Source organism: Macaca fascicularis, chromosome 6 (assembly GCF_037993035.2).
Source record: "Macaca fascicularis isolate 582-1 chromosome 6, T2T-MFA8v1.1".
In the NCBI taxonomy this organism is placed as follows: domain Eukaryota; kingdom Metazoa; phylum Chordata; class Mammalia; order Primates; family Cercopithecidae; genus Macaca; species Macaca fascicularis.
In genome coordinates this window covers 94,134,176-94,278,354 of record NC_088380.1, presented here as the reverse complement: position 1 = coordinate 94,278,354, position 144,179 = coordinate 94,134,176, and the positions used below count along the sequence as shown (strand labels likewise).

The following is a 144,179-nucleotide window of genomic DNA, read 5'->3' as shown; positions in this document are numbered from 1 at the left end:
CTTTAATAGTACAGATAGGTTACCATTATATTGGCATTAGCTGGTAGGAGATGATAATTTAAATGTAATCATGCCAGCAGCCAAGGTTCAGGAGAGTGACGTGTAATAAGCACAGGGAAGAGTCAGAGTGAGTATGGCAGATAAAGTCACGCCTGTCATTAGAGATGTACGTTTGGGCTATCTTTTGTTCTCTTTCTATGTTCCCAGTAAACATTTTGGAAGATGAAGGTCTGAGAAACAGGAGAAGAGATTAATCTCCTAATTTCCTGGAAGTAGCATCATGTTGTCACTAGTTAACAAGTTATGTTGGAAATATTTGATACCCAGCTAAAGATAATTGTTAATGAGAATGAGATCCAGGGAAGGTTGAGGTCGGAAATGAAATGGAAGGGAATGGAAGGCAGTTTTATGGAACTACTTTTTCATGGAGATGGACTGAAATGCGTGAGAGGAAAATACGAAGGCGTAACTGCCCCAGCTAGGCATGCCGAATCTCCCATTCTGAACCCTGACTCCACCAATGGATTTATTTATTCAATAACACAAAGTAGGAAATTTGGCAGGAACTTTTGGTTAAATATTTTGTCTGGGTCCTACACTTCTGTTGGTGCTACTGAAGCCCTCTCAGTTTTGAAGTTTATCTTGCTTAACACCTCTCATGATAGGGAGGTGATGGGGATTTTAACTGCATTACACGACCGGCCTTTCTTCTTTGGCCAAAACAGTTTATCTTGGTTGGGGGGATGGAAAAGGGATGATAAATCTGAAACAAGGGCAGCTGTTCCACAGAAATGCGATAAGTTGGACCAATCAGATTCGCCTTTACTTATCTGAACTAAATGGAAAGAAGGATCTGAAGCTGAGAGGATGCTATGGTGTAAAACTGGCGCCATGGTTGAGCCATAGGAAACCAAAGCTTTGAGGAAGCATACATTTTGAATAAGCAAAGGAGGGCAGTAATTATGACCACCTACCCTGGGGGAGGCTGATGTAGCCAGTAAGTGGTTCTTTAAGCCTATGGGTAATTTCACAGTAAACTTCCCTTCTCTTAAGATGGCTTGTGTGAGCCTCTATTTTAATCGAAGTAGCCCGACTAAAGTATTGCCAGAGTAATTTTTGCCTGGGATGACTTTGATGGTCAAATCCTGAAGTATGCCACCATTATGCCACCAAATTTCTAGAAGTAAGCAATTTCTAGATGTATGATATAAGAAGCAGACAGCGATATTTAAGAGGAATGTATTAAATTTGATGTGTTCAATGGCAATCTATTTTGAAAACTTCTCAGCCCATTTCAGTCTTCTCAGCCCACTTACTTCTCTAATCTAATCTTGTATGAAGATAAATTTTGAGACTATGCGTAGGTTTTTTTCTTTTTTCTTTCTTTTTTTTTTTTTTTAAAGATGACTGCTTTTTACCTAGAGGGATGCTCACAAGTATAGGGAGATAACTATGGAATTGTCTATAGGACTTGATCCCAGAAAGTAGATGTGAGTGAAATTTCACCCAGATTCCCTTCACACACTACCATTCAATAACACCAGGGGCTACTCAAATTAAGTTTAAAACATTTTCTTTTTGGATTATTTTTAAAAATATGTCCCACAGAAAAGTCTGCTATGGCAACATTTGACATGCCATCTATTCTTAACATTTTGGTTCCCACAAATGATTAGCTCTGCCATAGAGTATGAAGAATAAATAAGAGCAAAAGATTATAAAATGAGACCATGTGTCCAAACATGCTATGTATGCCTTGGCAAACAGAATGCACATATTAAGACAAATCCCATCTAGCTTGCCAGAGAACTGGATCAAAGCTGGCACAAGTAAGATTCCTGTTGGATAGAAAAGATAGGGAGGCTTTACAGTGGTCCCCTCGAAGTAGGGAGACTGTATAATTGATCATCCAGACTGAGACAGTTGAGAGTGGTAGGCACAGTATTAATAATAACAGTAGGGTAATAGATGTAAAGTAAGTCTTCCAGGAAACTGGTTAGATGGATACCGTAGAAGGAAGTCATTGACCATTTTCGCTTTAAAATTTCTTTTATCTAATGGCCAAAGAGCTAAAAGCAGGTCCTGAACTTGGAAAGAATATTCTAAAATCCAGATTTCTTGAAAATGCCTACTGTTTAACATATCAGAGTTTTTATGTTTAGGGCCATAACCGCCAAATTTTAAAACAGTAAACTTGAGCATGGAGGCATTGCTGCAGAAACTTTACCCAACTTAAAGATAGTGCACCTTGTAGGATTGATGCAAGGAGGCTTACTTGCCAGGGTCTTTAGTTCTCTTGAGCCAGGCACATCAGCCCTGAAGGCTCTGGGCCAGGCCATATGTGCTAGAATTAGTTTTTTTTTTTTTTTTGACTTGAGGTAAAATTTACATATAAAATTCACCATTTTAACCATTATAAAGTATACAATTCAGTGGCTTTTAGTACATGCACAATGCTGTGCAACCACCAGTCCCGACGTTGGTACAGAACATTTTTTTTTTTTGAGACAGGGTTGCACTCTGTCACCCAGGCTGCAGTGCAATGGCATAATCATGGTTTACCATAGTCTTGACCTCCTGGGCTCAAGTGATCCTCTCTTCTCACTTCCCAAGTAGCTGGGACTACAGGTGCATGCTGCCACACCTGGCTATTTTTTAAACTTTATTTTTGTGGAAATGGGGTCTTGCTATATTGCCCAGGCTGGTCTTGAACTCCTGGGTCCAAATAATCCTCCCACCTTAGCCTCCCAAAGTGCTGGGATTATGGGCATGAGCCACCACACCTGGCCTGCTTAATTGTCTTCTGTAAGTCAATTAAAACTTTTACCTAAGTAAATTTATTTTAAAACAAAATTTTTTTCACTTCCAAAATTACAAATTTGACATGATAGATAAAAAAGTTAATGTTTGCTGTTTACCACTTAAAGTGATTTCATGTACCACCAGTTGACCACCTACCACATTTTGGTGCCACCAGGCCTGGCTACATTTTAAAATTTTTGTAAGTTGATCTCAAACTTCTGGGCTCAAGCAGTCCTCCCACTTTGGCCTCCTAAAGTGTCAGGATTATATAGGCATGAGTCATGGTGCCCAGCCCAGAACATTTGTATTAACTTAAAAGGAAACCTAATATCCGTTAATCAGTCAGTCCCTAGTTCATTCCTCTCCTCAACCCCTGGCAACCACTGAACTATTTTCTGTGGATTTGCCTATGCTGTGTGTATCATATGAAAGAAATCGTTCAATATGTGGTCTTTTGTCTGACTTCTTCCCTTAGCATAATGCTTTCAGAGTTCATCTATGTTGTTTATCAATATTTCATTACCTTCTACAGGTGAATAATTGTATGGATATACCACATTTTGTTTATTCATTCATCTGTTGATGGGTATTTGGGTAGTTTCCACCTTTTGACACTTTTGAATAGTGCTGTTATGAACATTCGTGTACACATTTTTGTTTCAAATCCTATTTTCAATTCTTTGGGACATATCCCTAGGACTGCAACTGCTGGGTCATATGTTAAACTTTTTGAGGAACCATGGAATTAGTTTTATGAGCAGGATAACTTTAAGAGTATTCTCAAGGAGGTCATGAAAGAGAGGCAGTTGGGGGTGTTTTATCGATGCTAAGAATCATTTCCTTAAAAGGTTGAGGCCCAGAGATTTTCTAACACTTAGTGGGGACATGTTTGTTTGCCTACTCCTGACCTAGACAGACTGAAGGAGGAAGCATTAACATCCAGCTCCTTACTCCACCAATGGATTTGTTTATTCAATAAAACTAAGAAGGAAAATGGACAGGAATTTTGTTAAGATTTTTCTCTGGGTCCTACATTTCTCTTGGTGCTACTGAGTCTCTCTCGTTTCTGAAGTTTACCTTCAGTTTACCAGTCTTCAGAATTTACAAAAGCAGATGTTACGGTGTTTTTTATTTTATATTTGTCAAACACTACTATTCCTCAGAAGCTGAGTTTTCCATATCTTATGAATGTGCTATTTTCCTGTTTTTGATAAGAAATTGCTAATATAAAAAGAAGCTACTTTAAAACATATGATATAAACACACGGCTTTTTTCTTTGTCTCCTATGATGCAACATTCTTATCTTTATCAAATTGTGTTTATTTTTTCCCGTGAAATAGTTTATTTACTAGAAATAAATCCCTTCTTTGCATAGGAACAGAAGAACCACATGTCATTGGAAAGCTAGCAGATAGGAGTCTGTGATTCTGACTATTTTACCAATATTATTTCAGAAGTTTAAACAGAGGGTTGACTAGCTTCCAAATTAAATTGGAAATACTGTAATTTGCTTTGGTTTCTTTTGGATGAAGGGTCCAAGAAACAAGATGTATCCTGGGTATTTTTTTTTTTTTTTTTTCTTTTCAACTAATGAATGGGCATGGAATGCCTGGGGGATTTATCCGTGCAATTGCCACCCATTCTGTTAGATGGTGGTTTTTAATTGTTTCCTAGTTTCACAAAAACTCTCTGCTTTTTGGAATGTTCATTCAACAGATTTATTACTTATCAACAGAAAACATTCTATACATGTGTATACTTTTTAGCTCATCTGTGATAAATTTCTTTGCTTAATTTAAATAGCTTTTTTAGGGGGTGCATAGATACAAAATATTGGAACACATTAAAAAATATGATTTGTAATCATGATTTTACCAGTGTCAATTGATTTTCATGCGCATTTATTACAGGACATCAGAGGAAAATATTCTTTATTTTATTCTCTATTGTGAGAATTTTATTTAAAATTTTTGTCTTTCCATTGTTGTGGCACTTATTTTGTGAAACAAATTAACTTCCCATTTATGCTCCCAAGTGATACACCTTTATTGATTAAATTAAATAAATTCAAATTTTTCTTTATTTAATTTCAAATGTTTCCTGTGTTATGAAATTAGCACAATCTATAAATATTAATTAAACGTCAAGATCATAATTAACAAAATAATCAGAGGCAATGACAATGAGAGGAATGAACTAATGAAAAGGCTAGTGCAGGCAATGTTTCATGTAAAAGAAAATGTGCAATACACACTAGAAACCTCACAAAAGGGTTGCAGGTTGGCACTTTGATCAGATAATTACTTTTTATTATTTTAGAGACCCAGTGTGGTCTGATTGTATGTGTGTGTTCATTCTCCTATGTACATTTATATATACATTTTTAAATTCTACAGAATCAACAATAGAATGCAAATTGTAATTTGTTCAAGTTTTTTTTCCCCCCAGTTTTGTTCAAACACTATCATTGTAAACCTTGAGGTCTGAACATAATACTTTGGTGTTATATGTTGGAAAAAGGATGGTTAGCAAAGGAAAATCACCCTGACGTACCAACCTCTTTGACTGGGAAAGAAATAAAAATAACCAAGAAGAGAGAACAGCAGCAGAGGGACAGCATCTGTTTTTAAGAGCTGCGTCTCATGGACCCATTCATTAAAATCCCAGTGTGCTTAAGCTTGACTTCCATGAAGCTTCATTTTTACGGTGCTAGATTTGGAATGGAGAGAAGAAAAGAGAGGGAGAGGTTGAGGGATAGTGTCCCCATTATAAGTACTTTATCTGCTACTACATCAGATAATATCTACCATGGGAATTGTAAACTTTCAGGCATAGTGATATATTTTTGAACATCTGAGATACTACACACTGAAAACACCATGAAATAAAAATAATCTCTTCACACTTCCCAACTGGCTGTTTATCAACTTTTTCCTTTCCCACATTTGTGCATGAAGTGTCCCTTCGCAGCCAGAAACCCTGTGGTGTTTTTGGCTCTGATTTGGACAGTAACTTGCTTATTTTCAAAGTTAACGGCAGAAAGCAAAGAAAAATGTAGTCCATTAGTGTGTTACATTATGTAAAGAAAACAAGATTGCTAAATACTGCCATCCAGTATACTTTCCAAGCATTTATTTAAACCTTTTCATTTCAAATCAAACATCAAATCAAACAGCCCCCAAATATTAGAGTTAAAAAATGTGAAGTCTCTGGAGGTCTTAGAGTAACTGATCATTTATTTAAACTTTTTGTAAACCCATCCTCTATCCAGCAACCTCCAGGGGGAAACATATATATAAACATATACATATATACATATATATATATATACTTAACCACAGCAAATATTGAATATTGACTTTCCTATTTTTGTTTCCTTTCCCCTCTCAAGGGAAGAAGTGTAGGGTTTAATTTTCTCTATGTGTCTATGAATATATGTGTGTGTGTTGCAAATTTGATAAGCAATGACAATAAAAGATGAGTAAAGTGGATTGCTGGACAAAAATGGTATGTGATTCCACAACTTGCCTTGAGGTTCATCAGGTACAAGTTTTATAACAAAATCTGAGCGGAACATTTCTGTTTTGCAGATGAGAGTGAAGCTAAATATATGCTGTCTGTCGCTGGGCTGCGAAGGATATGAAAGGGCTATTAAAGCAGATTTTTCCTCCTTAGGTAGAAGAGGCTCCTGCTAATATGTTATTTCGGAAGCAAAATTCGGTGCTAATTTCTAGGCCAATAATTGCAAAAAATGTTTTATTTTTATCAATATAATTAAATTACATACTCATAGAATTGAAAGATACCTTCTCTCTGTTCATGTAAAATCAAATATACCATATTTTCATGTACTAATTGTGTATATAAAGGCAACTATGTACTTATTCTATGGATCTTTATAAGTGTATAGGAAATAGTTTAGACGAATATAGCAGTAACTGGTAACAGTGCTTACCTATGGGAACTGATTTGTATTTTCATTACGGTGATCAACTGATAATTTAGAGTTCTTTGTAATGTTTGCTGTTTAATGCAAGTACGTAAATGTGTTATTTGAGAAATCAAAAACTCGAATAATTTTAAAAGGAGTTTTTGTTTTTCCTAGACTCTTGGCCTTAAATGGAATATCCAAGCTATTCAAGAGAGCCTGTTATTTTCCACTCAAAGTTTTTGTTGACGGAGAGCTTCATTTCTAGTTACTCCTGTTTTCTAAACCCCAGGCTTGAATTTTTTAAAAATCTGTGAGTTAAATTAAGACAACCTATATATCTCTGAGCATTTCCCATGGTTCTGTTTTCTTTGTAAAAGATGAATATAAGTGAACAATGCGGGACATTGGGAAACATATGAAACGATAGGACATTACTGAAAATTTCTAAATAATAGCAACATTCAGGACAGTTTCACCATCAGCATTCCTAATATCATGGATTTGTTTATGGAATAAAGTATAAGATCAAGAGTATCAGCAATACTAGATTTTTGTATATAAAGCATTTAGTTGTAAATATCATAATCCAAATGACTAGGTGTGCAGGTAAAAATGTAAAATGGATTGAGAGCTGTACAATGGGGTTTTCAGCTTCATCTGCACACTTATCAGTTACCTTCAGTAGTGGTATTTTTAAAACAAAAGAGACAACAACACAACAAAGTATTTACATAATTGGGATAAAGCAGTCCCCAGGCTCTGCTTGCAAGGACAGTCACACCGTTTTTCCTTTGCTAGGTTAAAGTAGGATTGGCTTAAGCTTCCACATGCCACGCTGGCCAGAAGTACGGTATTGCATACTTAGGGGGCCAACCAGTTTCCAAGACTGTCTAAGAATTTAAGGGATTTTACAAACCCAAAGGAAGCCCTTCTCCAACAGTACTTCCAAGCACAGATGAGCCTTGCGTCGGCTTTGTGACTGGACTGCCATCAGTTTGCTTTTCACTGATGTGTTCTGCTGTTATTGAGCTCTGGCCTTCCTCCATCTGTTAGTCTATGCAGCAGAAAACTTTGCTGGGGCTCACCCAAGTGATCCTTCAAAACAGGATGACTTCAGTCCCTCAATGGCAGGCATAGCTCTGGATATTCCTCAGTGCCTCCCCCTGCCCTTTCAATCACACACACACAGTTCTTTTCCTTGGAGACTTGATTGCTGAGTACAATGCTCTTATGCATACTTAGTGCATACTTATTGATAATCTCACAATTACCTGTCCATCTCTCCCACCCATAACACAAGAATATTTAAATTTTGCCTCTGGAGTTTAATTACTACACTAGGCTTCCTTAAAAAAAAAAAAAAAAGAAATAGAAATAAGGTCTTACTCTGCCATCCACGCTGGAATACAGTGGCATGATCATATAACTCACTGCAGCCCTGAACTCATGGGCTCAAGTGATCTCATCTCAACCTCCCTATTAGCTAGGACTATAAGTGTGCGACAACATGCCTGACTAATTAAATTTTTTTAAAAATTTGTTATTATTATTATTATTTTTTGTAGAGACAAGGTCTTGCTATGTTGCCCAGGCTGGTCTTGAACTCATGGCTTCAAGTGATCCTCCTGCCTCAGCCTACAAAGGGATTGGGATTACAGGCATGAACTACTGTGCCTGACATGTTCCATTTTTTAAAAAAGGCCCTTTCTGTTCTCTTAAACTTTTTTCATGGCCTTCACTCATGTTTATGGGACAACTCTCAGTGCACCCCTAATTTCTATTTTCTTGCTTGCCTGCTTTACTTACCATCCAGGCTCGATGAATACCACTACCCTTGGTCAGTATGGCACAAAATGATATTTCTCATCTTTCTACTGTATTAGTAAACTGTTTAACATGATAAACTTCTTGAATTTCTAGTAATTGAGAATTCTAGGGACTGGGTTCCATGAAACAAGTAATCACAAAGAAGACTATGTATTATTTACATTCCATAACAAAATTTATGAAGAGTTTACTTATGTTGAAAAGGGTTATGTATAAAGGTAAAATTGAAAACCCTTTATCTTTTTGGGTTTAAAATTTCTGATTATATTAGTAGAAAACGAATCTCATTTATTGCAAACGTAATTTATGCCACGAGGATCACTAGCTGTGATATCAGTGTGGCCACATCATAGTATGAACAAATCACCACTTCCTTCTTTAGAAAAAAGTACAATAGTATAAAAACATGTTGGAAAACCAAAGGCTATATTTTTGGTTTACATATTCTAACAAGTTAAAGCTGAAATATCCATATAATCTTAGAAACTCTAGTATGATAACCTCACAATAGTTAAACATATTAAGGAGCAACAACTTTATACATATTTTGTAAATAACTTCTTCCAAGATTTATCAACACAGATTTATCAAAAGGATATTAGCATCGACTTAAACTTGATAATATTGCCCCTTTGCTGGTAGCTCTGCTTAGCTGACTGGGATTTGTTTGGATAGCAATTAAGGCTCTCAGTTTAGAAAGCCTGATAAGCTTACCATCATTTCTAATAGCTATATTGTTTGGGCCATTGTTTTTGCCTATAGATAGTAATCCTCTTGCAAGGCTTCAATATTAATCTAATCTTCCCTTTATGCAGCCTCTAGGTCATCTTAGGTTGAATCTGTACTCATAATACTTTATTTGTGTCACAATATCCTATGACCCAAATCTTTCTTGAAAAGCTGCAAAATCCAAGAAATTGGGGGAAATGGCAATATTATTAGTTGGCAACGGCACACATTTTCCTTTACAGAACTTTGAATTATGCCTTTTTAGCAGATTTATGATCACGCAGGGCAGTGAGTCTTGCACAGCTGTGGTTTAACCTCAAGTACTTTTGTCACATTTTGTTTTTTTTATAAAATGTATTTCAATTCTGACATTTAGAAGATTGCAGCTTTGAAGAATTTGTGTGGACCTTCTGCAAGCATTTTATTTTGCTAATGAACTAAAATTGATCTCTGTAATTGAAAGATAATGATACTATTTGAGTGTAATGACTAAATACCAAGTGAAATTTTGCACAGATGAAATTCCACACAACCCTGGATATAATATGACTGCTTTATCTTAATTGTGAAATCACATTGTATAGCTTATCTAAATTGTTTAATTACTGAAGTATAATAATAGATGAAATGAGCAGTGGGAAGGATGATGGACTGGACGCCTGCAGACTTGAGTTCCAATCTGGACATGTGAAACCTTGAGCAAGTCCCTTAATTTCACTGAGACTCAGTTTTTACCTATAGACTTAGTAGAACAAGGTTATTTAAGGTCTCTTGCAGCTCTTTCATCTTTATGAATCTGAATCCCACCAAATTGATTTTTCATAGTCAGTAAAAAATCTGAACAAAGCTGAACTGTGAAATTTTTGACAAGCATTAACAGGATTGAACATGTTTTAGACGCTCAGTGTTCTGTAGGAGAAAAGAACAGTTAAGAACTACCCCCATCCCTAACCCACCCTATACATAACTGGTGTTTCTTTAAATTTGAAACACTGCAGTTTCCAGTTACTCTAAACTGGTTTTGTACTTCTTGTGGTAAGGACAGATAAAGAATGCTCCAACCTATAATTTCACAGGGCATGTTGCACTTTATAAACAGTAACGAACAGTGGGTTGGGTGGGAGATCTGGATCAGTTTGGGTGGTGTATAGTCCAGACTATACTAGATTTATCTTTGATACAGGGTCACAAATCTTACTGAGACTTTTTTCCCCCCCTGGGGAGTAAGAAGAAAAGAGATGCAGAAAAACCAAACTGCCGGCAATACAAGGGCACCTGCTTTATTAAATTTTCCCCAGAGAGGTTCATTATTAAGCTCTGAAATATAAAATCTTACTATAAATGGCAGACGGGGACTTGTACTCTCTTTATTTGTAATATGCATATTTTACTAATTTCCTACTAAAATCAAACTTACCGATTGACACACACACACACACACACACCATACACACACACACGTACTTCTCTGTAGAATTTTGTGGGTGGACACAGAATATTAATCGTACAGAGAATGTTCACATTCTCCTTGAAACAAAGATTAATAAAGGTTCTTACATACCATTTGTATTGCCTTTGCATTTCTAGAGTCTGTGTAAGATACCCGTGATGAAAATATCAGAGAGAAGATCTTAGAAACAGGTAAAACAGAGTTGCTTAATATACCAGAAAATATCTAGCTTTATTTTTACTGAGGGATAAAAGTAGTTTTTGCACATACATTTGAAATGAAAAGGTATAAATAAAAACACAGTTGTAGAACAGAAAACCTGAATTAATAGATTATAATTTATTTTCTTTAGTATTCATAGGAGGCTAGTTTTTAGCTGTTTACATTGATAATATGCTTTTTTTTTTTTTTTCCAGATAACCTCTGAGTCACAATATTTGATCACACTTAACACTTTTTTTACAGGACAGAATTTATTTATTTTATTTATTTTATTTTTTTAAATAAATAGTATTCTATTGTCCTGAAAAAGGAATTATTTTATCATAGACTTTTGTTCTGAATAAACTAATTCCCTGTTTGCCACTCATAATTTTTTTAAATTATGATCGAAACACTAAATAATTCAGTTTAATTTACACAGAGCAAAATACATTTTTGCTATAATTCAGAAATGTCAAGTCATTAAAGGGTTTTGGTAGGCAGAACCTGAGAAAGAAACAAGAAAGGAAGCACCTAGGGTGGCAAAAGATGTTGGGATTAGGAGTCTATTAATGGAGGGCCTAAAGGAAATAACAGCGAACACAAAATGTTGGTTTAGGCATGAAGTAAGCCCAGGAACACACTGGATGCACCTGCAATCACAGCAAAACCTATGTTAGTTTTTCTGTGATTTGGTTGGCTTATCTGAAAAACAGGGATAATGGTAGAAAACTAAGTATAAGGCAAAAAGCACAGTAAAATCTGCTTGGAAACCATTTATATTTGAAAATTATTTTTAAGTGAAAAGGTGATTTTCTGTGAAAGTTTAAATAATACATGGAATCCGATTTTAGTGTAATAACTTAGCAAAAAACCCCCAAAACAGGGATGTTATTTAGGGGGAAGGCACCCTGAATGTCCGGAAAAATGCCATTTGATTGATAGCATCAACTGAGATCAAGCCCATCATATGAAATTAAATTTTTCTAGAAAACTGACAAAAGGTAATTTACCTTAAAGTCTTATATAAAAAGAAGTAATTATATTGTACTTCAATAAAAATGGGAGAAAAAAACATAAGAACATCAAGGTTTATGTATATAGTTAAAATCTTTTTTCACCATCAGTTATTTTCATTTTCCAAACTGATACTATTTTTTAAAATTAAGTGTGTGTATATATATATATATATATTTGTATTTTGGTGATTATCTTCATCACGGTCATTCTTCAAACCAGGAAAAAATGAAATTATATTACAACTGTGCCACCAGACTGCTGAACAGGTTTGTTGAATTCTGTGTTGTGGGCTTAAGAACGAGCACGTGCCCTGGCGAAGTTCCTCTTGAACATGCTCCTGTTCTTCTGAGTCGGTGCTTCAGGCACGGATGAGTTCAAGTTCATTTACACAGGGGCTCCTTCTTTCTGGCCCTTAGTATGTAAATTTGTGAATACTATATAGGCAATGATGAATTGTACCTTGATTAATTAAGTCTGTGAATGCTATTCTATTTTAGAGACTAAAAAGGTAAACTTCTATGTTGTCTAAATGTTGTTGGCTAGTGGGGGAAGGGACCAGAAAACAAGGCCATCTTTCCTATATTTGGCTTCCAACTACATTCTGTTATGATTTAGAAAAACTGAAGCTCAGACGTTATTTTATTTTTAGTGCCCCCAAATGCCTTAATCGGGGTGCCGTTTTTGTTATTGTTGTTTTTCTGCAACCTTCCAGACTTTTCATAATGTATTACCGAACCCTCTATTAGAGAGATGACAACAAAGTAATGTGCAAGTATTAGCTTGAGTTTGCTTTCTTCTTTAAGAGAAAAGCTATTAGAAATAAAATGCCAGCAGTTTTTTCAAAAACTGGTTTAGAGACCAATAGCTCTCAAAGTGTGGTCCCTGGACAAGCAAGCATAACATTGCCTAGAACTTGATAAAAATGCAAATCAGTAGGCCCTATTGCAGCCCTACAGAATCAGGAACCCTGGAAATACGCTCAGCAATCTGTGTTTTTACAGGCCCTCTGGGCTTGTCAGCTCAAGTTTGGGAAAGGATGTGTAGAGAGCAGGGTTCTTGTTTCAGTTCTGCCATTTTCTAACCACTAGGTCTTGGTAAATTCGCTGAACTTTTCTGAACCTTTGGTTCTCCCATCCATAAAATGAGAGATGATCAACAATGACTCTCCCAGTTCTAACATTCTGTAAATCTGGGATTCTAATTACTTGGTGAAAGAAAATTCATTAGGGAAAAACAATGCCTAGACATCTGGCTACAGTGATAAATCTGATGTTGCTCAGTTATAGACAACTTCCACATGTTTAATGTACAGTACAGTGATCTTTCTCAATCCTCATTAGTTCTGTGTCTTCCTTGTAGCAGTTACTGTAAAATAAAATGAGCCTGCTAAATAACTCAAGACCATTTCAATTGCAAGTAACTGGAATAGATAACAATGATCTTACTTTTAATTGCTGAAGATGATACAATGCTTCAATGATATTATAAAATATAATTCAAAAGTACACAACTTTCATTAGAAGACCTTCCTCCCAAATTCATCATAAACTGAAATAATGCTCAGAAAGTACGTAATTAAGTCCATAAGCAGTAACAGAGTGATGTCACCCCTTTTTACATTCAGTAACATATTTAAAGTTAAAAAATGATAAACATAAATTTTCACAAAGATCTGCTAAAACACACTTCTAGTACTCTGATGGAGATTAGTTGGCTCAAATGGCCAAAGGGCAAATCTTTTTTTACTTTAAGGTTTTCTATTCTCCTAAAAGTAACTTTCAAAATGCAACATGTTTTTCAGTTCATTCAGAGGTATGTTACATGATTTGGGAAGCTATAGCTTTTACTGAAAAATGCTATATGTATGTTTTTGTTAGTATTAGATGTGAACATGAATATTTAGATCATATAAACTGGGATGCAGGTCTACTCTAAGAGGCTATGAACCCTGGGTACTGAGAAGTGCAGATGTTAACATCGTGTATATTTTTGTAATGTTAATACTGCAGACAAATTAACCTTCTTCATCCCATTATTGTACTAATCTGAGTCATTATTTAAATGTAAAAACCATGCCAATTTTTAAAAGACACACCAATGATAAAACTGCTTTGACTAACTTGAAGTAATTGGACAGAAGATTCCTGATGTTAAAGAGAAAAATGCACATGCAACACACCACACACATGTGACATGGGTTGATCTGACTTTCCTTGTCTGGGTCTGTTCATAATTTCATTCAATAGAGTTGAATACAATATACACTTGGTTGCTTTGTTTAAAAGGCTCCAGCCGTGTATATACTTGCTTTTTTTCTTATACAATAGAATGCTAGTAATTTTAAGTTTGTTTATGATATTGTGGAAGCAATATAAATATGATAGTTTTTATTATTTTTGTAGCTTATATTCTTGGTATATATAAATCAGGCAGTTATTTTTAAAAGATATTTGCAAGTGAGGTCTTGAAGAAGCTTCATATAAAATTATATGATGCATTTCAATTGAGGGTGACTCTTCAGTATTTTGAAGACAGTTATCATGTACTGTCACTTATAATAAATAATTGCAAATTGTTTTCTTCTGGCTTAGGTGGACACCAAAATTCTTTGCCTCAAAACCTTTTAAAAATATAAAAAGAAGACAAAAAATGGCTGGGTTTTCTTTTAGAGTGGCAATGTCATTTGTCCAGAAGGGGGAGCTCTCAGTCCGCATGCAGCGGAGCAAGGCAGACAGTCTGGTATCTTATCTGCTGCTTGGGAAATTGTCTGACAGGAAAATATCAACACAAACCATGCGATTTGCCGCTGGAGCACGCTGGACCTCATCTGCTTAAAAAGATGCACGGATATAGTCATCACAGTTCATAATTTAATAAACTGCTAAAAAAACCACACATTTTCATTTTAGCGACTTTGGTCTCACAACTAAATTCACATTGCTACAAAGACATTTGAATTTTGCACTAATATGTCATGAGCACTGCACCCATTGCAAATTAATGAGTCTCTGAATAGCACTGTGCATTTGTCATTTGAATTTATGCTAATGCAATGAGGTCTCCTGGTGATGCTGATAGTCCATAGCAGCTGCTCGAACCACAGAATATACCGGCACTTCCCTTCTACTTTATATTGCTACCTTCTTTTTTGGCTTTTCTGGCCTGTCACTTAGGCAGCAATTCTGTAGCTGGTTATTGATAGGGGTGCTAATTATCTTTGACTTTACACTATTGGCCTGACCCCCAGCACTGAGCAGAAGTAATGGATCAGTGTTGAGAGAATTATGTACATCACATAGCGACGGTCTCAGACCAGGAGGTCAGAAGGAGTTCATTGAGAACCAATGGTATTTATAAAGGATGTTAATATGGAAATTGGCAATATTTTTTCAGTGATATCGTGTCATTTATATCAATAAATCAATCTAAGAAAGTGACTGTAATTTTTGTAACCGTAATGAGCAGCATTTATATGTGTGTGCAAAAATAGAAGGGGGTCCTTTCATTTATTCCCTTTTTTATTCACACTGCAATCTGAAAAAATGATCATCACGGATGCGGAGTCTTCATTATGGTTCTACAAACTGCCTGTTGGTCAAAGAGATGTGATAACAATTGAATCCAGTGGTGGAATTATTGGAGTAAGGGGAGGGAGAAGCACAAATAACTATTTTTATGAGACAAGTTCATGACAAAGGGGTCCCAGGGTCTGTTGCTTTCTTTCCCAAGTCTTAATTGTGAAATTAAATTTTTTCCTAGATTAGTGCTTTCATTTGACATGCTTCTAGAAGTAAGAATGAGGTATGTAGAATTTATCCTAATGGATTCAGGAAATCAAATTTGGTGTTTAGAAATAAGGAAAAAATTAAGCAGAAAATTAAAAGCTAAAAACAGAAGTATACATTTAGATTGTATATCTTATGAAAACTGTTCCTGATTTTAAGAAATACTTTTTCACCTAGGGCCAAATTTTTTTCTTTCAAATAAAGGATTTTTTTTTAAGAGATAAACAAATATACACTGGTTAAAATGTAGCATGTTTAGCATTAATTTCCAAGGTTGTAAATGAAGCCGAGAGAAGAAACAGTCAATTCCTGAAATATTTTGGGGAGAAAAACACGTTCCAAGGCTGATGTGTATAATTGTTAGTGATGTCAATGGAAGTACAGAGTGTAAAAGTCAAAGTGACCTGTTTATCTCCAGTAGTGCCCAAGAGCAAAAAAGACTCCTTTCTGAACAACGAAACTCGCAAAAGAAAGAGGATTTTTATCCTAACTCTACAGCCTAGTAAGCTGCTCAGAGCACAAGCAGAAGACGCAAACATTCCTTTTTATCTCTACCTGTTGGCCTCAGCCTAATGGTTAAAGGGCTACTCTAGAGAAAGAAACTTGACTGAGAAGGCAGCAAATAGATTCTTTACTACAGCTCCTCCGTTTTCCATCAAGGAGAGGAGACGTTTTCACTCTTCTTGGAAAAACTTTGAAATGTAAACTGTTTCGATTGATGGCTCCTTCTGGCCCTGGCAACTCTTTTTGGTAGCTGGTGCTCTTTCTGTAATACTTGTTAAAAACGACTCCGTAGCAAAGATGTTGTTTTTTATATGATTTTTTTTTTAAGTCAGCGCATGTGTGCGTACAGACAGGCTCTCATCTTGCACGGCGGAGACTGGCAGGTGAACACCTACTCCTGTTGCCCTTATTCATTTGCAATACTTTATAAGATTAGTCTCTTTGAAAGCTGTTTTCAGTCTAAACTGTCAATCCTCTTCGAATGTGGTCCCTCTCACTGTGAATGACTTCTTAGAACTTGTGAGAACACTGTGGCCTGAAAGTCCCTTCCTAGCCCAGAGAGCCCTCCACGTGTCACTGATAACCTGCCCCTAAACTTTCTACAGTAAGGTTGCCTGGGGACAGCTTTAAAGAACCAGATATGGAGCTAAGGTATAATATGTTTAGAGCAGTCTTTATGTACACAATTTCTGCCACTACCCACATGATTTTAATCATTTTATCTTGGGGTAGAAATTTCATTTTCATTCAGTTATCTATGAAACGACTGTGTGCACATAATTTTAAATATTCTTGTAGTATTCTTAAGCTACATCCATATGGAAAGAATTCAGGTGGTGAAATTGATCAATCTGCTTAAACCGATTGATTTAGATCGTGAAATCAGTCAAACTGCATAAACCAGTGTGAAAAATCCTCATTTTAGTCTAAATGTTGATTGCTTATATTGATCTGCTAGACTTACTGTGGTTAAATTATTTCTTTGTTCTGTGCTAGTCAGGTTCATGAGTTATGCGTTCTTATTTGTTGGGGACTTATTTTTCTTTGTCTGATCATATTGGATGCATTATGCTACTCCTCTCTGTGTTGCTCCTGTTGCCTTCCTGAAGGGGTATACTCCCTTATATGCACCATGATGAGGAAAGCTCTGTGGTGACCTATTTCCCAGTGAAGGCACCTTCTCCACTCTTAGTTCTCCCACTTGCCAGCTACTGTATCCACTCACAGCACACTCTGAGATGGTAAGGCTGCAAATCAATAGAGATTTGACTTATTAAGGGTTAGGCCAGGCACTGATTAAGTATATGATCTTAAGTTCAAGAAGTCACACTGGCTGTAGTCCTTTTCAGCCAAATGGCTGCTCAGGTGCTTGGACGTACTTCTTTTCCTCCATTGCTATACATATACATACATACATATGTATATATATATACACACACGCACATATGTACACATTCTCTCATAATATATATTCTCATATATAAGAGTGTGTGTATATATATGATGGAATGTGTCTATATGTATGTATGCGCATATATATACATATATACACATTCCCTCATATATATGCACATATATATACATATAATGTGTATATATGTATATATGTATATATGTGTGTGTATATACATCTACATACACAAAGTTAGACTGGAATTATCATACTCTGTTATTTTTAGTTTTTAAAATTACAGATAAATAAGAAACACTTGTGTACAGTTATCAAAGAAGATTCTCAACACATGTTCAAATTATTCGCTGAAATATAGGTAAAGTTAATCCCCCCTAAGTCAATATAAAACATTTAATTTCCCTCTGTGGCACGAAAAATTTAAGTAACGATTGATTTTATTTTATCTTACCATTCAAGTTAATATATTCTTGGTGCACTGTGATTCCTGTGAAGTATGTACAAGCCTTCCACCAAGGTCTCTGCCTTCAAGACACTTACAATCAAGTATAAAAACAAGATCAGAAATAATATGAGCAATTAAAATAACAATACATAACTATAAAAAGTATCAACTATATAATTTTTTGCATCAAAATGAAAAGCACTAGATATTATTTACCTTTCAGAATTATATTCTTGATTTCTTATATGTAATTCTCATATTTCTTTTTCAGAATATGTAAAAAACATTGAAATCAGAAAGTAAATGACAGGATGGTTTGCAAGGTCAGTGCCTAGCTTCCTTTCCCCCACTCTTTTTTTTCCTTCTCCATGGTCCTATCAGGGACCTAAGAGCTATCCTGAGATCCTATCTCCATTTCCAAGGCTAACGTTTGGGCCACGTAGAAACCGATTGATGAGACCTTTTTGTAGACCTATGTGGAAGTCCTAGAATTACTGGCCTTCTTCAAAAAGTTTTCAGTACATTCCTGCCCTTACAAAGCTTTCTCTCTTTATTACAATGAACTTAAGTTTACTGGAGAGAATTATGAAATTCACTCTTAATAAGGCCTTAATATACATTTGTAAGGTGAAAATAATTTGCAAAAATTCATAAAGAATTAGATAATATCTAAGAATACTTCTAAGTAAAACTTCTCTTTTCTGTGCTTCCAAATGATAGCATCATGGAGTTCCAATTTTGACTAATTTGGGGCCCTGGAGCATAATGCACAGATTAAAAAAAATTCCTGAAAATGTTTAAATTGAAATATGTTTTGAGTTTGATTATGAAATCATGGAAAGGAAAAAAATACTTCAACATAGTTATGTATGTATGTATGTATGTATGTATGTATTTATTTTAGACAGAATCTTGCTCTGTCGCCCAGACTGGAGTGTAGTGGTGCAATCTCGGCTCACTGCAACCTCCACCTCCCGAGTTCAAATGATTTTCCTGCCTCAGCCTCCCAAGTAGGTGGAATGACAGGTCCCCACCACCATGCCTGGCTAATTTTTGTATTTTTGGTGGAGATGAGGTTTCACCATGTTGGCCAGGCTGGTCTTGAGCTCCTGACCTCAAGTGATCCACCTGCCTAGGCTGCCCAAAATGCTGGGATTACAGGCGTGAGCCACCACGCCTGGCCCCAGTAAGATTTTTATTTTAGGGTTTGAAGACATAGGTAAGGAAGAGGCAATGGCGGTGAGGTGAGAGAGTGTGTGAATGAGAAATAATTTAGGAAGCAGAGGGGTGTAGAAGAAGGAGGGAAGTCAAGTATATGAATCACTTCTCTTAAGAGCCTCAATAAGTCTCTGGTATCATCTTCTAGGTTCTTTAACTGAGTTCTCTTTTACCAAATCACTCACCTTTCTGCTTCTTTCCGCTACAGACACAGAGATGTAAAATTAAAAAGCCTCTCGAGCTCCAAAGGTACAGAATGAGTTTGCACCATTCCAATTATGCATACTGTATGAGAAGAAAAGATATTTTAAAATCTTTGCGCTTATGAGTGCACTGACAAGAAAGAAATTATTGAAGTGTGGAAATTTTAGATTATCATCTGGCATTTATTTAAGGTCACTTGAGAGAGCTTTTAAAATCATAAATGAGAAAGGAAAATACTAAAATGCTAAGGATATTATTTCAAAAGTGTCTGCATAATGTAATTATAGAGCATTTATAGGGCCTGGTCTAATTCATGCAGGGACATTTGAGTACATTTTGACTTTTTTTTTTTTTTTTTTTTAAACCTGGAAGTGTTACCTATGAACTAAAACCCTGTGAGAGAATGCAACTGATCTTGGGGATATGGTCCATCACTCTTCATTTTTGGTTAGGTGACTAGTAAACTTCAAATCCACAATCCTGGAAAGCCCATGCCACATCTCTCCCCTCCCCATGTTCCCTGTAGGGCCCAAATTAAGGGTATGGTCACAGCAGGGCAGGCACTTAGGAAGTACTTGCCAAGCAATTTCTTTTGCTAAAATATGATAATCGGCTTAGTAGGACTTGGTAGCTTAAAAAATTATAAACGGTATTGAAAAGATGTCTACATTTCTGCATCTTTCAAAAAAAAAAGCCTTTAGAAATCTTATCTGGCACTATGAAAATAGACTCCACAGAAGATTCTTCTCCTTCCTCCTCCCACTCCCCAATTTAAATCAACTAATTAAGAAAGACTGTAACTAGAAGGGAATGATTAACTCATTAACTTAATCATTGTCATACTTGTGAATATGGACTTGTACCAGAGTTAAGAGGTTAATGAATTCAAATATATTGTCAAAACTGCCTATCGTTTTCAAAGAGGCAAATTTTATATTCTATAGTTTATATGCTTAGAAGGCAGAACTCAGCTGTGATAAAGTTTGACATCAAAATAAGTTAGTGAAATTGTACAGCAAATGGTAAGTAGAAAATAAAAATTCCTCTTTATTACTGTTGCCAACATCCCTGCTACCTTCAATGCCACTGCCATCAATACTACTACTATCTTCACATACATTTTTATTTTTCATAGGGGTAGCTGGGAATTGACCTGCTTGGGCATAGGCTGTCTACCCAGAGGGATTTCTCTAGAATTCTGTCTTTGGCCATCTTTTCTTTTTACTATTAATGTTTTTCAGCAATTTTATCTGTCTGTTACATGCCCAAAATTAAAAATATGTCTTCAGCCCAGCTCTCTCAACCTGTTACCTACCCTGTTATCCACAAATATAGCAGCCACCATGCTAGATACAGAAGATCCAGTAGTCAACAGAACAGGCATAGCCCCCATCGTGGCGGAGCTTACCACCTGGGGAGATGGAGTTAATAAATAACACAAATTATGCATTGTGATTAGTATTCAACATAGCTCAGGATATGGTGAGAGATTACCACTTCTCATTATGGGACTTGATTTAGATCAAGAAGCTCCTCTAGGGAAGTAGCAATAATGTTAGAATCCAAAGAATGAGCAGCGGTAACCTGGTGAAACATTGGGAGGAAGAGAATTTCTGACAAAGACAATAGCACACGCAAATATTCTGAGACAGGAAAGAGTCTGGCAGCCTAAAGAAACTGAAAGAAGGCACATGTGCCTGCAGGATAGTGTGAGACAGTGGGTGATAGGAAATGAGGCTGGAGAGGAACATAGGAGACTATGCAGAGACTTTGCTGGCCATAGGATTGAAGATTTCAGTTTAAGAGAAACGCAAAACCATCGATGGGTTTTAAGAAGGGATGAAATAACCAGAGTTCTGTTTAAGTAATATCATTCTAACTCACTGTGGGAAATGTACTGGAGGTGAGAGCATAATGGATACATAAGAACCCTGGTCTAGGTGAGAGACGATAGAGCCTCAGAATAGAAGATTGAGATGGAGAGAAGGACATGGATTCAAGATAGAATTTGGAGATAGAATTAAAATTGGTAGATCAGAGGCCTGTTGAGCAATGTGTAGTAGGGAAGGATTGGGAAAAAGTCTCATTTGTCAGAGAATTCCCACCCCAGTAACTACTCACAAAATTACATAATAATTGGATGGGATAGAATATCTGGAGGGCTGCCAAGTAGCACAACTCCAGGGGGACCATCACAACCTTTCCACGCGCTCGGTGTCTCCTGGAGTCACGCAATGCAATGGCATTGGGGATGTGGAATATTGAATTTCCTTTGTTTATAAAGAGTATAAAGTAGGGTGTTGTGTGGAAGACCCCCATGCATGCTTATGTTGGCTTGACTGGCTGGCTGGAGACTGGAACATATACACTGGTAGACAATTATGTCAGTCCCTAGGAAGGAGGCACCTTTTGCTAGTTTGTCTACCCAAGCAGGACATTTAATAACTCACTATCCAAAGAGTTGCTGTTGTGTAATAGGCATGCCTGAAGGAGAGATTATCTTCTACTTATGTGCTAGCAGTAGCCCTGTTTCCATTAGTCAGATATTTTACATGTGCCACAAACACCTCATCAAACCATACAAGATGATGATAGACAAGGCATTAGCAAAAATGTTTATAAGTTGGGGATGACAGACATCATGGGAAAATTATCTGTAGTACAAAGAAGGGTCCACCTAAGGTAGGATATTCAGAGTCCAAAGCTCTGGCTATCTTTGCATATGACAGTTATACTCACTTGAGTAAGTAGACTTTTTAAGCAAGCCACCCAACATTATTACAGACTGCTTTCACATAGGAATTCTGGGTGACATGTCCCTAGTATCCACTCAAGTCTTCACAAGCACTGATCATTTTTACCACCTATAAGCAACCTCTTCCTTTGCTAGTAGCAAATAAACCCAGAGAGATAAATAGAGAGAGAGAGAGACAGAGAGAGAGAAATAGAGAGAGAGAGGAAAGAGTAAACTCAGAGTATTGGTCTCTCTCCCTTCCCTTTCCCTTTGTTCTCCAAGTTTAAAAGGGATGAAAGTTTAGACACAAAATGCTGTTGTTTCTACTCTTCTACTCTTTTGATTTCTGAGTTTGGCCTCTGAGTAAAAAGCTAAGGAATCTTGATTAGATCTTTGAAATCCATAGTGATTCAAATCTCCAATTTAGGTCCTGACAATCCAAAGTAGATCAGAACATGTATTTTACCATACAGTTGCTCCATCAACTGTCTTCATTACTGCAGTAAACGCGCTACCATCAACCCAGTTGTCTAGGCCAGAAACCTGGACATTCTGATAGTCCCTCTGTCTGGTTCTCTCTCCTCATCTGACTGATCCCTTAGACCTATGTCTTGAGTCTATCTTCTTTCCTCCATATCTATTGCCCAATGAAGGCAAGTAAAATGATCTTTCTTAAATATATATATTTGATCACTTCGTTCCCCTGCTTAAGATTCTTCAGTGATTTTTATTATCTTTAAAGAAATCAAATTTATTGGCAAGTCAAAGCTTATAATAATGACTGATGCCTCCCACCTACCTGTTTATTTTAATCTCCCATGATGCCCATTTCAGCTACCCTGAAATGCAGATTCTCATATGTACTTTTCTCTTGCATGACTCTGGACTTTTCACTCAATCTTCTGGATAACTCCAAGTCTCTCCTTGTGATTCAGATCAAACATTACCTTTCCTGATGAGTCCTCGAATAATCTCTGTCCTTGACTCAGTTACTACCTTCCTAGGTAGAGTTAGGGGTTTTTTCTTGCATTCTGTGTTTGCCTCTACCATAGAATTTTACTGTGTTGTCTCCATTGGATCACCTTTTTGTGTAGCTCAGGGATATAGAATAACAGTTAAGAATGGAGCCTGGAGTTGTGCAGATCTATTAATGCAACAGGTGATCAAGGCCAGCTTTGGTTTCTGTGTCTATTATTATAGATTATTGATTAAAAAAATATAATGCAAGTAAAATGGATAACTGTGCCTGGTGCGTAGTAAGTGTGTAATAAATGTTGTTTGCTGCTTTTCATGGTATTAGTAGAAATAGTTTTCTGTGTCCTTAGAAGATACTTAGTAAATGTTGGCTGGTTGAATAAATAAATCTATATCTAGGAAAGCTGGCTTGTAAAATCTTGAAGATAACTTGAATTTGTTATAAGAAAACTATCTGAAATTCAAAGCAGTTTGGATACCCAACCATTTTCACATTGTATTGCCAAGGACATGCATATGAAATATTCCAGATTTCATAACTTCCACTTAATTTGCGGGGTCAGGAAACAAAAACTGTGTTTATTTCATTTAAATTGTTGGTCCCACCTGACAATACTCTAATCACCGTATAATTTTGAATAATATGAAGACTTTTGAAAAACATTTTTTGAGGTGCATGATTTTTCCTCTAGACTGAAGGTTCTATAACATGAATTCTCATAATATACAATTTCTACACATAGCTTATTACTTATTTTTGTGTGCGAATCAGCTGATATTTGAAGGTTGTCTTTCTTTTCTCCTTAATTCTCCTTAACTCATACCTAGTTAGATAAGATCATATTTAGAAGAACATGTTTTCTTATCAATAATCCGTATATCAATAATTAATATAATTGTATCTTATTTATGTACAGCAATACAAATCAATAAAGCATGTTAGAGGTGTGAACAGCTCCTTAAATGTTTCTATATTGGAATTTTTAATGTGCTTTGATGTTACTATGTGAATATTAAGTATAAATATGTGGATGTAGAAAAGACTGAGCCAAACAATGAAGTTATCCTGTAAACCACAGGATGGACTGCAAGTGTGCAGAGACCCATGCCTTGGGTGACTGAGACTTGGAAAACAAACTCTGAGGGTTGGAAAGGACCTTAGACATTGTTGAGTCCAACTTTTTATGCAATGGATGATTCTCTCTGAGGTCTGTCTCATGGATCGTTGTCTGTATCTTTTTGACTATTTCCAGTTTTGGATACCTGTAGCTCATGAGACCTCAGATAGCGCCAGTGAGTAGTTTAACTTCTTTTAAGCGAAGCACTACTATCCTATAACTTCCATTTATTTGTCTCAGTTCTTCTCTGTGAATGTATTCAAAATATTAATTTTACTTGATTATACATTGCTTAAAATAATACTTTACATCAAAGGGGTATTTTGTAGAGTAGAATATAACATTTCTACTAGACATTCTGGAATTTCTAAGATAAAAATTAGGATTTCTTTGATGGAAGAAAATTAGGTAATTCTAAAAGTTTTAATCCCACTTCTTTGGGAGATAATTTTATTTTCTTATGGAAGCATATAATTGTGCAATTTGAGTGTGAAAAGATAGGCCCCAGGATCTCTGGAAGGTGAGTTCTCTGCGTGACGTGTTTTTTCTCAACAGCTTTCTAAGAGGGAGAGAGTAAAGGAGAAGTGATGGGGAAGAAAGTAAACAGAAAGCAAGAGGTGAAGTGAGATGACCAGAGGCCAGAGCCCGAAGAGAGAGTATGTCCTATGGAAAAGAAATCTGTGTGAAGGTAATGGCAAAAGTGGTTAAGGAGTAGGAATATTGGGACTACATTTTTAGTTTTTTGTTTTTCATGATGCTTCCATGTATTCCCTTCTACCTTCAAACACATTCCACTTAACCTGCAGTTGAAATCTATTCCACACACTGTGTTGTATCTAGTAGTGCTTTTTATGATCAATATTTTGGAGAGAAATGATGAAAAAGAAGGCCACATTTTACAATCGGGTCAAGAGGGTGAGCAAAAGAGCAACAATGCTACAGAGATCCTTGAGGATGTTTGGGGTTGGGGTTGACATTGGATTATCTACTCACTATTTTGTGAGATGAGATCATTTTTTAAAAATTTAAACCATTAAATGTAGGGGAGGGTAGTCAAAAAAGGCTGGAAGAGTTGAGGATACCTAGGCTATTAACACAGGGTCATGCTTTAAAAAACTGAAATCGTATGGTTGCAGCAGACTACCCTTAATATATCTGGTTATGCTGCAGTGTGAAGTGGAGGGTTTATCTGACTTCTCTTCACTGTTAATATTTTCTCTACTCTTCCGGTAGAAGCACTGCTTTTCTTCTGTTGATATAACTCTTGAAAATTGGTATTGAGAACCGACCTGAACGTAACTCTCTAGATTTTTCTTTTTAACAAAACAATGCAGAGTGGGCAATTGTCTTGCTTATTTTGGACCCCTATACTTTAAATAATAAAGAATACAATCTAAATATTGCATTTTTTCTTAGCTCATGGCCTCATCTCTTGCATAATTGTAAATCATTTGTTCAAATTGTAATCCCCTTGTCGGGTTGTTCTAACCAGAGAAGTCCTGTGGTGTAGGGGGAACACATTAAACTTGGAGTTGGGAGATCATGCCTTGAATATTAGCTCTGCCAGTCATAACGATATAAATGATTGGGATGTCATTTATTCTGAGTCTGAATTTCCTTATCTATAATATTCATATAAAAATAATTCCCCTACATGCCTTATGGACTTGTAGTTATTGTAAGATGTTATAATATGAAAACATCTTGTAAGCTCTAATACTCCATATAAATATGAAATAATACCATACTAATCATTTAATGAATGTCTTTAAAGAAATGGTGTGAGGCATAGGCGGTAACAAAAGCACACTAGAGATGTTTTTGAAGACATTTGTTTAAAATATAACCAGCTGGTCTTGGTATTATCCTCCTTGTGGTCATAACAGTAGTCTCCCTGGTGTGCCGTTTTCTCTCAAATGTTTTAAATGTTTGCATGCAGCCATCCGTAGAATGTCAAATGGTCTCTCTTTGACCAGAATAACAAAAACTCAAAGAAATGCATGACCATGAGGACACTGTGGCCTGTGAATGACATATTGAGACTGACAACTCCCCAAAATGGTAACTGAGAGTAGCGTTAAAGTCTTAAGTTTTGGTCACATTCTCAAGTGAGAATTGTTAAACAAAATTATGGGAGGCCATTGTTCTGGATTGAGCTCTTGCACTAGACACCAACAGACCAGACCAAACAAAAATGGAGTCTCTCATGCTAAATGCAATATAACCAAACTGAAACTTTAAGAAAGCATATAGATCTCAAAATACCATGTAGATCTTCCTAAAAGCAGGAGATTCCAGAATAATAAGAGAGTCTCCTCTGTTCTAACACTTACAAGAAAGTAACCTGAAGTTACCAGTTTTTTTCTATTGTTCTGTTTCCTTGTTCCTACCTTGCACAACTGACAATTGTGTCTATTTCCCAGTGGGATTTGAGACCAAATAAGTCAATTTATGATGGTGACAAAGTGATGTCAATGCCTAACATTTTAGTCAATCCTGCAAAATCGAGATGTTGACCAAAACAGGATAATTGTCAAATTAAGTTTAACATAAAACTATCTCTGTACGTATTTTAAGTTGAGCCTAAAGGTTTCTCCATACATAGTAAACTGTAAGCTAACTGGATGTGTAAATCACTGTAACTTACTTACTTTTGTACAATCACAGAGTTTCAGCCAATCACAGGCAGCCAACTGTTTAAAGCAAGGTCAAATAAAGAAAATGCTGACTTGTAACCAATTCAGCTGTTTCTGTACTTCATTTCTATTTTCTGTATATCACTTTCCCATTTCTGTCCATAAATGTTATCTGACCATGTGGCAGCCCTGGCGTCACTCTGACCCTATTCCAAATCTGGTGGCTGCTCTATTTGTGAATTGTTGTTTGCTCAATTAAACTCCATCAAATTTAATTTATCCAAAGTTTTTTTCTTTTAATGAGCCATTGCCTAACACAAGGTTACAAAGATTTATTTACATGTTTTCATCTAGGAGTTTTATAGTTTTAGCTCAGGTTTGTTAAATAAAATTTATGAGAGGTCATAAGTCTGAACTGAGCTCCTGCATTAGGCCCAACAGAACAAAACAATATAGAGTTTCCAGTGCTGAGACTCTATGCTATCAAGTCAAAATTAAGTCATCTATCTGGCCTTCCAAGAAATCAGGAGAGACAATAGCCAAATCCCTGAACAAGCCAGTTTTAGCAGGCATGATAAGGAAGCCCTCTCTGCTTTAACTTTTAGGAGGAAAGCCACTTCAAAATGACCAATTTGCTTTTTGTTCTCTATTTCTGCTTTTCTCAGCCACTTTCTGCCTATAAAGTCAAACTTTCCTCTCTTCAGCTCATGAGAACACCTCATTCTATAAAATAGAATTCTAGAATCACAAATAAAAGCCAATTGAGACCTTCGAACTAAGTTCGCTGCAATTACATGTTCAAGTCTATGGGGTCTGTGGCTATGGTTAATAGATCACGTTGTTCTTGGGAGTGAGGTAGATAGGCAGACAATAGTATAGCTTCACTTACATACAAAATCAAATTAAGTTTGGGTGAACAGGGCTAATATCAATGGAAAATCATAACCCTTCACCCAGTTTCTATACCTGAGCCCTGTCTCATACTGAAGCCCATCAACTGAAGGGGATCCTGGGTCCTGAGAAAAGTATATTTCTTCCTTTGGTATATTCAGTGTAATTTCCTCCAATCCAACCCGAAAATTTGTGACAGCAATTGAACCCTGAGAAAAGGGTGACCGGCCAGAGCTTTTGAGTGCTGTTAGATACAAGATCTGAGCTAACGTTGACACCAGGGCAGCTTAGACATGGTTATGGCTCTCCCGATAGAGTGGAGGTATATAAATGCCAGGTGATAAATCAAGTCCTGGCCCAAATTGTTTCACTTTGGTTGCAGTGGGTTCACAAACCCAGTCTGTGGTCATTTTTCTGACTCACGGTCAAGATGAATATTCTTGGTAACTGACAGAAACCCACATTAGGCTCCAGACGATGAACTAAGAGCCATTATGGAAAGAGAGGACAATTGAAAGTCCTTAAAACTGCCTCAAGCCCAGCCAAGATGGTAAATCGGAAGTAGTACCACATCCTAGGCAGAACGGTGGAGAGTGTGCCACTCTCAGAGACTTAAAGGTGGTGGTCTCTATCACATTCTCATTTAATTTACCAGTTAGGTCTTTGCAGAAATCAGATGGATTGTGTCAAATGTTAGTGGTCTAACATCACTTAAGCATAAGGTAACACTGATCTCAACTGCTGTAGGTGATATGGAATCTTTACTAGAAGAGATCAACTTAATTTTTGGCAGTGATTAGGTAGCTATTATTTGGCAAATGCATTCTTTTCATCTGGAAGAAGGAGCAGAATATTCCCTTGGTGCAGGCGGTGGTTCACATTCAAGGTCTTACTCAAGGACTAAGTTACATTTTCTGCTTTCTGTCATGGTCTGAAGAGTCCTTGATCATCCTGTTATTGAGCAGAATATGATGTTCATCCTCTATATTGGTAATATCATGTATCTTAGACCTGGGAAGGAGGAAGTGGCAAGTACTACGAATACCCTAGAGAAGGGGTCCAGACTACATCACCAAGGAATAAAAATTATTTTGAGTTGAAGGCGTTTGAATTCTTGAAATCTCTTTATTTGCCTAAAAATAGAGCCTCCCAAAATAACTCAATTGTCATAAATCCTCTCCCCTGGAACAACTAGGGAAGATTGACTCTGATTACCAAAGACAATGTCTCCAAACTATACCCAAGGAGACACAGTCACAAAAACTATCATATCTTCCAATCTAGTCTCTATTTAGATTTCCTAAGAGTCATTTGTTTTCCCATAATTCCCTTCTCCCTCTCCTTCTTCATCTAATACAATAGCATCTAAGTTTCAATTCTAACATCCTTTGAGTTACATTTCTTTGTGAACTCCCATATGTACATATGTGATTAAAATCAGTTTTTTTCCTCTTAAAAAATAACCAGTTAGAAGAAATGGAGATAATATCTTTGACTTGTCAATGAAATCATTTTGCCTCTATAACTTTGTAACTCTCTCTGATTGAGTGAACCATCCAAATGACTAATTTTCTGTACATTAATTCACATCTTCAATCAACTAACTTCTTCAGATAAATTGCATGTCCTTTTAAAACATTGGTGATTATGTAATACAATTTACTGCTTTAGCAAAGCAACTACACAGAGTGGTGGGTAACTTTTTTCTATGGGGAACCAATAATCATCGGCCAAGAAAAAACAAAAAAGAGAGAGAGAAAGAAAAGACTTAACTCCCCCCCACCACCAAAAAAAAAAAAAAAACCCCTCAAGCAGCTTAATATATTTTCTACTGAGAAACATGCATATAAATGTCATAAATCATACAAAAATATAATTGTATATCATGTCTAGTGAAGAAATAAGAAACATTGAGACACAGAGAAAAGAGATATAGTAAGAAAGAGAAAAGGCTTATTGGAGTAAGCGGTAAGAATAGACCTTGAGAGAGAAGAGATGACAGAAAAGGGAAGGGTGGGTGTAAGAACAGATCTTTTATTCATTGTGTTTTAAATCCTTATGCTTCTTTGTTCTACTGCTTAAGCCTAACTTTCCTTTCCAAAAGCTCAAGAAAGCATCTTTCTCCTATCTGACAGCTATCCAAAGCCATGGCTGTTGTGTGGCACCCAATACCTCTTTCTTAGTCACTCTACTGTTGTTATAATCCATATCTCTGCCTCTCATCCTCTGCCCCTGCTGAAGGCCAAGCTTCTCCCAGTGCCCATACTGGGAACATGAGATACAGCACCTCCTTAAACCATCTCTCTTCTGGTGAGGTATGTCCTGTTACTTTTGCCGAGTTCATATTTCCTTCTTATACTATATATATATATATATATATATATATATATATATATATAATTTATATAAATGTAAGGGGTACAAATGCAAATTTGCTCCAAGAATATATTGTGTAGTGGTGAAGTCTGAGCTTTTTGTGTATCCATCACCCAAATAATGTACATTGTACTCATTAAGCAATTTCTCATCACCACCCTCTCCTTCACCCCCTCACCCCTCTGAGTCTCCAGTATTTTTCATTCCACACTCTGTGTCCATGTTCACAGCCAGTCTTAACTGGGCTTGGGACATACCTGCTCCTTTTCTGAGAATCTCAGAATGAAGTGTTGTATATGATGGAGGGACTTTAGCCATACAGTGAGAATTCTATTTAGGACATTTGCAAAAGTGGATGAGCTTATCAGTCAAGAAAGAGATGTTGGGTGGGCAATTAATAAGGAAGCTTGCCAGTGGCTTTAGTAAAATGAGGTTCATGACTGTTCAGTTTATTGTGAACAGCAAATAAATTCAGTTTATTGTCTGTCTTCTCACCACCCCCTTGTCTATTTAAAACACAGATTTGAGAGACAGGGAAAAAAGTGAAGCATCCTGGCTAATTTTAATGCAGTTAAGACCTTAAAGTGATTTCTTACCTTCTGTGGACTTTAAAGTTGACAATAATATGGCATGCACAGAATAAATCTCTAGATAATAAATAATTTTCCAATGAGATTGAAATTTCTAGAAAGCACAGTAAATGGCTTTTCACATCCTGTAGTCTGGAGTCAACTTCAGATGATGCCGCCAAATTGGAGGGTCCATGCTACCTTAGCTGGGTCATAACTCCAGTGAATGCCAATGGAGCCAGCACAGAGTCTACTTAGTCTAATACTTAATGACTGCTGTTGACTGCCTCAGCAAGGCTGCTGTGTTGAAGCAGATTCCATTTGGAAATAGGCCAGATTCTTTGTGTCTCCTGGGGCTCTCTAGGATTTTATAGTGTATATTTATATTTGTATAATCAGCACATTTTCTAATTAAGTGGAAATTAGTGTGTTTTGCTAAGTACAGTTAAAATTATTGCATTTAAACATTGAACTAAAATATAGTAAAATATAACTTCTAAAATTTTGTATAATAGTAATAATACATAGTGCTTACTGTGTATAAACACTCTTTTAAGTGCTTAACCTATGTTAGTTCATTTAATGCTCACAACTCTGTGAAGGTAACTTTTTAATTAACCTCAATATACATATTAGTATAATAAGCCAAAAAGAAGGTAAAAACTTTGCCAAATCACACAAAAATTCAAGGTTTTACAAAAGCATATTTTTTTTCTTGGAAGCATCTGACATAATAAAATTCAACAGAAATTTATGTGGGCTGATATTTACAGGTGTTTTTGTCGGAAGAGGCAAAAAATCAGGAAATAGGCACATGATTTTGAGGCTCCTTGAGTTGAGATTTAGTGACCAAGAGAGAAGTTTGGAAGACTCAGGTGGCAGTGTTGAAGACAGAATAAAAAGTATAAAAGTGGAAAATTCAAGATAGGAGAAATATATCACTTGGACTTTTATGGGGATAATCAGCAGCTAAAATAGTGAGTAAAGATGGAAAACATGAGGAAAAACAAGAAAAGTTAATTCAGAGAACTATGTGGACAGGTTACAGTTCTGCTACTGATTCATACTTGAGTTTTTCAAAAAAGATAATTTTGGTGTACTATAGAACAATTGGTTGAAAAAGATTGGACTTCGCTAGTGCCCAAAGAGTACTAGTACAAATGATTCTCACCTTGGGGAGGGGGAAAAAAGGATGAACTATTGAGGAACTTACCCAACCTATAAGACATGCACATGCATTTATATTGGCTATAAACATCACACATTTTAACCCATATCTCAAACCAAATGGAAGTGTCTAAGAATGGGTAAGCAATCAATTAGATGCAAAAATAATATCTTTTTAAAAAAATGCCAACACTTTAAAATGCTCGTAAGAATTCGATGGCCTACAATGCATATATATTTTTTCATTCAGAGCTGTGGCTCAATCTTCTCAGAGCCAACATTTTCTTTCCCTCCTTTCCTTACTTCCTTTCCTTGCCAAAATTTTCTTTCCTTCTTTTCCTTCCCTTTCCTTCCTCTTCCTTCCCCTTCCTTCCCCTTCCTTCCTTCCTTCCTTCTTTCTTTCTCTGGCACTGTAGTCCAGGCTGGAGTGCAGTGGCGAGATCTCAGCTCACTGCAAACTGCGGCTCCCACGTTCACGCCATTCTGCTGCCTCGGCCTCCCGAGTAGCTGGGACTACAGGTGCCCTCCACAATGCCCGGCTAATTTTATTGTATTTTTAGTAGAGACAAGGATTCACCATGTTAGCCAGGATGGTCTCAATCTCCTGATCTCGTGATCCGCCCGCATCCTCCTCTCAAAGTGCTGGGATTATAGGCGTGAGCCACCGCGCCTGGCCAAAATTTTCTTTTTCCAATATATATTTGGTAACATTACCTCCACTTTCCTGAAATAAACTCCACAGATAACATAAAATCAATAATGCTACCACTGTTATATAGAGGAAAACTAAATGAAAAGATTAATATTAAAACGATATGTATTTCCATATGTGAATGTTCTGGCAAACATTGTTTCACACATACTGAGACAGTCAGATGCATGTCCCTATTTGAAGAATTCCTATGGATTTGATGGCACAGCTGCAAACTGATACAGGTGTTTTATGCCAGAGCTCAAGTACCATAACTGGTATTGCTGTCAGGGATGTGGTTTTCCAGAATAATGAACAACTTTGGGTAAACTTTCAAATAAAATAGAATACAGTTTTCTGTCATTTTCCGCAGTAATTGTGTCCCTGGAATATTATGGATATCAAAACAGCATAAAGCATACTTTGTGTTTATATGTAAAAAAGACTTAAATTGTAGTCACTAGTTCATTATCTAATTAACGTCTAACATGATATTCTCAAGTCAAGAATAATACTGAATAATTTGTAGTGGTGCAAGGTATCTAGCATTTCCGGGTCCCATCCACTAAATGCTCATAATAAATACCCTTCATCATTGTGGCAACAAAATAATTAAGTGCCTGATTCAGTATTGGGTACTCATAGTTTTTAGTCTGTGAAAACATAAAAAAATCAGGCTTTGATATCAGTAGTGTCTCAGGTTGATCAGAGTAACATTTTCAGCTTATGAGCACTTTGCCTAGGCCATGTGAAAGCTATACAATGAAATATCCCAAAACTGAATGGCTTAAACAAAAATGGTATGTTATTTCCCACAATCCAGTGAGTTGGTGGGTGAATTCATTTCTGTGATTGCCAGTTGACCAGAAGGCAGGGTGATAGCCAAAAATACTACCCACATTTTCAAATTTCTACCTGGCTAACTTCTACTAACTCTTCAAATCATAGTTGATACATAATTTACCAAGGAAACATTTCCTGATTTCATGGACTAGACTGAATTTCCCTTGTAGGAGATTTTCATAGCATTCATTTCCTACTGTTCACCATGTTTTTAGATGCTCAGTGGATGTTTTCACTGTCATACTATAAGTTCTATGAGAACAGGTCCTGTGTTCTGTTCACCATTGTATTCTGATTGCCCTGTACCCAATAGTTAAAAATTGTTTTTGCGTTAAACTGCAACGAGTTGATTTGAAATTGAACTTATTGATCAATTTCCGAAAAAGTGACCTAATAGTTTTAGAAAATGTTGGTATATTATTTAAAATGGCATTGTATCAATTTTTAAAAGTTACCCTTGGAAGATTAAGTGAAACGACAATTTCAATCAACAGAATAATACCCATATAATGTAATGTACATTCACCCTCCAAAGAATTGTCACATCATTACATTCTCCACTATTCTGCTAGAGAATGTTTAGAGTATTCTTTGGATATGCATCCTTACTTCCTGGATTTCTAGTCACTTTCCATCTTATATTTCTTGGATATATTAAAACCTTGAATATTTTCCCCTGGAGGATTTCTCCTCAGTTTTGAATCTTCCTTGGTCTCATTGCAGCATGCACATCCCTTAATGGTTGATCCTTGGCCAGTCTCTCGTAACTCATAGTCACTCATAGTCTATACATGATCTGCCCAGATGCAAGCCTCTGTCTTCACCCATGTATCTAAGCCTATGTTTTGTCCTGAGCCCTAGGAGAGTCAGTGGCTTTCACAAAATTGGTAGAAAGAATGAATCTAGAACATGCCTTTCCATATTTCCACTTTCCCAGTGTGGGTTCCTCAGGCAAGTGATATTGGTTTATAAACATTGATAATCCTTTGAAATGCCGTCTTATCACCCATTTCTGAACTCTCTTATGGCTCTAGGACCACAATTTTGGAACCATCTGACTCTAGTTAATATAAAGTTTATTTCTTCTTAATTTCCTGTAATTCAGATGACAGAGGCTTTATTGTACTATGATGTTGGCTTATCCAGTGGAATCTACTTGAATTAATAGTGGAGATCTCCATCTGAAAAACAGGCGCTGCACTAGATTATTTCTAGAGCCCCTTGCAAATGCAGTATCAGAAATTCTTAAAGCCGTTTCACATTGCTGCTTTTTGTGCATCTCATAAGAATTCCCTGAATTGCTGATGTCTTTCTGCCTCTACTTGATGCAATACCAATTCTTATACAGGAAACTGGAACCTGAGAGAGTAAGGTGGGAGTAATATAGGTAATTTTTTTATTTGCACGCATGCATTGTACATATGCTCAATCAGCCTTGTAGTTTGAATAAGCAGTGGAAGCAATGCTATGTGTGTGAGCTATTTTGAGACATTGAAAACATTGCGTCTTTTTCAAAATTGGCCACGTCTTTTTTGATTCTCTTCCCACTCTGAACATAAAACAGGTGCACCAGTAATAGTTGGCACAAAGTGAAAAAGTTTTCACATTGAAGACTGATCGTTTCTTGTAGTTCACTTTATCTTAGTCATCAGTGTTGATTCAGAGATATTAAGTATGGTAATAACTTGAAGCCAAATTAGTCAAGATTTGGCCAGCGCTAACCAGGGTTTGCTTTAGCTGTGGGAGGAACTTGCAAAAGGCAATATTGATTATGTCTGGGATATGCCAATTATAATTTGACATTATGATTTCTGCTTTTTGTTTAACTTAGAAGCAGATTCTGCTTTGCTCTATTTGTGAAAGACAACTGGATGAGTAAAGATTACTACTTGCAAAGAGACTAGCAATTTATCCGAAATTGGAGACAGAGAAAACAGTATCTTCTTTTCACTCATTGTGACTCAAAATGGGTGTAGGTGAGAAATATTACTGAACAAAATTACCTGTGTAAAAAGAGACAGATGAAAAGAGTGAGAAAGCCAAGAGTGATTCTTGAGCTGAATTTTTTTTTTTTAGATGGGGTTTCATTATGTCGGCCAGGCTGGTCTCGAACTCCCCTACCTCAAGTGATCCACACGCCTTGCCCTCCAAAAGTGCAGGGGATTACAGGTGTGAGCCACCTAACCCGGCCTGACACTGAACTTTTTATTTTTATTTATTTAGTTATTTTTATTATATTTTAAGTTCTAGGGTACATGTGCACAATGTGTAGGTTTGTTACATATGTATACATGTGCCATGTTGCTGTGCTGCACCCATTAACTCATCATTTACATTAGGTATATCTCCTAATGCTATCCCTCCCTCCTCCCCCAACCCCACGACTAGCCCCGCTGTGTGATGTTCCCCACCCTGTGTCCGAGTGTTCTCATTGTTCAGTTCCCACCTATGGGAAGAGCATGCGGTGTTTGGTTTTCTCTCCTTGTGACAGTTTGCTCAGAATGACGGTTTCCAGCTTCATCCACGTCCCTACAAAGGACGTGAACTCATCCTTTTTTTATGGCTGCATAGTATTCCATGGTGTATACGTGACACATTTTCTTAATCCAGTCTATCATTGGTGGACATTTGGGTTGGTTCCAGGTCTTTGCTATTGTGAATAGTGCTGCAGTAAACATACGTGTGCATGTGTTTTATAGCTGTATGATTTATAATCCTTCGGGTATATACCCAGTAATGGGATGGCTGGGTAAAATGGTATTTCTAGTTCTAGATCCTTGAGGAATCGCCACAGTCTTCCACAATGGTTGAACTAGTTTACAGTCCCACCAACAGTATAAAAGTGTTCCTATTTCTTCACATCCTCTCCAGCATCTGTTGTTTCCTGACTTTTTAATGATTGCCATTCTAACTGGCATGAGATGGTATCTCATTGTGGTTTTGATTTGCATTTCTCTGATGGCCAGTGATGATGAGCATTTTTCATGTGTCTGTTGGCTGCAAAGATGTCTTCTTTTGAGAAGTGTCTGTTCATATCCTTTGCCCACTTTTTGATGGGGTTGTTTGATTTTTTCTTGTAAATTTGTTTAAGTTCTTTGTAGATTCTGGATATTAGCCTTTTTTCAGATGGGTAGATTGTAAAAATTTTCTCCCATTCTGTAGGTTGTCTGTTCACTCTGATGGTAGCTTCCTTTGCTGTGCAGAAGCTCTTTAGTTTAATTAGATCCCATTTGTCAATTTTGACTTTCGTTGCCATTGCTTTTGGTGTTTTAGTCATGAAGTCCTTGCCCATGCCTATGTCCTCAATGGTATTGCCTAGCTTTTCTTCTAGAGTTTTTATGGTTTTAGGTGTAACATTTAAGTCTGTAATCCATCTTGAATTAATTTTTGTATAAGATGTAAGGAAGGGATCCAGTTTCAGCTTTCTACATATAGCTAGCTAGTTTTCCCAGTACTATTTTTAAAGTAGAGAATCCTTTCTCCATTTCTTGTTTTGTTCAGGTTTGTCAAAGATCAGATGGTTGTAGATGTGTTGTATTATTCCTGAGGGCTCTGTTCTGTTCCATTGGTCTATATTTCTGTTTTGGTACCAGTACCATGATGTTTTGGTTACTGTAGCCTTGTAGTATAGTTTGAAGTCAGGTAGTGTGATGCCTCCAGCGTTGTTCTTTTTGCTTAGGATTGTCTTGGCAATGTGGGCTCTTTTTTGGTTCCATGTGAAACTTTAAGGTAGTTTTTTTTTCCAATTCTGTGAAGAAAGTTGTTAGTAGCTTGATGGGGATGGCATTGAATCTATAAATTACCTTGGGCAGTATGGCCATTTTCACGGTATTGATTCTTCCTATCCATGAGCATGGAATGTTCTTTCATTCATTTGTGTCCTCTTTCAGTTTGTTGAACAGTGGTTTGTAGTTCTTGAAGAGGTCCTTCTTGTCCCCTGTAAGTTGGATTCCTAGGTATTTTATTATCTTTGAAAGCAATTGTGAATAGGAGTTCACTCATGATTTGGCTCTCTGTCTGTTATTGGTTTATAGGAATGCTTGTGATTTTTGCACATTGATTTTGTATCCTGAGACTTTGCTGAAGTTGCTTATCAGCTTAAGGAGATTTTGGGCTGAGGCAATGGGGTTTTCTAAATATACAATCATGTCATCTGCAAACAGGGACAATTTGATTTCCTCTTTTCCTAATTGAATACCCTTTATTTCTTTCTCCTGCTTGATTGCCCTGGCCAGCACTTCCAACATTATGTTGAATAGGAGTGGTGAGAGAGGGCATCCCTGTCTTGTGCCAGTTTTCAAAGGGAATGCTTCCAGTTTTTGCCCATTCAGTATGATATTGCCTGTGGGTTTGTCATAAATAGCTCTTATTATTTTGAGATACGTTCCATCAATACCGAATTTATTGAGAGTTTTTAGCATGAAGGGCTGTTGAATTTTGCTGAAGGCCTTTTCTGCATCTATTGAGATAATCATGTGGTTTTTGTCTTTGGTTTTCTTTATATGATGGATTACTTTTATTGATTTGGATATGTTGAACCAGCCTTGCATCCCAGGGATGAAGCCCACTTGATCATGGTGGATAAGCTTTTTGATGTGCTGCTGGATTCGGTTTGCCAGTATTTTATTGAGGATTTTTGGATCAATGTTCATCAGGGATATTGGTCTAAAATTCTCTTTTTTTGTTGTGTCTCTGCCAGGCTTTGGTATCAGGATGATGGTGGCCTCATAAAATGAGTTAGGGAGGATTCCCTCTTTTTCTATTGATTGGAATAGTTTCAGAAAGAATGGTACCAGCTCCTCTTTGTACCTCTGAGAGAATTTGGCTGTGAATCTGTCTGGTCCTGGACTTTTTTTTGGTTGGTAGGCTGTTAATTATTGCCCCAATTTCAGAGCCTGTTATTGGTCTATTCAGGGATCCAACCTCTTCCTGGTTAGTCTTAGGAGGGTGTCTGTGTCCAGGAATTTATCCATTTCTTCTAGATTTTCTAGTTTATTTGTGTAGAAGAGTTTATAGTATTCTCTGATGGTAGTTTGTATTTCTGTGGGATCAGTGGTGATATCCCTTTTATCATTTTTTATTGCATCTATTTGATTTTCTCTCTTTTCTTCTTTCTTAGTCTTGCTAGCAGTCTATTAATTTTGTTGATCTTTAAAGAAAAAACAGCTCCTGGATTCATTGATTTTTTGAGGGTTTTTTTGTGTCTCTATCTCCTTCAGTTCTGCTCTGATCTTAGTTTTTCTTGCCTTCTACTAGCTTTTGAATGTGTTTGCTTTTGCTTCTCTAGTTCTTTTAATTGTGATGTTAGGTGTCAATTTTAGATCTTTCCTGCTTTGTCTTGTGGGCATTTAGTGTTAGAAATTTCCCTGTACACACTGCTTTAAATGTGTCCCAGAGATTCTGTTATATTCTGTCTTTGTTCTCATTGGTTTCAAAGAACATCTTTATTTCTGCCTTCATTTTGTTTTGTATCCGGTAGTCATTCAGGAGCAGGTTGTTCAGTTCCCATGTAGTTGAGCAGTTTTGAGTCAGTTTCTTATTCCTGAGTTCTAGTTTGATTGCATTGTGGTCTGAAAGACAGTTTGTGATAATTTCTCTTCTTTTACATTTGCTGAGGAGTGCTTTACTTCCAACTATGTGGTCAATTTTGGAATAAGTGTGATGTGGAGCTGAGAAGAATGTATATTCTGTTGATTTGTGGTGGAGAGTTCTGTAGATGTCTATTAGGTCTGCTTGGTGCAGAGCTGAGTTCAATTCCTGGATATCCTTGTTAACTTTCTGTCTCGTTGATCTGTCTAATGTTGACAGTGGGGTGTCAAAGTCTCCCATTATTATTGTGTGGGAGTCTAAATCTCTTTGTAGGTTTCTAAGGACTTGCTTTATGAATCTGGGTGCTCCTGTATTGGGTGCATATATATTTAGGATAGTTAGCTCTTCTTGTTGAATTGATCCCTTTAGCATTATGTAATGGCCTTCTTTGTGTCTTTTGATCTTTGTTGGTTTAAAGTGTGTTTTTCAGAGACTAGGATTGTAACCCCTGCTTTTTTTTGTTTTCCATTTGCTTGGTAGATCTTCCTCCATCCCTTTATTTTGAGGCTATGTGTGTCTCTGCACATGAGATGGGTCTCCTGAATACAGCACACTGATGAGTCTTGACACTTTATCCAATTTGCCAGTCTGTGTCTTTTAATTAGAACATTTAGCCCATTCACAATTAAGGTTAATATTGTTATGTGTGAATTTGATCCTGTCATTATGTTAGCTGGTTATTTTGCTTGTTAGTTGATGCAGTTTCTTCCTAGCATTGATGGTCTTTACAATTTGGCATGTTTTTCAGTGGCTGGTACTGGTTGTTCCTTTCCATGTTGAGTGCTTCCTTCAGGAGCTCTTGTAAGATAGGCCTGGTAGTGACAAAATCTCTCAGTATTTGCTTGTCTGTAAAGGATTTTTTCTCTCCTTCACTTATGAAGCTTAGTTTGGCTTTATATGAAATTCTGGGTCGAAAATGCTTTTCTTTAAGAATGTTGAATATTGGCCCCCACTCTCTTCTGGCTTGTAGAGTTTCTGCCAAGAGATCTGCTGCTAGTCTGATGGGCTTCCCTTTGTGGGTAACCTGACATTTCTCTCTGGCTGCTCTTAGCATTCTTTCCTTCATTTCAACTTTGGTGAATCTGTGTCTTGGAGCTGCTCTTCCAGAGGGGTATCTTTGTGGCATTCTCTGTATTTCCTGAATTTGAATGTTGGCCTATGTTGCTAGGTTGGGGAAGTTCTCCTGGATAATATCCTGAAGAGTGTTTTCCAACTTGGTTCCATTCTCCCTGTCACTTTCAGGTACACCAATCAGATGTAGATTTGGTGTTTTGACATAGTCCCATATTTCTTTGAGACTTTGTTCGTTTCTTTTTACTGTTTTTTCTCTAAACTTCTCTTCCCTCTTCATTTCATTCATTTGATCTTCAATCACTGATACCCTTTCTTCAACTTGATTGAATTGGCTACTGAAGCTTGAGCATGTGTCATGTAGTTCTCGTGCCATGTTTTTCAGCTCCATCAGGTCATTTAAGGTCTTCTCTATGCTGTTTATTCTAGTTAGCCATTTGTCTAATCTTTTGTTAAGATTTTTAGCTTCTTTGCGATGGGTTAGAACATCCTCCTTTAGCTCGGAGAAGTTTGTTATTACCCACTGTTCTTCTCTCAACTCGTCAAAATCATTCTCCATCCAGTTTTTCTCCATTGCTGGCTAGAAGCTGTGTTCCTTTTTTTTTTTTTTTTTTTTTTTTTTTTTTTTTTTTGAGACGGAGTCTCACGCTGTTGCCCAGGCTGGAGCGCAGTGGCGCGATCTCGGCTCACTGCAAGCTCCGCCTCCCGGGTTCCCGCCATTCTCCTGCCTCAGCCTCCTGAGTAGCTGGGACTACAGGCGCCCGCCACCGCGCCCGGCTAATTTTTTTGTGTATTTTTAGTAGAGACGGGGTTTCACTGTGGTCTCGATCTCCTGACCTTGTGATCCGCCCGCCTCGGCCTCCCAAAGTGCTGGGATTACAGGCTTGAGCCACCGCGCCCGGCCAGCTGTGTTCCTTTGAAGGAGAAGAGGCACTCTGATTTTTAGAATTTTCAGGTTTTCTGTTCTGGTTTCTCCCCATCTTTGTGGTTTTATCTACCTTTGGTCTTTGATTATGGTGAGGTACAGATGGGTTTTTGGTGTGGATGTCCTTTCTGTTTGTTAGTTTTCCTTCTAAGAGTCAGGACCCTCAGTTGCAGGTCTGTTGGAGTTTGCTGGAGGTCCACTCCAGACCCTGTTTGCCTGGGTATCACCACCCTTCGCTGGTGCAAATATTGCAGAATGGCAAATGTTGCTGCCTGATCCTTCCTCTGGAAGCTTCGTCTCCCAGCTGTATGAGGGACACCAGACTCTATGAGGTGTCAGTAGGCCCCTGCTGGGAGGTGTCTCCCAGTTAGGCTACTTGGGGGTCAGGGACCAACTTGAGGAGGCAGTCTGTCCGTTCTGAGATCTTAAACTCTGTGCTGGAAGAACCACAACTCTTTTCAAAGCTGTCAGACAAGGACGTTTAAGTCTGCAGAAATTTCAGCTGTCTTTTGTTCAGCTATCTGAAATTTTTTCTGAGCTGAAAATTAAAACAAAATATAAGTATTTGGAAGATTTTAAATAAAATTATAATGATGAAAACAGTAAAGAAATTATGTCACTGAAAAAAATAACTAGGAACTGAAAAGATGCAGAATGAGCTGATATGTAGAAAATGGATATTTTGGAGAAGTTACCACTTTGTGATCAATACAATGTACAACCCACAACAGAGATGATATTCTGTCTGGGATCATTGCACTTTAATATGTATAGCAGGAAGTTAAACAGGACTCTTCTCTTAGTTTTGGCTGAGATTTGAAGACATTTGGGGCTACATTCAAGAAAGAATTGTGATACTAATCTCTCATCTGAGAACCAAAGAGATGGCTCTCAAACCCATTTTGAGGACCAAGAAAGTGGGGAGAGAGCTGGCCTTTTTGAGGAGAGATTTTGGAGAGAATGCTGAATGCTGTGGATACCCACCCCGCTGGGAAATATGGGTGTTGTTGGAGAGGTGTCTTCACCTCAAGTTTTGTGACAGAGATCCAGAGATTCGGAAGCTCAGAGAGCTTGATGTATGTTTCTTGTAATCGGGGAACAGAGTGAACTGATACCTGAGTCACCTCTAAGTAAGTTAAATCAGCCTTTAGAGAAAAGGACTGCATTTGGAAAGTTTCTATATGTGCCTCTTTTATGGGGCTGAAGATGCATGAATTGTACCATATGACCTAGCCATCCCATTACTGGGTATATACCCAAAGGACTATAAATCATGCTGCTATAAAGACACATGCACACGTATGTTTATTGCAGCACTATTCACAATAGCAAAGACTTGGAATCAACCCAAATGTCCATCAGTGACAGACTGGGTTAAGAAAATGTGGCACATATACACCATGGAATACTATGCAGCCATAAAAAAGATGAGTTTGTGTCCTTTGTAGGGACATGGATGCAGCTGGAAACCATCATTCTCAGCAAACTATTGCAAGAACAGAAAACCAAACACCGCATGTTCTCATTCATAGGCGGGAACTGAACAATGAGATCACTTGGACTTGGGAAGGGGAACATCACACACCGGGGCCTATCATGGGGAGTGGGGAGGGGGGAGAGATTGCATTGGGAGTTATACCTGATGTAAATGACGAGTTGATGGGTGCTGACGAGTTGGTGGGTGCAGTGCACCAACATGGCACAAGTATACGTATGTAACAAACCTGCACATTATGCACATGTACCCTAGAACTTAAAGTATAATAATATTAATAGTAAAAATATTGTTGTCTTTATTAATGAAGAAAATATAGCACATATCTAGTAAATAACAGAGTTGGATTTTGGACAGGACTAGCTGATTCCTAAATTTCCATTTGTGGAAGTAGATAAAAGTGGGATAAAAACCCCTGAAATGATTCCATGCAGTAGCCCATATTTTAACATTTTAACTTTGGTTGTTCACATTAGGCATACTTCCTCATCAACCTCAAATATATACCATAAAATTTATTTTTAAAAACCTAAATCTAATCAATTATATTGGAGTTATTAGAGATTTGATGATTAATTATAAAAACATAATGTATTATTAACATATTAGTAAATAACATTTAGTGTTTATTAATAAAGTAAAAAATCTTAATTTTTTAAGACTACATATATTTTCCAATAAATGTAATAGGACAGTATGATCTATAAGAAATTATACACTTAACTGTAACAATCACTGTTCCAGATTTTTTTGTGAGACTAAAATATTCCTATTTTCCAAGTTAATGAAAGGAAGTAAAGAATGACTGTTCTTTGGTCTTAGTCTCAAGTTGTAGACAAGTAACCAAAAAACTGATTATTAACCCTTTCCAGACAACCAGCAGCAGTGTTGCTCTGGAACTCTTGCTTCTGAAAGTTAACTAGTTGCCAAATTCCACACTGAAAGCCAATACCATTATACTCCCATTTCCAAAAATCAGCCAATTCCTGAACTTCATGCGTTTCCTGAACCCAATACAAGATCAGGCCTTTGCTTTGTTTGAGAGAGTGCATTTTGTACCATGTGAACCTGCGCTAAATTCATCTCTGTTTCAGGTATAGTTAAATGGTTTCTTCCCTCAATACCTCTTCAGTCTTTTATTAGGTGAGTGATGCCTTCCAACTATCTATGACTAGAAGTATTTGGTAAGGGACAAATAACCAAGAATTTATCTAAAAACCTGGTGAAAACCTCCGTCTCTCTTTGCCTGTTAGTTTTCATCCCTCTTCTAAAGAGACCCAGAAGGACTTGTGGGAAAATAACTGAATAGACTAATTACGACTAAACCACATAAACTACTAAATGTTAAATATTCTTCTTCTGTCTCTTCTTTTATCATTTTTCTATTACCCACTGATAATGGGCTGACCTTATGTAAGGTCCAAGAGGATGGAAGTTTCCCCTTAACTTCAAAAAAGAATTTGTTAAAAATATGATTTCTTTTTTGATAAAACACATAAAACTTATGTAAATAAACATTTGGTTATTGATTTAACATTAATTTCATAAAGTCATGCAATTGATCTCAATTGCAATTTATGTTACAGAATATCCTTCTGCTTTGTGTAATTACTAATGAGAAATTCTGGAATGTCATTCTAGCACTTTCCACTATCAGAGTAGCCTGGCTCCTGCTTGATGGAGAGGATCTAGTTCATTAACAGTGGTCTGTAATGAGTACTTCAACGTTGTGATTGTTCCCCTAGGGCCGCAAAATTCCTGGACCTGAAGAGCTAGGATGCTGACAACATTTGGCATTGTATAATACCACAAAACCATGCCCAAATCAAAACTACCAAGTTAAAATTTTTCTTAAGAATGAGGGAATGAGATTGTCAATCTTTGCTGATTCCTATGAGGGTCTAGAAATAGAGCAGGTGGCATAAAATAAAGGTATAAGTCTTGATTGGGGAATTTCTTCTTCAAGTAATGTCTCCCGATGAACTGTAAGCTCAATACATTTAAGCATTTTTGAGTAGATAATGATTTCTTCTACAAAATCATGCTTTTAGCATATATACAACAGTGACTAGGTAAGATAAACTGAATGCTAATGGACAGTGTCATGCTGAAGTCCCCTTGTACTAGCTCATCAAAGTGCATCGTTACATTTTTAGGACTTTTGCTACCTGGCTCACATCACTTTGATAGCTTGAACTCTGCCATGATTGGGAATATTTACACCACAAAAATTGACAAGTACTAAAAATTAATGACCCCCACCATGTCCTTTGTATTTAATTTTAGTTGTCTTTATTGGAAGGTGCATTTTAACACCAGTTCTTCTTTAGGAGGTATAGCAAAGAGACAGTATTCATATTTCTTTGTGGAACAAGGGTTACAGTGGACAGTTGTGTTTTCTAAGTTGAAGCAGAATTGTTTACAAACTTAAAAATGAGGCTTAAATGATTTAATACTGATCTGGGCTGTTTTCCTTTTTCTCTTCTTTTTGTGACTGCATAAACTATAGGTTTATTGGTACTAAAAGTGAGACTCTAATGACTACATCTTGATGAACTCACTCTTTCCCTGCATATCCTAGAGTCTTGGTTACTGTTACTAAATGTGAAATTCTGGGTCCTTGAGCAAACAAAGGGTTCTAGTATTTCATTTAACATATTTTCAGCAGAGATTGTCTCTTTTTCTTTCCGTAGGCTAATCTCCTAGGAATGGATTCTAGGACGGCATTAGCATTGCCATAATAAATACGCATTTTATGATTACATCCTTTGTGTCCTGTGTGATTTCTGAAAACTTTGGAGCCAGATTCAGTCCAGCTGGAACAGCAATGCCTGAAAGAAAAACATACTTTAGTACTCTGTGGGAGGGACTTTATGTGATTATGGTGGGGCTGGAGGGTGTGGGAAGGCACTGACAGTACTTTAGAAGATTCACCTCCACAGAAACATGGTTGGTTATTGATCAGTGTTAAATAAAGTTAAATGACCATTTGGATGTCCAGGGTTACATTTTTAAGGTCCTCCTTTTTTTTTTTAATTCCTTTTGATCAATTACTGTATTCTGAGAATTATATTTTCGCAATACTTGGAGTTATACGTTTGGAGTTTTATCTCATTCACCATTTTCGTTTTCCTTGTTAATATAGCACATTGGTGCCCACCTTTAACTGCACAAGAGAATCAACTGTGGAACTTAAAAAATGAATCTTGAGGCTTGGCCCTATTCCAGAACAATGAAATTTGAGAGGAATTGAGAACCAGTGTACTGGAACATCAACTCTTAATGGGGTCAAGATGTCTTTAGTTTGTTTCGTCATTTAAAGGGTTAATTTTTAGAGTGTTTTTCTAGCTATCACATATTCATATGGTTCTCTTTTTTGTGTGTATGTGAAATATTTTTGATCAGATGACACCTACTGGATAAGCTGTTGTTTTGTACAGGACATCGGTTTTACAAGCTGTAAATCTGATAAGCATTTGTACGTGCCTTGTTTTCTTTGATATAAAAAAGGACCTATTGAGACATCAGCACATCTGGGGAAAACATGCTTTTAATATTTAGGTTGTTAGTATTCAGTTTGAATAAAAAGAGATCAAACTTGACATGTATCTTTAAAAAATACAGATGAATCCCTGTGGGTAATAATGAATCTGATTTTGAGAAGAAGGCAAACTAGGCAGAGAGCCTTAAGGAGTTTTCCTTATTGCCAGTTTGTCGCATGAAAGGACCTTTGAGGATATTAAAGCTTGACTGTTTTCTATTGACCACATAAGACATAGAGCTCCTGTTAAACACAAACCCGGGTGCTTTGTTTTTGCTTTTGTCCTGTTGGCTTATGTAACAGTTTGCTGATTAAAAAAAAAAAAAAAAATCCTCAAGACATGAGGTAAAATGAATGCCATGCTCTGGCAACTGGTATATACCAAATCAGAGGCAAATTCACATGAGAAAAGTGCTTGACAAAAATATTTCATCTAAGATATTTTCCAGCTGAGTTGCCTTCGTGTTCTGTTCCCACCACATTCTCTGAATTGCACGGTGGAAAAGCTGAGACATTTAACTTATGCTCTGAAAGTACTGGGAACTTGGGCACAGAAAACCAGGTCATTTTTTTATTGCTGTCTTTCTGCAAGACTTTATTTTTTTAATACTGTTTATGCAAGGGAAGAACAAATTTAGGAAGAATTTACTTTCTTTAAGCACTCTCAACTGCCCTAGTTATATATTCCCACGCTGTATAACTTTGTACCTTGTTGTTATTGACAAGTTATATAGAACAAATGAAAATAACCTTTGTAGCCCTAAATTTGGGTTTATATATTTTGGAAGTATAACAATAAACTAAGCCTAATATGGCAGGTAAGAAAACTTTTATTAATAGCATATGTGCCAAATCAAGAGACAAATGTATTTTATTGAGAACACATTGCCCAAATTTTGGCTGTTATCAGTGTTGATTATTTATTTCATGCCAACAATGTGTGCAGGTCTCTATGGTAAACATAAAGTTTCCTTCTTAAATGAATTCCATCAAAATTATGTATACAATAATTCAGCAGGACAATCCAGGCATGAAATGAACATGTTACTGGATTCCTCTGTGTTTACATATTCTGTCTTCCTTTCTAATTTGGATCATGAACCATTTGGCAAGAACCATGTTTAATCTTATCAGCACTTATAGAATAGTAGGTGAAGTACATCGCTGCCAATTTATTGAAGAATTCCATTAAGAGACACAAAGCAATTTTACCAAAGAGATTGTATAGGATGTGAAGAAATGTGGAAAGTTTTGGAAAATGACTGACATAGAAGAGTGATTGTTCATTTATGAAATATCTATTGACCACCAGTGATATGTAAGGCATCCTGGTAGGCTCTACCAGACTCTGATGGGGGATATATGTGTAGTTTGTACTCCTAAGGAGCTCCGAGTCAAGTAAAGGAAATATACAAGTAACAATAAGCAAGACAGCCAGATTAAGGCTAAGATTTACACTTACACTTGTTTCTACTAGTAAGTAGTTTTGTGAAAGTAGGGAGATCATGTAGCCTTTCTGGTACTCAGTTTCCACTTCTTTAAAATGAAGGTATGGACTACTTTGTCTCCAAAACAGGGCTTTGTTTCCAACTCTTAAATAAATATTATTAAAAAGTGGGCACATTCAAGTGATATAGATTTGAATGCACTGAAAACACAGTTATTCTTTAGTAAGAAGTTAGCATCAAAAGCTGATAAAAATTTAGTGCATCAGTAAGACTGGAAAAGGCTGGCACAAGGATCAGAAGATGCGAGTGTCAGCAGAAAATCTCTACCATGGTTTTCTCCTTTCCTTTTCCTGCTGTGATCTTCCCTCAGATCCTTTTCTGGCTCTCTCCTTAGGCCCCAGGTCTCTGCAAACAGCTCGCTTCTTGAGAGAATGCTTCCCTGAACAATCTATTCCCCAAAGTCTCCCTACCCACCTCTCTTTATCCTCACACCTTGCTTATTTTTTCCTCTTAGCTCTTACTATGATTTGCCATTGAAATATGTATTAGTTTATATAGCTAATTATCTGCCTCTCCCATGAGGCCGTAGCTCTGTTATGAGAGAACTTTTATTTATGTGGTTCATTGTTGTTTCACCACGTAGAACAGTGTCTGGTACATTGGAGTGAGAGCACTTTATAAATACATGCTGGCAAAGAAAGTAAACTTCTTTATAATGACTTCAATTTTGAATAATACCCCTTCCTCTTCTTCGACGATATCTATTTATTCATAGAAGTACTCCACTAACTAAATAGCTTACTCATTTGTGCTAGGCTTTGTAAATAAGATTTCAGTTTCCTCTCTCCCTCTGTCCATCTGTCCCTCCCTCCCTCCTTCCTTTCCTCCCTTCCTGCCTTCCTTCTTTCCTTTCCTTCTTTTCTATTTTCCTCTCTTTTGAATTGTGGAAAGGAATTCTGAGTTAAGTAATAAAGAATGTGGAGCCCTTACTTTTCCTTAAATATCAAACTAGAAACCTTACGAGATTGAATTTTCTCATGAGTTTTTTTATTTCCAGCCTTTATCAAAACAGATATAAGGAAGAATTTTTGCAGATTGTTTTCCATTTTATTTTTAGGACAACCTGAACTTAAATAAAGATAAAATATATACCAAATACCAAAATTATATTTTTGGAAGTTATAAATTATTTGCGTCTGCTCAGGTCAAGACAACAGATTTTACTTTTATTTTTGATGAATTCAAAATAAAGCATCTGTAGAGTGAAAGCTGAACTGTAGCTAAATTTGGTTCACATCATGAATCATTAGAATCCTGAGACAGTTACATTGTCATCTGCTACAAAGTCGATGAGAGCAGTTACATAGGATGAGTTAACTATAAGTAGAATCTCCTTGGAATTCTCTAGGTGAAAAATGGTTTGTCTCTTTTTTGGGAAAAAGCCAGTTAAATTGCTTATATCAAACTTCCATTTTCTCTAAACAAACACAAAAAAAGTCCAAACCAAATAAGTTAGTTGCTTATTTTAACCTAAATTATAAATTTATTGCAAAAACTTAGATTATTTGAATGGAGTAAGAAAAAAAGCAATCATAGTCATTTCATAAAGCATGTGTTTCTAGTACAACATAGCTGTCATTGATTTACAGCTTATATTTTTTGTTATATTGAATTATATTTATGTTTTTGCTGTTTATCAATTATCAGTAGTATACCAAATTTACTACCAACTACAAAGAAATACTTATAGACATAAATTCCGATGTTCACATTTTGATTTAATGAATTAATATAATTAAAAAAGAAAATACCTTAAACTGATGGAAATATCAATTTTCACCTTTGGACATAGGCATATTCTAACCTGTACTACCCTACACATGTGTTGCTGGTCTCTGCTCAAGAAAAAAAAGCCATGGACAAAAACACTTAGTGTAATTTGGTACCATTTGCTACTTGACCCACTATTGTTTTAATGTGGCTCCTGGCAACGGAAGGCTTTGATGGGCTTTGTTCATGCTACAACCGGCTGCTATTAACAGGAGAGAAAATAAAGCATTCCGGTTTCAAATAATATGGGCTTCTTAATATTCACAGGTACAAGGGAGTCAATCAATATATAACATTTGTTTTGATCAGCATTAACTTAGATATCATCCTTTTCAAAGCTGAGCAAATTAATTCTAAATCTAGGTAGGAAGGTTTACACAACCAGAGTAATCATGTTTGTGCCAGGCAGTGATTGCATTTGTGGCTCTGTTCATTTTAAAACCAACGCATGGTTGAATTATCAATGGGACATTGGCTTAGCCTAGAATTTACAAAAGGAAAATTTGGCTCAGTGCTTCCTGGTTGCAGCAAAGGCAGATTTTATCAGTTTTTGGACGATTGGTAAGCACAGTAGAACAAGAATACTAAATAAGCCCTTCATTTTACTAGTTAATCACATTTTGAAAATGTGTACTTATTTGAGACCAGAGCAGCTAGACTTTGCTGGATATAGGCTGAGCCTAGGTTGTCACCTGTCACGGCTACAGATTCCTCTGTGCCCATCTGGGATAGATTCATAAACATCCCTTCTCAAGACATCTGCCACATTCACCCTTTGAGTTCCAAAGCATCATCTTTTTCAAAATTAAAGTACATAGTAGTAATTTGATACAAATCCAATTTATGTAAATTCATGCTTGGGATCTATAAAAAGTGTATCTGGTTTATTGAGGAATTTCAACCAAGTGTATTATTAACATTTAAAAATCCTTCCTCCAAGCATACTGTTAAGAATCTTTCCATCTGAGTTGCAGAGTCCTTAGACAATCCTAGGCAAATCCCGTAACTTTCTGGGCAAATTCAGTCTAGTTCAGTGAAAATTTTCAACTCATTGGCTGATGTGAATTATATCTCCATCCCTTCTTCCAGAGCAGGGTTGACCAGAAATAAGGATGAGAGCGAGGTCTGTTTTTTCATTCTTTTCACTCCAGAATGTTGGAAAGAATTGTCTCACACTGTGTGTCTTGAATGTCTTCTTTTCCTCTTTTGGCTGGATCTAGGTCCTCTGGCCTTGTGGGAAGGATGAGGGGAAAGGGCAGCTGTCCCTTAACTGGTTTTCAGTAAGTCATCACTGCTTTCTGGTTTTCATTTTAGTGTCCTAGCATGGCAGGCATCTGAAGACTGGCAGTGGTTGGATGGCAGGAGCTAACTTGGTAGGGTTCTCTCAGTTGACTCTGTTAGTAAGCCTTAAAGGAGGTGTCTGTTCCCAGTGGTGAGTGAGTCACTTTAAAATTTGGAGGTATTGAACATCCCCTTTGCCTTAGCTTTGAGTCTTAGTTGCTCATTTTGGCATTATAGGGTAACCCAACATCTGCTAAAAATATCAATAAAATCTCACTTTATGTTCAAAATTTGAAGTAAAGGCTCCTCTTGAATTAAAAAAAAAAAGGCTTCTGCCAAAAATTCCACAATTCAAATCTGGTAGGTCAAGTAGACCAAGTATTGAAAACTGTGTTTTCCTTATTTCCAAATAGAGGTGACATTTTAGCTATAAAAAGTCATACTCCTATCCTTTGTAATTTGTGAATTGTGTGTGTTGAATTAGGCAAGGTTTTCATTAATCCTGCACATAAAATGTGACCACTGTATGTTTCTCAAGCATCATAGAAATTAGGGTGTAACAGAAGCAATATATTCTAGATGTTCAATTCCCTGCATTATTTTATATAACTAGATTCCAAAGAGCATTTCAAATATACTAGTTCACAACTGGTGTGGCTGTAATGGTTCTCTGACTCTAGCTTCCAAATGAATACTGTTATTGGTATGAATACTGTTATTGGTATAAATGTTAATTATTATCCACATATTTATTTATATAGTAATTTAGAAGAGAATTATTAGTTGTACTTGCTTATGTTTTGCTTTTGTCCATGTCACTTCAGGACTTTGAATAAGAGAGAGAATTTGATCAAAAAACTTAGATAGACTTGAATGAGACTTTTAAAAGCAGAATTATAAGGGGATTAATACTTACCCATTAAAGGAAGTGGTAAAACATTGGTGTGTAGGGACGTTAGGAAACTGGTGTAAGAAGAATAAAGGTGAAGTAGTGTGACACGTTGACTGGTAGGAAGAAGAAAGGATATATAAGACACCTCTATATCTTATATATGCAAACATATATATGCATTTGTATGAGTGTGTTTTTCTATATTTCATATTTCTGATTGTACTATGATTATACAGAAAGACCAAGATAACAAATGTGTGTGGTATAAAAGAGCGTAGATTGTGCTCTCTTGCTCCCTCTGTGTGGGAATTTGACTCCTCAGACTGTGTATGTGGGAGAGACGTGGACTTGTAGCCTCCCTCACTTGTTACCTGTTAACCAGGCACTTAGCTATTCCTGTCACCCGAGCAGTTTTCATTCTCCATACTAGGTCTTTGTGATGCTAAGATGAAATTAATTTAGAGGTCAGTAAAGTATCACCAGCCACTTCACTGTATTTCCCCTTCTCTTTTGAAAAGGCTGTTCTGACTACAGCTTCAGTTTTTCCTAACCTCACTTCTTCTCTGAGCCTCAGAGAGTCCCAGTGACTTTTGTTGCTTTATGCATTCCTAAGAATGGAAAACTGATCATCTCTGACTTTCGCACCACATAAACCTCTGAGACAAGCTGGGCACTGTGGGATCTCTGGAGTGTGGCAGGGAGGGGTGCTGGCAGGACTGAGCTTTCATTGGCCTGGCACCTGGCTGTAGGGCTAATCCAAAGGAGGGCGTGCAGGAATCCAGTCAGTGTGCAAGGGACTGTGTCCACTGGTCTTGATTTGATGTGGCATCAGTTTCAAAGTGCTCACAATAATCTTTATTGCTGGGAGGGGGCACTCTGCTTCTAAGGAGTCCAGCCAGGACTTGGAGAAGAAAACGCTGCAGTCCAGATCCTGATCCAATAAGACTGAATGGGCCCAGGAAAGTAAGGATGATCCTAGTGGGTAGGAAAGGAAAGGGGGATATGGTCAGTGTTGGGAGACTGTAGTTCAAAGGCAGCACAAGTATTTGCGATGTCCCCCAGGAGTTTCTCACACCAAATTCAGTTCGCAACCATTAGTATCTCTAAACTCTACTTCCCTGCTGAGGAAATGATGCCTAAAGCACTAGCGAGCTTTGGTGGAACAGTCACAGGGCCTGTAGGGGGCTGAGGTCATCAGCACATTGATGGGCAGGGCTAGGGGTAGCAGAGACCCCTTTGCTTTTGTTCACAGTCAGGCCAGAGGCATTTTAAGAGGGGGTAGTTTAGTTGTGTGTGTGTGTGTGTGTGTGTGTGTATGGTGTGTATGTAACTTAAAAACAAAGTTTTTAAGGTTTTACATGGGTATTCTAACAACATATACAATGTTTAATGAAAGAGACTGGGATTTGTTGGGAAGGTCCATGGCACTGAATCCAGCAAAGATAAGAGATTTAACTCCTTAAAGATTGAAACTCAGTGTCTTTACATAGAAAGCGGGAGTGAATTCAGAAGCATTTTCTGGTGGCTTATTTTTTCCTTTTTAAAGGATGGTTTATTCCTGCCTTAGAAAGTTTAAAAAGTTACAGAGGTTTGAATCTGTATTTTATTTATAGTTGATATCTACACTTTTATTCTGAAATGCTTTGGCTCAGAGCTTGGAAAGGGGAGGATTTGCGATTAAAAAAATATACAGAAGTGAAAGCTATAAAGAAAACTCATGACAAAGGCACAAGTATTTGCATTTCATGTGTGTAAATGCCTCATAAAGTAATGAAACCCTTTATGGTATTTCCCTATATGAAACAGAAGTTGAAAGCTTCTAATCAGGTCTGTCTCTAATTCTGCATCCTACAAAAATTTCAAAAATTTTTGAGTTTCTCTAAAAAGAGATGGAAGTATCTCTTTGGATCGGTTGTAATAGGAGGGAAAAATTAGTTAATTCTCTCTATAGTGGGTGAAAATTGGAGGTTGCGGTAAGGACAAACGCATGCGAGTGCCATGCCAGGGCTGCCTGCAGAGAAACTCATATGCTTGGGTTCAGTGTTTGGCCTCAGGCCAAAGGCTGCAACTAACAGGAAAGTGTCAGCATCTCAATATAATTGCATGTCCCGGAGCCTATTATTGCACTAATAAAAATGCTTTTCAATAAATCTGAAAAAGGAAGAGGGAAAAAAAAAAAAAAAAAACACCAGGAAGAAAGAAATTGCCTGAAATGTTTTATTATATTTAATAAAATTCTCATTAATGGAAAGAGTAGCTTTCTGCTAAATAAATGTGCTTTAATTTTATTTTCTGATTAATTTGATTTGAAGGAAAATGCTAGTAATACTTTTTTTTTCAGTGTACTTTCTTAAAATTAGAGTAAAAGGCAAGTAGACATCACTGTGGGTGAATGTTTTTTGAAGGAGAAAAGGAGGCAGGAGGACCAGGGAGCCAGAAGCCTAAGGTTTGGTTGGTAATTATGTCACTGATGGATTAGTGACTGGGAAAATGATTTAACCTTCCCATCCCCATACATAAAATGTTAGTTTCATGCCTACAAAAATCTTTGAAATAATAAGAATGTCAAAGGTATTTGACATGTGTACTGTTATTTAAAATGGATGCAGTAGAGAGTATATTTACTCACTGACAACTACCTTGATCACACCCAGTAGCACATCTGAGATATTTTTCTCTTATGCATTTCTCAGATCAATAATGAATATTTGAGACACCCTTATTAAAAAAAAGCCACCTGAGTTTTCTCATAGGAACAAGCCCTAATAATTTCGGTGTATAAATGCAATCTACAAAGATTTTTTCTCTTATGCTTTCTATAAAACAAGGAAACACAAAAAAGAGGAATAATGATAACTAAATGTGTTGTTCATTTACAATAGACAAAGTTCACAGTCATAAAAAGAAGGACAGGAGTGGAAATCGTTTTATAGTAAGCTTCCACCATGAACCAGATGGTTATTTACATTACCTTTTTTCTTAATGTTTAGGAAAATTTCTGACACACAGTAGGTGTTCAACCAATATTAGTATTTATTGGATAAGTGAATGCTTCTTGTTTCTTTTTTTATTCTCAAAATAACCTTATAAAACAAACCTTATCTACATTTTACAGAAGAGAGTGATGTGGAAAAGTCTAAATATTTGATTAAGACCAGACAATTAACAAACGGAAGAGCCAGAATCTGGGCACTAATTTGTCTGTCTGTCTGGAAAAAAAAAACAAAAACAAAACCTGACATCATGAGATCACCTGCTCACTTTGGACTCAAAGGATCTGCTTAGTGCCTTCTGTGCAACAGCTATTCCTGAATGAACGCATGAGATGAAGGGAGGTGTTGAATGCCTCTCCTTGGAGGAGAAGCTACTTGGCTGGCCTGGCTTGTGTGGGTCTTTTGGAACAGTGCCGAGCCACAAGAGCATTTCTTATACACAGTCATGGATATGAGGAGCTGATGTATGGGAAAATGTCTGTCATGGAAGCAAGGAAGGCTCAGGTAGGTGCTGTGAGTTGGGAAGCCAGGGAGGATAAAAGGAGAGAACAGCAGGTGAGAGAAATGTGTTTTGAGAGATGCTGGAGGGAGGCAACTGCTGCCAATGGTTGAGTTTTTCTGTCCTGACTACTACTTGCTTTGGTAATTGGTTGGGGGAAATAATGTTTTGGCCACAGTTAGTGGAATGCTGTCTAAGCACAGTCCATCCTTCTTTGCCCTGCTTTGTACTACTGCAGCTGGAACCAGTAAACATTTCTTCTTAGCTGCCTGGCACAAAATTAAACTTTGTTGGGAGGAGGAGTGGAAGGACACCGCAGGGGGAAGGAGTTTGCCTCAGTCCTTTCAAGGTGCTTTTTTCTTCTTGCTCCTGCGGTGTATGGGAGCCAGCACTCAGGGATGCTCACTATTCTGCTTGTTTTGCCAGCACTTCAGTGAGGCAGTGTACCCCAAAGGGTGGCTTTTGGGTCAGTGTTGCCCACAGCACTGCTGGTTTCCCAGAGAGTCTCTTCAGTGTACTCTGGCAGCTTCTCAGTGAGTTTCAGCAACACCTTAGCAAGTGATTTCCTAGCGAGTCTTGTTAGAACCTCAATGGGCAGCTTCCCAGAGAATCTTATTGGTGCCCCAGAGGGCAGCTTCCTAGTGACTTTTTTGGTCACCCCAATAGGCTGCTTCCAGCTAGCTCCTCAGCCATCTGGTGAGGTCTGACTCTAAGCCTTGGGGAGAGCTCTCTTTCAGGATGATTCCCTCTTTGGATACCTTGTCTTAGCCCTTGATGATGTTGCTGATTCATTATCTGCTTTTGTCATGTACTTTAAACTTCTCTTACCCTTTTGTAGTCAATCCTCTGCTATAAGTTAATAATTCTTTATATTAAATTTTCTCGTTCAAATTACTGGTGTGGTTTCTGTTTCCCAATTGGACCCTGATCAATACACCAGATTGCCCTCAAAAACAGAGCCTAAGGCAAAGACCTACTGAGAATTGTTTATTTGGGAATGTAATTTTAGAGAGCAGAAGACGAGGACAAGGGAGTGAAACAGGAAGAAGGAAAAGCCAAGGGAAGAGTGAGTTATCAAGTCACACCAAAGAGGAATAGGTTTGTCAATCCCATGAGGCCTTCTGAGAAACTATATAAGATATCTCAGAACCAACTGTTAGGGGGAAGGAGAGAGGAAGCCTTGGCTTCCTTCCCTCATTGTCTAAGAGGTTCAGAGTGAGGGCCTGTCAGATTGCATTCATGTGAAAGTGGAGGAAGCCTGCATGGAACTGTTGCTGCCACAGTAGTTGGTATAAGAAGTGAAGCTGATAGAATGTGAACTGGAGCATAAGTGTTCGGTGCAATTACCAAAATAAGAAATGGATATTTAAGAATCTTTTTTCAACTATCTCATCATAGAAATTTGGCTAAAATATCAGGGTCAGAAAATTAATTTGGTAACTAAAAACTTGTATGAACTGCAATTTGGTTTCTTCATTTAAGATGCCTAGATAAGGTAGGAATGAGAGTAAATGGGAGATATCTTGTATAAAACAAGCAAGGAGCTAGGAAGTATACAGTAACGTATATCATCTGCTGATGATGTATTACAGGATGCTATTATTGAAATTTACTAAAGGGAAACATATCTTACTAGGACAAGATAGTTCAAGAAATGGCATTTTCTCTGCCAAAGCCAAGAGGTCATAGATAACTATGGCAAGGAAGGGGGAGCATCGTCAGAAATTCAGGAAGGTAAGTCAAGTTGCTAACAATTTAGGATGCAAGTTAAAGTAATCATCTCAGGATTTTGTTATTCTGTAGGTCTGGGGCTGTGGATATGATTAGAGGGCAAAAACTACAGGTGAATTCTGATACTGATAGGGAAGTAGTGGGGGAATAATGATACTTTATATTCCTTTGCCTTTTCCTATAAACACCGTCCTATTTCCTCACATCCACTGTTTACCTTCCGTCTCAACTCAGTAGGAGAGGGGTGAAGTTAGTATCTTCCTTGTACTTCCTCCATGCCCCTTCCTGACCTCATGCCTGTAAGTTTCTCCAATCCTCATTATTTGAAGTCTGTGGTATTTGTTTGTAAGACAGGCTTTAACTTATGATCTCCATTTTCTAACCTATGAGTAAAATTTACAAGGCTTGCAGTTATTTTAAAAATATTTATACTTTTTGATTTATAAATATCCAAATGTATTTTTATTTTAGGAAAATATTTTTTTAAAGATTTAGAATTTTTGAATTCCAGGAAGCTAGAGGTTTGTGTGAATCATGGAGAAAGAATATACAAATTTCTGCAGAATGGTGAATTTTTCCAAATAATGTAATAGTTAGGGGTGCAGGGAAATTGGAAACTAATTTTGGAGACAGTAATAAGAACCAACATTGATTGAGAGGTCAGGCTTTGTGAAAATGCGTTTTCATTTTATCTGCATAGAAATGCTACCAGAAAGGTGCCAAAGAAACTAAGTGCAAAGGGGGCACAGGTAACACGCTCTAAGTCAAATAGATCACCCTGTCCTCGACTCCTATGTCCACAATCTTTTCTTGCTTCTCTGAAATCCTGTTGCACATTTTATATGTAATATGTTTTTGGCCCTGTTGATATCCAGACTATACCATCAAAATGTTTTTAAGTTCAGCCTCTTCTGTCAAACACAAGGAACCTTTCTTTAATATCACTAGCACCTAGTGATGCTAAAAGGATGACGAGTTGTGTGTGGAATGGGGAGAAGAGGATAGATTTGGTGTATTGATGCCAATTCTGTCACCAGCTGGAAACTTCAGGAAAGTCACTTAAGCTTTCTAAGTCTCAGCATCCTTAATTTGTAAATGAGCATAATACAACCTATCTGACAGGGTTGTGAGATGCTGTAACTCAGCAGTCCCCAAAGTGTGTTCTTTGGAATGCCAATCCCAAAAGATGCTCCTCAGCAAGAAACCTCCTTGGTTAAATTATTGTGTGAAATGTAATATGCTACATGAGTCCTTTAATGAGTCATGGGTAAAGTCAGCACATTCAGGAATCTGGAAAGTCAGGCAAGGAAGTTGGTTGTTTACCTTTTAATTGAGCACTTCTCATACATATCTGACTGACCATTCTATTACCAAACAAATATTAACAGAGGTAGAAGATGCACTGAGAAACGTGACTGAATGACAGTAACACTTTGTGCCTATGTTATGGTATACAGAGTTTAGTATTTCATCATTGCATTGAAAAGACTGTATGGCCACTAGGAACAGATGGAAATTTGTTCAGAAATGTTAAGTAAAAAAAAGCAGCCAGGTGTGGTGGCTCATGCCTGTGATACTGGCACTTTGGGAAGCTGAGGCAGGAGGATCTCTTGAGCCTAGGAGTTCAAGACCAGCCTGGGCAACATGGGGAGACCAGGTTTCTACAAAAAATAAAAAAGTTAGCTGGGTATGGTGGCATGCCTCTATAGTCTCAGCTACTTGGAAGGCTGGGGTGGGAGAGGATCGCCTGAGTCTGGGAGGTCAAGGCTGCAACAGCAAAGTGCAGAACATTCTTTCATTTGCATTAAAAGGAAAAGATATATGTTCCTGTATTGTATAAAAGATTTTGAGCAGGATGTAATAAACTATTAGTAATGGCTTTCTCTATGACACTGGGTGGAGTGGAAGGGACTCATGTACAGGTATTTTTAAACTTTTGTACTGTTTCATTTTGTTACTCTAAACATATTACTTGGCTAAAAATACACCTTAATTTTTGATGATTTGTGATAGATTAAAACTTTAAGAAAGCTTTACTAGTGGTAATAATTTGTTAATTACTTTTGGGAAAAGGAATTTTACGATCAGCAGGCCTGTTTTTACATTTGTTATATGAGTTGCCAGTTTGGTAATGTGTATAATAGTTTTGTACCTTGTTATGTGCAAGCTTCAGTAAAGATGTCGATCTTTTAATTTAGAAGTCGGCGTCCAGATCTCCTACACTACGGAAACCAGTGCTAAAGACTTAGTAATACTGACCTGTAGAATTAAGTTTCCAGTTGACTATTCGATCCCAAATCAACTTAATATATAATGCTATCTTTGAGACTCTTAAAATAATTTGCAAAAAATGTTAGTAGTTGTACAAGATTTGCTATTTCCTGGCTTAAGAAGCTGAAATACATTCAGGCTTACAGGCTCATCAGGAAGGTCACTCTGTGTAACTTCACACAGCTTCAAATCCAAAAGATTCAAAGTTTTACAAAATACATCCTATGTATCAATTTCTTACAAGACGGAAGAGGTGGATTTGAATATGCAGTGATCGATAATACAAACAGGAAAGAAAGAAAAACATAAGGAATGTAATTTGCAGTGTATTTCCAGTACATGAGGTACTTAAAGCACATTTGGCAACACTTAGCAGTAAGTGGCAAATCATTGTTATGTCTTTCAGTACCCTACACACCCTCATCCTTCCGGTGTTGGGGCATTAGAACAGTTCTGTGGCTCTATCTGTTCTGTAGGTCTTGCTAGTGTTTTGATTTGAATTTTGCCTTAAATCAACTGATCCGTTTTTAAACATTTGTGCCTTGGGCACAAATGGAAGCTGCCAGTTTCATCTCTAGTAGGGGAAAAAAAGACACAAAAATGGCCTCTTGTTTTACAAGTATCTATCCATCCTTCCTTGGCCCAGCCCTTTGGTCTGATCTCCATTACTGATTTCCCAGTGGGCTCCACCCTCGGATCTCTAGCTAGAAAATTCACCATTTCTTAGTGGAGTGGAATTTCCTGTTTGATATCCATCTAAAAATAAAGTCAGAAGGAAAGAAAGGAGAGGAAGTTAAGAAAGGTCAAAAAGAATACTCTTGGGGACATTTCATGTTCTCAGAAGTGGCAGATTAGCATTTAAACCAACAAGAGAGAAATCAGAACGACAATTTCTTCAGGTACCTTTCTGTCTTCTTTCTTGTTCTTTTCCCAGTGCCTACAATTTGAGAACTTGTAGGCAACAAACAATGTTTTTTACCAACTTCAAACCGTCACCACCCAAGAACGATGCGCTAAAAGCACCAACTGGGAATATCAGTGATGAGTAAAAGAAAGTTTGTAGTTGGAAGCAATCTGTTTTTTATTCCCTACATATGTGAACATTTGTTGAACAATTATACATCTCCATTTTACAATAATAATTGTATTATTGTACAATTGATTGATACCGAACAATTTAAATAATTGAAAAGCAGAGATATGATACAGATAACCTTTATTAATTTGTTTTGCCATGTGTCAGGACTATTGGAAGCATTTTACATTTAACCATGATGTCAGCCCAATGAGATAGGTACTCTTAATATTACTTCCAATTTAGAAGAGGAAAATGAGACAAAGGGAGGTCAAATGACTTGTCTACAGTCTCTCCGCTAGTGAGTGGTAGGCTAGGACTGGGCCCCATGCAATCTAGTTCTAGAACTAGTGCTATTAACCATTATACAACACAGCATACCCTCTTGATGCGTTTAAAGAATTACAGACATAAGGAAATATGATTTTAAATAATATTTGCATATTTTTCATTAATTTTATATATTGTACCACATAATCTTAGAATAAAGAGAATTTAGCAGAAGGTTGCTGATAAGAGCTAATATTAATTGAGTGTCTGCTAAGTGCCGGGCTATTAATGTGCATGAAGAGGTGAGAATGGTCACTTTCCACATCCATTTGGATACTTTGGTTGGCTTGGGGATGAGTGCACTTTCTCCATAAAGGGCTAGATGGTAAATATTTTAGGCTTTGTGAGCTGCATATGTTTCTGTTCCCCCTCCTCCTCCTCCTTTTTCTCCTTCATTTTTTGCTCTTCTTATACCTTCTTTCATTTTCTTAAATTTTAGTAAACTACACATAAAATTCACCATCTTAACCATTTTAAAATGTACAGTTCAGTGATACAAAGTACATTCAAAATGTTATATAACTATCACCACTATCCATCTTCATAAGTCTTTTCATCTTGTAAAATTGAAACTCCATACCCATTAAACAATACTTCACATTTCCCTCATACTCCAAGCCACTGGAAACTTCTATTCTATTTTCTGTCTCTATAACTGACCGTTCTAAGGACCTCATATAAATAGAATCATAAAGCATATTTCTTTTTGTTACTGGTGTATTTCACTTATCATAATGTCCTCAAAGTTCATCTAGGCTGTAGCATATGTCACAATTTCATTGCAGGGCTGAATAATATTCCATTTTACTTATAGACCACAGTTTGCTTACTCATCCATCTGTCCATGAACAGCTGGGCTGCTTCCACATGTTAGGTATTGTGAATAACACTGCTACAAACATAGGTGTACAAATATCTCTTCAAGACCTTGTTTTCAATTCTTTTCAGTATATACCCAGAAGACGAATTTCTGGATCACATAGCAATTCTATTTTTAATTTTTTGAGGAACTGCCACACTGTTTCCCATAGCATCTGTAACATTTTATGTTCCCATCAATGGTGCATGAGGGTTACAAGTTTTCTAAGATCTTGCCAATAATTGTTTTTTTTCTTTTTTCTTTTTGATAGTAGACATGCTAATGAGTGTGAATTGGTAACTCATTGTAGTTTTCATTTGCATTTCCCTAATGATGAGTGACGTTGAGTATCTTTTCAAGTGCTTATTGACCATTTCTATGTCCTTTTTTTTGAGAAATGCCTCTTCAAGTCCTTTGTCCATTTTTGAATCAGGGTTTTTTGTTGTTGTTGAGTTTAAGGATGTCACTATATACTCTGGATATTAGCCCCTTATCATATATATGATTTGCAAATATTTTCTCCCATTCTGTGGTTTTCTTTTTTACTCTGTTGATATTGTCTTTTGATGCACAAAATTTTTAAATTTCAATGACGTTAAGTTTGTCTATTGTTGTTTTTGTTGTCTGTGACTTTGGTGTCATATCCAAGAAATTGCTGTCAAATCCAATGTTATAAAGCTTTTACTCAGTTTTCTTCTAACAATTTTCTAGCTTTAAGCCTTACATTTAGGTATTTGATCTATTTTAAGTTAATTTGGCTAATTAACCCCAAGTAAATACAGTATTAGGTAGAGATCCAACTTCATTTTTTGCATGTGGATATCCAGTTTTATAAGCACTATTTGTGAAAAAACTGTCTTTCCTCTATTGAATGATCTTGTCACCTTTATATATATAGGGTCTCATATAAATATAGCATTTGACTCATATATACGAGTTTATTTCTGGGCTTTCTATTTTATTCTATTCTATTCATTTATACATTTGTTTTTATGCCAGTACCACACTCTTTAGATTACTGTAGTTTTGTAGTAAGTTTTGAAACCAGGAAGTGAGTGTGAGTCCTCAAGCTTTGTTCTTCTTTTTGAAGATTGTTTTGGCTATTCAAGGCCCTTTGAGATCCCACATGAATTTTAGAATAGAGTTTTCTAATTCTGCAAAAATATCAGTGAAATTTGGATGGAAATTACATTGAATCTGTAGATGGCTTGGGTAGTATTGATAGCTTAACAATATTGTCCTCTGACCCATGAACATGATGTATATTCCCATTTATTTATGTCTTCTCTAATTTTTAAGCAATATTTTGTAGTTTTCATTGTAAAAGTCTTTCACTTCTTCGGTTAAATTAATTCCTAAGTATTTTACTCTTTTTGAAGCTATTATACATGGAATTTAAAAAATAATTTTCTTTTCAGTTTATTTCTTGTTAGTATATAGAAATGCAACTGATTTTCATATATTGACCTTGTAGTCTCCTTTTCTGTATTCATTTATTCTGACAGCATTTTTGGGGGGTGTGGAATCTTTATGGTTTTATAAATATAAGATCACATGATGTGTCTTCAAAAAGTTCATAGAAAATGCACATGATGAAAAAACTATGCATGGTTTTCAAAATACTTTTCCACCAAAATAAACTCATACTACCTTGTTATAATGTGCCTGAACAGGCTGTAGTTTGAGGTGCTAAGAGGATAAAATAAATTTGTAAAAATCTCCTATCAGAGCAACATGAATGCTGCTAAAATCGAAGCGAGAATAAATGTCAAATTTATCGTGAAACTTGGGTGGAAGAATGGTGAAATCATTGATGCTTTAGAAAAGTTTACAAGAACAGTGTCCCAAGGAAGCTAGCAATTTACAAACGCAAAACTAGTTTTAAGAAGAGACAAAATGATGTTCAAGAAGAAGCCTGTAGTGGCAGACCATCTACACCAATTTATGAGAAAAATAATTCATCTTGCCTTTGCCCTAATTGAAGAGGATACAACAATAGCCAACTCCATGGAAATCTCAATTGGTTCAGCTTACATAATTCTGACCCCAAAAGTTATAGTTGAGCAACTTTCCACTTACTGGGTACCAAAACTGTTGCACCCAGATCAGCTGCAAACAAAAGCAGAGCTTTCAACGGAAATTTAAAATGTGTGGGATCAAGGTCTTGAAGAATTTCTTCAAATAATTATAATAGGAGATGAAACATGACTTTACCAGTATGATCCTGAAGACATAGCACAATCAAAGCAATGACTGTCAAGAAGTGGAAGTGATCCAGTCAAGGCAAAAGCAGATCAGTCAAGAGCAAAGGTCATGGCAATGGTTTTTGGGACTGTTTAAGGAATTTTGTTTGTTGACTTTCTGGAGGGCCAAAGTACAATAACATCTGCTTATTTTGAGAGTTTTTTGGATAAAGATAGCCAAAGATTAAGCAGAGAAACACCCAGGAAACACCAGAAAAGCTTTAGCAGAGAGTCCTTCATCACTATAACAATGCTCCTACTCATTCTTCTTATCAAACAAGGACAATTTTGTGAGAGTTTCGATAGGAAATCATGAGGCATCCACCTGACAGTCCTGATTTGGCTCCTTCTGACTTCTTTTTTATGTCCTATTATTAATAAATCTTTAAAAGGCATTTACTTTTTTCCAGTTAATAGTTTAAAAATGAAGGCATTGACATGGTTAAATTCTTTGGGCCCTCAGTTTTTTAAGGATGAACTAAATGACTAGTATCATCATTTACAAAAGTGACTTTTATTTGGTGAAGTTTATGTTGAGAAATAAAATTTATATTCCTTATTTTTATCTTTTAATTTCATTTTTTCCATGTACTTTAAAAAGTACTATAGTACCGTCTGTGGGCAGAGATGATCTCACTTCTTTATTTTTCCATTTGTATGTCTTTTATTTTATTTTCTTACCTAATTGCTCTGGCTGGAACTTTCAGTACTATATTGGATAGAAGTGGTGAAGTTGAACATCTTTGCCTTGTTGCAGATCTTAGAGGAAAATCCTTCAGTGTTTCACCACTGAGTATGATGCTTTTTGTGTAGTTTTCATACATAGCTTTTATTATGTTGAGATAATTTTTTTCTATTCCTAGTTTATTGAGTATTTTTATCATGAAATGCTATTGAATTTTGTCAAATTATTTTTCTGTATCAATTGAAATGATCATTTTTCCTCCATTTTGTTAATGTGATGTAGTATATTGATTGATTTTTGTATGTTGAACCATCTTTGCATCCCAAGAATAAATCCCACTTGACATGATATATAATCCTTTTAATATGCTGCTGAATTCAGTTTCATCATATTTTGTTGAGAAGTTTTGCATCAATGTTCATAAGGGATATTACCTACAGTGTTGTAGTCTCTTTGTCTGACTTTGGTATCAAAATAATGCTGGCCTCATGGAATTAGTTAGGAAGTGTTCCTTCCTCTTTAGTTTTGTGGAATCCCCCAATTCTTCTTCCTTTCCACCTTCTTTTTGTATCCTGATTGCAAATGACAGAGAACCTGGACCACTTTGTGATCCACACAGCTTCAGGTTTTCTCTAGCAGGCTTGAACACAAAGAGAAGCCTAGAGTATTCCCAGGCACTAATAGAAGTATCTAGGATGTTGCCAAAAACGCTAAAAGAAACTAGTCCTAACTCTGAGCCAAATTCCTTAAACCCGCTTATAAACTGCATATCCTGATCTCCATGCTTTGTACATATGCTCAGGTAGAACACCGCTTTCCTCTCACTGTCTGCAGTGAAGATTGCTGCAGCCCTCTGTACATAAGTTCCCCTAATAAATGCTTCCAATTTATCAGCCTGGAATTTAATGCTTCTTTCTTTGGAATTCCAACTGGCCAAATTTTGGGGTGATCTGAGGCATGCCCTTGTGAGAACTTCCCCATCCTTGATTTTGGGGGAAATTCCAGTTGTAGATTGAGGGGGAAAATTTTTTTTGGACAAGTTTGAGAAGAGTTGGTATTAGTTTTTTAAAAAATGTTGTAGAATTCACTACTATAAACATCAGGTCCAGGGTTTTTCTTTGTCAGGAGATTTTTGATTATGAATTCAATTTCCTTAGTAGTTATAGGTATATTTATATGTTTTATTTCTTCATAATTTAGTCTTAATAGGTTTTGTGTTTCTAGGAATTGGTCCATTTCAGCCAGGTTATCCAATTTCCTGGTGTACAATTGTTTATAGTACTTCCTTATAAATCCTTTTCACTTTTGTAGAGTTGGTAGTAACATTTACTTTCATTTCTGGTTTTAGTAATTTGATCCTTCTCTCTTTTTCTTAGTCTATCTTTTTTTTATCTTTTCAAATAATCAACTTTTGGTTTCATTGGTTTTCTCTATTTTTTTTTCTATTTCTATTTTAATTATTTCTGATCTAATCTTTATTATTTTCTTCCTTTTGCTAGGTTTGAGTTTAGTTTGTTTTCCTTTTTCTAGTTTCTTAAGTTGTAAAGGTAGGTTGTTTATTTGAGATTTTTTTTTCTTTCAAATATGAACATTTATAAGTATAAATTTTTCCCTTAGCACCACTTTTGCTGCATCCTGTAAGTTTTGGTGTAAGGTTTTCGTTGTTGTCATCTCTAGGTATTTTCTAATTTCCCTTCTGATTTCTTCTTTGATCCATTCTTGTTTAATAATGGTTAATAACAATACTATGAGTGAAGAGTGCATTGTTTAATTTCCAAAAATTTATGAATTTTTCTGCTTTACTTTTTATTGATTTCTAAGATTATCCTGTTGTGGTTGGAGAAGATTCTTTGTGTATTACCAACTTTTAAAATATATTGAATCTTGGGCAAGGCATGGTGGCTCATGCCTGTAATCCCAGCACTTTGGGAGTTCAAGGTGGGCAGATCACCTGAGATTGGGAGTTTGAGACCAGCCTGGCCAACATGAGGAAACACCGTCTCTACTAAAAATACAAAAATTAGCCAGGCAGGGTGGTAGGTGCCTGTAATCCCAGCTACTTGGGAGACTGAGGCAGGTAAATTGCTTGAACCCAGGAGGCGGAGGTTGCAATGAGCCAAGATTGCACCATTGCACTCCAGCCTGGGCAACAGAGCGAGATTCCATCTCAAGGAAAAAAAAAAATATATATATACACACACACACACACACACACACACACAAGTATATATATATAAATTTAATTTGTGGCTTAACATATGGTCTATCCCAGAAAATGTTCAGGTGCACTTGAGAAAAATGTGTATATTGTGGTTGTTGGGTGGAGTGTTTTACATCTGTCTATTATATCTAATTGACTTATTTTATTGTTTAAGTTATTTCTTTTATTTACTTTTTTTCCTAGTTGTTCTATCCAGTCTTGAGGGTAAGGTATTAAAGTCTGTAGAACTTTATATCTCTCCTTTAAATTCATTTTTAAGTCAGCTTTTGCATCATATACTTTGAAAGCCTGTTATTAGGTGCATAAATGTTTATAATTGTTATATTTTCTTACTGTATTAAAACTTTTATTAATATATAATATTTTGCTTTGTCTCATTTTAAGTCTATTTTGTTGAATATTAACATGGCCACCTTTAGTCTCTTTTAGTTACTAGTTACATGAAGTATCTTTTCCTATCCTTTCACTTTCAGTCTCTTTTGTCTTCAGATCTAAAATGAATGAGTCTTTTATAAACAGCATATAGTTTGATCATAAAGGTTTAGAAATTCTGTCAATCTGTCTTTTGTATGAAGAGTTTTATACATTTACATTTAACATTATTACTGGTTAGAACGGACTTATTTCTGTCATTTTGCTATTTGGTTTCACCATGCCACATATGTTTGTATCATATATTTCTGTCATTTGTTATATGTTTTCTACATGCCTTTTGGTTTTGTCCCTCATTTCCTGCATTATTGTCTTCTTTTGTGTGTAATTTTTTTGTAGTAAAACATTTAAATTCTTATGTTTAAATTATTTTTTTCATTTTCTTTTGTATATTCTGTATTTATTTCCTTTGTGATTAACTTGGGGATTACATTTAATAGACTAAAGGTGTGATAGTTTAATTAAATTTATATCAGTTTAACTTCATTCGTATACAAAACCTCTGCTCCTTTACCACTCATGTTTCCCTCCCTTTTAGTTCTTGTCACCAAATTATATCTTTATACATTGTGTGCTCCAAAACATAAATTGTTACTTATTTTAAATGCATTAATCTCTTAAATTATGTAGAAAACAGAATGTGTAGTTGTTACAAATAAAAGTTACAGTAATATTAGATGTTAGACTAATAATTTTTTTAAAGTATGTCTTTTAGATATTGTTACTGTAGAGAACAAAAAGTGGAGTTACAAATCATTGTTGCAATAGTACTAGCTTTTATAATTTCTCATGTATTTATCTTTATTGAGATTTTTATTTCTTCATATGGCTTTGAGTTAATGTCTACTGGCCTTTCACTTCACTCTGTAGGACTCTCTTGAGCATTTCTTATAGTGTAGATCTAGTGACAATGAACTCCGATGGCTTTTGTTTATCTGGGAATGTTTTCATTATTCCCTCCATTTTGAAAGATAGTTTTGCCATATATGTAATTCTTGGTTGACAGTTTTTTCTTTTAGTACTTTGAAAATAGTAGCCCACTGCCTCTGGCCTTCAAAGTTCCTGATAAGAAATCTGCTGGTTATCTTACTGGGCATCCCTTATATGTGATAAATTGCTTCTCTCTTGCTACTTTCAAGATTATTTGTATTTCAAAAGTTTGCTTATATATGTCTTGATGTGGATCTTTTTGAGTTCACCTTACTTGGAGTTTGTTGAGCTTTTTGGATGTTTATATTCATATTTATGTCTTTCATCAAATTTGAGAAGTTTTCAACTATTATTTCTTCAAATATTTTCTCAGCTGTTTTTTCTCTCTCTTCTCCTGGGACTCCCACAATAGATATGTTAGTCTGCTTAATAGGTCCCTTAGGCTCTGTTCACTTTTCCTCCATCTTTTTTCTTTCCATTTGTCTGGCTTAGTAATTTCATTGTCCTAGCCTTATGTTTACTGATTCCTTTTTGTATTTTTCAGGTTTTTAAATTCTTCATTGACATTTCCATTTTGTTCACTCATCATTTTCTTGACTTTCTCCACGTTTTAGTTTTTTGACTATCTTTATTGTTTTAAAGTGTTTGTTCAATAAATCTGCCATTAGGCCATTTTCAGGGACAGTTTCTGTTGATTAATTTTTTTATTCTTTGAATGGGCCACATTTTCCTGTTTCTTTATATGTCCATGATTTTTTTTTGTTGAAAACTGGACGTTTGAATCTAATAATGTGCTAACTCTTTAAATCAGATTCTCTTCCTCCTCCAGTTTGCTGATTTTTATTAACTTTGTTAGTTGTTTTTTTATTTTTTATTTTTTGATTGTTGAAGGCAGTCTGTGTGCTAAGGATAAGCCTGAGGTGTGAACTTAAGGTCTTCTCAGGTCTTTTCTGAGTCTGTGCCTTTCCCTGGGCATGCATGGTCATTTTCTATTTTCCCCTATATATGCAGTTGTTTTTGAATGTCCTAGTCCTTAATATCTGGCTCCCAAAAAAGGAAAAAGGGAAAAGTGAGGGGAAAGAAAGAGTGTTGGCCCTTTAAATCCCCTGGAAGTCCTTTCATCTGGAGGATTGAAGGGCTTGGAGCAACTGGGGGAGACGCAATAATAATGGCCACCTACCCCTTTGTCTGCACCTTTGTAATAGAAGCAGCAATCAGTAATCAGAGCACAGATTCCTGATATCTGGAGGATGGGGCACTTTTTGCTGACTCTGCCTCCTACAAGCTCTGTACTTGTTGCTTTAGGAATAGGCACACAACTGCCTGCTGTGGGACTGAGTGTGGTGGATTGGTAGCTGCTACTGTGATAAGAGCTGAAACTAATCCAAATCAACAGCAATTTGTCTTCAAGCGTTATTCTGGAAGTTATAATTCTTCAATAGATTCTACAGTTCCAAACTGGTTAGACAAATTCTGTCAATGCAATTGTTTTCTAGGTGGGGGAACAGATTTCTGGTGCTTCCTACTCTGTCATCTTTTTGAAATCTTCTCAGGTCTTTCTACATCTTTTAAAAATTAAAAATAATTCTTTAGATTAGAACAATACAAACTAGATTTGGCCTATAGGCCATAGTTTTTCCAGCTAGCCTCAAAAATAATCTGAATTAGTTTGGTTACGTTGTGGAAAGGTAGAATGAGCTTCAGAGGGCAGTTCATCATAGTTGTTTCCATTTCTCTGAGACTCATGAGACCCTCTTTACATAAGATTTGTCCTCAGGCTTGTTGCTTCACCTTTACAAGGTGGCTTCATAGAGCAACCAGAGAGCCATACTTCCTTATGCATATTTGAGGGATGGTGTGGTGGGGGAAGAAAAAGCCTGTGTTTACAAACACAAAACACAAATCATAAGCATCACTGATTGGACAATCTTAAGGTTTTACACATCCTAAACTGATTCCTGAGACTAGGAATTTACAGGTCTGATTGGCTTAGGCTTGAGTTGTGTGAACTTTTGAAGATTGTGTGGCAAGAGAGGTGAAGTTACCTGTGGCCCCAACTCATTATTCTGGAATGGACCCTGAGATTTTGCTTTTTTAATGAGTTTCCCGGTTATGTTGACAGTGGATGGCCTATGGAACACACTTTGAGTAATAATTACGCTTTGAGTAATAAGGCTTAACTAAACCTAAACAGCACGACTACTAAATGTAAAAAATTGATGGAATAAACATCGAGGAGATAATCACAATATAAAGCTTTCTAGAAATATGTTTTCTGTAGCTGTTGAAAATAATACAAGGGCAATATGTGAATTAGAAGTGAAGTCCCTACCATCAGGATATGAATGATAGCTACTGCCAAAGCTTTACGTGAAAAGAAATGGTTCTTCATAATAGAGGAAGAAAAATGTAGAATTGTCAGGCCAATCCTGGAGAAAGGAATGGAAAGGCACATGTGGAGAGGAAACTAGGAAGAGAGACAAATTATATGAACTACCTTATGTAATCACATTTTTACTTATGAATGCTTATGAAAACTAAAAGAAGACTGATTTTCATGTGGAGTGAAGCAGAGGTAATATTTGAGGAAGATAGAGCCACAAAGGCAAAGGATCGCAATGTGTGTAATTGCCTCAGGAATTACTAGAATTCTTAGGGGTGCCACTCAAAGAACTGGGGAGTTATCAGAAAGTTTATAGTCCAAAGAAAGCCACCCAATCTTTAACATTTGAGTTATATGCAGTATTTTATTTATTACCCCAGTGACATTGTAAGGTGGGTATTATTATCCATTTTAAAATGAGAAAACCAAAGCTCTGAAATATTGAAAAATCTGTCCAGGGTTTCATAGAAAGCAGATTGGGGATCTGAACCCCAATTTGTCTAACTGTAAAACCCATTTTCATTTGGTTATACTAGTCATTAAAAAAATTGAACAAGGCCGGGTACGGTGGCTCAAGCCAGTAATCCCAGCACTTTGAGAGGCCGAGACGGGCGGATCACGAGGTCAGGAGATCGAGACCATCCTGGCTAACACGGTGAAACCCCATCTCTACTAAAAAATACAAAAAACTAGCCGGGCGAGGTGGCGGACGGCTGTAGTCCCAGCTACTCGGGAAGCTGAGGCAGGAGAATGGCGTAAACCCGGGAGACGGAGCTTGCAGTGAGCTGAGATCAGGCCACTGCACTTCAGCCTGGGCGACAGAGCGAGACTCGTCTCAAAAAAAAAAAAAAAAAAAAAAAAAAAAAAATTGAACAAAACAAAACTTAAAAAAAAAAATGAAGTAGGTGGATTTAGTGGTGGCTTGAAAATTTCTACATTGAAGAGATTCGAAGGCAACAACCTGTATGTATGTTTTGGCCAAGGGACTTGTCTTGAGGCTGTGTTTGCACAGTAAGCACACTATTTCTACTTAGATTGTATAGTTACTTAAAATGTTTTTTTGGTGGGGATCTGTTAAAACCCTAATTCACTTTTTCATGGTATCCCTGTGTGGGACCAGTGTTTAATAGAAATAAAAATTCAACTTTTTACTTGCTGTCTCTGAAGCATCTTGAAGAAACCATAAAAACCACTGAACTCTATGCTTCCTGTTATTTGTTACTGTATAAATGAAGAAACTGAGACCAGAAATTTAAAATGCATTGTCCAAGGTAACACACCTAGATAGAAGCACTTATTCCAAGGACTGTTCAATGCAAATGCTTAGAGAGAGACACGTTTCTTCAAGTTGTGCTTAATGTGCAAATAAAAATTAAAACATTTGTCTCAAGTGTTGAAGCACTTCGAGATTTGTAGAAAGTAGAATACTTGAGAATTAGAACTTACTTTCTCTATAGAAGCAGCATCATATGAAGCACATGAAATGTATTTTTAGTTTCTTCTAGTATAGTATATTTTTATTTGTTTTTGTTTTATGTTTGTATTTGTTACATTATCATGATTTTGAAGGTTTGCTTAGTTTTTCATCAAAAATGTTATTTTTTCTTTTAAATATTTGATTTTATATAAATCCCATTTTTACTTATAACACATACTACATTCAAAGGCCAAATTTTTGCCACCAAAATATGTATCTGAATTTAGGTTAAAATCAATGACAGATTAGAAGAAATTTATGTAAGAATGTTTTTTCTCTTAATGTGCTACTCAAATCAAGTGACCTGTGTGTTATGTTATTTTGCGATTATAATTGTCAATTATATTGATGTTAATAGGCAGTAGTTCCTTGTTATAAAAGTATCTTTTAAAAAATATAGATGCATAAATTCATCTGAATTCAATATTTACTCTGCCTCTTATTAGGCTTTTAGCCAAAATATGACTCAATAGGGTGAATACAGTAGCTGAAGAAATATAATAGCTTCACCCTTGGAAATCCTTTGGAGTAAAATGGTAACCACAAGGGCAAAGGGACATGTCTTAACAACAGTGCCTTTCATTGGTGCAGACGGTCAACTAAAGGACAACACACAGTGTTACAGGCTAGATCTATAATTCTAATGGCTCAACTATTTGGCAGGAAGCATCATATACATAAAAAATCATGAGACTAAAATAAAAAATATTTGAAGTACCCCAAATCTTGTCTCTAGATAGAAAAAGAAGACTAAAGATTGACTGCAGAGAGAGAGAGAGAAAGATTGGGAGATTGTAAGGTGGTTTGGATTTCTGTAAGGTTATGCTAAATTATCTATTTTCCCCACAGTTTGTTTCCTTGAGTTCTGTTGCTCATTACTTCCTTTTCCCACGTCTTCTGAAGAATAACTGAGTTTTTAAAATTCTTGAATTAGTGATTTGTGTTTTTTATAATTGGGGAAAAGCTGCCCATTCATTTCCACCCCTCCCCTCTGTCCATGTATGTTAGAAACTATAATAAATAAGAGGATCTCCTTGTCAGTAATACAAAATTTACTTACAGAATATAAGCACTTTTTATTTGAAGGTCTTAGGTCTTGATGTTCATTTGTGTAATTCCTTAGTGATATAGGAACATAAATATAAGAGCATTTATTAAAGAGATGGTGAGTTAGTGAATCTAATGTGAAGAATGAGGTATAGATGAGCAGTTTAGAGTCTGGGTGATCTGTTTTATTTCTTCTGATGAATCAAGAGAAGTGGAAAGTGTGAATCTTGATATTAAGGACAGGATCCGAATCCAAGAACAGGGTGATGGGGTGGTGGCTGAGGTTTGAGGGAGAGCAAATGTTCATTATCAGAATATCTATCCAGGAAAGTAAAATCCAAAAAAAGGTGGGGAAAAGGGAAATGATTGAGAAGTCAGGAGTTCCAAGAGTACAGGATAATGGAGAGGATGAACAGCAGAGTTGGAGAATCATGGAGAGAAGTGGGCCTGTGGCTGGGACTGGTGTGCGAGGTTAATATAATGGGCTGTAAGCTGGGAGGACACCTTTTAGTCCAGTACTTGTCATGTCCTGTGTACGTTGACCACATTTCCCTTTCCACTAACATTTAGCATTTTAATTTAGTTTTCACCTCTGTCAAAACTAAGTTACTAAACACCTTTACAATTTCATTTGCCAATTTAAGTGATTTTTGGTAGAAGAAGAACTCATTTTTCTTTATAAATCACCAGACATGTAGAAAGACAGAGGAAATCCTGAGTAAACAGAAATCTAGCAGGCAAACCCTATGTCTATTTTTGCTTAAAGGAAGATTCCTGTTACTTTTTATTACTTAGGGCAATATTTCTCAAAGTATGTCCAGAGGAACACTTGTATACAATAAAAATTAGTCATTTATAATATGTAGACTTTTTAAAATTTAGGACTTCTTAGAACTATTATTATGCTAAGATAACATTGTCATGTTCAGTATTAAAACAATTCATTTTTTGATATTTTTCCTATCTTGAAGTTTAACAGAGGTATTAGAATCATGTTAATTTAATGTGGGAACATGAGAATAGAAAAAATAGATATTTTCCAATTGATTTTGGTACTGTCTTTTTCCGTATTATTATTTCCAGGGGGACGCATCAGGAGGATAATTCCAAGAGTTTAGTGGTGAATTTCCTTGGCTTCCACTGAGGTAATAGTCATGTTAAGTCACTCTGTGAAGAGGGATAATCTGCTCTGATCGGACATTTGCAGAGCTTCAGAGGCTGTTGCAGCCAAAAAGCTCTCGAGAATTCTGAATCCGGGGTCTCCCAAGGTTGTACCTCTTTGGACCAACTGATCTTTCATTTTAATTTATTTGTTGGAGACACAGAAAATGACCTTACCTCAGACTTCCTTTTCCATTCTCCTTCAGTAGGATCTTTGGATTTTCAGACTGAGAGATTAAATATTTTATTTATTTATCTTTTATCCCATTAATAGACCAACACAAAAGCAGTAATGAAAAAGGAATTACTTTTTCCCCAAATTCACACTGCTAATTGGCTGACAAATGGTCCTCTGCTTGAGCATTTCCTCCAGAAGAGCCATCCCACCATGTATTCCAGATACATTTTGCTCTGTGAACTAACACTGTTAACAAGAAGCCTTTTTTTTTTCAGTCCCTGAGAACAACAACATAACACCTAATGATTGAATACAATTGAACACCTTTGTATTTAAAATGTAATAAATAAGTTCCGTTTATATCTGACATGATGGAAATCTAAATATTATTTCTTAGTAAAATTTAATATATAACTTATAAATACACGTTTATTGACATATCCAAAAAACCGTAATCACATACTACTTTAAAAATTGTATTTATTAGTGGGGAAGAAAGATAAGCCTCTACTTTTCCTTATTCCTTAAAAGTAAAGAATACCTTTAAGACTCTAACAGCTTTGATTTTATTAGTAGCTAAAAGAAATCTCAAGGAGAAGTGGATACTTTAAAAATCAAAGGAACATAACAAAGGTGCTCATCTCTCTGAAACCCCTATTGTTCAGAAATGCCTAATGTTAGACATTAAAGGTTTGCATGTTCATCATCATATTTTATTGAAGTTGGTAATAATTTACTTATTATCTGCAATGGGTTTCTGAAAAATATTTCTCTTTCCATTAGGATTTCATTTTCAGCATTTGCTTGTCAGTTAAATCCTCACATCATTAATGTAACTTCTCATCACAGGGAGAATTGAATATTCATGCATTGCTCAAATCACTGTTATTCTGGCCTGTTACTTTTTATTCTTCGTGAAAGTGGAGATTGTTAACCCATCACTTTACAGCTAAGGTTGTTACATTTTCTGAGACTGCTTTGGTTTGTAAATGTAACATTTTGTCATATTTCTACAGCAGGTAGTAATTTCAGCTTTTACTCTTGACCAGGTCCAGGTAGGTCATTTAGCTGTTTGCTCTTTGTTAGCCACTGTATTAACTCTTTGGTAGTGTTCCAGACCCTGGATTCATGCTATTTCAACTCTTCATTCAGAGCATTGCCTGCTTTTATGCATGGTGAATAAAACTCTTGAATGATGATCATGCTCTCAAGTGCCTGACCTATACCCAAGGAATTAATTTTCTTGTCTGTGAGACACTTGAAGAGCATTTTTAGATGGCCAAACAGACTAGATGATCTCCTAAGCCCCTTTTTGCTATATGATTCTAGGATTCTATTTGTCTGTTGTTTTATCTCACTTGCAGTGAATCACCATTAATAAGACTAGCCTTCAAACCTTTTTTTTTTTTTTTTTTTTTTGAGGTCAGGAGCTACATTTTCCTTAATCTGTATTATGGCAGGATCAAGTCCCTCCTGGGTCCTGACCCATTTCTGGGTCCCTGCATATATACATCTGCCTTCAGAGGCCAGGTTCAAATTAAACTAGGGCAACAGAAAGAGAACTTTGATAATGCTGCCACAAAGTGAAAGAAGAAACAATGACTCTTTTTGCGTAATAACTCACAAGAGAACTGATGACCCTTGGCATTTTAAAAGTCTGATTGCCATTTAGCTGCTTGCTTCTAAAACATGATCGTTGAAATCAGTTTTCCTTCCTCGTTCAGAAGAAAAAAAAAAAAAAACCCTGATGGGCCATTAACAAAACTTTCTAAAAGTCAATGAAACATTGGCTACTAGTCTAAAGCAGAGTAGAAGGAGGTAAAAGTAGAATGAGGGTGGGAAGCAAACTGGATTCAGGGATGCAGGACCTATCAGGAAGGAGAGGGGAGGAGGTTCTGGGGAAATCAGAGGATGGAGTGTCTGTAAGTCTGCTGTGCTTGTTTAGAAGGGAGTGTAACTGGACAGAGCTGAATGTGGTATAGAACACCAAAAGTGGATACTGTGTTGGATTACATTACATGACTTGAGCCTGAATATGCTTGGGGAATTTATGCAAGTTATTGTTTAGTTAATGGTAAGGAATTATTTTGTCGATGGATTGTATAATTTTGCTTTTCTATGAAGGTTTAATAGGAAAGTTACATTGTTAATATGCAATTAGTATTCATCTAAGAGATGTTTATTCTAAAAAACAAACCTAGTGTCAATGATGAATGTCAGGTTTCAGAATGTAATCTTCTAGAAGGTAAGGAGAGAGCATATTCTATAGGATGTTTATGAGACTCAGTTAATCCAATTCTGTTTTAGGATTACTCTTTGATAACACACACATCGTTTCAGGCCACACTTAGCCACTTCATGGATGATTTACTATCAGAGAGTTACTTGAGGAAGCCACAGGGCAAAAGAGAACCTAATTAATATTAAACATCAACAATAATTTGGGCTTGTTTTCATAAGTTACCTGGTAAAGGAACATGCTGGCTCTGGGTTATCAGTATAAATTAATGGTGGCTTCTTGTGCTCCTGGCCAGAATCATTAAAAACTGTTTAGCATACAAATTATTATGGAAAGTATTTTTCATACAGTAGAACTCAACTCATTCATTTCACTAATCTGAGGATCCAATAATTTTCAAACCAACCTCAACAATCTCTCTCTACTCTCACTAAAGTTTATTAATAGTAGAGAGCTGTCATGAAATCACATATTGCAAAGACTTAATTACTTCTACAAAAGACACTAGAGTGCAATTGTTTGTCTATTTATTATCAAATAATTTAATAAAAAATTAAAAAGCAAGTCTATTTATCAGGAAGAGCAGCACATTTCTTTGTACTATGTCATCTTAGCAGTTTGTCAGAGCGGTATGCATAGAGAATACTCACACTGGCTAATTTGCTTTGGTTTTTATTAAGGCTCCTCATCGGTATGATGCTAAAACTTTGGAACACTTAAGTACAAGAGGAATTCTACACGTTACTAGGAACATATAGCAAAAGTAGGAAGAATGGTAAGTGTCTTAATGGGTAAAACAAGTATAAAATTTTTATTTGTGTCTAATTTTTATGTCCCCACCCTCCATAAAAATCCAATAAAATTCCTTACCAAATTTACAGTTAATATATAACAAAACAGACTGAAATAAAGTTTACAAATGGCAAAGTGTAATACTTTTTTTTATACAAATGATGATTTAACTATCTGAGGAGAAAAAAAGCAACAGGTCAGAACAACAGTGATTTGAATTAGGCATGAATATTCAATTCTGCCTATGATGAGAAGTTACATTAGTAATGTGAGGATTTTACTGACCAGCAAATGTTGAAAATAAAATCATTAATGGAAAGAGAAGTATTTTTCAGAAACCCATTGCAGATAATAAGTAATTTATCACCAGTTTCAATAACACATGATTTCTGTATGGCGCCTAATTCATTATACGCAACTTGAGATTTGGTTGAACAATAGTATTTCTGTGTAATTCAAATCAACAGTTCACAATTTGAGTGCTTAGTATGTGATCCTTTGAATTTCTGTGGTATCAGCTATAATGCCTCCTTTTAAATCTACAATTTTATTTATTCGTGTCTTTTTTATTGTTAGTCTGGCTAAAGGCTTGTCAACTTTGTTTAACTTAAAAAAAAATGACTTTTTGTTTCATTGATCTTTTGTATTGTTTTCTTCATTTCAATTTCATTGATTTCTTCTCTGGTCTTTATTATTTCTTTTCTTCTACTAATTTTGTGTTTGGTTTGTTCTTGCTTTTCCAGTTCTTTAAGATGCATGGTTAGATTATTTAGTTGAAGTTTTTCTTCTTTTTTGATGTAGGCATTTATAGGTATAAACTTTCCTGTTAGTACTGCTTTTGCTGTATCCCACAGGTTTTGGTATGTCATGTTTCACTTATCATTTGTTTCAAGAAATTTTTCAATTTCCTTTTTAATTTCTTCATTGACTCACTGGTCATTCAGAAGTATATTGTTTAATTTCCATGTATTTATACAGTTTCCAAAATTCCTCTTGTTACTGATTTCCAGTTTAATTCTGGATATTATTTCACATTTTTGAATGCTGTAAGATTCATTTTGTGAGCTAACATGTGGTCTATCCTCAAGAATTACTGATGTGCTGAGGAAAAGAATGTGTATTCTTCAGTAATTGGATGAAATGTTCTGTAAATATCTATTAGGTCCATTTGGTCTATAGCATCAATTAAGTCCAATGTTTCTTTGTTGATTTTCTGTCTAGAAGATCTGTCCAATGCTGAAAGTGGATGTTGAAGTCCTCAACTATAATTATGCTGGGGACTATCTTTCTCTTTAACTTTAATAATATTTGCTTTATATATCTGGGTGCTCCAGTGTTGGGCACATATATATTCAAATTTGTTATATTCTCTTGCTGAATTGACCCCTTCATCATTATATAGTGGCTTTCTTTGTCTCTTAGTTTTTGTCTTGAAATCTATTTTGTCTGATATAAGTATGGCTACTCCTGCTCTTTTCTGGTTTCAATTGACTTGGAATGTCTTTTTCCAGTCCTTTATTTTCAGACTACATGTTTCTTTGTAGGTGATGTATGTTTCTTATAGGCAAAAGATAATTGTGTCTTTTAAAAAAAATGTATTCAACCACTCTGTGTTTTTTGATTGGAGAGTTTACTCCATTTGCATTCAATGTTATTATTGATAAGGAAGGACTTACTCCTGCCATTCGTCCTTTGTTTTCTGGTTGTTTTGTGGTCTTCTGTTCCTTCTTTCTTTCCTTCCTGTCTTCCTTTAGTGAAGGTGATTTTCTCTGGTGATCTGATTTAGCTTCTTGCTCTTTATTTGCTTGTGTATCTATTGTATGTTTGTTTTTTGGTTTGAAGCTACCATGAGACTTGCAAATACTATCTTATTACCCATTATTTTAAGCTGATAGCAATTTAACACTGTTATAAACAAACAAGAAAATTCTACAACTTAACTTTGTCTCCTCACTTTTTAGCTTTCTGTTGTTTCTGTTTATATCTTATTGTACTATATCTTGAAAAACTGTAGTGGTTATTATTTTTTATTTTTTCATTGTTTAGTCTTTCAACTTAGGGTAAGAGTGCTTTATATATCACAATTAGAGTGTTATAATATTAGGTGTCTTACTGTGTACTTACTATTAGCAGTGAATTTTCTACCTTCAGATGATTTCATACTGTTCATTAACAATGAGCACTCCCTTACTGAAGCACTTCCTTTAGCATTGATTGTAGGATAGGTCTGGTGTTCATGAAATTCCTCAGCTTTTGTTTGTCTGGAAAAGTTTTTATTTCTCGTTTGTGTTGGAAGGATATCTTTGCTGGGTATATTATTCTAGGGTAAAGGTTGTTTTCCTTCAGAACATTAAATATGCCATGCCTCTCTCTCCTGGCCTGTAGGGTTTCCACTGAAAAGTCTTCTGCCAGACTTATTGAAGCTTCATTGTATATTATTTGTTTCTTCTCTTTTGCTGCTTTTAGGATCCTTCCTTTATCCTTGCACTTTGGGAGTTTGATTATTAAATGCCTTGAGGTAGTCTTTTTGTGTTAAATCTGCTTGGTGTTCTACAACTTTCTTATATTTGGATATTGATATCTTTCTTTAGGTTTGGGAAGTTCTCTGTTATTGTCCCATTGAATAAACTCTCTACCTCTATCTCTTTCTCTACCTCCTCTGTAAGGCCAATAACACTTAGATTTTGCCCTTTTAAGGCTATTTTCTAGATCCTGTAGGTGTGCTTCACTGTTTTTTTGTTCTTTTTTCTCCTCTGATTGTGAATTTTCAAATAGTGATTGTGTATTTTCCAATAGCCCGTCTTCAAGCTCAGTAATTCCCTCTTCTGCTTAATCTATTTTGCTATTAAAACACTCTGAAATATTCTTTAGTATGTCAACTGCGTTTTTAAGCTACAGGATTTCTGCTTGATTCTTTTTAATTATTTCAATCTCTGTGTTAAATTCACCTGATAGAATTTTGAATTCATTTTGTGTTATCTTGAATTTCTTTGAGTTTCCTTAAGACAGTTACTTTGAATTCTCTGTCTGAAAGGTAACATATCTCTGTTTCTCCAGGATTGGTCCCTGGTGCCTTACTGAGTTCATTTAGCCAGGTCATGCTTTCTAAGATGGTCTTGATACTTGTAGATATTCGTGTGTGTTTTGGCATTGAATTAGATATTTATTGTAGTCTTCTTGGTCTGGACTTGTTTGTAGTTGTCCCTCTTGGGAAGGCTTTCCAGATATTCAAAAGGACTTGGGTGTTGTCATCTAAGCTGTATCTGCTTTAGGGGGCACCCCAAGCCCAGTAGCACTGTGATTCTTGCATACTCATAGAGGTATTGCCTTGATGATCTTGGACAAGATCTGGAAGAATTCTCTGGATTGAAGAATTCTCTGGATTACCAGGAGGCGACTCGTGTTCTCTTCCCTTTCATCCTTCTAAAGAGAATTTCTCTCTCTCTCTGTTCTGAGCCACCTAGAGCTGGGGGTGGAGTGATATGAGACCTTCTGTGGCCACCATCTCTATGGCGGCACTGGGTCAGACCAGAAGCTAGCACAGCACTGGGTTTCACCCAAGGCCTGCTGTTACCACTCCCTGGCTACTGCCTATGTTTGCTGAAGGCCCTGGGTCTCTACAATCAGCAGGCAGCAAAGTCAGCCAGGTGTGTATCATTCCCTTCAGGGAGGTGAGTTCCCACAGGCAATGGTTGAGTTTAGAGGTGCTGTCTGGGATTCAAGTCCTAGAGTAAAAAAACCATAGAAATCAATCTAATGTTCTAATGTACTGCGGATAGGCTGGCACCCAAACCACAAGATGCAGTCCTTCCCACTTTTCTCTCCCCTTTCCAAAGGCAGAGAGCCCCACCCCATGGCCACTGCCACTATAAGTCCATGAGGAATACTGCCAGACTACTGCCAATGTCCCTTAAGGTTCACGGGCTCTTCAGTCAGCTTGTGGTGAATGCTACCTTCCTGGGACTCACATTTTAGTGCAGTAGGCTCTCTTCTGGCCCAGGACAGGTCCAGAATTGCCACCCAAGAGCTAAGTCCTGGAATCCAGACCCCAAAAGTCTGCTTGGTGCTCTACTGCCTGGGGCCGACCAGGTACCTAAAGTGCAAGACAAAGTCCCCTTTACTTTTGCCTCTGCTTTTCTCAAGCAGAAGAATTCTTGACCTATAGCCACCACAGGTGGGAATGTGCTTAGTCTTACCTGAAGCCAGCAAGTCTCAGGCTCACTCAAGACCCTCAACATAGTACCTGGGAATTGCTGCTGATTATTTAGGGCCCAGGGACTTTCAGTTAGTAAGTGATGAATTCTATCAGGTCTGAGCCCTTCCCTTTAGGGCGGCAGATTTTTTTTCTGGCCTAGGGTGTGTCTAGAAATGTCATCTAGGAACTAGGGTCTGGAAAGAGGGCTTCACATCTCTGACCAGTGCGCTACTCTGCTGTGGCAGAGCTGGTAGTCAAGATGCAAGACAAAGTTCTCCTTACTCTTCCCTCTCTTATCTCAAGGGGTCTGTTTTGGAGCTGTGAGCTATGCAGCCTGAGCTTAAGGGAGGGATGATGTCAGCTCTCCATCAGCTGCCCTAGCTGTTGTCTCAGTAGGTTGCATGCTCCCTCAGTCCACATGCTCTGGGTCCATTTCAGCACTAGGTGTTGCCTAAGAGTTGCAGTCCTTGTGGACTATACTTCCTTTCAAGTTTATTTGAGGCCCAGAAGCACTTTCGCTTGCAGTGGCAAGGCTTGCAGGAACTCAAGTTCCAACCACTGGGATTGGCAATTCCCCTCCGGCTAGGGCTGGTTTAAGTGCTCTCTCCATGGGCAGGCATCAGCTGAGATTGGTACAGTTTTACTTTCTGCTATAACAAGGCAGCACGGAGTTCAGTGCCTCACAATTGCTGCACTCTCCCTGTCCCCAGCGCACAGAATTGCTCTCTGCACCATGTTGCTGCTGCCAGGGCATGAGAAAAGGGTGGAAGGACTGTTTCTCCTACCTCTTTAGTGCCTCTTTCAGTGATATGATTTAAAACCAGGTACTGTGTGTGCTCACCTGGTTTTTGATTCTTATGAAGGTGCTTTTTTTTTTTTGTTTAGATAGTTGTTAAATTGTTGTCCTTGTGGGGAGAATGACTTGTAGAGCCTTCTATTCCATGATCTTGCTCTGCCCCTTCAAGGATTAGTCTTTTACAAGTCTGTAAGGCACACCTTGTGTCATCTGGCATCTCTCACTCCTAACTTATTCAAATTAAATAAATATTAATTAATTGCTTCTGTGTGGGAATGATGTTAGGAGCAAGATATGTAAAAACAAGTGAGACATGGCCCTTTCCCTTCCTTATCTTAAAGAATATGTCATGCCTTTTTATTTGTTGTCAGATGTGGAAAACAGGGCAAGACTCTCCCGAGTAAACTAACAACCTGCTTTTAAACTGTGTTAACATGGAGATGAACCCTGAAAAGTGCTCTGTTGCTGAGTACTGCTGCAGGGGACTCACATTTGCTAGTGCAGAGCTTTCCTATGGTCAACACATCCATATAAATTGCATCTTTTAGAGCAGATGGTGCCACAGACTCTTAGAGTCAGTTTGTGCCAGTTAATTCATCCTGAGCATTTCAGCAGTTCAAGACATCAGCTACACGGTGAGGCCTTTGGAAATCTGATCTTTCTCAATGGCACTATCCACAGTGTAATAAAAGAGTGTTCTGAAGCCTGAGAGGAATTTATGGCAGCAGTAATTTGGTGCGGCAGGAACTTATGATGTTATCTCACATCAGAGAGTTACACTGCTAGCTTCCTGGTACCATTTTTCCCTTCTCCCATGTTGATTTTAAACATTGCTCTGTTTTTATTGTTATTTTGGTTGTAAAGGATTAGAAAATGTTATAGTAAAATGTTCTAGGAACTATAGAAGACTGAAAGCTCTTGGTATGATGCCTGGTCCTTTATAGTATTAAACAATCAGTGTACAGAAACAAGAAAAAGGATGTCTGTGCAATTTTGTTAGATATCAAAAGATCCCTTAGAAGACAAATTGGAGAATCAATGCTGCCTCTCTTTTAATAATATGACAAAGAGCTAATTCAGCTTCTTTAACAGAAACTCAAATAAGCACAATCCTTTCAAAAAGCCTTTATATTCAATGCAAAGAAAACGTGTCTTCAAATCCTAAGAGTTTAGCTTCCACTGCTTTCAATAGGAGCTGTACGTTGAGAGCCAAGGGCTAATTTTGGTCGATGTATTTTCCCAATAAGTTCTCTTGGGTGATCATTTTAGCTTCAGCAAAGTGTTTCCTCTAGCTATTAGAGACAGTGTTTAAAAGTTTAAAGCAATGCGAATAGGCCAAAATCTAAATCAATATTCTGTAGAACAAATAAAGAGAAAAGAGATTTAGGCGGCAAGCTCATGGAATGTGCTCCAGTTCCCTGGTAGGCAGATCAAGGCGATTTCAGCAACAACTTAAAAATAAAAGAGCCTAAAAAAACAGACGTTAACAAAACTATTCTCCCCCCTCAGTGAGAAATGACTGGTTTAGTTTTCAGATCAAGACATTGGGGTCATGAAGAGAAATACCATCGTGTAGTGTCAAATAAGAACTGAAGGGCATAAAGGATTCAGATCAATAGGCAGGGGCTTATTTATCTTTCTCAATGCCAATTATTTTAACAGAGTTTGTACTGGCTTTGTTTAGCTTTTAGGTATATTACTTTTGTTCCTGGAGTAGTTTATATGGAAACTACATGGTATGAATTCTGTGTTTTCTTCTCTTCTCTACCTCTCCTTCCTCCTTTCAACTCCCCTCTCAGAAGTCCTCTTACAAATAAGCTTTGTGGGGAGGACAGCTTGCCTGCCCATCTCCAGGGTTCTGAGGATTACAAGTTATCTTTTGCCCTTTGAGAAGCCTGAGTGATTCTACCTTTAAACTGATGACTGAAAGGAAATATTGCATTGAAAGGACATGCAAAAGCAAGTTCATCACAGGCTCAGGTTATCATGACCTTTTATTTCTCTGTAACAGCAATTTGAGATGTCATGGTAGAAAAAACAAACTGTAGGAAAGCATAAGACCTTCAATATTTTAAAAAAGAGGACTTGGCATAAGATGGTTTAATTGCTCAGATTCCAAATGCATTTTATTATGAGGAAAGTTTACCGTTTAAGAATATCCCATGATAACTGCAGCAATAATAAAAATAAGTAGAATTTGTAGAGTGATTTATATTCCAGGGCATATCCAGAGCATATTTTTCCATGGTCTCATGGACATCTAAAGCACTTTGTAAAAAATTCCGAAGTTTTTTTCTCTATTCCCCCCCCACCTTTTTTTTTTTTTTTCTCGGACGGAGTCTCACTCTGTCACTCAGGCTGGAGTGTAGTGGTGCAATCTTGGCTCACTGCAACCTCTGTCTCCCGGGTTCAAGTGATTCTCCTGCCTCAGCCTCCTGAGTAGCTGGGATTACAGGCACTCACCACCATGCCTGACTAATTTTTGTACTTTTTTTTTCTTTCTGGAGAGATGGGGTTTCACCATTCAGGTGAGGCTGGTCTCGAACTCCTGACCTCAGGTGATCCACCCTCCTTAGCCTTCCAAAGTGCTGGAATTACAGGCGTGAGCCACTGCAACAGGCCCAAAATTTTTTTTTCAAGTTATGTTCCCAATAGGTAAGTACAAAAGTCCAAAGAAATAATCTTTTAAAAAAATTGAAAAAGAACTATATAATGAAGAAAAACTAGTGAAGTCTGAGTCACAAAGTAATAACTTAAAATATGAGAATTCTTTATGTTATATATATTTTGCCACAATAAAAATAATGAAAAAAATGCAGTAATTTGGCCTTAAGTTACAGAAAATATACCATGGTACTATCTCAGAAGATTAATCCTTCTTGAATAAGTAAGGATTACTGAGTCATTAAAAGGTGTTCTAGGTATGCCACATTTCAACTCCACTCCTCTTTCTCTTATCTTCTCCTGTGGAAACTGTGAGAATTTCTCGAGTTTCTTGACAATATTTCAAGATATTAATACTTTGCTCAATGAGAAAATGCATGTGAAAGGGCTTAACAATGTAAGTTTTTTTTAAATGCTAGATGATATCTTGTATCAGTCTTGGAATGCAAATCTAGTAATTTTTTTTTTTTTTTTTTTTTTTTTTTTTTTTGAGACGGAGTCTCGCTCTGTCACCCAGGCTGGAGTGCGGTGGCCGGATCTCTGCTCACTGCAAGCTCCGCCTCCCGGGTTTACGCCATTCTCCTGGCTCAGCCTCCCGAGTAGCTGGGACTACAGGCGCTCGCCACCTCGCCCGGCTAGTTTTTTTGTACTTTTTAGTAGAGACGGGGTTTCACCGTGTTAGCCAGGATGGTCTCGATCTCCTGACCTCGTGATCCGCCCGTCTCGGCCTCCCAAAGTGCTGGGATTACAGGCTTGAGCCACCGCGCCCGGCCCAAATCTAGTAATTTTTAAAGCTTTTTACGTGTGTGTGTGTGTGTGTGTGTTTCCTTCTCGGATTTGTATATTGTGTTTGGAGTTCTAGAGTCTATACAAAAGTATAAAATTTCATCCTTGTCCTAGAGAAGTTTGTTACCATGATAGGAATAAGATCTATACACAAATGAAAACTTAAGTTACAAGATAGTATAGGTCTGGAGCAGTAAAATTTTAGTAAGAAATTCAGAGGAATTCTTCTTGTGGGTCTGGAATGAGGCCTATATAGAGGATGCTGGAAGAAGATTTTGATAGAAGAAGAGGAGAAAGCACTGATACAGGGGTAGGGTAAGGGAGTAGAAGTAATAGTAACAGGGAAAGGAGGTAGACACTACCACTTGAGACGTGGCGGCAATATTAATGAATGTGAACTTGATAGATGGGACTTGATTAACCCAACTGATTAGCTTGACAGTGAGAGACAGGACTAGCTAGACTTCCTAGGCGACTAAGAATTCTTAAGCCTAGCTGGGGAAGGTGACTGCAGCCACCTTTGAACATGGGGCTTGTAACTCAGCTCACACCTGACCAATCAGGTAGTAAAGAGGGCTCACTAAAATACCCATTAGGCTAAAAGCAGGAGGTAAAGAAATAGTCAAATCATCTATTATCTGAGAGCACAGGGGAAAGGCCAATGATTGGGATATAAACCCCAGGCATTCGAGCCAGGAGTGGGCAACCTCCTTTGGGTCCCCTCCCATTGTATTTGGAGCTCTGTTTTCACTTTATTAAATCCTGCAACTGCACAATCTTCTGGTCTGTGTTTGTTTCGGCTCAAGCTGAGCTTTTGCTTGCCATCCACCACTGCTGAACGCTGCCATCGCAGACCCGCTCTTAACTTCCACCCCTCTGGATCCAGCAGGGTGTCTGCTGTGTTTCTGATCCAGTGAGGCACCCATAGACACTCCCGTTTGGGTTAGATGCTCACCATTGTTCCTGTGTGGCTGAGTGCCCAGGTTTGTCCTAATTGAGTTGAACACTTGTTGCTGGGTTCCACGGTTCTCTTCCATGACCCACAGTTTCTAGTAGAGCTATAACACTCACTGCATGGCCCAAGGTTCCATTCCTTGGGATCCGTGAGGCTAAGAACCCCAGGTCAGAGAACAAAAGGCTTACTGCCATCTTGGGAACGGCCACCACCATCTTGGGAGCAGCCCACCACCATCTTGGGTGCTCCAAGAAAAAGATCCCCACTAACAACAGGACAGAAAGGTTTATGTTAAGGGGCTAGTGAGAGCCATGGTTGAAAAGGAGATAGTGGCACACATATAGAAAGAACACTAAACTATGGAGTTTGAAAATTTTTTAGCAAGATAAGCAACTGAGGTTTCTGAGAAGAAACATGACTCTGAACAAACATTTTAGACAAATAAATCTGGCAGGAATGTCCAGAATTGGGGGTACAACTATTATCAGGGAGAGCAACTAGGAGGTGGCTGCAGGAATCCAAGCAGGACGTGGTAAAGGCCTAGACTTTTCCCAGCATTGTACAAAACCCACATATTTCTGTGTCTTGGGAACACAAAATTTCCTGATGTTCCCTGAGAGTCCATTAGTCTGTTACTTTAAACCAAATGAGTCACTTAGAATTTTATCATAGGTCCTGTGGATATATCTACATTGTAACTAAAGAAATGAAGCTGCTGGCTGGGGGTGGTGGCTCACACCTGTAATCCCAGCACTTTGGGAAGCTGAGGTGGGTGGATGACCTGAGGTCAGAAGTTCGAGACCAGCCTCACCTGAATGGTGAAACCCTGTCTCTATTAAAAATCAAAAAAAAAAAAAAAAAAAAAAAAAAATTACCCGGGCATGGCAGCACATGCCTGTAATCACAACTACTCAGGAGGCTGAGGCAGGAGAATCACTTGAACCAGGGAGGCAGAGGTTGCAGTGAGCCGAGATGGCACCATTGCGTTCCATCCTGGGCAACAAGAGCAAAACACCGTTATTTTTTTAAAAAAAAAACAAAAAACAAAAAAACCCAAAAAACTGTTATGGAGCCCAAGTTAACTAAAAGTAGAATTATGCATACTCAGAATGGCAGATTCACAATGTATATAATCCTTTTATATTTTAAGTAAAAATTACTGCCTTATCTAGGAGGAAAGATATTTTTACTTCAGGATTTTGGGAGTCTCCAGGCTTGCCTTGGTTGGGTCCTCTTTGCTTTTCCCCAGGCCTTGGCTCTTCATAGATTAGTGTGGAGTTCCTGTTGCCTACCACCTAAATTCCTTCCAAGAGCTGCTTGTCTGTGAATGAAGACTTCATGTTGCCTTTCTTGAGAACATAGAGGTGCAGCCAGTCAATGTCCTGGCTTACAACTTGGTTAACTAGCGACAAATTGCTTCTTGTTGATTTCCACAGCGCTGTTTTTCTGTTTGTTTGTTTGTTTTTACAAGGCATTATTATGGAATAGAGGAGTTGAGACAGGATCTACGGCTTTTGTAAATATTGGCAAGGTCAAATTCTACTGAAGTTCAGGATTCGTAGCAACTTGGGTCTATTTTCATTTTGATATGAGTCATATTCTGTACAACTCTATTTTCTGTGGTACTTACTGTTCTTAAAAGTCTCTTTAAGATGTTGTTTAGGAGTGTTAGAGCTGACTATGGCATTACGTGGTGTATTTTTCATTGTTTACTAACTAGACTTCGTAACTGTGGTAAAAATAAACATGATACCTCTCAGCTTATTTCAATCCATTTAGTATTTTCATGAATGCCTTCCCATAATTGTGTAACCCCCTTTAAAAAATGTATGAAGAAGAAAGAGAAGGAGGAGGAGGAAGAGCAGCAGGAGAATGAGGAGGAGGAGGAAGAGAAGGAGGAGGAGGAGGAAGGGAGGAGGAGGAGAAGAAGAAGAGGAAGAAGAGGAAGAGGAGGAGGAGACAAGGAGAAGAAGAGGAGGAGGAGGAGAGAGAGAAGAGAGGGGATGAGGAGAAGGGAGTGGGGGAGAAGAAGGGGGAAGGGAGGAGAAGAAAGAAGAAAAAGAATCAGTCTCACTTATGAACTACATATTTTTTAGAAGGCTAAATGGCAACTTCCATTTCCAGAGAAGTGTAATAATTGTCTTAGTAGCACCCTAAACATAAAGAGTTATTTTTCTTTCACAACTACAGTTTTCTTTCCCATTCTTTAATTTGAAAACAGTCATTTTAATACTCACAGTTTTCTTTCCCATTCTTTAATTTGAAAACAGTCATTTTAATACTCATTTATGTATCTAAAATGGGTAAAATTTTAGATGTCATTGGTAAAAACCATGCTTTAATTTATCTAAATAAGATGGAGGAACTGGGCTCATGCCTATAATCCCATCACTTTGGGAGGCCAAGGTGGGTGGATCAAGAGGTCAGGAACAACATGGTGAAAGCCCCCGTCTCTACTAAAAATACGAAAATTAGCCGGGAAATGGTGGTGGCATGCTTCTGTAGACTGAGGTACTATGGAGGCTGAGGCAGGAGAATCGCTTGAACCCAGGAGGTGGAGGTTGCAGTGAGCCAAGATTGCGCCGCTGAACTCCAGCCTGGGCGACAGAGCCAGACTCCTTCTCAAAAACAAAAACAAACAAACAAACAAAGACAGAGGAACTGATTTCTGGCCGTGTTGGCTTCACCTTTACTTCATAAATTAACCAGTAGGTGTTGCTATGCTAGCACTAATGTTGATTCCACAAAAGTTAACTGGTCAGTTTGTGGTAAGTGGGTTCCCAAACAATTGTAATTTGTGTATTCCTCTTCGAAGACCAAAACCCTGCCACCAAATACTGAAGGCCTGATGGCATTGTTTTGGGTGCAAAGTAAGTTTTTAAATAAAGAGGACCTTTTATTCTCCTGTGTCAACTCACAATACTGGGAAATAATGTCAATGGCTTCCCAGTAGTTAAGATATTTTGGCCTTTGGAGAAGCAAGCAATGATCAGTTTGTATAACTAGGAAACAAAAAAACACATTTTTTTTTCTACTTCACCCTTTTTTTCCTATCTGCACTTCATTCACAATACATGTTATTATCACCCCAGTATCCCATCCCACGTTAAAAAGAAGTGGAGGTCTCTCCGCCTGGCATAAGCTTCTAGGCATAGATAACCTTTGAAATGTTTTCTTGTTTGTCAGACAAACAAGTAAGTTCACACAGGACTCACAGCTTAACTCTTCACAACATACCTCAGCATCTCAAGTGTGTTTACATTGAAAAGTGTTTTCATAATCCTATGTGTAGGCAGAAACAAACGATTTCCTTGTTTAACCTCTATAACCCTTCCGCCTGTACTAATTATTAGGCAGAAACAACAGACGCTACTACTTCTGTTTTTGACTTAAATTTGCTAAGCAAAGCCCCAAAACTTAAAAGAGTGAAATATTTGTGATTTCTATGTTCAAAGATGAGGTTCTTAACATTAAAAAAAAAAAAATCTGATAATTGATTTTTAGGCAATAAGCCAACCACTTCAGTGTGTGCTTTGTTGAAAATAAAATAAATGCAGTTTGTGTACATTTTACTGATTTTGCATCTCAAGTTTCCTCAGTTGTACCAAGCTTGTGAAACTGAAAATCTGAAACTGTCAGAGTTGCTTTTTTTTTCTTCTTTTTTTTTTCAGTTGCTAAACACAGCAGAAACCCATACCTTTCAGAATGAAAACTAGCACTTTGATCTAACAACACTGTTTCAAGAATGTTCATGTGTATTTTGGTACACAGTGAAAGGAACGACATTGGGTGAAGGAAAGAAGAAAGGATAAAGCTCTAGAAGGAGATGAGAAGGAAGGCGGGAGAAATGTGAAGAATGAATGGGAATGTGAACCTGTTATATTTTCGTTTTCACAGTTGCATCTGTTCAATAATGTGAAGCAATAACAGTTTATTGAGCCTTTAACAGCTAGGGCTGAATCTTATAAGCCAAAGAGAATGTGGATTTTTCTATAAATTGTTCCTTGCACGTTTAAAAATAATCTTTAATAAAACAGTGAAGTACTTCTGTTGTAGAACTCTCTAAGCACTTTCTAAATAGCAAAACAATAAAGCATCTTGAAGAGTAGGGTTGAGAGCAAAGTAAAAAAACCTAAACATTTTCCAGTTATTTTATAATGAATTTTCATTGATTTTTATAATCATATAGCTTGCAATGTGTGATCTTTTCCCCCTGCCCCTTTGCCTTCCTCCTTCTTTCCTTCATGCTTCCTTTTCTCTGTATTTCTCAGTGGTGTCATCTGGGGGCAGCTTCAGTATATGTTAGATAGCTGGCTGAGATTACAATAGGTGAAGGAAAAACATCTAAAGTTTTTCTCCCTGTAGAGTTTCATTATTGAAACGCTCTGAAGTCATGGGTGGTGAGTGTGAAAATGTAGAGATGTAGATTGGTTGGTAATCCACTCAATGTTTGTAGTAACCAGAGCTGTAGCATTCTAATCATTCCCTGTACCATCCCTTGGAAGCTGGGTTTAATTCAGCTAAATGGCCCATGCTATGGACTTCACTCCGCTTCAATTAGATTTCTCCCCTCTGGTGAATTCTTAATCAGAATTTTCTACTATTTAGTCACTAAATTAAATCTGTAAATTGTCAGTAACTGCATATAATGTAATGATACATCCACAAGCCTTGAAATTACTTAGAGTATTGTGTATAATGAACATTCTAACATAACAGTAACACAGTTAAGCTTTGGTGTGGTGAAATAATCTTGTTAGATACAGCAATAAAGCATAAAGGATCACTTATCTTTGCTTTTGAGAAAATATATAAAAGATAGATGCTTTTTTCAATAAAGGGTGGATTTAAAAGGAGTTAGGTATAAAACCCTCACTCAAATAATAAATAATTATATTTATGAACTGATTGCTTAATACGTGCCAGATGTTTTGCTAAAGATTTCATGTACCTTATTTCATTTAATATTCACAACAATTTAATGAGGTAGGTACTGCTATTACTCACTTTTTAAATATCAGAAAACTGAGACTTAGAAAGGTTAAGTAACTTGCCCAAGGTCACACAACTAGCTAGTGTTGGAGCTGAGATTCAAATTCAGGTATGTTTAACGCCAGGATTTGGGCTGTCTACACTGTTTTGGAAATATAAACAGCATATAGTTATACATCGAGTTTTTTTTATTTTTACCTTATTTTATATAAAGTGTTCATCTTGAAATGTGATCAAATCAAAGTGATAATTGAAAGTGCAGCATATTTATTGAGTTTGTCAGATAAGACTTTCTGCCTTGCAGGCATTTGTACTGGCAAGTCAAGCACTGACACTAGAAACTGTGAAATAGTAAGTCAATAAAATATAAGACTATGAGAGATCAGAGTAGATAGGGGTAGTGAGGGAAGGCTTCCTGAAGGAGGTGAGCTTGAACCGAATCCTGCACAAATACAGAGGTGTGTGAGTTTTACTAAAACGGCTAGGTGGAAGAGCATGAAAATATTGTCGAAGGTGAATAAATTGCTCTCAGGAAAAAGTGAAGCAAATACAGTAGCTCAGTATTTCTTAACCATGGTTGCCATTAGAATCATCCCAAATGCTTTTAAAAAGTACAGATGTCTAGGCCTCATCTTTGACCAATTATATAAAAATCTTTGGTAGAGGGACTTGGGTAATGGCATTTTTAAAAAGCTCTCCAGGGAATTCTAATGTGCAGCTGGTGCTGAGAATCACTGATAAAGCTGTATTAGTGCATTTGTATTGGGGTCAAGTAGGAAATAAAATTGAATGGGCAGTATGCAGCCACAAAAGACAGCAAGATTCTGATGTTAGACTTGATGGTATAGGCATGTGGGTATAACTGGAGATTTCTGAGCAAGAGAGGTCAATTCAATTCAGCTAACAAGAACTGAACATTGATGTGTAAGGGATCATAAAGGGACATGAAAGGATGAACAAAAATCTGGTCTCTGCCCTTTAAAGTTTCATAAATATAGTAGGAGGTATACGGATAGGTGTATTAAAGCACACCCATGTTAAAGACTATAATAGAAAATCAGAAATGCTCTGAGATTACTTAGAGAGGCTCTATTTCTGGTTGTGAATAGCTGATGATTCCAAAAAGGAGATAGCTATCATTTGAATTTTGACCAAAAGTACGTGTGATTTTTGAGAGAGACATGAGAAGCTCATTCTTGGTACAGGCAGTGATGGAGTTCACAGACTCAGAATTTATATGGGCGAGGGCAGGCTGGGGGACCCAGGAAAGGAGCCAGGTAAAACGTGGAGAGAACACAGAGAAGGAAAACTTGAGGTCAGAGTGCTAAAATGGCCATCTGAAGGTCAAGGCGTGATCTCCCAACACTGCATATAATGAATCCCATTATCATCCTGAGAAAGACTGTTTATGCTGCTCATATAGAGGTAAAGTGTAGCTTAAGGTCAGATGTGGAGAAAATTGTAAGAGAGGGAAGCACCTCCCATAGCAGGATTTGCCTAGTGATGAATGAGAAACGAAGCTGTTACACTTGAAAGGATTATATTAAACTTGCCTTGCACTGCCATGACTGTGTTACTCTTTCTCCACCTGTTCAGCTGCTGATATCTTACCACTCTTTAAATTCTTTTTCTGCTAAGCTTTCCTTTGAGCCTTTTTAGGGTGACTTAATTTGAACTTTCTTTTTATCATGATAACCACTCTATTTAAAATGTGAGTTCCAACATTTATTAAGTTTTATTAGTGTGTGAGTATGTGTGGTTCTGCATAGATCGTTTCCTTCTTGAGGGAAGAACCATTTCACAGACAGTTAATACAATGCAGACACAGGTGCATGGAATGCTGAATAGAATGGCTTGTCTGGACCGTAGAACATAAAATATTTTTTAAAAAACTAAAACTATGATATTTTAAAATAATTTACTGAGCTTGTATGCACCAAATGGATTCAAATTAATCTTTTCCATAAGCCTGTGAGGTAGACAGTATTGTATCTATTTTTCAGATGAGAAATCCAAAGCTTAGAGAGGCTAAATAATTTGCTCTAGGTCATATAATTAGTTGCCTTTACAGTAATGGTTCTTAGGCTTTATGAAGCATCAGAATCATCTGGAAGGCCCGACTTGATTCAACATTACAGGGTGGGCCCAAGAATTTATTATTTGACAGGTTACTACTCAGGTAACATAGGTGCTGCTAGTCTGAGGACCACAGTTTGATAATGATTGCCTAGCGACTCTGGTTGATTTGTTGCCCAGAAATCAGCTGGTGTTGACAGCCACCAAGCTGATCTTGATCATGGAGAACCCTGAATACTAATTTGGCTAATTTATTATAATTCCAGTTCAGAAGTGAGAGGAATGAATGATGGTTGTGCTTTATGATTCTGGGAGAAAAATGAATTTGGTGGACATACTAGACCAGATGTATTGGAGTAGGGGAGATACTGAAAGTTGAGTATCTCCCTCTGTGACATCTTGCACAGTCCAGCTCATCAGACCTTCCTAAAACACTTCTCTCATCAAGGTGTTACTCCGGCATCTACAAAAGCTTCCAAACCACTGCTGGCCTCAGTGGCCTGGCCCCACCCTTCCTTTCAGCTGTGTTTTGTTGTGACACTGCTGCTCTAATCAGACCTGGCTTTTCACCAGACCTAAGTCTGATATGGTGCTTTTGCTATGTTAGTTCTTCTTGATTCTTTTGATGTGTATGCTCACCCTCTCAGGGTTGCCCCTATTCACCCTCCTGAGTTCTCTATTTTAAAAAGGCTTAAAATATAAAATTAATGCTCATGTGTTTAAAAAAAAAGCAATAGTACAGAAAAGCTGAAAAGAAAACCAAACTCTCCCGTGATCCCTTCTCCGCAGTCCTACTGCTCAGAGGAAAGACTCTTTAACCCTTAAAAGCCATTCACCTATGCTATTATTTTGTGATGGATCAATTTTAGAAATGATTTACTTCCTGCCCTGAAGATAAGGATACAAGCCTCTTACACTTCCCATTCCTCCTATCATCTCTGTGTAATAGTACTATATTTAATCAAATCTATTTTTATTATGACTACACGAATATTTGCTTTCTAGATCTAAGTAAGGTACCATTCTCATTTTATTGTCTTCTACAGATTTTTTTTTAACTGAAGTTTCAAATATTTCTCTTTTTGCCATAGCTTCCTCCTAGTAACTTTCCACTTATTATTCAAACCCTTTACCGTATCAGGCATTTTCTTTTAAATTTTTATTTTTTCTAAAAAAATGGGATACATGTGCAGAACGTGCAGGTTTGTTACATAGGTATACGTGTGCCATGGTGGTTTGCTGCACCTATTGACCTATCCCCTAAGTTCCCTCCCTTCAGCCCCCACACCTCCCAAGAGGCCCTGGTGTGTGTTGTTCCCCTCTCTGTGTCTGTGTATTCTCATTGTGCAACTCCCACTTAGGCAGTGTTTGGTTTTCTGTTCCTGTATTAGTTTGCTGAAGATGATGGCTTCCAGATTCATCCATGTCTCTGCAAAGGACATGATCTCATTCCTTTTTATGGCTGCATAGTATTCCATGGTGTATATGTACCACATTTTCTTTATTCAGTCTATCACTGATGGGCATTTGGGTTGGTTCCATGTCTTTGCTATTGTAAATAGTGCTGCAATAAACATACGTGTGCATGTGTCTTTATAGTAGAATGATTTCTTTTCCTTTGGGTATATACCCAGTAATGGGATTGCTAGGTCAAATGGTATTTCTAGTTCTAGATTCTTGGGGAATCACCATACTGTCTTCCACAATGGTTGAACTAATTTACATTCCCACCAACAGTGTAAAAGTGTTCCTATTTCTCTACATCCTTGCCAGCATCTATTGTTTCTTGACCTTTTAATAATCGCCATCCTGACTGGCATGAGATGGTATCTCATTGTGGTTTGGGTTTGCATTTCTCTGATGGTCAGTGATGCTGAGCTTTTTTCATATGTTTGTTGGCCCCATAAATGTCTTCTTTTGAGAAGTGTATGTTCATATCCTCTGCCCACTTTTTGATCAGGTTGTTTTTTCTTGTAAATTTGTTTAAGTTCCTTGTAAATTCTTAGACCTTTGTCAGATGGGTAGATTGCAAAAATCTTTTCCCATTTTGGAGGTTGCTTGTTCACTGTGGTGATAGTTTCTTTTGCTGTGCAGAGGCTCTTTAGTTTAATTAGATCCCATTTGTCAATTTTGGCTTTTGTTGCTGTTGCTTTTGGTGTTTTAGACATGAAGTCCTTGCCCATGCCTATGTCCCGAATGGTATTGCCTAGGTTTTCTTCTAGGGTTTTTATGGTTTTGGGTTTTACATTTGTCTTTAATCCATCTTGAATTAATTTTTGTATAAGGTGTAAAGAAGGGGTCCAGTTTCTGTTTTCTGCATATGGCTAGCCAGTTTTTGCAGCATCATTTACTGAATAGGAGATCCCACCCCATTGCTTGTTTTTGTCAGGTTTGTTGAAGATCAGGTGGTTGTAGATGTGTGGTGTTATTTCTCCACACATCCATTGGTCTATATGTTTGTTCTGATACCAGTGCCATGCTGTTTTGGTTACTATAGCCTTGTAGTATAGTTCGAAGTAGGTAGCATGATGCCTCCAGCTTTGTTCTTTTTGTTTAGGGCTGTCTTGGCTATACAGGGTCTTTGATTTCCATATGAAATTTAAAATAGTTTTTTCTAATTCTGTGAAGAATGTCAATGGTAGTTTGATGGGAATAGCATTGAATCTATAAATTACCTTGGGCAGTATGGCCATTGTTATGATATTGATTTTTCCTTTCCATGACAATAAAATGTTTTTTCATTTGTTTGCATCGTTTCTTATTTCCTGAGCAGTGGTTTGTAGTTCTCCTTGAAGAGGTCCCTCACATCCTTTGTTAGCTGTATTCCCAAGTATTTCATTCTCTCTATCATGATTGTGAATGGGAGTTCACTCACGATTTGGCCCTCTGTTAGTCTATTGTTGGTGAAAAAGAATGCCTGTGAGTTTTGCACATTGATTTTGTATCCTGAGACTTTGCTGAAGTTGCTTATCAGCTTAAGGAGTTTTTGGCCTGAGAAAATGGGGTTTTCTTTCTCAATATAAAATCATGTTGTCTGCAAATAGAGACAATTTGATTTCCTTTCTTCCTATCTGAATACCCTTTATTTCCTTCACTTGCCTGATTGCCCTGGCCAGAACTTCCAATACTATGTTGAATAGGAGTGATGAGAGAGGGCATCCTTGTCTTGTACGGTTTTCCAAGGGAATGCTTCTAGCTTTTGTCCACTCAATATGATATTGGCTGTGGGTTTATCATAAATAGCTCTTGTTATTTTGAGACATGCTCCATCAATACCTAGTTTATTGAGAGTTTTTTATATGAAGGGATGTTGAATTTAATCAAAGATTAAATTCATATTTTAGCATCTATTGAGATAATCATGTGGTTTTTGTCTTAATTCTGTTTATGTGATGGATTGTGTTTATTGATTTGCATATATTGAACCAGCCTTGCATCCCAGGGATGAAGCCAACTTGTTCATGGTAGATAAGTTTTTGGATGTGCTGCTGGATTTGTTTTTTTTTTTTTTCAATTATACTTTAAGTTCTAGGGTACATGTGCATAACATGCTGGTTTGTTACATATGTATACTTGTGCCATGCTGGTGTGCTGCACCCATCAACTCGTCAGCACCCATCATCTCGTCATTTACATCAGGTATAACTCCCAATGCAATTCTTCCCCACTCCCGCTCCCCATGATAGGCCTCGGTGTATGATGTTCCCCTTCCCGAGTCCACGTGATATCATTGTTCAGTTCCTACCTATGAGTGAAAACATGCGGTGTTTGGTTTTCTGTTCTTGCGATAGTTTGCTGAGAATGATGGTTTCCAGCTGCATCCATGTCCCTACAAAGGACACAAACTCATCCTTTTTTATAGCTGCATAGTATTCCATGGTGTATATGTGTCACATTTTCTTAATCCAGTCTGTCACTGATGGACATTTGGGTTGATTCCAAGTCTTTGCTATTGTGAATAGTGCCGCAATAAACATACGTGTGCATGTGTCTTTATAGCAGCATGATTTATAATCCTTTGGGTATATACCCAGTAATGGGATGGCTAGGTCATATGGTACTTCTAGTTCTAGATCCTTGAGGAATCGCCATACTGTTTTCCATAATGGTTGAACTAGTTTACAATCCCACCAACGGTGTAAAAGTGTTCCTATTTCTCCACATCCTCTCCAGCACCTGTTGTTTCCTGACTTTTTAATGATTGCCATTCTAACTGGTGTGAGATGGTATCTCATTGTGGTTTTGATTTGCATTTCTCTGAAGGCCAGTGATGATGAGCATTTTTTCATGTGTCTGTTGGCTATATGAATGTCTTCTTTTGAGAACTGTCTGTTCATATCCTTTGCCCACTTTTTGATGGGGTTGTTTGTTTTTTTCTTGTAAATTTGATTTAATTCTTTGTAGGTTCTGGATATTAGCCCTTTGTCAGATGAGTAGATTGCAAAAATTTTCTCCCATTCTGTAGGTTGTCTGTTCACTCTGATGGTAGTTTCTTTTGCAGTGCAGAAGCTCTTTAGTTTAATTAGATCCCATTTGTCAATTTTGGCTTTTGTTGCCATTGCTTTTGGTGTTTTACACATGAAGTCCTTGCCCATGCCTATGTCCTGAACGGTATTACCTAGGTTTTCTTCTAGGGTTTTTAGGGTATTAGGTCTAACATTTAAGTCTCTAATCCATCTTGAATTAATTTTCCTATAAGGAGTAAGGAAAGGATCCAGTTTCAGCTTTCTACTTATGGCTAGCCAATTTTCCCAGCACCATTTATTAAATAGGGAATCCTTTCCCCATTTCTTGTTTTTCTCAGGTTTGTCAAAGATCAGATGGCTGTAGATGTGTGGTATTATTTCTGAGGACTCTGTTCTGTTCCATTGGTCTATATATCTGTTTTGGTACCAGTACCATGTTTTGGTTACTGTAGCCTTGTAGTATAGTTTGAAGTCAGGTAGCGTGATGCCTCCAGCTTTGTTCTTTTGACTTAGGATTGTCTTGGAGATGCGGGCTCTTTTTTGGTTCCATATGAACTTTAAAGCAGTTTTTTCCAATTCTGTGAAGAAATTCATTGGTAGCTTGATGGAGATGGCATTGAATCTATAAATTACCTTGGACAGTATGGCCATTTTCATGATATTGATTCTTCCTATCCATGAGCATGGTATGTTCTTCCATTTGTTTGTGTCCTCTTTTATTTCACTGAGCAGTGGTTTGTAGTTCTCCTTGAAGAGGTCCTTTACATCCCTTGTAAGTTGGATTCCTAGGTATTTCATTCTCTTTGAAGCAATTGTGAATGGAAGTTCATTCATGATTTGGCTCTCTGTCTGTTACTGGTGTATAAGAATGCTTGTGATTTTTGCACATTAATTTTGTATCCTGAGACTTTGCTGAAGTTTCTTATCAGCTTAAGGAGATTTTGGGCTGAGTCAATGGGGTTTTCTAAATATACAATCATGTCATCTGCAAACAGGGACAATTTGACTTCTTCTTTTCCTAACTGAATACCCTTGATTTCTTTCTCTTGCCTGATTGCCCTAGCCAGAACTTCCAACACTATGTTGAATAGGAGTGGTGAGAGAGGGCATCCCTGTCTTGTGCCAGTTTTCAAAGGGAAGGCTTCCAGTTTTTGCCCATTTAGTATGAAATTGGCTGTGGGTTTGTCATAAATAGCTCTTATTTTTTTGAGATATGTTCCATCAATACCGAATTTATTGAGCGTTTTTAGCATGAAGGGCTGTTGAATTTGTCAAAGGCCTTTTCTGCATCTATTGAGATAATCATGTGGTTTTTGTCTTTGGTTCTGTTTATATGCTGGATTATGTTTATTGATTTGCATATGTTGAACCAGCCTTGCATCCCAGGGATGAAGCCCACTTGATCATGGTGGATAAGCTTTTTGATGTGCTGCTGGATCTGGTTTGCCAGTATTTTATTGAGGATTTTTGCATCGATGTTCATCAGGGATATTGGTCTAAAATTCTCTTTTTTTGTTGTGTCTCTGCCAGGCTTTGCTATCAGGATGATTTTGGCCTCATAAAGTGAGTTAAGGAGGATTCCCTCTTTTTCTATTGATTGGAATAGTTTCAGAAGGAATGGTACCAGCTCCTCCTTGTACCTCTGGTAGAATTCAGCTGTGAATCCATCTGGTCCTGGACTTTTTTTGGTTGGTAGGCTATTAATTATTGCCTCAATTTCAGAGCCTGCTATTGGTCTATTCAGGAATTCAGCTTCTTCCTGGTTTAGTCTTGGGAGAGTGTAAGTGTCTAGGAAATTATCCATTTCTTCTAGATTTTCTAGTTTATTTGCATAGAGGTGTTTATAGTATTCTCTGATGGTAGTTTGTATTTCTGTGGGGTCGGTGGTGATATCCCCTTTCTCATTTTTAATTGCGTCTATTTGATTCTTCTCTCTTTTCTTCTTTATTAGTCTTGCTAGCGGTCTATCAATTTTGTTGATCTTTTCAAAAAACCAACTCCTGGATTCATTAATTTTTTGGAGGGTTTTTTGTGTCTCCATCTCCTTCAGTTCTGCTCTGATCTTAGTTATTTCTTGCCTTTTGCTAGCTTTTGAATGTGTTTGCTCTTGCTTCTCTAGTTCTTTTAATTGTGATGTTAGAGTGTCCATTTTAGATCTTTCCAGCTTTCTCTTGTGGGCATTTAGTGCTATAAATTTCCCTCTACACACTGCTTTAAATGTGTCCCAGAGATTCTGATATGTTATATCTTTGTTCTCATTGGTTTCAAAGAATATCTTTATTTCTGCCTTCATTTCGTTATGTACCCAGTAGTTATTCAGGAGCAGGTTATTCAGTTTCCATGTAGTTGAGCGGTTTTGATTGAGTTTCTTATTCCTGAGTTCTAGTTTGATTGCACTGTGGTCTGAGAGATAGTTTGTTATAATTTCTATTCTTGTACATTTGCTGAGGAGTGCTTTACTTCCAATTATGTGGTCAATTTTGGAATAAGTGTGATGTGGTGCTGAGTAGAATGTATATTCTGTTGATTTGTGGTGGAGAGTTCTGTAGATGTCTATTAGGTCTGCTTGCTGCAGAGATGAGTTCAATTCCTGGATATCCTTGTTAACTTTCTGTCTCGTTGATCTGTCTAATGTTGACAGTGGGGTGTTGAAGTCTCCCATTATTATTGTATGGGAGTCTAAGTCTCTCTGTAAGTCTCTAAAGACTTGCTTTATGAATCTGGGTGCTCCTGTATTGGGTGCATATATATTTAGGAGAGTTAGCTCTTCCTGTTGAATTGATCCCTTTACCATTATGTAATGGCCTTCTTTGTCTCTTTTGATCTTTGATGGTTTAAAGTCTGTTTTATCAGAGACTAGTATTGCAACTCCTGCTTTTTTTTGTTCTCCATCTGATTGGTAGATCTTCCTCCATCCCTTTATTTTGAGCCTATGTATGTCTCTGCATGTGAGATGGGTCTCCTGAATACAGCAAACTGATGGGTCTTGACTCTTTATCCAGTTTGCCAGTCTGTGTCTTTTAATTGGACCATTTAGTCCATTTACATTTAAGGTTAAGATTGTTATGTGTGAACTTGATCCTGCCATTATGATATTAACTGGTTATTTTGCTCGTTAGTTGATGCAGTTTCTTCCTAGCCTCGATGGTCTTTACACTTTGGCATGTTTTTGCAATGGCTGGTACCAGTTGTTCCTTTCCATGTTTAGTGCTTCCTTCAGGGTCTCTTGTAAGGCAGGCCTGGTGGTGACAAAATCTCTAAGCATTTGCTTATCTGTAAAGGATTTTATTTCTCCTTCACTTATGAAACTTAGTTTGGCTGGATATGAAATTCTGGGTTTAAAATTCTTTTCTTTAAGAATGTTGAATATTGGCCCCCACTCTCTTCTGGCTTGTAGAGTTTCTGCTGAGAGATCTGCTGTTAGTCTGATGGGCTTACCTTTGTGGGTAACCCGGTCTTTCTCTCTGGCTGCCCTTAAGATTTTTTCCTTCATTTCAACTTTGGTGAATCTGGCAATTATGTGTCTTGGAGTTGCTCTTCTCGAGGAGTATCTTTGTGGCGTTCTCTGTATTTCCTGGATTTGAATGTTGGCCTGCCCTACTAGGTTGGGGAAGTTCTCCTGGATGATATCCTGAGGAGCGTTTTCCAACTTGGTTCCATTTTCCCCCTCACTTTCAGGAACCCCAATCAGACGTAGATTTGGTCTTTTTACATAATCTCATACTTCTTGCAGGCTTTGTTCATTTCTTTTTCTTCTTTTTTCTTTAGGTTTCTCTTCTCGCTTCATTTCATTCATTTGATCCTCAATCACTGATACTTTCTTCCAGTTGATCGAGTCAGTTACTGAAGCTTGTGCATTTGTCACATATTTCTCGTTTCATGGTTTTCATCTCTGTCAATTCATTTATGGCCTTCTCTGCATTAATTATTCTAGTTATCCATTCTTCCACTCTTTTTTCAAGATTTTTAGTTTCTTTGCGCTGGGTACGTGATTCCTCTCTTAGCTCTGAGAAGTTTGATGGACTGGAGCCTTCTTCTCTCATCTCGTCAAAGTCATTCTCCGTCCAGCTTTGATCCGTTGCTGGCGATGAGCTGCGTTCCTTTGCAGGGGGCGATGTGCTCTTATTTTTTGAATTTCCAGCTTTTCTGCCCTGCTTTTCCCCCATCTTTGTGGTTTTACCTTCCTCTGGTCTTTGATGATGGTGACATACTGATGGGGTTTTGCTGTGGGGGTCCTTCCTGTTTGTTAGTTTTCTTTCTAACAGTCAGGACCCTCAGCTGTAGGTCTGTTGGGGATTGCCTGAGGTCCACTCCAGACCCTGTTTGCCTGGGTATCAGCAGCAGAGGCTGCAGAAGATATAATATTTCTGAACAGCGAGTGTACCTGTCTGATTCTTGCTTTGGAAGCTTCCTCTCAGGGGTGTACTCCACCGTGTGAGGTGTGGGATGTTGGTCTGCCCCTAGTGGGGGATGTCTCCCAGTTAGGCTACTCAAGGGTCAGGGACCCACTTGATCAGGCAGTCTGTCTGTTCTCCGATCTCAACCTCCGTGTTGGGAGATCCACTGCTCTCTTCAAAGCTGTCAGACAGAGTCATTTGCGTCTGCAAAGGTTTCAGCTGCTTTGTTGTTGTTGTTGTTGTTGTTTAGCTGTGCCCTGTCCCCAGAGGTGGAGTCTACGGAGACAGACAGGACTACTTGAGCTGCTGTGAGCTCCACCCAGTTCGAGCTTCCCAGCCACTTTGTTTATCTACTTAAGCCTCAGCAATGGCGGGCGCCCCTCCCCCAGCCTCGCTGCTGCCTTGCCCTGAGATCGCAGACTGCTGTGCTAGCAATGAGGGAGGCTCCGTGGGTGTGGGACCCTCCTGGCCAGGTGTGGGATATAATCTCCTAGTGTGCCCGTTTGCTAAGATCCTTGGTAGAGCACAGTATTGGGGTGGGAGTTACCCAATTTTCCAGGTGTTGTGTGTCTCAGTTCCCCTGGCTAGGAAAAGGGATTCCCTTCCCCCTTGCGCTTCCCAGGTGAGGTGATGCCTCACCCTGCTTCAGCTCTTGCTGGTCGGGCTGCAGCAGCTGACCAGCACCGACTGTCCCGCACTCCCTAGTGAGATGAACCCAGTACCTCAGTTGCAAATGCAGAAATCACCTGTCTTCTGTGTCGCTCGCGCTGGGAGTTGGAGACTGAAGCTGTTCCTATTCGGCCATCTTCTGGATTCGGTTTTATTGAAGATTTTCTCATCGATGTTCATCAAGGATATCGGCTTGAAGTTTTCTTTTTTTGTTGTGTCCCTTCCTGGTTTAGGTATCAGGATGATGCTGGCCTCATAAAATGAGTTAGGAGGCATCCCTCCTTTTCAATTGTTTGGAATAGTTTCAGAAGGAATGGTAGCAGCTCCTCTTGAATCTCTGGTAGAATCTGGCTGTGAATCCTTCTGGTCCTGGCCTTTTTTTGGTTGGTAGGCTATTAACTGCTGCTTCAATTTCAGAACTTGTTACGGGTCTATTCAGGGATTCGACTTCTTCCTGGTTTAGTCTTAGTAGGGTGTATATGTCCTGGAATTTATCAATTTCTTCTAGATTTTCTAGTTTATTTGCATAGAATTGTTTATAGTATTCTCTGAAGGTAGTTTGTATTTCTGTGGGGTCAGTGATAATATTCCCTTTATCGTTTTTATTGTGTCTATGTGATTCTTCTCTCTTTTCTTCTTTATTAGTCTAGCTAGCAGTCTAGTTTGTTAAATTTTTCAAAAAACCAGCTCCAGGATTCATTTTTTTTTTTTTTGAGCGTTTTTTCCTATCTCTTTCTCCTTCAATTCTTCTCTGATCTTAGTTATTTCTTGTTCTGCTATCTTTTTGATTAGCTTTCTCTTGCCTCTTGAGTGCTTTTAATTGTGATATTAGGGTGTCAAATTGAGATCTCTCTAGCTTTCCGATGTGGGCATTTAGTGCTGTAAATTTCCCTCTTAACACTGCTTTAGCTGTGTCCCAGAGATTCTGGTACATTGTCTCTTTTTTCTCATTGGTTTCAAATAACTTTCATAGCTTCCTTCTAGTAACTCTCCACTTATTTTTCAAACCCTTTACCATATCAGACATTTTTAAAAAAGTTTTTGAAATGTTTTCCCCTGCTGTCCTCATTACTTATTTTTCATCTTTTTGTTCCTATGTGGGAGAGTGATTAACAAGCTTGCTATAATGTAGTAATCTTAGAATAAGAAATGTCTCCCTGGTTGAGTCAACTGTTTCTTTTTTGGCATACTTTTTTGGCTTACTTTTGGCTTACTCTCATCTTTTGCTGGATCACATTCCCAAATAACTTCCTAAGAAAAGGTGTGTGTGAGGAAAATTGTATGAGCTCTTACCTGTGTGAGTATGTCTTTATATTTAAACATTTTATTTATAGTTTACTTAAATTCTACAGATATAAACATTGAAAAGTGTTTTCCCTCAGAAATTTGAGGCATTGCTTCAGTTTTCATTCTTTAATATTCAATGTTGTTGAGAAGCAACATTCTGAATTCAAATTTCCGCGTAAGAGTACTGGAGGGAAATTTTAGCATCTCTTCCTTTTTATGATATTCTGAAATATCACTAGAACATACCATGGTATGATGATTTTCATTCATTTAATAATAATTATATTCTTTTAGTGGGGTGTTGGGAGTTAGAGACCAATCTCAAAAACTTTGGAAATTTTATTTTGTCCTTTTTTTTTTTTTTAAATGACTTCTTTCTTTCCATTTGTTCTGTTCTTTCTTTTGCCAGATGGTGAACCTCCAGTACCAGAGTGTTATATTTTATAAAATTTCTGTCAGACTTTCCATCTCACATTTTTTCTCTCTTTTTGTTTAATCTTTTGGGAGATTCATATATTTTATCTTTTAACAATTTTTTTATTTCACTTATATTTTTTAATTTGCCAGAGGTCTTTCGAATTATCATTTCTTTTTTTCATAGCACTATGTTTCTGTGTAATAGATGCAACATAATTGTTAAAGAATTTTTTAAAACGTTTACAGTTTTAATTGTCTTTGGGGTTGTATATTCTTTTTGATTCTTATTATTCTTTTTGTCTTTTTCTTGCATCTTGAATGTTTTCCTCAAGTCTGATGATTGTGTCCATATTTAAAAATAAGACCTCAAAAAGTTAAATGGGAAATCTGTGTTTTTGGATGTGGCTCATGGACTGGAAGGTATTGTTTTACAGTTATTTTGTGAAGAGCTGACACTTACGCTAGAGAAGCCCTATGGATCAGAATGTGGTCTTTCTCTAGGCTCATTCAGGTTCCTATAAAGGAAGAGCATTCATTCTCTTTCCAAGGACAGATTTCTGGTTTCTAGAGTTTTCTCTAGCACATGGCAGGTGAGTCCAGAGTTTCGGGGGCTAACTGACCTCTTTATTAGATGCATTCTCCTTGAAAACTTACTAATCTATGGTTTCATCTACATAGTTATCATTCCTCTATTTTAAGATTTTCAACAATTTTGTTAAAATTTTTTGTCTGCCAATGGCGCCTCTCCAGATTCTATTCTGGGTGCCCTGGGCAGTGTAGGTGGAATCTTTGTGGGACATTCTGTCAGTGTAATTTGGACATTGTTCTAGACTAAGTAGCACTTGTTATAGGTTCATAGCTTTTCATTTCTTTACTTTTATTTTAGTAAGGTTTTGGAAAAAGCACAAGTACATTCTTCTGTATAATCCTCATCTGCAGCTCAAACTTAAAGCTTAATTTAATACTGAATTTCTCTATTAAACTTTCCTTTCTTAACTTCTTTATCCACTCTGATAGATGTCTCCTCAAAATCTTTATTGTAATAAAATCAATTTGCTCATTATACTAATAATTCCTTAACTTTTTTCTCTATGTTATTTCTAAGATTTTCAGTCTAATCATGGCTTATACTTTGTTTGAATTTCTCCAGCACAAGTAATTATACTGGATAATTACTTGAAACTAATTGTTGATTGATTGTATTCAGGAAATGAGGGAGAAAAAAGATACACATGACTGATAGAATCCTTGGTATTTGGTAAAATGATGGTAACATTGGCAGAGATAGAGAAGTGGGGAAGGAAAGCCAGTGAGTTAATGTAGTGGATATTTGTCAGATCTTTTTATTTGTGTAGAATCCTTGGATACCCTTTCCAGTTTGAGGATATTTCTTACCTTCTTAGTCACTCTCCACGGTTGAGGGTAGTAATTCATTTTCCCAGTCTCCCTCATAGGTGTAATAGTGTCATAACTGAGCTATTACCAATCAGATGGCCCTCAGTGAGACTTCAGTCGAGAAGTGAGCAATGGGAAAAAGTAGGCACGATGATTAACTCGTTTCTGGTGAAGCTGGTGGCCAAGACACTGCCCTTCTGAGGCAGCAGTAGAACAATATCTGATGTCCTATGCTGAGTGCCCTGGGCAGTGTGGCTGTGGTTTTTGCTAGACAGTCTCTGAGTGTGGTTTGGGCATTGGTCTTGACCGAGTAGAGACACCATACCTGACTCTTAGGTCATCCTGAATAATCATTATACATTCATTCTGTAAGCATTTTTTGGTGTCTGTTTACATTTAAGAACCATGAATGACTGAATGATAAAGCAAACAAGAAAAAGAATGCATATATGAGATGAAATATAGAATAAGACAAAAGTAAATCTCATAGTTTTTTTTTGAAACATGTAAACATGTGTAAAAAATAATCCAAGAAAAACAGGTCTCTGCCAAAAAAGTAGAACCAAAAATAAGAGGACAATAGACTGGTACGTTTAACATCAACCATAGCTAAGGAAAGGAAAGGAAACATGTAGCTTCCCATTTTAAAGTACAGTGGAAATGGAAGGAACCAGAAGCACTGCTCTGATTTGGTTCTAGGGTAGACGGTGCTATAGGGCCACCCTGAGGAAAGTCTGTTCAATATCATGAGTGTAGAAAATGAGGGAACAAAGAATGGAGGGATTTTTGTTGTTGGGCTTTTCTGTTATAAATATTTTTATCTAAGCCTGAATATTTGTGAGCTCTTTGGAGACTAAGCATATTACTTCTTCCTTAAATACTTGTCAGGTTAACGTTGTTAGTACATATGTAATTGCTTATTGACATTTCTTCATTTGTTCCCCCACTTATTTGGCACTGCATAAAAGACAGTATGCTCTGAGGGAAGGTAAATGCCTGTTTTCCTCCTATCATGAGTGAGTTGGCCTAAATTAAAGCAGACAAAGAAATAGATTGTTTGGATTGGAACTTCTGTTTTACTATTGTCCAGGAAGGCTTGGTTAACCCAAAAAGAGAGAGCGAGACAAGAAAGTTTATGTACATGTATGTAGGGGAATGTGTCAGAGGAATATATTAGATGAGGCGTAGGAATGGGAGTATATGTAAGGTAAAGAAATCTGTTTAGTTTTAAACATGTTGGGATTTCATGGCTAGTGAGGTAATAAAGTGTAATTGGGACTATGAAACTGAAGCTTGGGTGGAAGTTTATGCCTAGAGACAGATGAAAATCATTTACAAAAGACAGTCAGTGAAGCTGGGAGAACTGATGCTATTTCAAAAGGAGAGAGCACAAAGGCAGAACAGAGGACCTGGTACTGAGCATTGGAGGAAACCTCTATTAAGGAGTATTGAAAGCAGATCAGCCCAGAAAAAGAATGAAATAATCAGAACAGTAGGATGAGAAGCAGAATGGTGTGTTTCCATGGAAATCATAAGAAGTTCAAGGAGATTCTTTAAAACAGTCCAATGTTATAAAACTGTGAAGATCTTCAAGCACTGTTCTTTGTATTCTAATCTGCCTATTTCATGACATATGGATGAGGCTCAATAAATGTTTGTTGAATGCATAAGTAAATAGTCTAGGAACATAAGAAATGGGAAAATAGAGTGGTTATCTTTTAAGTGAAATTGTAGTAGATTGGGATGAAGCGGACACAAGTTTAGAGATTTAAGGAGAGAATGAGAATATAGGCATAGAAACAGTTGTCTTAGACCACATTGAGAAATTTGGGTAGAGAAAGTTATGTATAAAACAAATCTTATCAGAGGAACAGAAGAATCCAATAAAGAGATTTTATAAATTCAAATAGACCTTTGAGTGACTAAGGGTCCAAAGGAAGAAGCCAGTGGACAGATAGGAATTTAAAATATTGCAAAGAAACTGTTATATAAGGAAAATATGTGTATCAAAACTTTTCTTATCTGGGAAATTATAGAAACAGCATTTAGAGATGTACTTCTTTGGATACAATGCCAGAAACATATTTCAGATCTGGTCTACTTCCAGTCATAGTAAAGTTCAGAACCTTAAACCGTTGGATTTTGCAACTTCAACAGCCTCATCCTCCTTATTTTGCAGAACAGAGCCCATGAACTAAGTTTGATATTAAAGACAAGTTTAGTTCAAGAACTGCCAAAAATGAGGTTTAGCCTAAAGTTAAAGTTACTTTCAGTTTTGTTTACTAATGGACTGAACAATGCAAAAGATATACACAAAATTCAGGGCACAAAAGAAGATGCAACTTATTGATGCTCCCTTTGCTTTTCTTAGTTGAGGTACAACCTAACAAAGTAGCCCTCATCCACAGCGTATTAACAGTGATTGAAGTTTATTTCTCTCATGGAAGAGTATATAGAGGAATGATCCAAGGCTGTCAGGAAAGCTTTATCACCTGATGTTGATCACCCAAGGTTACTAAAATTATCACTTCATAGCCAGCAACAGGGGGACAGAGAAAATTCAAGGCAAACCATCTGTATAAAGGTGATTTGGAAGTTGTACACATCCTTTCCACTCACATCCTGTGAGACCAAACTTTGTCCTATGAGTACACCTAGCTACGAGAGAGGCTGAGAAGTGTAGTCTGCAGCTGAGCATCCATTGCTGTTGCTGAATTTTTATTCTTCACAGTCCTCAATAAACATTGCTGCTCCAAAGCGTTAGTTAGGTATTTCAGATGAGAGAACTGAGGCAAAGAAAAAGACGAGCAAGGTGAATACTTCATGAAACATCAAGAAATACTGAATACATATGAGAGAGATTAGATACAAATTTACAGAGGTATCTATTTAAAACAACAATTCTATTTGGGTGGCCGTTTAAGTTTCTGCCATGCAGCATTTTCAGCCAGTTTGTGTCTGTTGTCGCTGGTCAATTAAAATTATTCAGCATCAAAATCCTAGCTCTAGGACTGAAGAAAAAAAAAACAAACAAAAAGGAACCTAAGAGGCATTCACTGATAGTCTGATTCTGAACAACTGCTTTGCCTCTGGTCTATTCATGCATATTTCAATTGGCATTAAGGTAAAGTACCAAGTGGGCTCTCTTCTACATGAAATCCTTGTTCTCAACTTGGCAGCAATCCTGGCAGCAGGTTCTAAACGGTCATTCTGGGATGGTAAATCAGCAATCCTCAGCTGATGGGTCTAACAATGAGGAGCTTGCTGGAGGCAGGTGGTGTTGTAAGGCCTAATTCTGTTGGCATTAAGTGACCATTCATATTTGCTGCAGGAGCAGTAAATTGCACTGTTTTAAAACAGGAAGTCTGAGTTAAAAGCTGTGTAAAACCATTATACTGTAGCCAGCACTCCAGGCTCTTCTAATTAGGTCATTTGGAAAAAGATGACCTTTTAGTTTCTGTGCCTCTTTGCTGGGGACACATGTTTCTAATTATCATTTGTATTTTACTTCACTAAAGCTGTTGACAAGCTGAGCTTTTTTTGTGTGCATGTATGAGTGTGTGTGTGTGTATACACACTTTGTGACGTTAATAACATTTTTGTGTTCTAGTATTCCACAAATAGAAGACGAAAACAATGTGTGCAGTAATTTTAGTGTCAGAGCAACCAAAAACTCTAAGGACTTGAATGAAGAACACGTTAAGGGACATTTCTGATATTTCTGGTGCTTTAAGCCGACTTGACTTGAACTTTGTCTGAAATCACCGTGTCAATATTTATTCTGTTTAGATCTGGCAAGTGGGTGTGTAAGACAAAATGGAGAAATGGACTTTGGTTCACACTGTTATTGGAAAAATACCTGCAGGTCCTGCTTGACATTCTGTCCAGCACCAAAACCAAAAATCTCATGATGATCTTTTAAGGCTCATTGTTCTGCATGCTGTTTTTGGAATGCTTACAAATGCAGACAAATACTACCTTCTTTTTTTTTTTTTTTTTCCTTTTTTTTTATTATTATACTTTGAGTTCTAGGGTACATGTGCATAATGTGCAGGTTTGTTACATATGTATACTTGTGCCATGTTGGTGTGCTGCAACCATCAACTCATCAGCACCCATCAACTCGTCATTTACATCAGGTATAAGTCCCAATGCAATCCCTCCCCCCTCCCCCCTCCCCATGATAGGCCCCGGTGTGTGATGTTCCCCTTCCCGAGTCCAAGTGATCTCATTGTTCAGTTCCAAAGGAAAGTCAGTGGAGAAACCAGCCTTAGGGAATGCCTCACTTCCTAGGCTATCTCCTAAAATATAGACTGTATGTTAGAACCGTAGATACTCATATTGTCCCTTTATTTCTGAGCTTCTGTTGGAATAGGTGGTTATTAGAAGGTAGTATTTGTGAGAACATGCGGTGTTTGGTTTTCTGTTCTTACAAATACTACCTTCTAATAACCACCTATTCCAACAGAAGCTCAGAAATAAAGGGACAATATGAGTATCTACGGTTCTAACATACAGTCTATATTTTAGGAGATAGCCTAGGAAGTGAGGCATTCCCTAAGGCTGGTTTCTCCACTGACTTTCCTTTCTGTTTCAGGGACAGTTTCTCAATGTGCTATCAGGTTTTTCATCTGAAATCATAAAATCACAGAGCTGGCAGGCCTTTGAGAAGACTTCTAGCTCACAGTCTGCCTTGAGGCCTTTCTGAACTCAAACTCTCCTGGAATATAATGCTCTTCTCTTAACAATCTCTCACAAGGGAAAGTTGACAAGGAATGATGGTACTATCTAAATGTTTAATAGATGAATTACTCTGGCAGTTTGAAGAAAATGTATGGAAGATGATTTGAAGTTTATTATGAAATTGCTAATAATTTATTCAACTCAATTTTCCCTTAGAAGTTCTATGGTAGGTAATGATGGTTCTCTCACAGAGCATTTCAGAGTCTGGAAGGAGCTGGCAGTCATTGTATGACAGAGGCTGGCAACATGCCAAGGTGTCCTGCAGTGAGGTTCTGAGTGGCATAGCCTGGGCCAGTTTCAAGTGAAGTTAAAAGGTAGGTGAAGAGTTTCTTGATTTGGGTACTCTCTAAAATCTGAGAGTTTTCTCCTACTTTTCTGGTGATTCTAGAACACTTGACTACTCATTTTCTTTATTCTTACACTTGGCTGGCAGCTGTTTACTTTTGAGAGATTAATCAGCAGTTAAAGTATCTGTTGCTCCTCCTGTAGAAAAGAGGGCATATGAACAGATGGGGGGTTTGAGACATGGAAGTTCCGGGAAACACTTCCTCTTATCACGCAAATAGCTAGTTAGTTTTATTCAAGATGTGGCCATGAGAATGCACCTTGCTGACCTCCCAGTATAACGACTGTAACTGACCTTAGCTGTTGCACTCTGAATCTATGGCTCCACTTACTTTGAGGCCACCCTTCCCAAGGGCTCAGCCAATTAAGGGCTCAACCAGTGACTAGGCCATGCAGGGATACTGAAGTATTTCATTCCTGGGAGACGCCAGATTCCCCTGACAGCCAACTTAACTCAGTAACTTCCCTGCTGCTTTGCAGAACCTCCGTTATGCTGTTGGGTGCTCTAGGAAGCTTCTGCCCAACCTTATTTCCCCCTATGCCACACTCAGGGTGTGGTATCTCACTGCTCTCCCAGTCTGCCCTGGCTTCCTTCACACTTTTACCTACTTCCTCTAAAGACATCCTTGAGTAGGTAATTCTTATTTCCTCAGACACAGTGAACACTAGGCTGTGGTGCTTTATAAAACTTTCTTTGAAGGCTTGCGGGTGTTATAAGAGAAAAACAGTGTGAAAAAGGAAAACTTACAGCTGGATGAAATCCCACCAATTCCAGATGCCATCTGCCATGCTCAACATGGGGAGCACCATTTTGACTGGCTTTATTTAGCCTCTTGCCTACTGCGACATTGCTGAGCGTTATTTTATCTCCCTCCTTAGAAGAGAATTCCCTCAAATGAGTCCTTCCTGGAAATCTGGGACACTTCTTGACTCTTTCTTCCTTTCTCACTCAACTAATTTAATAGGAAGTTAACATCATACCAGTCTCTGCAGAGACGCTGTTCACAAAACCATCAGCAGGGCTTAGAGTCTGAAATTATCTATTTCAGAATAAGATTTTGACTTTTCTTTTGCATAAGTCAAAGGATTATTAAAGTGATTTCCCTCAAACAAGAAGCAATCTGGCATTTGCTTTTTGGACAGGGTCTCCCTCTGTCGTCCAGGCTGAAGTGCAGTGGCATGATCTCGGCTTACTGCAGCCTTGACCTCGTAGGATTAAGCAAGTCTCCCACCTCAGCCTCCACGAGGTGCGCACCATCACACATGACTAATTATTTTTAATTTTTTGTAGAGACAAGGGTTTCACCATCTTTTCCAGGCTGAACTCAAACTCTTGGGCTCAAGTGATCCTCCTGCCTTGGCCTCCAAAAGCTCTGATTACAGGTGTGAGCCACTGCACCTGGCCAAGCATTCTTGGCTTGAAATGTTGTATTGCTTTTACTTCTGGGACAGAGTTTCTCAAACTTGACACTACTAACATTTTGGACCTAGTAATTCTTTGTTGTAGGAGATTGTCCTGCTTATTGTAGGATGTTTACCAGCATGCCAGTACTACCACTCCAGTCAAGACAGCCCAAAATGTCTTCAGACCTTGGCAAATGTCCCCTGGGGGCAGATTCACCCTTGGTTGAGAACTGCTGCCATAGAGCAATAGGCACAAACTGAAGGCAACTTTTAAAATAGCATTTTGCCTCTATAGGGATGAACAGCTGAATTGCACGTTTTAATGGTATTGTTAACCAAAAAGATAAAGTCCAAGGAAGATTGTGTGTGTGTGTGTGCAGCAATCTACCTCTATTAATGTCAGGAAAAGTGAACTTATTTACCATTTGAATAATATTGTTGACTAATGAGGAAAAAAACACTGAAAACTCCACACTTTACTAAACATGCCACTCTGCTAAAACATTTAAATGTGTATAGCACTATATATTATCTCCAAAGGTAACAGAAATCTCCTGTTTTTATCTTTACTTTTATTTATGGTAAGGCATTTGCTTATATGCTATAAACACTTGGCTTTTCAACATTTCATTCCCTGGGTGTGTCTAGGATGTCTGTGACATCTTTGTGATGCAGGCTATTTACCTGGAGGGTAGCTTATACCTGTGGGGCTGAGGGCAGAGTCTGTAGCTGACAGTAGCTGGGTGTTGATTTCCTCTGGTTATGCATGACACATTACTTCTGTCTGATTCTTTGTACAATTCCCACCCCCTGGCCCTGGCTGATGTTTCAGCCTTGCTGGTGAAGCAGTCTGTTTGCTAGAGTGGCTAATCGTGATTATCTCAGTTTTGGCCTTCATTTGAGTATGACTACAAGAGGCACACAATTTGAGGGGTGACTCTTGCGGTAGATAGGTGGAGATGAAGCTCTCTGTACCTTCTATGCTCATTGTAGATTAGATGCAGAACATTTCTAAAAGTTGATGATCTAAGAATTGGGAAAGATCTTAGTTGCCATGTGGGTCTCTCCTGAAGAATTTCATTCTTTGGTTTGTACATGTACCCTCCACTGTATGACATTTTGATCAAATGGAAGATCCAAGACATACACAATGAAGCAATTGCATGATGATGTAAAATAGAATAAGGCTAAACATCAGAATAAATGGCAAGCACAGCAATTGCTGTCAGAATTCACAGAAGTGAGTTATTGTTGAGGATAAATTTGATATGGGAAATGTTCCAGGAGTCTTTGGGAATTGGGTTAGGCTTTGAAGGTTGGACAGGATTTACATTGACAGACAGAAAAAATTTGTGCATCACAGACACCGGGTACATGTGTGTTTAAATAGTGTGAGCAAAACCTCGGAGATAGAGCCAGCTTGGAAAGTTGCTAGGGAGGTGTACTTGACGGGGATGGAGGACTTTAGGGAGAGGATGGGGACAAATTTGGACAGGTAGAATGGGAACCATCCTGGGGCATTTATTTTGAGAGCTTTTGGAAATTTCTAACAAAGTTTTCTTCTGTATCTGCAATAATAGCATAACCGACAAAATCTGATGTAGGGTGGTACTCACTGTTCTCAAAACAAGTTTCACCAAAAGAGCATTGCAGGAAAAAAATCTGTTTACTGAGAGCAAGGAAACCAAAGTGTATTTGTGAGAGCTATGTCCTCTAAAACTGAGCAGGGACTTTTGCAAAAATAAAAGTAGTTCTTTTTTGTGAGTGATGTGCATAAAAAATAAGTTAGTAAGAAACCTGAGTTAATGCTTGTGGACATTGAATGGCATGGACTTTACATGGCTCAGAGCATCTCACAGTGGTGAGCAATTGATAATGTCTGTATCAGAAACTGGCCACACTTACAAGAGGTAGGACTCGACTATTGACTTTTACAAACTATTGATCTTAAATTATCGTAGGCTGATTTTATAGATACAAAGAATGTTGGCAAGGGTGCTTCTAGAGTTTCAGATTATCTTAACTATATATAATTAGCTCGGAAAGACTGTGAGTGAGGGTGGGTTATGATTTTTAAGTCCTTTTCTTTTTTTAAAAAATCTGGTTGCTTTTCATCTGCTTTGAATTCTCCCACTTGAAAATTTAGGTTCATAAAATTCCAAAAGAGACTGAAAAAGCTAAGTTCCAATTAAAAAAAGAAAACATAAATGTTACTTCCAAACTTTACCTAAGATATTGCTTTTAAGAATGATCTGGCACTAAACTGACTGCAGAAGGTTATTTATTCAAACCCTGCCTTGTTCCAAAGATAGCTATTAAGGGATTGTTCATCACTGGGGAACCTTCTCAGAGACACACACACACACACACACACACACACACACACATATACACATACACACACACACACAAACACACACACACATACACACACTTTTTTTTTCTCCAATAGCTCATTATATTTAATGACCCCCAACATGGAGATAATTGATTAGATTATAAAGATTGAAAGTTGGAAAATTTGAGGGGAAAGGCAAACTTTGTCTATTTTTTATCTTTCTATGGTGAGAAGTTGGGAAAGAAAGGAAGGCAGAATATTTGTTACATCTCTGTGAACAGTGATGATTTGGTAGTGAGGTCAACTACCTCACTGGCACCATCCTAAGTCAGCAGTGAAGGGGCAATGGCTGGTTCTCACGTGAGGATGACTGTCCCCCTTGTGTTGCTGAGAATAGTAGAAGAATCATTACTGCACATGCTTAGGTGTGTGTGGCCAAAAGAACACTGGCCTTGGATCCACCAACCTGGGTTGCATTTCCTAGCTGTGTGACCTTGGATGAGTCATATAAATTGTCTGTGCCTCAGTTTCTCTTCTGTTCACTGAGGCTGCTTCTCTCAGAGGTCCCTTCTTTACTGGAACACCTTATTTTATCCACTAAATCCGTGCTTCTGAAATTCTCTGAAATCTCCTGTTTCATCTTAAAAACTAATAAAATTTTTGTACTCATTTGTGTATGTTTGAATATAAAAATAACATTTTAAATTAACAGTGAGTCCAGTGGATGCTCTGGTAATATGTGCCTCCCCTATCCCATGGCAGGGGATTACCCTGGCATAGAACAGTGTAACCCTGAAGGCACTTCAGTTTGAGAAGCAGGGGATTAAACATGGTGAGGTAATCACTGATTTTATTGATCAGGATAGGATGGGTTAAACTGTGATAAGAAATAATTCCAAGAGATCAGTGGCTTAAAATAACAAAGGCTTGTTTCTTCTTCATATTAAATCGCCCCTACTGTTCATTTGGAGAGCTTGGTTTCTTTCACTCAGGACCTTTGCAGAGCGAGTCTCTTTCTCTGTTTTCGTTGTGATCTGTGATGAGCAAGGTAGGACAATGGACACGCAGTGGCTCATTCTCTGGCTCTTAGGTCACTCACATTTCATTGGTTAAAACAAGTCAAGGCTATCCCGAATAGGAGAATGCAATTCTATAAAGTTCCAGAAGATGGAGAGCCAGAAAAATTTGGTGAACAGGACTAATAACTACCACATCAGCTGAGGTCAAGAATAGGGCAGAAAGAGGTGCCCAGAACACAGCGTTGTTTTGGAGGTGTCATCTGAAGATGATCAACTACCCCTGAGTCTCTTCACAAAGGGAACACACGCAATGAACTCATGGCTAACTTGTGTTTCCCTTTACTATTCACACACACTTTGTGTCACAATATCTTTCTCAGAAACAGTATGGGATTCTGGATTACATTAGAATCACATTCTAGTCCTGCTTCCCTGAGATCACTTCTGGAAACTAGCTTGATTGGAGTTCTGGATTTTTTAGAACCCTTTGGCTGCACATCACAGTTTCCTGCTTGGCTTTCTCTCACACCTGGTGAAGCACAGCTATTGTCTCTAAGTTCCACTGGTTTACAAAGCTGCCTTATCTTCAAGTTCTTAGGAGGTGCTTTATTATCAATCAAAGAGGACAGCCCCCTTCTTTTGATGCTAATGCTGTTATCAGGAAGGAGACCAAGGTAGCTGTACAGGAGAGAGAGACCCTGAAAACACACACAACTGCTTTAGGGGCTCGCTCTAGCCAGTTTGCCTGGGATCTTTTCAGTTGCCCTGGGTCTCTGACTCTGCTTTTGTTATAGTCAAGTGCTGTAACAGTTTTGTACTTCTTCCCTCCATCTGCAGCATATCTGGTGACCATTAGGGAGCATTTTCTGCATTTAGCTTTTGTAACAGAGTGCCAGGCACTACAGAAAATCTGAGGTAAACTAAATTATTTCTATTTTTTTGAGGCTTCTGGAGTATTAAAATAAGTAATACCAAAAGAGCATCATAGAAACTGATGAATTTTAAGTTGTTGGATGATATGCTTCTTTTAAAAACTCTTGCCAGTATGTCTATGAAAATTGAGGTATAACCTTATTTGGAGATATCATCAAAAATCTAAATTTGAGGCCTGTTTTAAATACGAGGTTTATGCCAAGTGGTCCTCTTGGGTCCCCTTTCCCCACTCTTCCTGTGATAGGTCCTGAAAGTAAGTGAAATACATTCTCTTTGCCCTTGAGACACTCAAAATCAATTTGGAGAGTCAGTATTAAAAATATAATACAGAGGCTAATACAGGTAAGTATATAATAAAGTGCTAAGTTGGCAGCAGATACTACATGTATTTTTAAGAGCTCCGAGAAAGGAGGGATTACTGTGGCTAGTGGAGTCAGGAGTAGTTTTGTGGAAGAGATGGGGGCATTGATATAGGACAAAAGGATTTTAGGAACAATACCACCGACAAAAGATATTGACTTCCTTCTATCAATTTACATTCAAATAAAACTGGCTCTGCTTTATGAGTTTCCACTTGTTGGTCTAGTCTCCATTCTCAGCCTGGGTCAGAACTTTTCTGAATCTTATATAATTTAAGCCCTGTGTTGCTAATCTTTTGAATTAAGTTAATATGTGAGCCACTAGCCACCAGGGTTGCAGGTTTGAGAGAAAACAATGAACTCTCCTCCCCCTTCCCTTTGAGGCCAGGAGGGAGCTAATAGCTTTCCTTGACGGGCATGCAGAACCAGGAGGGGGATGAGCAGCATGGATGCTGAGTTGATGCAGGCAAGCCCTCTGGAAGGGCTTCTAAAGCTGCCCTGTCTTTGAAGTGAGTGAGAATACCTCACGTGGAGCTATCCTGAGGATTGACAGGACCAGACCCACAAAATTTTCTAGCTGTAGTGGGGCCGTGAGTATCCCCTACAGCTTCTCCTTTGGACAGCAGAAGGCTTGAGAGCACACCCCATGGAGCCACCAAGTCTGCAAGAGCAGTGGGGAGCAGTTACCACCAATTGAATTCTGCTCCCTGCTGCGGTGCTGAGTGGAGGGGGCTTCTCATCAGACGTAACTTTCTTTCCTTCTAAGAAGATATATATATATATATGTAGTTTTTCCTCTTAAAACCAAAGTTGGAATATTTACTTGAAAATGAATTCCTAGACTCTGGTTTTAGTTAAAAATTTCCATAGGGAACAATAGAACTATAGTACATTTCTAATTTAAAACTTTGCATTGTTGATGAAGTTTTGAAAATAACAGAAGTAGGCAACCCAAACATCTGTTACTTTAATTTTTTTTTTCCTCCCTCAACTTGTAGCAAACTTGTGGCACTAGTCTTGGAATGTGGGCACTGTCTCTGATCAGTATTTTAGGGAGTTTTGGAATGCACAAGAAAATATAGATAAGATTCTTTGCTTAAAATTTATAATGCGTTGCAGATTGCACTGTGGGTTTCTGAAGCAACGAAAAGTCATGGTGGGTTTTAAAGCAGTTTTAGAGGAATAGCTCAGATCTTTGATGCAAGGCATTTAAATTAATGCTAGTCACAACATAAAGCTCAAGTTCAAAATTTATGTCTCCCTCTGATTACCACACATCAAACTACTTGAAATGGAGATGAAATTGTATTTCTCTGGGGGAAACATGGTGCTATTTTGATGATCAAATGTATTAGGAACAGAGGTTCTTGTTAGCCATGTTGTGTGTGGTGTGGGGAAGTTTCAGGCAACTTGGCGCTGGACCAGTGGGGGGAGGTTGAGCAGGGTGGCCAATACAATTAGACTCTCTGGTGAGGAAGAGGGGGCACCAAACTCTTAGTTCTCATTGAGCTGGGTTACAGAATGCACTAGCTGCCTGTGGCATGGCTTCTGGGTCACTGGGAATGGGTGGCTCACTCTGTGTAGGTCAAGGAAATCTGCAGCGTCACAGCTTATCTTTCTAGAGGAAGCATTGGTCAAGGATTTACATTCTGGAACAAATCCTTGTATTTCACCGTTATTATTTTTGTTATTATTTTCTGGCAAATGAATGTGTCATTGAGATGATCATTACGTAACCAAAGTACTATTGCAATATAACCTGCCAAGAAGTTATCATTCTGCTCAAAATATTAAAGGTCTTTTGCTTCCCCTTTTAAAATGTCCTTCTGACCCCACCCCCCTGCACTGGGCAGGCTGCAGCCTGGCAGGTATGGGGCTGGGAGGCCACACCGAGATGGTAGTGTTCTTTGATCATCTGCCATGAGGTACTGGGCAGATCTAGTTGGGAATGAAAGATGACCAGGTAAGCTGGCTTGGTCTGGCACTATTTCTAAAGTAGAAGCTATAGAGGTATTGGTGTTCGCAGTTAGATGGCTCCTGCCAAGATACTTTCTGTGCTGACTAGGTTCACCTCTTTTCAGGGCTCTGTCTCTTGGGCAGACCTTTAGGTCTTAAGCAGACAAGTCTGCTTGGCTCCTTCAGCTTCACAATGAGCCCTGTTTTTTCACAGTGAGACATTTTCTCTTGTTGAAGTGAGTGTTGATCTTCCTGGGAAGAGCAATGGAGGGAATGTGGGTTCTAATAGTTTCTGGACATTCTTTCCACTTCAAAAAAAATGAACTTTTTTTTGCTGAATTCCTAGGGCTTGGAGTTTTTTCCTATGTACTTCTCTAATGAAATAATAAGCTTCCAACAGGTGTGTGTTATATTTCTAAGCCAGAATTAAAACCCAGGTATCTATTAGTTTGGAAATCTTGGGTCTGGCTATTATAATTACTAATCTATTTTTATCTCTGCATAAATCTGTTTAATATTCTATCATGTTGAATTTTTCTCAATGGTAATCTTATGATGGCTGCAGCCACCTGTTAACTTCAACAAGCATGCTGGCCTGGAGACTACATAATGGTGTATCGGTTATGATAAGAGCATCCTTTTCCCTAGTGTCACTAGGTAAGTTGCTACCTACCTGAGAAGCATCTTATATATAGATTACTAATTTAGTTCCTTATTTCTGGCTATGAACGGCAATTGATATATTGGCTTGCCAGAGATTAAGGAGAAAAGTTAAATGGCCAGCCTCTACTTTTTCTTACTTTAGAAGTGAAAACGGTGGTCATTACTATTATTAATTACAACCAAAACAACCACAAATTTTAAGCAGTCTTCCCGACAACTTAAGGAGTATTTTTAAATAATCAATTTTACTTTAAAATGTTGAATTAAAAAGTTTACAGAAGAATTTCCAATTTTAATTATTGCTCTCAAACAGTTTATCTTTTCTGCCTTTTCCTCCATGTCCTCTCCTAAGAGCAGGTGCCTCTCCATCACTGCCCGTCAATGACATTTCTGATGCTCCAGAAGGATACCCTTGAGGTCATCCTGTCCTCACCTCTAATATTCATTATGATCTCTAACATCACTATATACAACATTTGTGTGTATATAGGATAATTTCTGGTGCCTTCATGTGGTTGGGGGTTTCTTCACATGAATATTTGCTCTTTCTCCTTAGGCCTTCCTCTTGGCTTTGCTTTTGCAGATATATTCACACATACGATTATACTCATGTAAAATATACATGCCTATATTTAGACAATGTGTACAAATTAATGTACACGACTCTCAGTAAAATTGTGTTGAATCAGTTAATAAACATACACACACACGTGCTTGTGTGTAGGGGGTGGTTTGTTTGGTCTGTACTCTATAGATGCAGGCACTGAGAATAATTTTCTTTTGTCCCTGAAGATTTTACTGTATAGCTTCAGAGATTTTCCTTGCTGGATAATTTCTTTTAAAAAAAATTTGATGAAAATGTGCATAGCAATTTTGACTTACTTGTAGGTGGAAAGAAGAATAATTTTTACACTTTGAAGCAATTTTGGATTTTTTCACACGTGGATAATTCTCTGAGCTTTCAAAGCAAACATTTCAGAATTTCCTGATCTTCAGATTGAACTGGTTGAAAGTAATACTATAATATTTGTACCTTGCTTTTTATAATTATTTATACATGTACACTTATATTTATGTAATCAATGTTACTATACATTTCTAATTGCTAATTAGTTGCTTACTTTTTCAGTGCATTTTTAAATGCTCTGAAATTTATCCATCTATATATCTATCCTAGGGACAAAGGTAATATTCTTTTCCTTTTTGAATCTCTAGAAAATTTATTTATTTGCTTTTAGCCCTGGAAAAAAATTTATTTTTTGTCTAAGTAGGCATTTATTTTGAGGTAAATATAAAACATAAAATTTTCCCCAAAGTCTATTTTAATATTACCTTTTAACTATGTGCCAGTAATGGGTACAGAGTAACTATTACCCTCACCCCATCCATTTTACCCCAGAATGGTTGACATTATGTGGAATTGGTCCTCTATGCAGGTGAAAGTCTGCCCATGAAGTTTACAATAGCTATGAAGCCCTATGGAGGGAATTAAAAATTCTCTCCCTTTGAAAGTGGAACATCCTCCACCAACTGGTAAAAATAAGCCTTTTTTTTTTTTTTTTGTATTGGAAGAACTTCAGGGATTCTGAAAACTAGGAGGAAAACATACCACACAGTCTGAGAATACTGTGTTTAGGAAGGTTTGACAACAGAGGGAAAAAAGCCTGTTTTAGGACTCTCAGGCTGGGAGGTAGCTGTTTTAGTGGGGCTACTGAAGTCTGAAATGACCTCTTTTTATATCTTGAAGAACTAAATCGACTGCAAAAAGGTAAGATTTTCAAGTTGTAATAATAAAGACTAAATTTTAACATATGAGGTCTTTCGGTATATTAACTCAACTCTAATTCAATATTATTCATAAACTGGATATTATTTTAGAGTACACTGAATTAAAAAATGTAGCACACAGGCAAAATATTGTTATGACATGAATCTCATGTATGGTATTCCCCTTCCTTCTCTGTGTAGGATTTACAACTGCAAACTTCTCAAGCAACAGCGCCACATCCCTGCTACCTCTCTGCTTGTGCATGTGTCCCTACATTATCCAAAATAGGGGTGGGCTAACGACGATTGCAGGCTAACTCCAGCCCACCACTTGCTTCTGTAAATAAAGTCTTATTGTACACAAACATAGCCAGTTATTTAAGCACTGTCTGTGGCTGCTTTTGTGTTAAACATCAGGGTCAAGTAGATGAGACAGAGAGCATGTGGTTTGCAAAGTTAAAACTAGCCTTGCTCTTGTAGAAAAAGTTTGCCAACCCCTGACCTAAGATATTAATTTTCAATTGATATGAATTTGCTTCACTGATGGTATCATAGAAAACTCTAAGTGATGTGTGTTCCTTCTCCTGTGACTTATCTCTTTCTTTTTGATAGGAAAACTAAAAGCAAAACAAGAAGACTTAAAAAATGGGGCTGGGGGGAGCCCCCCAAAACAACAACAACTAAATATCCTTACAAAATTTAAGAAGTGCTGATAAGAATCATGAAATAAGCCCATTAAAATATAGTGATGTTATTGAAAAATGATATTTTTGCCGAACAACATAGTAAGAAAAGAATACTTAGAACACTTATATTCTCGTTCTAGCTTTGCCATTCTCCAACTCAGAGATCAGCAAACCTTTTGGGTAGAGGGCAAGGTAGTAAATATTTTAGACTTTGTGGGCTGTATCTATTTTATTTGATATAAGACAAGTGGTGGGCCAGATTTGGTGAGCAGGCCCATAATTTAACTACCTCTGCTCTAACTCAGTGGTCTTGATAGACCACAGCTTATACAGGCTGCATTTTCAGAACACTGAAATCAACATGCTTTCTAGTTTTAATGATTTTCTATCTTGTTGTGTGAATCAAAACCAATGTTGATAAAATCCACTACATTTTCCATGGATCGTTTTCTTACCATGTGGAAAACAGAGTCAGAACAATACAGGGGAGACAGCATTTCCTGCTGTCTAAGTTTCTATTGCTGGGTAATAAATGACTTCCAAATGTAGAAGTGTAAAAACAAACAAATATTTAATTTTACTCTAGTTTTGTGGGTCCGAAATTCAGGAAGAGGCTGGTTGGACATCTTCCCTTGGTGTTTCTCATTTGGTTGTAATTAGGTGTCAGCTAGGTCTGTGGCCATTTGAAGCCTGGCATAGGCTGGTGGCCAGCAGTTGATGCTGAGTGTCAAATGGGTGCTTAGCTGGGACGGTTAATTGGAGTGCCTATACATGGGCTCTTCATCAGGGAGGTCTTAGGGTAGGCAGACTCTTTAGATGGTGCCTGGCTTACCCCCATGTGAACGTTCTTAGAGAATAAAGTGGCAGTTGCATAATTGATTCTGATCTAGCCCAGGAAGTCCATGCTTTATAAGTCAAGAAGTCACAAGTTTACCCACATTCAAGGGGGGGAGAGATAGACCTTACCTTCCAATGGAAGGGCTGTGAAATCATTTGGGGCCATATTTTAAAATTACTACACCCAGCTTTGGTGATTTTACGTTTATAACTCAAACATGGATTTAATAGAATTTTAAAATTCAATTATTATATAATTGTACCAGTATTGTATAATTAGCCAAGGTTATTAAGGTCAAGGTGTCATAACTAAGATCATCTCAGATATACAATTAAACTGATAAAAAAACGAAAATAGGTTGATTTTCCAAGAAAGTAAAATAGTTGTAAGACTTCAAAAAGATCTGCTACCGAGTTTTTGTCTTAACGGGATCACATATTTATCCCTTCTGACAGAATAACATTCATTCAGGTATAAATCAGATCTGAGTTAGTGAAAAACTTGGTTATGGATTATATTAAGAAAAATGAATTTGTTATTTTCATGTAACTAAAATAGGCCATGAAAGGCATTACTAAGCAGAAGAAACCATCCATTTTTATATACTTGCTGAGAATTTACTATATGCCAGGCACTATTCTCCATGCAGAGGATATAGCAGTGAATAAAAGAGACAATAATCCTTCTTCTCACAGAGGCGAATCTGTTACGGAGAAACAGATATTAAACAAAAGCCACCTTCTAAGTCACACCCTGAGAAGTATTGTGAAGAAGAGTAAAGCAGGGTGAGGGGCATACAGAGTGTCTGAGAGACTAAGGATGGAATGTTATTTTAAATAACATAACCAGGGAAGGTGGCATTGAACTGAGAGTGGGCAGACAAGCCATGTGACATTCTGGGAGAAGTGCATTTCAGGTTGGTGCAGAGCTTATGTGAAATGCCCATGTGACTAGGGTGGAAGGACCAACATTTCCAATTGAGAGAGTGGTAAAAGATGAGGTTAGGGAAGATGTGATGGTAGTGGGGGTGTGGGTGAGGGTAGCTCATGTGGGTCTTGTTGGCCACAAGAGGGAGTCTGAATTTTATTGAGTAAAATAGGAAGTCATTGGAGTTTCTATTAGAGGAGTGAAATAATCTGACTCAAAAAAAAAATCACTCTGGCCTCTATATAAATAATAGCCTATTTTTTTTTGGTGAGAAGGGGGAAGGTGGAGTAGACAAGAATGGAGTCAGGGGAACTAGTTAGGAGAGTTTTGTAGTATTCTAGGTACAAAATGTTTGCAGGTTGGAATAGAGTGCTAGCAGTAGCAGTAATTAGAAAAAAATAAAGAGATTGTACCCATTTTACATATGAGTAAACAGAGGTTTAGAAATTTTAATAAGTTTTCAAGTGGTGAACTGGTATTCAAATCTAGATATAATTTCACAGATCACCTTCAGCCATATGGATTTTCATATATTTAAAATTAATAAAGTCCAAATAAATGACATTTTACTGTACTTTTCGTGAATTGGGTTAAATTAAAAGTGGCTGGCCATGGTCCTGCTTTGTAGACATTTTCTACGAACATAGTTCTTCTTCATGATATGCATGCAGAAAACATTTAAAATCCAGTAAATTGAATAAAATTTAAATTACATCATCATTGTTGTCCGGGCGCAGTGACTCATGCCTGTAATCCCAGCACTTTGGGAGGCCGAGGAGAGTGGATCATGAGGCCAGCAGATCGAGATCATCCTGGCTAACATGTTGAAACCTCATCTCTACTAACAAAAAATATAAAAAATTAGCCGGGCGTGGTGGCTGGCGCCTGTAGTCCCAGCTACTCAGGAGGCTGAGCCAGGAGAATGGCGTGAACCCGGGAGGTGGAGCTTGCAGTGAGCCAAGATAGTGCCACTGCACTCCAGCCTGGGCGACAGAGCGAGACACTGTCTCGAAAAAAAAAAAAAATTGTATCATCATTGTTTATACGATTTCTATGGAAAAATGAAGGAATGACTGCAGATATAAAACCCATAAACTACATACAAACATTCAGCATAATCATGATGAATGAGGTTTAACAGTCAATCTAAGAACTGCCGTCGTCAGTTTGGGGGATTGATAAGTGATCAATAATACATCAGAAATATTTTTTTCCAGGTTCAATAACAATGGAAGAGAGTACTCACAGTCATTTTGGGAGGAATTTGGAAGTGAATCTACGAGGTCCATACTTTCCATTGAAAGGTGGACATCAGTAGACCTATTCATTATGAGACTTTAGTCATCCTGGAGCGTCTCCTGTGATTAGATCTTTCTTCCTTTGGGCAAAGGGTGGGAAGGAGACTCTTTTCTTCTATTCTTGCTACGGTGCTTACAAAATATTTATTGGAGAAGAAATTGATTCCTTTATCATCAGGTTCACGGACTCTTTATTTTATTCACCATGTTTACCTTCTTTGTGAGCTCTCTGAGTTATTGACATGGTGGTTTACTTGTGTCTCTAAAACCTCACTCTTTCTTGATTTATAGGTTACATCGTGCCTTTTCTCTTCCACATGACGGAGATCTTCAAAGTAAGCATCTTTCAAAGCAGTGACAAGCAAAATACAGCTGGAAGATCAGTAACTCTCTGTTAAGCAGCTTTGCTTGCTGTCATTGTTGACTGCCAGGGGGTGGTGATCCATGTCAGTCACTAAAATGACACCTTGGCAAGACTGCTGTCTGCTCCTGGAGTTTTTGTGTATGGAAACAATTTTAAGGTAATGAGATTTTCATATATTTCTAGCACCTTTCACAGGGTCTGGAACATAGTAGGTACCAAGCAAATATTTATTAATGTTAATTATAAAATCATGTTTTGAAAGCCCTACTAACACATGGTAGGTAGTTTTGTTGCAGATTGGAGCGATGCAAGAATTTCTTGTCAATCCTAAAGTTTATTAATAGTAGAATAAATAACCCTCCAAAGAGGCAGAGTCATTTAGCGAGACCCAATGAATTGATATAAACTTATATTTTTAAGCCATCAAAGTAAGAAGAGATTAAGACTAACGTTTACTTATTAAGATAATTTCCTAATCATTCTTATAAGAACTTAATGAGTGACAAACTGACGCTGGATATAAATTTATGATTTCCCAAAATAACATTTGATTGGTTTGAGTGATGTCTTACATCAAGTAATCATAGTTAATTTTTGCTTCTGGAGAGATTTGACTTTACCAGTCTATCATGTCATCAGATGTATTTCAAGAATGATTTCTTTGTCTGTTGATACAGAGTTAAAGGATTCCTATGGATATTCTTGAATCTATAACTTGTGTTTTTATTGGGGCAGATGGGACAAATTCTGAATAGTGGCAAAAGATTACATCTTCATTTGAAATGTACTGCAAACATCAAAAGAATGATTTCACATTTAAAAATATTTTTGTCATAAATCAAGGGCAAAGGTAGGATTTTTCCTGTAAACTCAGAGTTGACAATAATGCAAGAAGCAATAGGTCACTTATTTTAAGTTGAAATAAAAGTCAATAAATGCTGCACCTTTGAAAGATTATGTTTCTGTTACCAGTCACCACCCTAACAATCAAAGCTCCAACAACAACAACAACACAATCATGAATGTCACAATGGTAATTGAAAATGGGGGTAATCCTTACCAGCTAGAAACAACTTGGGTAACATATAGATATGGAAAGCTTAGGCTGGATGAAGAAAAGAATGCTCCCTCTATTCTGGCACTTGCTGCTAGAGATGACATGAAGAATCTGGCTGTCTCTTCACTCAGATTCCCATTTTTGCCCCTGAAGCAGGCACAGTGCATGTCTTTCTCAGATCTCTGGCCTTCTCTGGAGCAGTGATGAGTGCTTATTTTAAGAGCTACTGTGGTTCCCCACTTTGCCTTTGAGATCTGTTGGTTATGCCAGCACACTGGTTTTCAAACTCTGGCTGTGCACTGGAAGCACCTAGGAGCTTTTGTAAACTCCCCATATCCCAGCTCCATCTTCAGAGATTCTGAGTTCATTGGCCCTGGGTGTGACTCAGGTTTTGGCATTTTTGGAGAGTTCCCCAGATATTTTTTAGATGCAGTTAGAATTGAGAACCACTGGCCTAATATCAAGTTTAGAAGAAGGAAGAGAGCACAAACTTTGAGTTTTGCTTTAGTTCTCACCCTTGATTTTGTTTTCCCACAGGTTCCCAGGCAGGAAACTCAAAAGAGAGGTCAGAGAAGGATGAGAATCCTCATGCTATTTGGCATCTTATTGTAAGACGTGGTGGAATGTGTTCAGCAAGTAAATTTGGCAGAATTGAAGAGTAATGGATTGGCATATCAAAATGCATATACAAAAAATTAATCAAGGCAAACAACTTCATTCATAGTGTTACAGTAAACAAGTTTTAGTATAGGATTTTAAAAGTCTTAGATTCAAGTTGTGGCTTCACTATTTCCAGGAGCATGACTAGTTTGATTTATGCACCCACTCTGAACTTTAGTTTTCTTGTCTGTAATATAGAAACAATATCTGCTGTACTTGTCATATGTGGTTGTTGTAAGATTAAATTAAATTATAAATTATAAAAGTGAATTATGAGATTAAATTAAATTATAAAAGTTTATAAAACACTTTATATTATATATGTGATATACAAATATTATTATTATGGCATGAACTGCTTTATTATGTATTTATGTGAATGCAATTCATGGTTCACTTTTTCCATAAAGGAATAATTCTGAGGAAACAATGCTTATACAAATGTAATTAAATCAATGTGTTAGAGTCTTCAATCTGCTGGGTAGGATGCTTCTTTTGTAAACCTGGATGTTTCAACCTTATATGGGATATAATTGGTTACTGCTTCTGAAAAACAAAGCTTCATATTATTTTCTCCTCACTTAAACTTATATTTAAGGGGTTTATTACAATATCGGTTATGCCAATTGTAGCCATTAAGAGAAAAATAACAAATCTATAGGACTAGAAACATTTGTGATTTTGTTAAGTTGTGGAAGAAGCCTTAGTTTTGTCTTAATTTATAGTATTTCAGTGAGTTCGGGCTGCTGTAACAAATTACCATAGACCGGGTGACTTGAACACAAATATTTACCTATCTATCTATCTATCTATCTATCTATCTATCTATCTATCTATCTATCTATCTATCGACACAGAGTCTCGCTCTGTCATCCAGGCTGGAGTGCAGTGGCACAATCTTGGTTCACTGCAAGCTCTGCCTCCCAGGTTCACACCATTCTCCTGACTCAGCCTCCCAAGTAGCTGGAACTACAGGCACCCACCACCATGCCCGGCTCATTTTTTTGTATTTTTAGTAGAGACAGGGTTTCACCTTGTTAGCCAGGATGGTCTCAATCTCCTGACCTCGTGATCAGCCCGGCTCAGCCTCCCAAAGTGCTGGGATTACAGGCAAACAAACATTTATTTATCACAGTTCTGGAGGTTGAGAAGTCCATGATCAGAGTGCCATCATGACTGGGCTCTGGTGAGGGCCCACATTCAGGTTGCAGATGGCTGACTTTGACTTGTATCTTCACATGGCAGAAAGAAAGCAAGCTAGTTCTTGGTCCTCTTCTGTAAGTGCACTAATCGCATTCATGAGGGCGCCACCCTCACCACCTAATCCCTTCCCAAAGACCCCACCTCAATGTAATAATTATTTTATTAATAATAATTGTTGTAATTAATAGTTACATTGTAATAATTATTACATTCATGAGGGTGGAGCCCTCATGAATGGAATGAGTGCACTGAAGGATTATCACGTAAGAATCTGGAGGAACGTAAACATTAAGTTCATAAGTGGCTACCAGAAAAGGAGTGCTTGCTAATGTTACCATTTGCTGAGTTAATGATAAGTGCCAGGGCCCAATCTTAGTGTTTCAGATACTTCACCTCATTTAGGCCCACAAAATTTCTTTGTGAATTAGTATATTAGTCTGTTCTCACACTGCTGTAAGGAAATGCCCGAGACTGGGTAATTTATAAAGGGAAGAGGTTTAGTTGACTCACAGTTTCACATGGCTGGGGAGGCCTCGCGAAACTTACAATCGTGGCAGAATGCAAAGGAGAAGCAAGTACCTTCTTTACAAGGTAGCAGGAGAGAGAGTGAGTGTGTGCAGGAGGGACTGTCACATACTTATCAAACTATCAGATCTCGTGAGAACACACTCACTATCACGAGAAAAGCATGGGGGAAACCGGCCTTATGATCCAATCACCTCCCACCAGGTCCCACCCTCCACACATGGGGATTATGAGGATTGCAATTTGAGATGAGATTTGGGTGGGGACACGGAGCCAAACTGTATCAATTAGGCTCTATTACTACATTACTTTTTTTTTTTTTTCCTGAAAACAACCCAAAAACTGAGGCACAGAGGGGCTGTTCTTTTCCCCTTAAATCTAAACAGTGTGACTCAGATCCTTTGCTTTTAACCACTGAACTCTACGTCTTCAAGAAGTCACTGTTGCAAGGGTTTACCAACATGTTGATTTTGCAGGATATGGTGACAGGAGCTTGGAAGAGGGTAGGGATGAAAGCCTAGACTTTCTTTAAGAAATAGTTACCTTGACTGAATGCATGGAGTCACGTATATATGGCTGTGTGGAGAATAGGGCTGCATATAATAGCTAAATAAATTGTTCTCATAAGACATTCTGTGGATTATTGGTGCTCTATCACCCTGCTCCAGGTGATAGAGTGTGACATTCTTGGAGTTTTGAGAGCATCAGAAGGCATCATCATAGGCTAGGACATGGGCATTCTCAGCAGTAGTAGTGACAGTGGTGTGGTCCCTTGGAAGCATAGACAGGGGATATATGTCAGGGCTCCAGGCAGGAGAGGAAGAACATGATGGATGCCTTGAGGCAGTTTTCCCTTGATCATGTGTACAGGGAGCATTCTCTTTGGAGTTCCCAGAGGAGACCTGTGAGGACACTGTGCATGAGAAAAGGAGACACATAGTAAACAAGTGATTCCAGAGGATGTTACCTCATATAGTACCTGAAGGCTGGAGTGCTTGTATAACAACAGCAAAAAAATAAAGATAGCTAACTTTCCATATGCTCTTCTAAAGGCTTTCCTTATGTACAGTTGTCTTAATTTCAAAGCAGTTCAGTGAGCTAGAGAACCACATAGTATTAAAACCTCAGTTTTACTGATAAGAATCTCAGAAATAAACAACTCACTCAGGTTCACACAAGTTAATCAGTGCAAGGAGAGACTGAAATCAAGTCTTTCTGATTCCAGTGCCCGTACCATATACTACACTTTACTTTTTCCAAACAAACAAACAAACACTAGTTGTGGAGGGTGTTCTATATATGCCTTTTGCTTTGAACTACCATGAGTGTTGGAAGTAGATGAATGTCATCCAGGCAAGAATGCCAAGAGCATGAACACAGGGCTGGATTAATTAATAAACAAGACACAGCTGGGGCTTCTTGCTTGCTATTGCTCATAGTTCCTTGGACTAATCCTGTGACCTGTAGAAACTGTTAGTTGTTTAGGAACCATAAGTGAAATTAATTACCACTAAATGCAGATTAAGTCAGAAAACAGCTTTGAGTAAAGGGATTTTAATTGTTTGCTTTGCACTACAAAGACCTGCATTGATCAGCAATTCCAAATTATCATCGCAAATATCATAGAAGTGGGTCCCTAATCCTGTTACAGGACACCTTAATTCAAGATCAAATTTTGGTTAGAATGCAGTAACAGTTTCTACCTCATTATATAAAGTAGATGAATGTTGAAATACTGAGAGCTGAATATCTACAAGAAGAGAGAATAATACTAGAGCAAAAGGGATTCAGTGATTTTATTAGAATACTAAGTTATAACATAATAAAGCACACCACGCCACACATCATTTATTCCCAGGATATATGGGGCCTGACTGATTTACCAGCCTCAGAAATTGTCTTCTTTCGACATCAAAGTCTCATTGACTCCCAGCTACAGACCTGGCCCAACAACCTGGCACTCAGCATGAGGTCACCTGTGTGACCAGTTTATCTTTGACTTTAAGATCAAGTTATCATTTAAACTTTTTTCTCATTCTTGTCACTTGGTCCTTCTCTGTCTTTCAGCTCTGGTCCCTTAATACTGACATCTTCCTCTGTGGCAGAATCCTGGCTTGACAATCTGATAAGGATTGCCATCCCTTTTCTTAAATAACTTAAATCTGTTTCAAAACTCCAACCCAATTACTGGGAATTCACTCAGGGTTCTTTGTTGCTGACTAACTTTCCATACAGACACATGACCACCTTTAGCTCCTGGACCTTGGCAGCCACCAGCAAGAAGGGGCTGCTTGTCATTGCAGTGGTTCCTAAACTTCAACTTTTACCAAAATCACTTGATAAACTTTTACAATTCAGTACTCCAGACTCCACCTCAAGAGATTCTAATTCAGCCAGGCTGGGTTGGAGCCCACAAATCTGCACGTTCAGCAGCTCCGAAAGATGGGACTCTGCAGGTGGGTGGAGGACCACAGCTGTGTGGAGAAACACTGCTCCACTGGCTGTTGCCACATGAACACTCTGCTAATATCGAACTTCCTGTTCTAGCAGATGGGTCACTCTTCTTCAAGGTCGAATCACTGTATAGTACTCTAGTGGTCTTCCAGGTCTCATTTTATATAAGTCCCCCTTCAGAATGCCTTCTGTGGCCTTCCAAGATGGTTAGATGCCTCCTCTACGTGTGACTGTAGCTTCCTGTCCTCATCTCTGCTTAGCACATATTTCACTGTATTTCTCTATTCATTTTTAAATGTATCTACCAGGCTATGGCTATGATCTCTAAGGGGAGGGTTACATATTGTTCACCTCTGAATTGTTACTGCTGCATAGTACTAGGCACAGAGGAGGAGGTCAATAAGTACTTATTGAATAGCAAGATCTAAATGGTTTCAGGTGATGACTGGGTCCTAGTCAACCTTGTTCGACTGAGTTCACTGGACTACTTCAAAGTCCCAGTTTAGACTGCTTTAAGGATACTGGTGTAGACGTGTTTCTGGGATGTGAAAATGCTGAGTTAGTTAAGGACACAGTCTAGCCCAACCTGCCTGTTGATTGCTGGACTATGACAGGACTTTCAGCACTGGTTCTCACGTAAGGATCTGCCTCATGTAACAATAAGAAACCCAGTCCATGTGATTTCTTACAATTCAGAATATTCTAATTGTCAGTGTGAGATAATACATTCTGGATATAAGGCATTTCACATTTGAGAAAATGGGAAGCCCTCATTTTGATTCTGAGGTGGACCCACTGTTTTTAGATGATTGCTGATAAACTTCAGAAAGCAGCAGTTTCCTCATTTTACAAAGAGCTCTTCTAATTGTAGTATGACTCTGATTCCACGTCCCTGAAAACCTTAAGTTTTAGAATCATTGCATACTAATCCTGGAATGGACTTTTGAGATTATCATTTTATAGATGAGTTAAGTTGCATCAGATATTGATTCAGTGTTTTTAGTGTGCGAGAAAACAAAATAAAACAAAACCAAAAATCATTCCAAGACTGGAGGCTGTCACACATTCAGGCTCTCATAGCTGCTTAGTTTTATGTTTCAGATACATCCCAGATCTCGTGATCTCCATGAGAATCTGGCTCTGTCTGGGAATTTTCATGCTGCAGTGGAATCATGGAGACCACAGTCCGTACCTATCTGACTCAGTCCTGCACCGCAGCCGTATTATTTCACCCTCCAACGGATCGTCATGATTTCTTTTCAGAATGCATTTTTTCCTCAAGGTCTTGTCTTCTTTTAATAGTTGGCCTGTTGAGTGTGTATACTTCAGGGCTAATTATCTTATTACTTATTTAAGACACATATCTGGAATTGGCAATAAGGGAACATTTAAGTGGCGCTTCAGAAGGAAATGGAGGGTAGTTGAAAATGGCCATACTTAGGCAGTTAGATGTTTTTTGGCTTATGTTTTATGAGCATAGATTTTATGTTTTTGTATATCCCCTAAAATATAATTAAACTATTGCCAACTGCTGATGATTTTCTCTAATGGAAAAGAGCTGAGGTTTGGGTAATGTAAAATGGAGGATAGTCCAAAAATTATTAATATTTGATATTTGAGTGGTTTTTGCTCATTTTTTTCCAGCAAAACTTTGCTAAGCATCTGTTATGTGTCAAGCACTGTGCTAGGCACTGGAGACATTTGTGTTTATCTGTGTATAAATATGAAAACTGATATAAAATGTCATCTTAAACAAAATGTTAGGGGTATAATTTGGAGTAGAGAAGCTATTGAGTTTTGTCATTCTATATTTTACTCCACACAGAAGTTTACTCTTGCTGAGGACTTGAATTTTTTTTTAGGTTAAGGCAAGATTTATTTTCTTTCAAATTGTTCCTGGAAGAATCCTTCTTGATCAGCTGTTGTCATTTTTATGCAAGTTGCATAGAGGGACTTGAGATGTCCATGGGGCTGTCATTAAGTATTAAATAGATTAAATGCTGGTTGCTGATGTTGTTTCTGAGACAGAACCCAAGCAAATATTTAGATACAAGTGCTCTGAATATATTAGGTAGAAAATTTTGCTTTTGACAAGCCATATTGTCTGGTCAGGTGATTAAAATTGAACTGTACCATTATGGGGAAGTGTGATAAAGATTTAATGATGCTGGATTAGTTAGCGTACTCTTAGACTAAGAAGGCAGTCATACACAAACCAATAAATGGTATTAGGTAACTTTCTTTTGCCTCTCAAAGCTGATATTTCTAAATGGTTACAGTAAGAATATCATAATATGTCTTGTGCTTTTAATCATTCCAGAACTGATGACAATTAGTCAGTTTTCTTGAAGATGAAGCACACAGCATCAAATATTCAAAGACTAAATAAAATACCTAAAATGCAAAAGTAATATATAAAATCTAAAAGTAAAGGAAAATGTAAAGGACCTACATATTAATTAAAGTTAGAACACACAAGTAGAAACCTAGAAAGTATTAGTCTTAAAGGGATACACATGCACATACACAAGCACACACACTTTTTAGATGATAAAGAAGAGTGAGAGGTGGTAAAGCTTCATTCCAATTGTGATGGTTAACATTGAGTGTCAACTTGATTGGATTGAAGGATGCAAAGTATTGTTGCTGGTGTGTCTGTGAGGGTTTTGCCAAAGGAGATTAACATTTGAGTCAGTGGACTGGGAAAGGCAGATCCACCCTCAATCTGAGTGGGCACCATCTAATCAGCTACCAGTGTGGCCAGAATAATATAAGCAGGCAGAAGGATGTGAAAACGCGAGACTGGCTTAGCCTCCCAGCCTACATCTTTCTCCCATGCTGGATGCTTCCTGCCCTCAAACATCGGACTCTTTGGGATTTGGGCTGGCTTCCTTGCTTCTCAGCTTGCAGACAGCCTACTGTGGGACCTCACTTTGTGAACATGTGAGTTAATACTCCCTAATAAACTCCCCTTTATGTATACATCTGTCCTACTAGTTCTGTCCCTCTAGAGAACGCTGACTAATACAGATTTTGGTACCCGGAGTGGTTCTAGAGGAACAGAGTATTAAGGATGGAGTTCTTTCATTGGGAAAGCTTCATTCCAATCTACCCCATTTACCTTCTTCACTGGACAGACCCAGTGATTAGGTAAAGCCTACAGTGGTCTAATGTCATTTAAAGGACATCCATAAGATCCTCCTGCTTACTGTATGTTTCCAGCCATTATTTTTGTACTAAGATGTCATCTTCATATGTTATGTATTATTATTTAATATGTCAAATATACATGCATAATATATGATATATCAAATATATAATATATTTCATTAACTCCATCAAAATATAAATATTTTTATATTTAAAAATATAAATAAATATAAACATAGAAGTGTATGAATATAAATATAAAAAATGTATAAATATAAATATAAAAATAAATATAAGAGTGACATGCAGGGCATGCTAAATGTGTAACAAAGTATTTTATTAATTCTGTTGCTCAGCATATAGACTAAGACATAGGATTTTGGAAAGATGAGCAAGTTTGAATGTGAGCTGATGGGGCGGTGGATAATGGATGCAGTCCTAGAAGAGACAAATGAGGGCGTTGAGGAGGTGGGAATGTTCAGGAAGACTTGACCAGATGGAGCGCCATGAGTGGCTTCTCCACTCTGGATAGTAATCTGTCTGTAGGGAGCCAGGCCTTGGCCCAGGGATCTGGTAGTGCTATCACTGTGTGCTCTCTCACTCTTATTAAGTGGGGTATTTAAAATTGCAAAGCAAATAGTTCTACCTGCCTTATGTAGCTGCTTTGAAGATTAATGAGGTAATGCTTAAAAGTGCTGGGAATGAAAGGTTCAATATAAATGTTTGTGTACTCTGCCAAGAAGAGTTCTCTTTTCAGCTGGTGTTTTAAAAATAAATGTAAACACCTAGTGTTCTTGGTGCCTTTATCCTATTATCAGGGAGCTACCACATTGGCAGTTGGACAAAACACTGGTATTTGATCCTCTTTGATGTTTGTTTTTACTGTTTCCCTAGGACATTCTCCACAAGGATGAGCCATGTAAGTTTGGGTCTGTCATTTTATATAGAAGTCACATCAGAGAACAAGTGTCCAATCCAGAAGCCACAGGCAGGGCTAGCTCACACACTGATGTTCAAGACCCCAACCTTTAGGATCCCAGCAAAGCAAACACAGACACTTCAACAGAATATTTGTAGATTTAGAAGATTTAGAAAGATCATAACTTAATTTTTGCACAAATGTGAATCTGGGGTAATTTTCAAGAATATAAACATCACTCATGGTGCACTACTGGTCTTCTTTTGAATGATGTGTTGGGGTTGGGAGTGAGGGAGGGGCCTATAGAGTTCTGAGGGCCTCTGAGGGTCATAACTCTTCACTGGCCAGGAGAAATAGTAGCTGAGAGCCACTGAGTGACTCTTCTTGTGGCTGTAGGAGGAGGAAGTCAGTAAGTAAGTCAGGATGATTTCCTGAGTGTAATCTGTAATTTTTTCTTGCCTTCCTCCATGTCAGAGTTCTATGCTTGATCTGTAATTGGGTGCCCAAAAAGCAAATCCAGAACTGAATCACCAACTTTCATTTTATTCTGCAACATGACCTGATGGGACAGCAATGGTGTCACTGGGGGACTGCAAGAGGATCAGCAACTTACTAGGGAGATGATAACAGATGGGAAAGACGTAGACCATCTTCTTATTTCATTGGGCTCTATTAAGCAGAGAAGAGGGGAGTGAAAAAAGAATGCAGCCATAGAAAAGGATGAGCTCATGTCCTTTGCAGGGACATGGGTGAAGCTGGAAACCATCATTCTCAGCAAACTAGCATAGGAACAGAAAACCAGACACTGCATTTTCTCACTCATAAGTGGGAGTTGAACAATGAGAATACATGGACACAGGGAGGGGAACATCACACACCAGGGTCTGTCAGGGGCTGGGGGTCTAGGGGAGGGATAGCATTAGGAGAAATAGCTAATGTAGATGACGGGTTGATGGATGCAGCAAACCACCATGGCATGTGTATACCTATGTAACAAAACTGCACATTCTGCACATGTGTCCCAGAACTTAAAGTATTAAAAAAAAAATAAAAGAATGGGGAGGGGGATCATCATTTCTACAAAGCTGGGAAATAAATAGTGCAAATATTGTAAGAGGAAAGAAACAGGACTTCTAGACAAAATAGTTAAAAGCAAATCTATTTCTTCTTCCCTCCTCAAGGTGTGACCTGTTTTCTCTACCTCTTGTATTTCTCCTCCCAAATACAGTTGATGGTGGTGGCAGCCCATCTGGAATGGCCACTGCAAAGATGCCAGTTGCAGCAGGGGAGGCGTGGCTAGGGCTGTGCACTCCATGGAGCCAGTGCGGGCTAGGAACAGGCGGGAGCCCCGCCCCCTACCTAGTTGGCAGGGTGGGAGCCTTGCGGACCTGGGTGCAACTGCAGCCACCTAGCTGCGACTCCAGACCTGAGCATCTCTGTGCTCTTGGGGGCCCAGGAAGCCCCTTGCCCCTGCTGCAGGCTTGAAAGTGCCTGCTCCCACTGTCTGGCCTCTCCCCACTCCTGGCACCCCCTCTGGGGTGCAGCAAAGTTGTGGCTGAGCCTGGGAGCTGTCTTGACCTGGCTAGGTGTGCACGTGCTTGGGGTGGGGCTAACATGCTAGCCCCCTGCTGCCTTTGCCCCCTCCAGACTTTGGGAGTTGACAAGCACAGGAGGGAGGCTGAGTGGGGACTGAGGGCAGGTCAGCACAGGCCTGCAAGTGCCCCTTGGCATGAACAGCCTGGCACCTTGGACATGTTGGTGGTGACAGGAGGCAGACAGGCTCCTGGGTGGAAAAGGGCAGGTCCCCAGTGAAACCCCAACTTCAAGCCAAGGAGGGCCTGAGGCCTGGGGGCCAGGCTGTCAGTTCCAGGTGGAGTCCATGGCCTGGAGTGAGAACTTACGGTGCTTTCTCCAGGCCAGCCCATGGCTGCCCATGGACCAATTAGTACACACTGCCTCCGTTCTGAGCCCATAAAAATCCTGGACCCAGATAGACTCACACAGAAGTTGGGACTACCAGCCGCAGAAAGGAGCTACCCACCGCAGGTCTCCTCTCCACTGAGAGCTGGACATTGGTCGGGACGACCACTGCGTATCTCTTGCCTGCTGGAAGGAGGACACTCATCTGGACAACCTGTTTGCAGAAAGGAGCTATGCACTGCGGGTCTCCTGAGAGCTGTTCTGTTGCTCAGTGAAGGTCCTCTTCACCTTGTTTACCCTCCAGTTTTCCATGTACTCTCATTATTCTTGGACGTGGGATGAGAACTCAGGATCTGCCAAATAGCGGGATTGAAAGAGCTGTAACACCAACAGATCTGAAACACCCCCCTCTGCCCCGTGCTCACCACATTGTGGGTGACCAAAAGGAGAGAAGACCTGTGGCCCTTTGGGGAGCCTAGACCTAGGGGCCTGCCAGAGCCAGGGCTGTGACACCCTCTTTGGGGCTCTGTGGTTCCTGACATCTCCAAGCTTCCAGCAGCTGCAGCTTCGCATGGAGCTGGCCCCTGTGCCTGTGGCTGAAGCTGCTTGCCCCGCCACAGCAGTTGGCATGTCTGACTGTGCACAATGGCTGACCCTGTGCTCACTCGTCCACACACCCCTCTCCACTCTGTGCCTGCTTTACTCTTGGCAGGTGTGGGATCTTGGCCAATAGTGCAAGCTGAGCACAGCCTGCCGGGCTGAGTGGGCATAACGAACCCAGCAGGCACAAGCAACACTCAGGCAGAACGTGCCACCACCTGGCGAAGCAACGCCCGAGGATCCTGTGACACAGTCATGAACTGCTTAATGACATGTTGGTCAATGATGGACTGCAAATACAACAGTGGTCCCATAAGATTACAATGGAGATGAAAAATTCCCATCACCTAGTAACACTGAGGCTGTGGTAATGTTGTAGTGCAACACTGGATCTTTTCTATGCTTAGATATGTTTAGATACACAAATAGTTACTATTGTGTTACAATTGGCTGCAGCATTCAGTGCAGTAACATGGTTTGTAGCAATAGGCTATACCATATCACCTAGGTGTGTAGTAGGCAATGCCATCTAGATTTGTGTATGATGTTTACATAATGATAAAATTGCCTAATGATATATTTCTCACAATGTACCAGGTTGTTAAGCAATGCATGACTGTATTGGACTTTGCATTTAAAAATAGAATGCTAGAAATAATACGCCAGAAAAATTTCCAGAAAGAAGTTTCTAAACCTCTTTGTCTTGGCAGGTTCCTAGACAAGAAATATATTTAACCACATTAGTGATGATACACTGTAATTCTAAGGCCTTGGGTTCAGAATGGGATAAAGAATTCTTCAGAACATGAAAAAAAGATACAGGGGGAGGTTAAACGTGGTAAAGATTTTCTAAGGCTGGGGTTCTTTGGAGAAGGAAAAGTGGATCTATAACTTTTCTAGGAAGCAAAACCAGAAGGCCAGAACCACCTTTCCTTTTATTCTTACCAGTCTGCAGAAACCTGTGCTTGCCCACAGAAAGAAACTCAAAAACACTTGGGCCTATAAACACTGGCATCCCAACTGTACTAAATTTCTGCCCAGCTATTTTGGGTAAGTTAGAGGAAAAATAGCAGACTGCATAGGAGGAAACTTGGGGGCCCGCCAAGGCCATGACGTACAGTTTTCCAAGCAAAGGTTATGGCTGAATCAGAAAAAGCCTGTCTGAGTCAGGCTCAGACACAAGGCTTCCTCTTCTCAAGTTCTTCTGCTTATCTCATGGGCAGAGAAGACTGGAGTTCACAGCGACTCTCCACCTCTCAAAGGTGATCCAGCAGGTCACCACACCACATTGTGTTGAACTTTCATGAACCTAGAAGGGGATGTTGGTTGGAGGTATTCTCTGTATTGTTGTTTTATTTTGCCATTTGTCCAACAAACCACCTATTTACCTTTTTTAATGAAGCCAAAGATTCCCAATGGAGAAATAATTAGAACTACTGACATCTTTCTAAAGTTGTTTGATGTTTCAACAGCTCCAGTGAGTGGCTGCACAGCAGTATTATTCACACTACTCTTAGCTTGGAAAAATAAAGAAACTTTGAAAAAGAATATTTTTGTTATGTTAGGTTCTTCTTAGTTTCTGGATCCAATAACTGGGCAAGTGATTTATTTTTCTTTTATCAGATGTGGATGGAATTGGTAGCAGGGTCATCTACTGGAGAGTGAATAAAATAACTCCAGAAAAAAGTCACTACATTCCAAACCCACATGTAAATAAATCAAGTGAACTCCGTCTTTTTTCTTCTTGTTTCTTGTGGGAAGGATCCAGGTAACCTCTGTCAAAATCTGTTTTTCGGAAAATGGCTTTCTATCTTAAATGGCCAGATAACTCTTGGACAAATGATTTAAATAATGGATCAGTTTTAAGTACAAGTATCTTAGGACTGTGCTTCTTCTTTGTCCAGGCTCAGTAAGTGCAAACATGCTCAGTAGTGATATGCATGCTCAACTTGAAATCATAAAACTGATGTTTTAAGTGTGAACTTTCTTCATAGAGAAGGACCATATTTTAAAAACAATTGTATTAGTCAGCTCATGCTGCCAAGACAAATACCACAGACTCAGTGGCTTAAACAATGGACATTTATTTCTCACAGTTCTGGAGGCAAGGTGTCAGCTGATTTGGTTCCTAGTGAGGGCTCTCTATCTGGCTTCCAGGAGGCTGCATTCTCTGTCTCTTCATTTGACAGAGAGAGAGAGAGAGAGAGAGAGAGAGAGAGAGAGAGAGAGAGAGAGAGATCTGGCATTTCTTTCTCTCTTAGAGTTACACAAGTTTTATCAGATCAAGGCTCTACCTTTATGACCTCATTTAACCTTAATAACTTCCTTAAAGGACCTATCTCCACTATAATCTAATGGCAGGTTAGGGTTTCAACATAGGAATTTTTCAAGGCACAATTCAGTCCCTAACACCAGTTATGGATAGTATGAAACCGTTTGCCTTACCAGTAAGTTTTGACTTAAGAAACAGATCAGTGAAGGGCCACACAGAAGTAAACAGCAACTTTGTTTTGACATTTTCTTTTGTGGGAGAAGAAACATAGATGTATAAAAAGGTACCTCCTTCTCCCATATCCATTTTAAATTAAGAACAAGGGATACAAAATAGAGTCACCATTTTAAGAACTTACTTCAACGCATATTTAGTTTGATTTAGAAAAAGGGAGTAAGGAACTAGGTGCAGCGGCTCATGCCTGTAATCCCAGCACTTAGGGAGACTGATGCAGGTGGACTGCTTCAGCTCAGGAGTTCAAGACCAGCCTGGGCAACATGGTGAAACTCTGTCTCTACAAAACAAAACAAAAAAACAAAAAACAAAAAACAAAAAACCCCCCAAATTAGCCACACATAGTGGAGTGTGTTTGTAGTCCCAGCTACTCAGGAGGCTGAGGCAGGAGGATCACTTGAGCCTGGGAGATTGAGGCTTTAATTAGCCATAATCATGCCACTGCACTTCAGCCTGGACAACAGAGTATGACCTAATCTCAAAAAAAAAAAAAAAAAAAAAAAAAAAAAAAAAAAAAAAGAAGAAAAGAAAAGAAAAAAAGAAAGAAAGAAAGAAAAAGAAGTGGGGAGTGAGGGAGAGAGTGAGAGAAGAGAAATGTTGGAAAAGAGAGAGAAATAAATGGAGACAAAGATAGTCTTAGAGAAGGGAAGCCGCACACTTGAGAGGAGAGGCCCGTGCAGAAGAGCAGATGATTGAGGGACATGGACGGTTTGACTCATGAGTAGTGAGGTCAGAGGAGCAGCCACATGTGGCTGTCTAGCAAATGGGTTAGTAGAGGCTCTGGCAATAAGTATATGGGTTTGAAACCTGCCTGATCTCACCAGTTATTCACTGTATGGCCTTAAGCAAATTAAGGCCTGAACTCAATTTACTAATTATAATACTCATCTCATGATCTTATGATAAAGATTACATGAGATAATTCTTACTGCCTGACACATAGTAAGAGCTCAATAAATGTTGACTAGTATTATTACCACTTGTCCCCCTTTGACAAATGCTATGTAGCTGTTGTTGATAGCTCCTCACATGGGGATCACTCCCAGGTTATTTTGTTGGGATCTGGAATTTGTTTCCCATGCTGATTATGGACTCTGAGATTTTTTTCATAGGATGTTACTCTAGGCATCTTGATTTGATGTAGTCTCTCCACTACACCAGATTATAGCTATTATAGATGGTACTCCTAATGGTAAGATTTTGACTTACTGAAGCTTATTATAGTTGAGGCCTAATGAAGATCTCTTAATGGATATGTATCATTTGATATAGCCATTCATGCATTTAAGAGAAATGAGAACTGGCTGTTGGACTTAAAGTACTTCTAGTCTATTTGTGTTAAACATGATTTGGGTAAATCCCATATTTTTGAATCTAATTTCCTCTTTATTAAAAGGATATTCAAAATGTTTGCAAAATATGATGCACTGAGTGAGTGGAAGCTCTGAAAGTTCTTGTTTATCTTCCATTTTTGCTTTTTTAAAATTCCAGGTTCCTGTGTTCCAGCGACAGGCAGTTTCATTTGGGATTTCAACTTGTCACCAGAAGCAGGAAGTATCAGAAAGCTTGTAATGTGACCTGCTTTTGTGAAATTTGCAGTTCGAATTTGCAGTTCGGCTTGACAGATGAGGATGCTAGAAAAAGGGTCAGCTAAGACAGACTTGAGAGATGCTTGTTACTCTGCCTGGCATCGCCGAGACTGCAGTCCTGATCATGTGGCCCTGAATGTGTGTCAGAATTCGTGAAAGGTGTATAGTCAACTGGAGACGTGACAACAAAACCCTGGTTCTTTTATAACCCCTCGTTCCTTCTCACTTTCTGTTCTCATTCTTACTTTCTCATGTGTCCTCTTTTTCTTGGCCTTCTCTTCTGCCGCATTTCAAAGAACATCGCCTGTTTGGATTGTAACACTAGTTCTGAGAAGAGACTCGTAACAGGCATTGGAGAGAAGGTATGCAGAGGAACAGAGCAACGAAAAGGAAGCTATTCCAGTGCACAGAAAACCAAAACTATGCTCTCTGTTACATTCTGTCTCTATTGAGGGTTTTTATAGCAGATCCTTTGGAGTTTTATTTTACATGGTGATCTCTCTCTCTCTTTCTCTTTGACTTTTAAATTTATACCTTCTCTCTGCTATTGGCCCTACTTGAGATTGCATATTCATACACTATTACCATGTCTGCATGAATAAACAGATTCCAAACCTCTGTTGTCTGATATATTACACCAGGAATCTCATCATCTGAGTCTTACGTGGGGTGGTGGTGGCAGGATGGGGGACTTGGGGGATACACTTAGCAAAAGTTATAGGAAGGCAGAGGGGAAAGGTTGGACTGCAGAGCACCACTATTTCCCTTGAGAACTAGTCACCCCCATTATAACTATTTGCATTCTCTGCAAAAGCCTCCATTTCTTCCTTTCTGCCTTTCTAATTTTCTCAGCTGCTCTGCTGCTGGGATTGGTCTGACTTCAGATCTCTGCGTTGCGGTTCTGGGCCTGTGTGCTTCTTGTGTAGTGTGCCTCTTTAGACTGACTTTGCAGCTCTTCACTCAGGGATGTGGCTGGCATACTTTCTTTTCTATTAGTATACTGTTCAATTAGTGTTGTGTGACAGGCCGAGATAGTGTCTACAGCCTCGCTGGGGAGTGGCAGAAGAAACCTGCTTTTTGTCTGGTGACCCCACAGGGACTTCTCCATCAGGATTTGAATCTCCGATGCACAACTCACTGCATCTCATTCTCTGCTAATTTGCATCTTAAGCGAAGCATCTTGCTTTCTAGTCATCCATATTTATGATCTATCACAGTACATGGGTGACTCTTTTCAGTGCAATTTTCCAATGCCATTAGTCTCTGTATTCCAAATTAGGGCCACCATGATAAATAGGCAAATAATTTAGCAGATTTCAAATAGGGATTAGATAAACAGGGGTAAATAAGAAAAAAATAATAATTGTAGCTAGGCCAACTTAGAGAAAAATATGCACATTTTATGTCAACATCTGATTACCTTAAATATAGTAATAAAATGTGCCTTAATATTTGTATAATATTTAAAAATATACCAAACATTTTCACATGCATTTTTCATGTGTTTCCATCTAAAAACCTGTAAAGCTGGCAGAATGGGAATATAGGTGACAAGACTATAGAGAAAAGGCTTATCAAAAAGTTACAGAGTAGAGCTGAAACCCTAACCTTCTGTCTTAGACCTGTACTGCTGTCACTATAATATATTGTTTGGTAGAGTAATTTTAGAGCAGTAAAGGTTTAGACAATTTAGTTCAATTCAACAAAAAACAACT

General features: G+C 37.8%; 1 long non-coding RNA gene across 6 annotated transcripts; it reads left to right on the top strand.

Moving 5' to 3' along the window:
- The first annotated feature begins 29,940 nt into the window (after positions 1 to 29,940).
- LOC102140147 (uncharacterized) lies at positions 29,941 to 128,068 on the top strand. 6 transcript variants are annotated; one of them, XR_006698783.3, is made up of 4 exons: positions 29,941 to 30,197; positions 77,035 to 77,129; positions 125,809 to 126,038; positions 127,476 to 128,068. It is a non-coding gene; the product is annotated as an uncharacterized lncRNA (long non-coding RNA). The 6 variants fall into 6 exon arrangements; XR_012414563.1 differs by lacking the exon at positions 77,035 to 77,129 and having other exon boundaries at positions 29,950 to 30,197; XR_012414565.1 differs by lacking the exons at positions 29,941 to 30,197; positions 77,035 to 77,129 and adding an exon at positions 104,325 to 104,439.
- Positions 128,069 to 144,179: the final 16,111 nt, after the last annotated feature.